Consider the following 138,595-nt stretch of genomic DNA (forward strand, 5'->3'; position numbering starts at 1 on the left):
GGGTTAGACTTAAGTTTAGTGTTTAATACATTTAATATAGTTGCGGCGACGTTGGGGGAGGCAGATTAGGGGTTAATAAATGTAGGTAGGTGTCGGCGATGCTAGGACGGCAGATTAGGGGTTAATAAAATGTAACTAATGTTTGCAAGGTGGGAGTGTGGTGGTTTAGGGGTTAATATATTTATTGAAGTGGCGGCGATGTCCAGTCGGCAGATTAGGATTTAAAAAATGTATTTAAGTGTTTGCCATGTGGGGGGGTGGCCTCGGTTTAGGGGTTAATAAGTAGTTTATGGGAGTTTTATGTTACGGCGTTAGCCCGTAAAACTCAACTACTGACTTTTAAATGCGGAAGGAGTCTTGACAGGAGAGGGTGTACCGCTCACTTTTTCCAAGACTCATAATACCGGCGTTAGGAAAATCCCATTGAAAAGATAGGATACATAAATTACATAAGGGGATTTGCGGTATGCTCGAGTTGCGGAAAAAAAGTGAGCGGTACACCTGTACCTGCCAGACTCATAATACCAGCGGGCGTTAAAAAGCAGCGTTGGGACCTCTCACCGCTGCTTTTTAAGTCTAACGCAAGACTCGTAATCTAGGCGAATGTTTTTTTCTCCAGCGGTAACCCAAATCGCACTTAAAGTTCACATTTCCCCATATAAGTCAATGGAGAACAAAAGTGGAAAAGAACACCCACTATTCATATATATATATATATATATATATATATATATATATATATATATATATATATATATATATATATATATATATATATATATATATATATATATATATATATATATATGTATATATATATCAGGGGCATATTATTGCATAGGTCAACAAGGCCGGTGCCTATGGCGGCAAATTTTTGGGGGCGGCATTTTGCCGGACAACTTTGATTTTTCTAGGGAGTGTGTGCAAAATAACTTTATTTTTTTCACGTGTTTTTCCTGATTTTCCTGTTCGCAGGCTGTAACTATTGCACGTGGGCTTCTCTAAAGATAGGAAAAGCCAGTGGCATGGGGAGTAGAGTGGCTGCCGTTACAGCTGCTTTACTTTGTAGCTAGCCTGATTGGACTGAAGAAACGGGAAGTCAGCGTGCCTTTAAACAAAGCTCCTGATTTGGTTTAGGCTGTAACTATTGCGCACGCGCTTCTCTAAAGACAGGAAGAGCCGGTGGTGTGGGGAGTAGAGTGGCCCTCGTTGCAGCTGCTTTGCTTTGTAGCCGCTAGCCTGATTGGACTGAAGAAGCAGGAAGTCAGAGTGCCTTTAAACAAAGCTCCTGATTCGGGTCAGACTTAAGGTATGTAAATTAACTGATTGCTCACTTGGGCATCCCAGGGACAGTTGCTTCAAACACTGTTGTCTTGGGCTGATGACTCTACTTATCACCGCAAGCATTTCAAGCACAGCTGCCACTGCCATATTTCATTTCCTTAGTCATAGCGTGGAGCGTAGACTTCGCAAAGCCACAGTGAGTCCGGAGCTAAATGCTGCTTTGCAAGGTCTATACTCCACGCTATGGGGCCTAGTTATCAAGCCGTCAACCTCAAATACGCTGGAATTCCGCAGCGTATTTGTGGCGAGGCTGATTCGCCTTAGTTATCAAAGGCTAGAGACCGGCAAAAGTAGAATTTTGTGACGTAAGCTTCGATCCGCCGGACTCAGTCCGACACAGATCGATTCTTATGTCACTCCAGATGTTCCGCACATAAGTGCGGCACAATCTGACTACTTTTGCTAGTTATCAAAAAACTAGCAGGTACGCTCGGCACTTTTACGGCCCAGTGTACCTGGTTTTCAATCCGCCGCCCTGGAGGCGGCGGATCCCATAGGAATCAATGGGAGTCTGACCATAGTGAAAGTACAAGTTCGCTGCTGACAGACATTCTATTGATTCCTATGGGAGATGTCTACACCTAACACCCTAACATGTACCCCGAGTATAAACACCCCTAATCTGTCCCCCCCCTACACCGCCGCAACTAAATAAAGTTATTACCCTCTAAACCGCCGCTCCCGGAGCCCACCGCCACTATAATAAATATGTTAACCCCTAAACCGCCGCTCCCGGAGCCCACCGCAAGCTACTCTATACATATTAACCCCTAAACCGCCGCTCCCTGACCCCGCCGCAACTATAATAAATGTATTAACCCCTAAACCACCGCTCCCGGACCCTGCCGCAACCTATATTAAATTTATTAACCCCTAATCTGCCCCCCTACACCGTCACCACCTATAATACATTTATTAACCCCTATCTTGCTGATCCCGTACCTCGCCGCAACTAAATAAATAGTTTAACCCCTAAACCGCCGCTCCCTGACCCCGCCGCAACCTATATTAAATTTATTAACCCCTATCCTGCCCCCCTACACTGTCGCCACATATAATACATTTATTAACCCCTATCCTGCCCCCCACTACACCGCCGCCACTGTAATAAAATTATTAACCCCTAAACCTAAGTCTAACACTAAACCTAACACCCCCCTAACTTAAATATTAATTAAATAAATCTAAATAATATTTCTATTATGAACTAAATGAATCCTATTTAAAACTAAATGCTTACCTATAAAATAAACCCTAATATAGCTACAATATAAATAATAATTATATTGTAGCTATGTTAGGATTTATTTTTATTTTACAGGTAACTTTCAATTTATTTTAACTAGGTACAATAGCTATTAAATAGTTATTAACTATTTAATAGCTTACCTAGCTAAAATAAAGAGAAATTTACCTGTAAAATAAAAACTAACCTAAGTTACATTTACACCTAACACTACACTATACTTTAATAAATTATTCCTATTTAAAACTAAATACTTACCTGTAAAATAAACCCTAAGATAGCTACAATGTAATTAATAATTACATTGTAGCTATTTTAGGGTTTATATTTATTTTACAGGTAACTTTGTATTTATTTTAGCTAGTTAGAATAGTTATTAAATAGTTATTAACTATTTAATAACTACCTAGCTAAAAGAAATACAAAATTACCTGTAAAATAAATACTAACCTAAGTTACAATTAAACCTAACACTACACTATCATTAAATAAATTAAATAAATTAAATACAAATAACTACAATTAAATACAATTACATAAACTAACTAAAGTACAAAAAATAAAAAAAGCTAAGTTACAAAAAATAAAAAAATAGGTTACAAACATTTAAAAAATATTACAACAATTTGAGGCTAATTACACCTAATCTAAGCCCCCTAATAAAATAACAAAGCCCCCCAAAATAAAAAAAATCCCTACCCTATTCTACATTAAAAAAGTTCAAAGCTCTTTTACCTTACCAGCCCTTATAACGGCCTTTTGCGGGGCATGCCCCAAAGAATTCAGCTCTTTTGCCTGTAAAAGAAAAATACAACCCCCCCAACATTAAAACCCACCACCCACATAACCCTAATCTAACCCAAACCCCCCTTAAAATAACCTAACACTAATCCCCTGAAGATCATCCTACCTTTAGTCATCTTCACTCAGCCGAGCCACCGATGGAACTGAAGAGGAGATCCGGAGCGGCAGAAGTGATCCTCCAAGGGGCGCTGAAGAAATCTTCCATCCGATGAAGTGATCCTCCAGGCGGCGCTGAAGAAGTCTTCTATCCGGGCGATGTCATCTTCCAAGCGGGGTCTTCAATCTTCATCCCGCCGACGCGGAACATCCTTCTTTCCCGACGGACTACCGATGAATGAAGGCTCCTTTAAGGGACATCATCCAAGATGGCGTCCCTTCAATTCCGATTGGCTGATAGGATTCTATCAGCCAATCGGAATTAAGGTAGGAAAAATCTGATTGGCTGATTGAATCAGCCAATCAGATTGAGCTCGCATTCTATTGGCTGATCGAATCAGCCAATAGAATGCGAGCTCAAGCTGATTGGCTGATTGGATTAGCCAATCGGATTGAACTTCAATCTGATTGGCTGATTCAATCTTCCATCCGATGTATACTTGGAATATAATCCAGTGTAACCTTCCTTAAGGTGTTGCCTTAGAGATAACAAAGACAAGGCTAGAAAAATTACCAGACCACATAAAATATTCAGTATGGGACCAACTGCCAAACCAAGAGGATACAAAAAGTCCTGAATGAGAATTCAACCTATTTTGTACATCTGTATTTAAAACATATGCAATAAAGATTATAAACTGCAAAAAAAATTAATAAAAAATACTAAGTATTATAAAATGGCACCCACATAGACTTCACAAACAGATCAGTTGCTAAACAAACAAATTGTACAATGTCACTAACTATTTAATTCACTGTGTGTTTGAAGTCCATATATATATATATATATATATATATATATATATATATATATATATATATATATATATATACAGAACACAGAAAAAAAACAACACAGACCTTCTCACTTAACTCCTGCAATTGCCAAATAACTTTCTACAGTCTATCTCAGAACACAGAAAAAAAAACCAACACAGACCTTCTCACTTAACTCCTGCAATTGCCAAATAACTTTCTACAGTCTATCTCAGAACACAGAAAAAACAACAACACAGACCTTCTCACTTAACTCCTGCAATTGCCAAATAACTTTCTACAGTCTATCTCAGAACACAGAAAAAAAACAACACAGACCTTCTCACTTAACTCCTGCAATTGCCAAATAACTTTCTACAGTCTATCTCAGAACACAGAAAAAAAACAACACAGACCTCACTAAACTCCTGCAATTGCCAAATAACTTTCTACAGTCTATCTCAGAACACAGAAAAAAAACAACAAAGACCTTCTCACTTAACTCCTGCAATTGCCAAATAACTTTCTACAGTCTATCTCAGAACACAGAAAAAAAACCAACACAGACCTTCTCACTTAACTCCTGCAATTGCCAAATAACTTTCTACAGTCTATCTCAGAACACAGAAAAAAAAACAACACAGACCTTCTCACTTAACTCCTGCAATTGCCAAATAACTTTCTACAGTCTATCTCAGAACACAGAAAAAAAACAACACAGACCTTCTCACTTAACTCCTGCAATTGCCAAATAACTTTCTACAGTCTATCTCAGAACACAGAAAAAAAAACCAACACAGACCTTCTCACTTAACTCCTGCAATTGCCAAATAACTTTCTACAGTCTATCTCAGAACACAGAAAAAACAACAACACAGACCTTCTCACTTAACTCCTGCAATTGCCAAATAACTTTCTACAGTCTATCTCAGAACACAGAAAAAAAACAACACAGACCTTCTCACTTAACTCCTGCAATTGCCAAATAACTTTCTACAGTCTATCTCAGAACACAGAAAAAAAACAACACAGACCTCACTTAACTCCTGCAATTGCCAAATAACTTTCTACAGTCTATCTCAGAACACAGAAAAAAAAACAACAAAGACCTTCTCACTTAACTCCTGCAATTGCCAAATAACTTTCTACAGTCTATCTCAGAACACAGAAAAAAAACAACACAGACCTTCTCACTTAACTCCTGCAATTGCCAAATAACTTTCTACAGTCTATCTCAGAACACAGAAAAAAAACAACACAGACCTTCTCACTTAACTCCTGCAATTGCCAAATAACTTTCTACAGTCTATCTCAGAACACAGAAAAAAAACAACACAGACCTCACTTAACTCCTGCAATTGCCAAATAACTTTCTACAGTCTATCTCAGAACACAGAAAAAAAACAACAAAGACCTTCTCACTTAACTCCTGCAATTGCCAAATAACTTTCTACAGTCTATCTCAGAACACAGAAAAAAAACAACACAGACCTCACTTAACTCCTGCAATTGCCAAATAACTTTCTACAGTCTATCTCAGAACACAGAAAAAAAACAACAAAGACCTTCTCACTTAACTCCTGCAATTGCCAAATAACTTTCTACAGTCTATCTCAGAACACAGAAAAAAAACCAACACAGACCTTCTCACTTAACTCCTGCAATTGCCAAATAACTTTCTACAGTCTATCTCAGAACACAGAAAAAACAACAACACAGACCTTCTCACTTAACTCCTGCAATTGCCAAATAACTTTCTACAGTCTATCTCAGAACACAGAAAAAAAACAACACAGACCTTCTCACTTAACTCCTGCAATTGCCAAATAACTTTCTACAGTCTATCTCAGAACACAGAAAAAAAAACCAACACAGACCTTCTCACTTAACTCCTGCAATTGCCAAATAACTTTCTACAGTCTATCTCAGAACACAGAAAAAACAACAACACAGACCTTCTCACTTAACTCCTGCAATTGCCAAATAACTTTCTACAGTCTATCTCAGAACACAGAAAAAAAACAACACAGACCTTCTCACTTAACTCCTGCAATTGCCAAATAACTTTCTACAGTCTATCTCAGAACACAGAAAAAAAACAACACAGACCTCACTTAACTCCTGCAATTGCCAAATAACTTTCTACAGTCTATCTCAGAACACAGAAAAAAAACAACAAAGACCTTCTCACTTAACTCCTGCAATTGCCAAATAACTTTCTACAGTCTATCTCAGAACACAGAAAAAAAACAACACAGACCTTCTCACTTAACTCCTGCAATTGCCAAATAACTTTCTACAGTCTATCTCAGAACACAGAAAAAAAAACAACACAGACCTTCTCACTTAACTCCTGCAATTGCCAAATAACTTTCTACAGTCTATCTCAGAACACAGAAAAAACAACAACACAGACCTTCTCACTTAACTCCTGCAATTGCCAAATAACTTTCTACAGTCGGATGAGTGATAACTCTCACAGTTCGTTGCTCATCGCCCCGTACTTAGTGCGCGGCTTTTTGACAGCTTTTTTGATAACTTTGGCAGGTACGCGGTGGCGATGTGAGGCGAGCTTAGGCGGGCGTATCGGGCCGGCGAAGACAGGTAAAATAGACACGTTGATAACTACCCCCCTATGACTAAGGAAGTTGATTGTAGCTGTGCTTGAAATGTTTAGTTAGGAATATTTTGCTGTTTTGGCTGCTAAAAAACTTGGGATCAACATAGAAGCAATATCTAAACCTCAAAGAACGATTCATTATTAAAATTAATCCACATTTTTAAGAAGCACAGAGTTCAGTATGAAATGAGAACACATTACAAGTTACAGGTGCTTTCAGTTAACACACTTGCCTGTATGTACAGCTAATGTATACTTGGAATATAATCCAGTGTAACCTTCCTTAAGGTGTTGCCTTAGAGATAACAAAGACAAGGCTAGAAAAATTACCAGACCACATAAAATATTCAGTATGGGACCAACTGCCAAACCAAGAGGATACAAAAAGTCCTGAATGAGAATTCAACCTATTTTGTACATCTGTATTTAAAACATATGCAATAAAGATTATAAACTGCAAAAAAAATTAATAAAAAATACTAAGTATTATAAAATGGCACCCACATAGACTTCACAAACAGATCAGTTGCTAAACAAACAAATTGTACAATGTCACTAACTATTTAATTCCCTGTGTGTTTGAAGTCCATATATATATATATATATATATATATATATATATATATATATATATATATATATATATATATATATATATATATATATATATATACAGAACACAGAAAAAAAACAACACAGACCTTCTCACTTAACTCCTGCAATTGCCAAATAACTTTCTACAGTCTATCTCAGAACACAGAAAAAAAAACCAACACAGACCTTCTCACTTAACTCCTGCAATTGCCAAATAACTTTCTACAGTCTATCTCAGAACACAGAAAAAACAACAACACAGACCTTCTCACTTAACTCCTGCAATTGCCAAATAACTTTCTACAGTCTATCTCAGAACACAGAAAAAAAACAACACAGACCTTCTCACTTAACTCCTGCAATTGCCAAATAACTTTCTACAGTCTATCTCAGAACACAGAAAAAAAACAACACAGACCTCATTTAACTCCTGCAATTGCCAAATAACTTTCTACAGTCTATCTCAGAACACAGAAAAAAAAACAACAAAGACCTTCTCACTTAACTCCTGCAATTGCCAAATAACTTTCTACAGTCTATCTCAGAACACAGAAAAAAAAACCAACACAGACCTTCTCACTTAACTCCTGCAATTGCCAAATAACTTTCTACAGTCTATCTCAGAACACAGAAAAAACAACAACACAGACCTTCTCACTTAACTCCTGCAATTGCCAAATAACTTTCTACAGTCTATCTCAGAACACAGAAAAAAAAACAACACAGACCTTCTCACTTAACTCCTGCAATTGCCAAATAACTTTCTACAGTCTATCTCAGAACACAGAAAAAAAAAACCAACACAGACCTTCTCACTTAACTCCTGCAATTGCCAAATAACTTTCTACAGTCTATCTCAGAACACAGAAAAAACAACAACACAGACCTTCTCACTTAACTCCTGCAATTGCCAAATAACTTTCTACAGTCTATCTCAGAACACAGAAAAAAAACAACACAGACCTTCTCACTTAACTCCTGCAATTGCCAAATAACTTTCTACAGTCTATCTCAGAACACAGAAAAAAAACAACACAGACCTCACTTAACTCCTGCAATTGCCAAATAACTTTCTACAGTCTATCTCAGAACACAGAAAAAAAACAACAAAGACCTTCTCACTTAACTCCTGCAATTGCCAAATAACTTTCTACAGTCTATCTCAGAACACAGAAAAAAAACAACACAGACCTTCTCACTTAACTCCTGCAATTGCCAAATAACTTTCTACAGTCTATCTCAGAACACAGAAAAAAAACCAACACAGACCTTCTCACTTAACTCCTGCAATTGCCAAATAACTTTCTACAGTCTATCTCAGAACACAGAAAAAAACAACACAGACCTTCTCACTTAACTCCTGCAATTGCCAAATAACTTTCTACAGTCTATCTCAGAACACAGAAAAAAAACAACACAGACCTTCTCACTTAACTCCTGCAATTGCCAAATAACTTTCTACAGTCTATCTCAGAACACAGAAAAAACAACAACACAGACCTTCTCACTTAATTCCTGCAATTGCCAAATAACTTTCTACAGTCTATCTCAGAACACAGAAAAAAAACCAACACAGACCTTCTCACTTAACTCCTGCAATTGCCAAATAACTTTCTACAGTCTATCTCAGAACACAGAAAAAAAACAACACAGACCTTCTCACTTAACTCCTGCAATTGCCAAATAACTTTCTACAGTCTATCTAAGAACACAGAAAAAAACAACAACACAGACCTTCTCACTTAACTCCTGCAATTGCCAAATAACTTTCTACAGTCTATCTCAGAACACAGAAAAAAACAACAACACAGACCTTCTCACTTAACTCCTGCAATTGCCAAATGACTTTCTACAGTCTATCTCAGAACACAGAAAAAAAACAACACAGACCTTCTCACTTAACTCCTGCAATTGCCAAATAACTTTCTACAGTCTATCTCATGACACAGAAAAAAAACAACACAGACCTTCTCACTTAACTCCTGCAATTGTCAAATAACTTTCTACAGTCTATCTCAGAACACAGAAAAAAAACCAACACAGACCTTCTCACTTAACTCCTGCAATTGCCAAATAACTTTCTACAGTCTATCTCAGAACACAGAAAAAAAACAACACAGACCTTCTCACTTAACTCCTGCAATTGCCAAATAACTTTCTACAGTCTATCTCAGAACACAGAAAAAAAACAACAACACAGACCTTCTCACTTAACTCCTGCAATTGCCAAATAACTTTCTACAGTCTATCTCAGAACACAGAAAAAAACAACACAGACCTTCTCACTTAACTCCTGCAATTGCCAAATAACTTTCTACAGTCTATCTCAGAACACAGAAAAAAAACAACACAGACCTTCTCACTTAACTCCTGCAATTGCCAAATAACTTTCTACAGTCTATCTCAGAACACAGAAAAAACAACAACACAGACCTTCTCACTTAACTCCTGCAATTGCCAAATAACTTTCTACAGTCTATCTCAGAACACAGAAAAAAAAAACAACACAGACCTTCTCACTTAACTCCTGCAATTGCCAAATAAATTTCTACAGTCTATCTCAGAACACAGAAAAAAAACAACACAGACCTTCTCACTTAACTCCTGCAATTGCCAAATAACTTTCTACAGTCTATCTCAGAACACAGAAAAAAAACAACAACACAGACCTTCTCACTTAACTCCTGCAATTGCCAAATAACTTTCTACAGTCTATCTCAGAACACAGAAAAAAACAACACAGACCTTCTCACTTAACTCCTGCAATTGCCAAATAACTTTCTACAGTCTATCTCAGAACACAGAAAAAAAACAACACAGACCTTCTCACTTAACTCCTGCAATTGCCAAATAACTTTCTACAGTCTATCTAAGAACACAGAAAAAAAACAACAACACAGACCTTCTCACTTAACTCCTGCAATTGCCAAATAACTTTCTACAGTCTATCTCAGAACACAGAAAAAAAAAACAACAACACAGACCTTCTCACTTAACTCCTGCAATTGCCAAATAACTTTCTACAGTCTATCTCAGAACACAGAAAAAAAACAACACAGACCTTCTCACTTAACTCCTGCAATTGCCAAATAACTTTCTACAGTCTATCTCATGACACAGAAAAAAACAAAACAGACCTTCTCACTTAACTCCTGCAATTGTCAAATAACTTTCTACAGTCTATCTCAGAACACAGAAAAAAAACCAACACAGACCTTCTCACTTAACTCCTGCAATTGCCAAATAACTTTCTACAGTCTATCTCAGAACACAGAAAAAAAACAACACAGACCTTCTCACTTAACTCCTGCAATTGCCAAATAACTTTCTACAGTCTATCTCAGAACACAGAAAAACAACAACAACACAGACCTTCTCACTTAACTCCTGCAATTGCCAAATAACTTTCTACAGTCTATCTCAGAACACAGAAAAAAAAACAACACAGACCTTCTCACTTAACTCCTGCAATTGCCAAATAACTTTCTACAGTCTATCTCAGAACACAGAAAAAAAACAACACAGACCTTCTCACTTAACTCCTGCAATTGCCAAATAACTTTCTACAGTCTATCTCAGAACACATAAAAAAAACAACACAGACCTTCTCACTTAACTCCTGCAATTGCCAAATAACTTTCTACAGTCTATCTCAGAACACAGAAAACAACACAGACCTTCTCACTTAACTCCTGCAATTGTCAAATAACTTTCTACAGTCTATCTCAGAACACAGAAAAAAAACAACAACACAGACCTTCTCACTTAACTCCTGCAATTGCCAAATAACTTTCTACAGTCTATCTCAGAACACAGAAAAAAAACCAACACAGACCTTCTCACTTAACTCCTGCAATTGCTAAATAACTTTCTACAGTCTATCTCAGAACACAAAAAAAACAACAACACAGACCTTCTCACTTAACTCCTGCAATTGCCAAATAACTTTCTAGTCTATCTCAGAACACAGAAAAAACAACAACACAGACCTTCTTACTTAACTCCTGCAATTGCCAAATAACTTTCTACAGTCTATCTCAGAACACAGAAAAAAAACAACACAGACCTTCTCACTTAACTCCTGCAATTGCCAAATAACTTTCTACAGTCTATCTCAGAACACATAAAAAAAACAACACAGACCTTCTCACTTAACTCCTGCAATTGCCAAATAACTTTCTACAGTCTATCTCAGAACACAGAAAAAACAACAACACAGACCTTCTCACTTAACTCCTGCAATTGCCAAATAACTTTCTACAGTCTATCTCAGAACACAGAAAAAAAAAAACACAGACCTTCTCACTTAACTCCTGCAATTGCCAAATAACTTTCTACAGTCTATCTCAGAACACAGAAAAAAACAACAACACAGACCTTCTCACTTAACTCCTGCAATTGCCAAATAACTTTCTACAGGTAGCCTTCTGGAAAACAGCTTCATTATATCTTATCTACTAAGTTGTTTTATTGTATGTGTTTGTATATTTAGTGATAATTCCTTTTGTCTTGTTTTTATTTTAAATGTATATATTACAGGCTGTGCTAGTCATAATTTGCATAGTTTAAGCAGCTCTTGTCCATTTATCTGTATTTGTTTTAATGGTTTTATTTCACCCCTTGTATGTCTGTCTTATCTCTGTAATATTTTGTTTTTTGATGTTTTTTTGTTTTTGTTTTGGTTTCTGCATGATTGACCCTTAGCTTAAAATGTCCATAAATGTACCCTCCCACTCATTTTAACACACTTTCTCTGGACCATCATTAACCAATTTATCTCTCTCCCTTTACACAGTCTATCTCAGAACACAGAAAAAAACCCAACACAGACCTTCTCACTTAACTCCTCTAATTGCCAAATAACTTTCTACAGGTAGCCTTCTGGAAAACAGTATATGCACGCCTATCCCATTTCCTTACGTTAAACTCCCTTCTTGACCCGCTGCAATCTGGATTTCGTCCCTATCACTCCACAGAGACAGCTATTGTTAAGGTCACCAACGACCTACTTACAGCTAAATCAAAAGGCCACTTCTCTCTGCTTATCCTCCTTGATCTGTCCGCAGCCTTTGACACTGTCGACCACCCTCTTCTGCTCCAAACCCTCCAATCCTTCGGCATCTGTGACACAGCCCTTTCGTGGCTCTCTTCCTATCTGTCAAACCGTGCCTTCAGTGTAGCCTTCTCTGGCGCCTCCTCCGCCCCGTCACCACTTTCTGTCGGAGTACCGCAAGGCTCTGTCCTCGGTCCCCTTCTCTTCTCAATCTATACATCATCACTAGGTTCCCTAATTAAGTCCCACGGTTTCCAATATCATTTGTATGCCGATGACACCCAAATCTACTTCTCTGCACCAGAACTATCTCCTTCCTTGCTAACCCGTGTCACTAACTGTCTTTCTTACATCTCTTCCTGGATGTCCTCTCACTACCTCAAGCTAAATCTCTCCAAAACTGAGCTCCTCATTTTCCCCCCTTCTTCCAAAATCTCCACCCCCAATATCTCTATAACTGTCGACAACTCCATCATTACCCCTACCCCGCACGCCCGATGTCTCGGGGTCACATTCGACTCAGATCTTTCCTTCACTCCTCACATTCAATCATTGGCTAAAGCCTGCCGCTTCCACCTTAAAAACATCTCTAAAATTAGACACTTCCTTACACAAGACACAACTAAGATTTTAATCCACTCTCTCATTCTTTCCCGCCTTGATTACTGCAACTCTGTCCTCTCTCGTCTCCCCACCTGCCGCCTAGCTCCTTTACAATCCATATTGAATGCCTCTGCCATACTCATCTTCCTTACACGTCGCTCTTCATCTGCTGCGCCTCTCTGCCAATCCCTTCACTGGCTTCCTCTTGCCTCTAGGATCAAACACAAAACTCTCACTCTTACATACAAAGCCCTCAACTGCACTGCTCCCCCCTACATCTCAGACCTTATCTCCAGATACTCTCCCTCCCGTCCCCTTCGCTCTGCTCATGACCTCCTACTCTCCTCCTCTCTTGTCACCTCATCACACTCCCGTTTACAGGACTTCTCCAGACTGGCTCCCATTTTGTGGAACTCTCTGCTTCGCTCCACTAAACTCTCTTCTAGTTTTAAAAGCTTCAAGTGCTCCCTAAAGACTCTACTGTTCAGGGACGCATACAACCTACACTAACCTTTCCTAATACCAGTTCCTCTCCTCCACTGCAATCCCCTGAACCCTCTTAGCATGTAAGCCTAATAGTCCAGCTGTTTGTAGATCACCTTCTTAAGAGCTGACTACAACAGTGCAACTATTGGCAGGGCCCTCTACCCTATAATTGTTTTGTTGTACTCCCCCTGTGTTTATAGCGCTGCAGAATCTGTTGGCGCTCTACAAATAACCGATAATAATAATAATAATATATATATATATATATATAAACTGGATATTGATAGTAACAGATCAGGTAGATGGTATAATACTCACAAAATGAGCAGCACCCATGTGATAAATGGTGCAGGCTGGGGAATTGCAGTGACCCAGCTACACTGATCCTGCAACAGGATGGTGGATCCAGGTAATCCATTGAATAACAAAAGCTCAGGCTTCCAAACCGTGGATAAAACATAATTTATTTAAAAGTAAGGATGTACTCAATACACCCCAACCAAACTAATAGCAAATGTTTTAAAAACAGTTGCAGCGTGTTTCTCAGCCAGACTGGCTGTTTCATCAGGCATCTGTCTTAACAATGGAAGCTCTGGCTTTTTATAAAACATAAAACATGGTAACCCCACCCTCACCCCTCCCTTTACCCCATGTTCACACAATTGTGCTAATTAGCAATTCACTATTGGCAACATGTAAACAAAACAGATAGCAAATGGATACAATATAACAAGCCCTAATCTTGTGCAAGGGTGAGCTTTATCCATATAAACATGAAATAACATCTTATTGAAAAGTGCTGGAAACCTCTCTCTGGAGAACAATCAACGCCACTTGACCCTTTGTTATAATATCATAAGAAAAAGTGCCTTATCTGTGTTGTTATTTGGAATAATTTTGTTTTTTTGTTTTTTGAAAAGAATATCATACTGTCAATTTTAGTGAAGGTATAGCCCATCAATATTTACCTATGCTCACTTTGTTCAAGGGAGTATCATTTTGTGGAAATGAACTGATATAAATCCACAGTTAAATATTCACTTAGTTTCGTCATGGCCTTTGAATAAAATGTCATACAATATCGCTAAAACACTAGTCGAGATCGCTATAATGAAAGATGATTGCGCAATGTAAAATACTGGAAAAGCGTGGTGTCTTACTTCTGTCTGAAATAATAACAACAACCCTGCTCCATTGAGCCATACGCTTAAAGAAGACATGATAGGGTAAGAACTGCTCATGAATGATATATGAAGCGTGATTGGATATGTCTTGTGATGTGTATGTTATGTGATGCGTGATAGGATGTTAATTAAGCTGACATATTTTACGTCATGGGGGGAAGGTGAATGAGATTATGTATGGGACCTGATTGGATGTAGCTAGCTGATGTAAATAATATCTATTGTGTGATAGGGTGATAATAACATGATTATTTAACATGGTGAATGGGAATTAAAAATAAATATGTGATATATTTATATAATCAAAGACGATAGAGAACAAACCCAATTATGGATCGCCCATTGGCATTTTTAGCCTATCTGGATACGTTGTATATTTATACCAGACCAAAATATAATTAAGTATAGCTTGACAACAAGGTGTCCAACACTGAAGAAATGGTAACAGCCTAACAAGCTGGATAATCTACTGGGCTTAGAAGATGTACTATTTTCATCAAAACAACAGTGAATACGTAAAATTGATTATTAATGAATTATGCTGGTGATACTATAGTTAAAATTATGTCATACAAAACGATCTTGTGTTACTAATAAAATCTCTTAATATTTATTAAAGTGGGAACATGAATGCAATGCTTAATGCACTTTGTGAATGTATTCTAAAGGGATACCTAACTTTATATAAAGCTGATCTAAATCTATCTGTGTACTAACACATTGAACTAGTGATGGTATAGTGAGAGCAGAGACATAACTTAAAACATATATATTAATGTTTATTATAGTGTAAAAATGTTTTCATTAATGGTGAAATCGATGTGTAATACACTTTTGTGCCTATACTCCAATAATGTTTAGTTCAAATTAATGCATACTATATTACTGGAAATATATACTACACTGTACCTACCTACAGTAGCTATAATACATTTAAATATAAATTGGCTGTTCTCTCCTATGGGTATAAAGTATATTTAATTCACAGTAGAGTTTTTAAATCCTACTAGGTTCAACTATTCATGAATGTAGTGGTGGCATTAAATATAATAATGGTATCCCAAAGGGTTATGATGGTATCTGCATGCTGGTTGTCAAAAGGCGTATTACCCATCTCGAGAAAGAGGCCTGCTTAGCAAATATTTAGTGGTCTAAATCAAAAAGCTTTTTTCACAGATTCTAGTTTCTTTATCCATCTTCACAAGAGGAGCTGCCAACCACATAGGAGGACATATTCAGACAGACCACAGATGTTCAATTTTGGAAATCCTTAAATATTGGACTTTTATATAGTAGACCCTTACATTTGGAATCAGCTAAGTTAATCAATATAGTGTAATATTTAACTACTGAATGGTTATTGGATATTATAATTTAATATATTATATTGTTTTACACATTAGCTGTTGATTGGTGATCTGCTCATTGGTCTATATACTAGCTGCACATTTGTGGGTCTTGATTTTTTAGGAATTTGATATATTAATAATCTCACTTTTCGTATCGTTGAGTTTTGTATCGTACTGATTTTCTTTGTTTGCAATTAGCATTTGATTTGCATCTATATCATTAGTCTTCAGCGACCCCTAGGGTTGTACACTTAGGTGTAATCAACAGTTTTTTGAGCATATATATATACACACACACATATATAAATATATATAAATATATATATATATATATATATATATATATATAAACAGATATATACAGTGGATATAAAACGTCTACACACCCATTTCAGAACTTTTTCCACCTTTAATGTAACCTATAAACTGTAAAACTCAATTGAAAAACAAACTGAAATCTTTTAGGTTGAGGGAAGAAAAAATAAAAAAACTAACGGCTGGATTACGAGTTTTGCGCTATAGTGAAAAAGCAGCCTTATCAGGTTATAACACTGCTTTTTCACTACCGCTGCTATTACGAGTCTTGAAGGTTTAGGGGCACCGCATACTTTTTTGGCCTTACCGCAAATCAACTTACGCAAATTGCGTAAAGTCTTTTTTCAATGGGACTTCCATTGTGCCGATATTCCAAGCTTTTCCTGGGAGGCCAAAAAGTGAACGGTACACCCTATCCCGTCAAGATTCTTAACGCATTCTAAAGTCAGTAGTTATGAGTTTTACACTACAAAGCTGTAGCATAAACCTCATAACTAAAGTGCTAAAAAGTACACTAAACACCCATAAACTACCTATTAACCCCTAAACCGAGGCCCTCCCGCATCGCAAACACTAAAATAAAATTATTAACCCCTAATCTGCCGCTCCGGACATCGCCGCCACTATAATAAACATATTAACCCCTAAACTGCCATACTCCCGCTTCACCAAAATTAGTTAAAAAGTATTAACCCCTAATCTGCCGTCCCTAACATCGCCGCCACCTTACACTACAAATAAATAAATGACTTAAATTAAATAAAATGACCTAAATTACAAAAAAAAAAACCACTAAATTACACAAAATTAAAAACAAATTACAAGTTATTTAAACTAATTACACCTAATCTAATAGCCCTATCAAAATAAAAAAAGCCTCCCCCCCAAAAACAAAACATAGCCTAAACTAAACTACCAATAGCCCTTAAAAGGACCTTTTGCGGGGCATTACCCCAAAGTAATCAGCTCTTTTACCTGTAAATAAAAATACAAACAACCTCCCAACAGTAAAACCCACCACCCACACAACCAAACCCCCCAAATAAAACCCTAACTAAAAAAACCTAAGCTCCCCATTGCCCTGAAAAGGGCATTTGGATGGGCATTGCCCTTAAAAAGGACATTTAGCTCTATTACAACCAAAAGCCCTAACCTAAAAATAAAACTCACCGAATAAACCCTTAAAAAAACCTAACACTAACCCCTGAAGATCCACTTACAGTTTTGAAGAGCCAACATCCATCCTCAACGAAGCCGGGAGAAGTCCTCAGCGAAGTGGCAAGAAGTCCTCAACAAAGCCGGGAGAAGTCTTCATCCTAGCCGGGAGAAGTGGTCCTCCAGACGGGCAGAAGTCTTCATCCAGACGGCATCTTCCATCATCATCCATCCGGCGCGGAGCTGGTCCATCTTCAAGACATCCGGCGCGGAGCATCCTCTTCTTCCGACGAATGAAGGTTCCTTTAAGTGACATCATCCAAGATGGCGTCCCTTAGATTCCGATTTGCTTATCGAATTCTATCAGCCAATCGGAATTAAGGTTGAAAAAATCCTATTGGCTGATGCAATACCCTAAATTTTATAAAGATTGCAAAATGTTTCCAAGCAGCAATATTGATGACCTCTTAATTACATTAAGTACCTAATTTGACTTTTCTTTTGTTTTATCTATACCAACAAATCCCAATATTTTTTGCACTTCCTCAGTTTTTATGTGTTAACAAAAGTCTATAAAATATTGCAATTATTTGCAGCATTGGGTCAAATTTTTATCAAATCATTTGTCCTGCCACCTTTTTAGTATACAGTATATGCTCTGCATTTTGTAAAACATTGCTTTATTACTGAAACTTGACAGACAAAAAAAGCCTGTAGACTATCAATAAAATGTTATAATGTTAAATATTTATGTAAAACTCACTTTTCTATGATAATATTAACAGCTGTTCTTGTCAAAAAGAATAAAATATCTTCATTCTTTCTGTTTCTCGTTGTGAAAAACATAATAAAAGTACTGATATAATTTGCATCTAACCTCCAAAGATAATACATTCAAGAAATAAATATATTACACTACACACAGCATATTGCAATAATGATTTATTTGAAATATACATCATTTTAAAATAAAATGTGTTCTGTTTGCAGCCTTTATTGTCAGTGTTGGTACTGGTGCCAGATTAAGGGCTACATACAGACACCCAAATGGAGAGGCGCACACACACACATACAGACAGACACCCAAAGGGATAGGCACACACACACATACGTTCAGACAGGCACAGAGACACACAGACAGAGAAACATAGACAGACAGGGAAATAGACAAGGCAGAGAGAGACAGACACTCAGATACAGACAGACAGGTACACACAGAGGAGAGACAGACAGAGACACAGACAGATTGAGACAGGGACATGGACACAGAGAGAGACAGGGACACAGAAAGAGACAGACACAAAGTCAGGGACATAGAGACAGAGAGACAGGTACATAAGCCTTGATGTTCACCCACATTGCCAACATCAATGCTCATCAGAATTTTGCTGCGGAGGAGGATGGTTAGTTGATTAAGGCCTAATAAATTGTAACCATCAATAATCACCTAATAAACCCCCATACAGGTATAGGGGTTGCTTAGGAGATTAAAGGGACAGTCAACACTTACTTTAACATGTTTTTATATTGAAAATAACAAAACGGAGGTCCGCCTACACTATACCCCTCCTGCCTTGCCGCCTTGCTTCTGTCCTAATCAGCGGCGCTAACTACTCTAATACCCGGTAAATATGGATGCCGGACTCCCCCCACCATTACGTAGCTGCCTTCTTCTTCAACTGATAAGCAAATCAGAATCCAGTCCTCGGACTGAAATTGCACGCGCTTGCAATTTCTGTCCGATGCCTGGATTCTGATTTGCTTATCAGTTGAAGAAGAAGGCAGCTACGTAATGGTGGGGGGAGTCCGGCATCCATATTTACTGGGTATTAGAGTAGTTAGCGCCGCTGATTAGGACAGAAGCAAGGCGGCAAGGCAGGAGGGGTATAGTGTAGGCGGACCTCCGTTTTGTTATTTTCAATATAAAAACATGTTAAAGTAAGTGTTGACTGTCCCTTTAAGGCCTATAGAATACTAACTAACAATAATCACCTAATCAACCCCTTTACAGGTTTTGGCATGGTAAGCTGATTAAGCCCTACAAAATACTAACTAACAATAATCACCTAAGCAACCCCCATACATGTATTGGGTTTGGAACGTTAATTAAGTCCTACAAAATACTAACTAACAATAATCCCCTAATCAACCCCTATACAGGTATGGGGGGGGGAGTTAGGAGATTAAGGCCTAAACTGCCAACACCCATCATAAACTAGAACTACACTAACACCTAACCCCTCCTCTAAACTAACCCCCACTAAAATAAAGCCACCCTCTAGACTAACCCCACTAAGTTACAAAAAATAAAAAAATCCTGGTTAAAAAAAATAAAAAATGCTAAGTTACATAAAAAATAAACTACAGTATCCAAATATAAAACTATTATATCTAACACTAAACTACGTGCCCCATAACATAAAAAAAACATAAAGCCCAACACTAAAATAAATTACAATAGCCCTTAAAAGGGCCTTTTGTAGGGCATTGCCCTAAAGAGATTTTAGCGCTTTTGCAAAAAAATAAAATAAAAAATACAAACCCCCCCATCTACATTAAACAAACCCCTCACCCCCAAAATAACAAAACCTAACTTTATAAAAACTTAAACTAAAAGAAAAGTAAAAATAACAAACCCTCTTCTTAAAAATAAAAAACCCACCACATAAAAAGCCCTAACTAACCCCAAAAGTGTTACTCACAGTTGATGAGGCTCCGGCTCCTCTTGATCCGACGTTGGGCCCTCTTCATATAGGCTCCAGGTTCAGAGCACCCCTCTTTGTGGCAGCGGAGGCGGAATTCAGCGGCATTTTCTGCCTCCTCCTCTCTGCAATTTTCTTCATTGCCGGGGTCCTCTTTATCCAGGCTCCAGGCACTGGGGGCCCAACTTTGTGGAGGGGGAGGCAGACTTCCACTCCCTCTGCTCTGCAATCTTCTGGTCTTCGGCTCTCTTTGGGGAGCCCTGCTTTTCATGCGGTCGCCGCTGCACACTGAAATCCCGGAGGTGCGGCACCCCAAGATATAGGGGTACCAATTCATTCTGATTAGCTGATTTTAAATTCAGTCAATCCCTATTGGCTGAATTGAATCAGCCAATAGCAAGAACATTTTTAAATTTAAATTCTAATGATCCTTTTCTTGTCCCCTGGCCCCCTGACCTATTCCAATCTCTTCATTATATTTTGGTACACCAATTTAAAATAGGTCCATGAGTGGCCTCATGAGTACTGATAGGAAATTTTATTTATAGAATAAAGGGTTCTGCGTTCTGAAGGTTTATTTATTAAATATTGCTTTTATGATATTGTGTTTTACTCTGTTTACACTTTTAAATGTGATATTGTGTTATAATGTTTGATGTCTTTATTCATATTGAAACCTTAATAAAAACATTAAATAAAAAAAAGATGGTTCTATAAAATATTTGAACTTCTTAATTTCCTGATACACAAATGCAGCAGTGATACTAGTCCTTGATTACCTGTTACATCTGTGCAGTGGTTATTTAACATTTGATTGCTTAGAACATGCAGACACACACATACACACTATATAGCTGATTCTGGGCCAGATTACAAGTGGAGCAGTATTTTGCGCTTCAACTAGAGCGCTAGCTCCTCTAGAATTAAGCTTTTTTTGTGCTAGTCACATTGCACTCGTATTACAAGTTGAAAGTAAACTGTTTTAACTATAGCGGTAACCCGACTAGAGCAAAAATCTGAACTTAGAATGTCGAGTGTGCGTTCACGTATTCCCCCATAGGAGTCAATAGAGAAAGAAAGTGGAAAAAAACAAACACCCCACTCTCACATAAATCCTGTCGCATATTCTCATTTGCACTAACCCGACATGAAAATATGAATATTTCATATTCCAATGTTCTTTACATAACTGAATATGTTCTATTTATTCATAAATACAGTAAATATTTCTACATGTATCTGTTTTTTGCACAAATATATATTTATACCTTTTTCTAAATATGATTATATATAGGGATATATATTTATATATATATATGTATATATATATATATATATATATATATATATAAATAAATACACAGATATATATATATATATATATATATATATATATATATATATATATATATATATATATATATATATATATATATATATATATATATATATATAGGAATAACTATTTAAAAATACATAGAACATATTCTGCTATGTGCAGAACATTGAAATGTCAACTATTTACACTAAATAAAGCCTTCATTAGTTAAAGCCTTCATTAAATATGAATATTGCAAAAGGGCTCTAATGCACTTATATATATGTTTGTATACTGTATTTATACATATATATTTATGTGTTTATATCTGTATATATGTCTGTAAATACATATATAAATACATACGTACATATATATCATATAAGCAAGAGAAAAACAAAAATAAGTGCACATAAGATAGGTAGTGAAGTAATGTCTTTTAAAGCAAGGAGTACGTCCAAGGTAAGGAAGTTACTCCGTTTTCTATTAAATAGTACTCCAAAAGTGACAAGGTAAAAACTGATGGCAAAAGGTAATTTAGTGATGGGATCCAGCTGGATGGAAGGATTGTTGTAATTTTATATTCTTACCCGACTTAACCTCAATCTTATGAGGTAAGTATGTCGTTCAGTGGAGGTGTGGTACCGACAGCGAATCCCTTCCTTCAATCAAATCAGATCCTATTAGCGTCTGGTGAGAGGGTTTTGGACAAATCTCTTGTTGCAGCTTGGCTCCATCACATATGTATATAGGAAATGAAACAAATAAACATAGCTTAATATTGTAAAACCATGTGCGTTTATTTCTGAACTTGTTATCAGGCTACTCACACAGTGTGACCTCAATCATATATGAGGTAAGACAATCAGCATAAGACAATAAAAGCACCGTTCAGTGGTATAACAATCTTGCTTCAAGGCAGTCACAGAAGTATCGCGGTAGTTAGCCCAAAATCTTAGGTAATATCCAATTTTAAAAAATGTTAACTCCATATCTACTGGAGTGTGGTAGAATTAAAGAGTGATAACCGGGATATTAAAAACCGCCCATAGATCAATAACCTTACGCGTTTCGAAGCTTCACCTATCACTAAATTACCTTTTGCCATCAGTTTTCACCCTGTCACTTTTGGAGTACTATTTCATAGAAAACGGAGTAACTTCCTTACCTTGGATGCACTCCTTGCTTTAAAAGACATTACTTTGCTGTCTATCTGATGTATGCTTATTTTTGTTTTTCTCTTGCTTATATGATCGTTGTAACAGCGTAACTGGTACATTGTAACATTTTAAGCAGCACTAAGTAGTCAATTTCATACTGTATATATATATATATATATATATATATATGCTTTAATGTAGTCTTCTCTTAAAGACAGAGGAGACCTCAATGATTAGAAATAACAGACTAGTAGCACTAGTATTATCTTTTTTTTAATGTACATATATATATATATATATATATTTATCTTTAGCAATGTATATGTGTGTATCTCTATGTTAAAGCCCTTTGCCGGCTTTTACTTTTTCTATCACACGAGATCTCATCTCTTTGAGCCTTTAGAAATTTTGTGTGCAATATTATTTTTGAATTATCTTTATTATATAGTATTATTATGAGTGTAACTATAGTTTGTAATGTATTTTTGGTGTGTTTTGTGCAACTTTATATTTTTTTATGGCTCGAGCACAAACGACTGTGCTCCACTTGTAATTTAACCCTCTATGTTTTTTGTTTTTGTTTGCTTGTTTTGAAAATTAGACATTTTCAGTATCTTTGACTACTGAATTTCCTGTACATGGGAGAACAAAACATAAACATGCATCAATGAAAGATTATATTAAATTGTAGTAAACTAAAGTTTATTTTTTTCAAAGAATTATAATAACTACATTTTTACTTTTTATGAAGAGATCTTAAAGTGAATGTAAACTTTCAAGAATGAGTGCCCGGTTTTTAAAAATACTATTAAAAACAGGGGCACTTTCATTCATGAAAGTTTACATTTCATCCGTTTTCTTAAAATACTTACCTTTTCTTCTTGAAGCCGCTCCAGTGCTTCACCAGCCCGTCGCAATCCTCTTCATACGTCAGCAATGACAATTCCGGCATCCTCCAATCATGGCTTCCCCCCCAGGGGAATCATTGCCTGAGGCAACGCCATGATTGGAGGAAGCCGGTTTCGTAATTGCTGGGTAAGTTGACCAGGAAGAAGCAGGCGGGGCATTGTTTCCGAAGAAAAAGGTAAGTATTTTTAAAATCCGGTGCAATGTCAGTTTTCATGAATGAAAGTGCCCCTGTTTTTAATAGTTTTTTTAAAAACCAGGCACTTTCACATGAAAATTGACATTCCCTTTAAGCACATTTTGAGCAGCAATTCTTAGGTATTATGGGGACTAGCATTGCAAACTGACTATTAAATACTTTTTAACACACAATTAATTAAACCACATTACTCTGATTTTTTTTTTTTAGGTTTCTGCTAAAAAATGCTTGAAAAGGCTTTTGTTTATGTGATTATAAAATATATGAGCTTCTTATCATTATGAGGGGATTTATATCTATGAATTGCAATCTCTTGTGTTTATTTTTTATTTACTATTGGTATATCCCTCAATCTGTATTGTGTTGTTGAGATTGTTTTAATTTTTGGGTTAATTTATCTTATAATAATTTTTTACTGTTGTATGTACTGAGTAAGGTTTAGCATTATTAAAAAAAAACTGATAGCTAGTATATTGCCTTCTCGGCATACGGCAGTGGATTCTGTTCTTTAGCTGCCCATATGTATCATTACACGCTCAAATGAGTGTGTAAAGCCCACCCTTTTCTTGCGTGACCAATCACTCAGGGTGATTTTTCTCCTCCTCCTCAGAGGTGACAAAGAGTGTAAGAAGCAGTGGTCTGATGACAGCTACTTCTAACATTGCAAGGACTCTGAATCACCTTACTCTGCTTCGTACCTGGATCTCCATGGTTTCACTGCAGGAATGCATCACAATACTTTTGTAATTAATGTTCCTATCTTTTTATGTGGGCTAAAAAAAATTAAACAATATTTCAAGTTCAGCGAGAGTTATTCATAAATAGGCAGTATATTAACCATTTCTTATGATTATGTTTGCTTTAATAAATATTAGCTGCTGATGATTTGGATTACTGCTCTTGATTCTTCTCAGTTTAATGTGTAGGCAGTGTTATCATACCACAAATACATTTAAAAAGCTTCTGATAATCAGGGTTTTACTGGCATTTCTAATTTGTTTATTTATGGAACACAGAAAAAAATTTCATGGACTGGAATGGAGGCCAATCTTTGACTTAAGACTTTTGTCTACCATGCCAGGGCAGGATTATTATATAATCCCCATTTTCTTCTATTACTTTATTTTACCTCCAACCTCTGTTTCCATTTTATCTTGTTCATTTTCTTCCCTTTCTGCTCTTTCTTTTGCCACTTTAATATCTCACATTGTACACTAGCATCACCTTGAATCCACACTTACAACCTATTCTATTCATTCCCCTTGCTGTTTTGCCCCTTCTATTAGCCCTTCTAGCCTCCTATTGTTGACCCTCACCTACCTTACTAGTCCCTGTTTTATACCCTAGCTTCTTTGCTTATTAATATGTCATTTCATCTCCCAACCCCAAATGTTTATAATGAATCCCTTGCATATCATAATTTATTTTATAGTGAAAAACAGAATATAAGAGCGCCAAAAAAGCTAAAGGTGATAATCACGGCTAACAATGGGACTAAGAGTCAAGCTTCAGGTTTAAAAACAGGATATTAGTTACAGTTAAGATAACGTATGAGAAAAAAAATGCTATATCTAAATTAAAACCTCAATAATTATTACCAAAAGTAAAATGAATAAAAGTGTGAACAAGCAGAGCTGTAGCAGATGGTAAGTACTACGGCTATAAGGGGAGATCAGTAAACTGATCAGTAAACTACTCAATAGACAGATTAAACAAACAGTAATTAAATAAACACTTATATGTGCTAAAACTATTAACCCCTTAACGACGCATGTCGTACAGGGTACGTCACACACAACCTGGTCTTAAAAGACCAGCGATGTACCCTGTACGACATTAGGGGTTTAAAGCGGCTGGAAGAGATCCTGCTCGTTTCCAGCCGCTTTCCGGTTATTGCAGGATGCCTCGATATCGAGGCATCCTGCAATAACACCCCTTGGCCATCTGATGCAGAGAGAGCCACTCTGTGGCCTTCTCTGCACCGGACATCGATGGCCGGTATCGTTGGAGGGTGGGAGCCGACTTGGGAGGTGGATGGGCAGGGTAATGTAGAGGGGGGCGGGATCGGGGGCGGGGCCAATGAGGGCGCACATGGTGGGCGGCAGGCGGGAGCGTGCACGGGGCAGGAGCCGCTACACTACAGAAAAGTTTTGGTTTTATAAGTGGGAGAAAGGGGTTTTTAATGTTTATAAAAAAACAATCAAAGGTATCTAGGAGCGGGTGGGAGGTTGGTCTTTGGTGGGGGGGGAGCTACACTACAGAAAATGGGAAAATTAAAAAAAAAAAAAAATTTTTTATTCTAAACTGGGTACTGGCAGACAGCTGCCAGTACCCAAGATGGCGCCCATTAAGGCAGAGGGGGAGGGTTAGAGAGCTGTTTGGTGGGGGATCAGTCAGGTTGGGGGCTAAGGGGGGGGGGGTCCTACACATCAGCATATGTAAATATGCTTTAAAAAAAGCCTAAATATACCTTTTATTTTAGTACTGGCAGAGTTGCTGCCAGTACTTATGATGGCGGAGACAATTGTGGGGTGGGGGAGGGTAGAGAGCTGTTTGGGAGGGATCAGGGGGTCTGATGTTTCAGGTGGGAGGCGGAGCTCTATACTAAAGCTAAAATTAACCCTGCAAGCTCCCTACAAGCTACCTAATTATCCCCTTCACTGCTAGCCATAATACATGTGTGATGCGCAGCTGCATTTAGCGGCCTTCTAAGTACCAAAAAGCAACGCCAAAGCCATATATGTCTGCTATTTCTGAACAAAAGGGATCCCAGAGAAGCATTTACAACCATTTGTGCCATAATTGCACAAGCTGTTTGTATATTATTTCAGTGAGAAACCTAAAATTGTGAAAAATTTTACGTTTTTTTTAATTTGATCGCATTTGGCGATGAAATGGTGGCATGAAATATACCAAAATGGGCCTAGATCAATACTTGGGGTTGTCTACTACACTACACTAAAGCTAAAATTACCCCAAAAAGCTCCCTACATGCTCCCTAATTAACCCCTTCACTGCTGGGCATAATACACGTGTGGTGCACAGTGGCATTTAGCGGCCTTCTAATTACCAAAAAGCAACGCCAAAGCCATATATGTCTGCTATTTCTGAACAAAGGGGATCCCATAGAAAAATTTACAACCATTTATGCCATAATTGTACAAGCTGTTTGTAAATAATTTCAGTGAGAAACCGAAAGTTTGTGAAAAAATTTGTGAAAAAGTGAACTATTTTTTATATTTAATCGCATTTGGCGCTGAAATGGTGGCATGAAATATACCAAAATTGGCCTAGATCAATACTTTGGGATGTCTACTAAAAAAAAATATATATACATGTCAATGGATATTCAGGAAAAAATGGAAAAAAAATGGTTTGGAAATAGCAAAGTGCTACTTGTATTTATGGCCCTATAACTTGCAAAAAAAGCAAAGAACATGTAAACATTGGGTATTTCTAAACTCAGGACAAAATTTAGAAACTATTTAGCATGGGTGTTTTTTGGTGGTTGTAGATGTGTAACAGATTTTGGGGGTCAAAGTTAGAAAAAGTGTGTTTTTTTCCATTTTTTTCTCATATTTTATAAATTTTTTATAGTAAATTATAAGATATGATGAAAATAATGGTATCTCTAGAAAGTCCATTTAATGGTGAGAAAATATGTGTGGGTACAGTAAATGAGTAAGAGGAAAATTACAGCTAAACACAAACACCGCAAAAATTTAAAAATAGCCTTGGTCCCAAACGGTCAGAAAATGGAAAAGTGCTGTGGTCATTAAGGGGTTAATAAACAAAAATAATTGCAATGATTGCAATAATACAGCACAATAGAATAATACAGTGCAAAAAATGCAACGAACGAGTGTAAAAAAGGGGGAGTCACATATATTGGGTGACGTGTGCTATATAATATAGCAACTGCAAATAAGTGCACTAATGTGTATACACAAAAAATAAAATAAAAAAAGGATAAAAAAAATAAAAAAAAATGTAAATATGTGTGTGTACAAAAAGTGAAAATAAATATATATATATAAATAGTCCAATGTTCAATTGGCCAAAAAAATCAGTTATATCCATAAATCGTTAAAAGTTGAAAGTGGAATCTTGGTCCGATATGCTATGTGGTGCTGACCATCCTATGAGCATCCTAGAGACCTGGATGTATCACCTGTGAAAGTGAATAAAGAACATGTGCAAAAAAGATTTACAAAGTGAGTCTAACCAGAAACTTACCCACCCGGGAAGAATAATAGAAGCCTCTTTATGATAAAATCTACGCATTTCAGCCTATTAGAGGGCCTTTCTCAAGACATAAGGAGGTGTAATTTAGTTGGACCATATAAATGGTTGATCTACCAATCAAATTGAGGCTCAAGGATCAAGTTTAAAGGGACATGAAACCCAAAATATTTCTTTCATGATTCAGATAGAGACTACAATTTTAATTAACTTTCCAATTTACTTCTATTATTTAATTTGCTTCCTTCTCTTGTTATCCTTTGCTAAAATGTTTATCTAGGCAAGCTAAGGAGCAGCAGAGAACCTAGGTTCTACTTGTTGATTGGTGGCTGCAGATATATATCGATTGTGATTGGCTCACCCATGTGTTCAGTTAGAAACCATAGGTGCATTGCTGCTTCTTCAACAAATGATACCAGGAGAATGAAACTGATTAGATAATAGAAGTAAACTAGAAAGTTGTTTAAAATTGTATTCTCTATCTGAATCATGAAAGAAGATTTTTGGGTTTCATGTCTCTTTAACCACCAAAACTACGACGTTCGCGCACGTACCATATGCGCAACGCCGTAGATACTTCCGGTTGTGAAACTTCTGGTTTGGCGCAAATACGTCACATCCGGTTATATCCGGTGATGTCGGGATCGCCATATTATGTGAGGGCAAAATATGCCCTTTAAAGCAATGTTTAATTTAAAAGTATCACTATATAAGTAAACTATATAAAGATCTGATCCGGTGGACCTAAACATAAGCTTATAGCTGAGGTAAATACAGCGATACACAAATAGAGGGGTATCAATATAATAGGAGGCCTGTATTCTTCCCATAAATTAACTTGCATATTTCAAAGATACTCCTTCATTATTGGATTCAAAATGATAAGTAAGTAAAAACAATATATAGATAAAAACACAATATATAAAGACACAATATAATCTCAATATAATCGTATGCCACTTACAATTGCAACAGTTGCATACTTATTGATTATGACAAATACAAAATATAGTATAATAAACATTATTATTTTTCAAATGTATCGAGGCCTATGGTCAATTACATAAACAATATGGAGTTGTACAGAATATGTGATATATATGTATTACTAAAACAGATGTGTTACTTCAAAATTGGCATTCAGACCAGGGGTGAATGCAATCAAGGTTAAAAATCCACTTGGATTCTGTCCTGAGCATTCTTTGTTCGAGGTCACCCCCTCTCCAGTCTTTCAATACCTTGCAGATACCCATGTATTTAAAAGTGGCATCGTTGCCTTGATGTTTTTCTTTAAAGTGTTTGTAAATGGGTAGATCTACTTTGCCCAATTTTATCTGAGGCAGAGGTTCCCTAATTCTGTCTTTCAAACATTGTGTTCTTTGACCTACATATTGAAGACCCCATCCACATTCTATCAGATAAATTACATACTTATCTGTACATCATATAGTGTTTTGAATTTGTAAGATGTAAAGATAAGTATGTCATTTACATGGGTATCTGCAATGTATTGAAAGACTGGAGAGGGGGCGACCTCAAACAAAAAATGCTCAGGACAGAATCCAAGTGGATTTTTAACCCTGATTGCATTCACCCCAAAGGTCTGAATGCCAATTTTAAAGTAACACATCTGTTTTAGCAATACATATATATCACATATTCTGTACAACTCCATATTGTTTATGTTATTGACCTTAGGCCTCGATAAATTTGAGAGACCCATCACCAAAATAGGACCTGAACAATCAACCTCTATACTCCTGAGATTCATAATAGTCCCATATGTAACATGTATGTATGTTCGTACTAGCTAGTATACATCATGGGAAAAAGTACACTTTTTAGATACTTGAGTATGTTTGGTCCATCCAACCCTTTTCTTATTGTTTTTTTAGGTTGGCTATATCACCTGAGCTACCGTAGACACATAGGCTCTCTCTCATTCCTATTACAAGCTATTTTTTCGTATATTAATTTACTTTTCTTTCTTTTTAATTCCATCTCTAGAACTATTTGGTAAGGTAATCTTGACAAAATATATATATATACATATTTTTTGGCTCCATTAGCCAAAACATCAATTTTTAATCTTTTAATTTTAAAAAATAATAATGTTTATTATACTATATTTTTTATTTGTCATAATCAATAAGTATGCAACGGTTGCGATTGTAAGTGGCATACGATTATATTGTGATTATATCGTGTCTTTATATATCGTGTTTTTATCTATATATTGTTTAATTAACTCATCATTTTTAATCCACTAATGAAGTAGTATCTCTGAAATATGCATGTTCATTTATGGGAAGAATATAGGTCTCCTATTATATTGATACCCCTCTATTTGTGTATCGCTGTATTTACCTCAGCTATAAGCTTATGTTTATCCTTATATAGTTTACTTACATAGTGATACTTTTAAATTAAACATTGCTTTAAAGGGCATATTTTGCCCTCAAATAATATGGCGATCCCGACATCACCAGATATAACCGGATGTGACATATTTGCGCCAAACCGGAAGTTTCACAACCGGAAGTATCTACAGTGTTGCGCATATGGTGCATGCCATTGTAGTTTTGGTAGTTAAACTTGATCCTTGAGCCTCAATTTGATTGGTAGATGAACCATTTATATGGTCCAACTAAATTACACCTCCTTATGTCTTGAAAAAGGCTGAAATGCGTAGATTTGATCATAAGGAGGCTTCTATTATTCTTCCCGGGTGAGTCAATTTCTGGTTAGACTCACTTTGTAAATCTTTTTTGCACATGTTCTTTATTCACTTTCACAGGTGATACATCCATATCTCTAGGACGCTCATAGGATGGTCAGCACCACATAGAATATTGGACCAAGATTCCACTTCCACTTTCAACTTTCAACTTTTAACGATTTATGGATATAACTGATTTTTTGGCCAATTGAACATTGGACTATTTATATAGATATTTATTTTCACTTTTTGTACACGTGTACACAAACATATTTCCATTTTTTTTATTATTATTTATTTTTATCCTATTTTTATTTTATTTTTTGTGTATACACATTAGTGCACTTATTTGCACTTGCTATATTATATAGCACACGTCACCCAATATATGTGACTCCCCCTTTTTTACACTTGTTCATTGCATTTTTTGCACTGTATTATTCTATTTACTGTATTATTGCAATCATTGCAATTATTGCAATTATTTTTGTTTATTAATAGTTTTAGCATGTATACGTGTTTATTTAATTACTGTTTGATTAACTTGTCTATTGAGTAGTTTACTGATCAGTTTACTGATCTCCCCTTATAGCCGTAGTACTTACCATCTGCTACAGCTCTGCTTGTTCACACTTTTATTCATTTTACTTTTGGTAATAAATATTGAGGTTTTAATTTAGATATAGCATTTTTTATCTCATACGTTATCCTTAACTGGTAACTAATATCCTGTTTTTAAACCTGAAGCTTGACTCTTAGTCCCATTGTTAGATGTGATTATCACCTTTAGCTTTTTTGGCGCTCTTATATTCTGTTTTCACTATAGTTATCACATTGGAACCTTTGTTAGGAGGTACCTATATAGTGAGCTTGGGGATTATTTCTGGGCGCAGCCGAGTACACTCTGTTTGATTCATAATTTATTTTAGTACTATTTTGAAGAATATTTGTGCATGTGGGTACGAGCTGCTGAACCCAATCAAAATACTAGAAAGTTAGTAATTTTGCAGCATTTTCCGCATTTAAAATTGCATTTATTTTACAAGGGACATAAATAAATATAAAGAACTGATTTAACAAATCTAATTACCTGATACAAAGAATGGAGGCCATCATATGTTACATTCCTAAGGGCCTGTGAAATATTAATCCATCTATGCTTTAATGAGTTTATATGGGTGTATATATTTGTGCATGTGCAAGTGTGTATGCGTGTAATAATAAAAAAAAATTAGAAAGTTTCAGTGGATAAGAGCATGAGTTCTATCCCTGCCTCAAATGATGGGCTATTGCCCAGTAGTTGAACAAAGGTGTCACATCAGTTATTTCGAGTAATAGAATATCTGTTTATTTTGGTATCTGTTGTATCAATAGTAAATAGAGGAGAGCTTTTGTAGTTGAATTAAAAAAAAACTATGAATTGTTTGATTTTGTTGTCCACAATTAATATTTGTTCATCCATTTGTTTGTTTAGAATAATATGTATAGAATAAGAGTATATAACTAAACCTTTATTTCAGTCTATACTAATTAGAAAATGCCAATCGATTATTTCACAAAACTTTGTATTATTCTAAGAACAAAAAATATTGGTTTAAAATGTTCCTCTTTGAAATGGAAAAATTGATTTAATTTATTGCTGTATCTTACCTTATCATGCATTAGCGTCTGCTTTTCTAAATATCGTGCTACAATTATTAATAATAAGAGAGCTGTTCTACTTCTTTTGTGAAAAAACTATTAATATTCTTATGCCATGAACATAAGTTTTTTTTCATGTTATGTCCAACTGGGTGTATATTTTATCAGCAATATATTTTCTATGTAAATCACTAAACATAGTTATTGAACAATACACATTTTAGCTTATTAATATTCAAATTGCATTATTACATGTTCTGGTTAATTCCACATCAGGAAAGTAAACTAATTATATGTTTGCATTGTTTGCCATATAATAGTTATCAAACATCTCTTAGCGTTTTGTTTGCCTTAAAAAACAATACCTGCTAGAATTTATTTTTTATTTTTTATTATTTGGAATATTGCTGTAGATATTTTCCTATGCAAGGTATAGGGGGCATTATCACACCACAAATACATTTAAAATTCTTGTGACAAATGGGTTTTTTGTTGGGTTTTCTAATTGGTTAAAATGTCTTTGAATTTGAAAACCCAGCAGAAATCTATTCAAGGTACTTTTGCATGTGAAGTGTCATGGTTTGGAATGGGAGCCAATCTGTGACAGGTAAACTTAATGCCTTTGCCGACATATCTACTATATCATGGCAGGTTTATATTATACTCCTTTTCTTGTATTAGACTGTTTTACCTCCAACCACTTTTTGTGCTTAATTTGTAATTTTTCTACATTGTGCTCACTTTTGCCCCTTTGATATCTCATATTGTGCCCTATATTAACTTTAATTCTATCCTTCCTCCCTATTCTTCTCATCATACCATTTGCAATTCCCCCTTCGTTGAGGACTTCATGCCGCTTGGATGAAGACTTCTGCCGGCTTCATTGAGGACTTCTTGCCGCGTGGATGAGGACTTCGCCGGCTGGAGGAGGATGGATGTCCGGTCTTCCAAAACTGTAAGTGGATCTTCGGGGATTAGTGTAAGGTTTTATTAAGGGTTTATTGGGTGGGTTTTATTTTTAGCTTAGGGTTTTGGCAATGTAAAAGAGCTGAATGCCCTTTTAAGGGCAATGCCCATCCAAATGCCCTTTTCAGGGCAATGGGTAGCTTAGGTTTTTTTAGATTGTATTTTTATTTGCCAGGTAAAAGGGCAAAAGCTCTTTTAAGGGCTATTGGCAGTTTAGTTTAGTTTAGACTAGGGGTTTTATTATTTTGGAGGGCTTTATTATTTTGATAGGGCTATTAGATTAGGAGTAATTAGTTTACATACTTGATAATTTCTTTTTTATTTTGTGTAATTTAGTGTTTATTTTTTTTGTAATTTAGTTAATTGTATTTGATTAATGTAATTTATTTAATTTTAGTGTAATGTTAGGTTTTACTGTAAGACAGGTTAGGTTTTATTTTACAGGTAAATTTGTATTTATTTTAACTAGGTAGTTAGTAAATAGTTAATAACTATTTACTAACTTGTCTACTAGTGATGTCGCAAATTGTTCGCCGGCAAATAGTTCCCGGCTAACATAGCATGTTCGCGTTCGCCTCGACGGGTGAACATATGCGATGTTCGATCCGCCCCCTATTCGTCATCATTGAGTAATACTTTGACCCTGTACCTCACAGTCAGCAGGCACATTCCAGCCAATCAGCAGCAGACCCTCCCTCCCAGACCCTCCTACCTCCTGGACAGCATCCATTTTAGATTCATTTGGAAGCTGCATTGTTAGTGAGAGGAGGGACAGTGTAGCTGCTGCTGATTTAGTAGGGAAATCTATAGCTAGGCTAGTGTATTCAGTGTCCACTACAGTCCTGAAGGACTCATCTGATCTCTGCTGTAAGGACAGCACCCCAAAAAGCCCTTTTTAGGGCTGCTTTTTTTTCCCTGTGTAATCTAATTGCAGTTGGCTGCCTGCCAGCGTGTGTGTCAGGCTCACAGCGTATACTGTGCCCACTTGCCCAGTGCCACCACTCATATCTGGTGTAACAGTAGTGTAGATTTAAAAAAAACAACACTTTTTTGACTGTGTTAAATAATAGCAGTCAGTTTCCTTCACACGTGTGCGTTTAAGTGCCTGCCTGCCAGGGCACAGTGTCACCCCAGTGCAACTCATATCTGGTGTAACAGTAGTGTAGATTTAAAAAAAAAAAAAAACAACAACACTTTTTTGACTGTGTTAAATAATAGCAGTCAGTTTCCTTCATACGTGTGTGTTTAAGTGCCTGCCTGCCAGGGCACAGTGTCACCCCAGTGAAACTCATATCTGGTGTAACAGTAGTGTAGATTTTAAAAAAACAACACTTTTTTGACTGTGTTAAATAATAGCAGTCAGTTTCCTTGACACTTGTGAGTTTAAGTGCCTGCCTGCCAGGGCACAGTGTCACCCCAGTGCAACTCATATCTGGTGTAACAGTAGTGTAGATTTAAAAAAAACAACACTTTTTTGACTGTGTTAAATAATAGCAGTCAGTTTCCTTCACACGTGTGCGTTTAAGTGCCTGCCTGCCGGGGCACAGTGTCACCCCAGTGCCACCACTCATATCTGGTGTAACAGTAGTGTATATTTAAGAAAAACAACACTTTTTTGACTGTGTTAAATAATAGCTGCTAGTTTCCTTCACACGTGTGCGTTTCAGTGCCTGCCTGCCAGGGCACAGTGTCACCCCAGTGCAACTCATATCTGGTGTAACAGTAGTGTATATTTAAGAAAAACAACACTTTTTTGACTGTGTTAAATAATAGCAGTCAGTTTCCTTCACACGTGTGCGTTTCAGTGCCAGCCTTCCAGGGCACAGTGTCACCCCAGTGCAACTCATATCTGGTGTAACAGTAGTGTACATACCTGATGTTTTAAAGCACGTTATTCCAAACAATTTAGGAATGTTAGGGGATTTATGCCCTTTATGGATTAAAACCAGACTCTGCATCAACTATGTAATTTTCCATGGGAGTTTTGCCATGGATCCCCCTCCGGCATGCCACAGTCCAGGTGTTAGTACCCTTGAAACAACTTTTCCATCACTATTGTGGCCAGAAAGAGTACCTGTGGGTTTTAAAATTCGCCTGCCTATTGAAGTCTATGGCGGTTCGCCCGGTTCGCCCGTTCGCGAACAGTTGTGGAAGTTCGAGTCCGCCGTTCGCGAACGCAAAATTTGAGGTTCGCGACATCACTATTGTCTACCTAGTTAAAATAAATACAAACTTACCTGTGAAATAAAAATAGATAATAACTATTAGTTATATTGTAGCTAGCTTAGGTTTTATTTTACAGTTAAGTATTTATTTAGTTTTGTGGTGACATTTTATCACTGGAATATTCACCTAGCTGTTATTAAAATCCCTTCCCCCAGGTACACCTGTCTCTCTGAACTAAAGACACTCCCAGTGGCCTTTTGACTGGCATTTGATAGGCCACTCCCTATTGAATTGTTGTATAGAAGGCTGGAGCTCTCTCTCTCTCTCTCTCTCTCTCTCTCTCTCTCTCTTCTTATCTTGGGCATGCGGTAAAGATGGCTGACACTCTGAAGAAATATGGCTAAGTACATTCCTATGATTATTTTAGCAGTGTTGGACAAATTGGGGTTAGTGTAGTAAAGTTGCCCGGTATTCAATATTGGACTGGTTGCTGTAAAATAGATTTATATATATACCTGTAAATATGTCTCTAATTATTAACATATATTGATTCCTAAATAAACTGTTTGGAAATAATGGAGACCCTCTCATAGAGTTTATTTCACAACTTATTTGTATTGGTTTTAGTGGTATTACCATAGAGATGACTAAATTAGAATTATATTGAGTATAAAGTAAAGATATTTTAAATTAATAAATAACCACAAGTTTTAAATAGGAATAATTTAGGTATTAATTGTAATTTTTATTTGGAATTATTTTAATTATGTTAAAGTTAGTGGGTGTTAGGGTTAGGGTTACATTAGGGTTAGATTTAGGATTAGGTTTAGGGGTTAATAACTTTAGTATAGTGGCGGCGACATTGGGGGCAGCAGATTAGGGGTTAATAAGTGTAGTTAGGTGGCAGCAATTTTCGGGGCAGCAGATTAGGGGTTAATAACAGTAATATAGGTAGCGGCGATGTTAGGGACAGCAGATTAGGGGTTAATAAGTGTATGTAGGTGGCGACTGCATTGGGGGCAGCAGATTAGGGGTTAATAATATTTAACTAGTGTTTGCAATGTGGGAGTGCGGCGGTTTAGGGGTTAATATGTTTATTATAGTGGCAGCGATGTCCGGAGTGGCAGATCAGGGGTTAATAATTTTATTTTAGTATTTGCAATGCGGGAGGGCCTCGGTTTTGGGGTTAATAGGTAGTTTATGGGTGTTAGTGTACTTTGTAACACTTTAGTTATGAGTTTTATGGTACAGCTTTGTAACGTAAAACTCATAACTACTGACTTTAGATAGCGGTACGGATCTTGTAGTTATAGTCTGTACCACTCACTTTTTGGCCTCCCAGGCAAAACTCGTAATTCCGGTGCTGTGGAAGTCCCATTGAAAAAGGACTTTTTAAAAAGTGCGGTACTTACGTTGCGTGACGGCCAAAAAGGTGTGCGATACAGCTATACCTACAACACCCGTAATATCAGCGGTAGTGAAAAAGAGCCATAACGATGATTTTTCACTCGTAATCTAGCTGTTTATTTCCTAGCGTGTTTGATTTTTTTGTTGTTATAAATCATCTCTCATACTCTAAATGTATATAATAAATCCCTTCCATATCAATATTAATTTCATTATTATTTTGTAATTGGTATTTTTAGTTGAAAGCTAAACCTAAGTAGGCTCATATGCTAATTTCTTAGACCTTGAAGGCCTGCCTCTAACCAGTTTTTCACCACTAGAAGGCATTAGTTCATGTGTGTCATATAGATAACATTGAACTTACGCACGTGAAGTTACCTAGGAGTCAGCACTGAGTGGCTAAAATGCAAGTCTGTCAAAGAACTGAAAAAAGGGTCCAGTTTGCAGAGGCTTAGATACAAGGTAATTACAGAGGTAAAATATGTATTATTATAACTGTGTTGGTCATGCAAAACTGGGGAGTGGGTAATAAAGGGATTATCTATCTTTTTAAACAACAAAAACTCTGGTGTTGACTGTTTCTTTAATGCTTGGTTATAATAGAAAAATATATACTAAGTAAACATATATAATTAAACTGTTAGTAAAACTAATTTTGAAAATGTAAATAAATGATTTTACAAAACGTTAAGTTGATATATGAACAACAAATAATGGTTTCAAATGTTCCTCTTTGAAATGGAAAAATCAGTTTAATTTATTGCATACCTTTATCAAGAATTAGCATCTGCTTTTCCAAATATTGGTCTACATTTATTACTTCTGTTGTGACTATACTCTAAACATAAACTTTTATTTCATGCATAAATAGGATAAATATGCTATATAATATACTTAAATAAAAAACAATTTGTTTTGTTCCATACACACATTAGGATCTCATTATCCAAATATTGTGCCACAATTATTATTAAAAACAGAAGGCATTATATATTAATATTTCTCAAGAAATCATATATTGTCAACAAAACATTTTATTGATTGCAAAAATATGTTTTATAAATTTGAAAATCTCTGTCTCACACAGGTAAATATCATATCAGTGTTTACATTTTATCAACCTTTTTTTCAATATAATTCACTTAACAGGGTTATTGAAAAATTCTCATCTTATCTTAAAAATATTCAAATTGGATTATTACATTTTCTGGTTAATTTCATAACATGAAAAAAAACTAATTATGTGTTTATTAACATTATTTGCAAATAAATATAAAAAATATGAAGAGCTTTATAATGTTCTGCCACTTGGTGTCACTGTTGGCTAACTTTATGTTTTAAGATCAAGGAATAGAATTTCTCCATTGGCTTTGGCTCTGCTTTGCCTCCCGTTATATTTTTAATGTTCCACCATATTTTGTTTTTAAACATTGACCTGGCATGAATGCCTTTTCTACAAACAACATTGTCAAAAAATAATCTATTCTAAGAGATGCTTGTAAAGGATTACCAAGGAAGATGCTGGCTGGTTTATTTATTTTTGCTGCAAATATCCTGGGATGTAGTTGTGTGTCAGCTCCATTATGTCATCCCTGAAGAAGCTAAACACGGCACATTTGTTGGAAGAATTGCTCAAGATTTGGGTCTGCAGATGAGTGAAATGAATTCCAGAATGCTAAGGATTGTCTCTAGAGATGAGAAGCAGTATTTTCAGGTAAATCTGCAAAATGGAATTTTATTTGTTAAGGATATTATAGACAGGGAACTGATATGTCCAGGCATGCCTGTGTGTGTTATATCCCTACAAGTAATTGTTGATAACCCTGTGCAGATGTACAGGGTAGATATAGAGATTGAAGACATTAATGATAACTATCCAATTTTCTTTGCAAATGAATACATTGTTTCAATATCAGAAACAAGGCATCAAGGATCTAGATTTTCGCTAGAGGGTGCTGTTGATGCTGATGTTGGGACTAATTCTGTTACAAACTATGAACTAAGTTCAAATGATTACTTCATATTAGAATTTACTAAATATATACAACAGATACGGACACTAGAACTTGTGTTAAAGAAACCATTAGACAGAGAAAAAATACCATTTTATAATCTGACTCTTATGGCTTTTGATGGGGGTAAACCAAAATTAAGTGGCACCACTCAACTAGTGATCACTGTAGAAGATGTCAATGATAATGCTCCTACATTTGACCAACCATTTTACCAATGCAGTGTGATAGAACATGCTCCTATAGGAACTTTTGTTTATAAACTAAATGCAACCGATCTGGATCAAGGTAAAAATGGAGAAATATCATATGATTTTAGCAAACTCGTCCCAGAACATGTTAAAACATGTTTTAGCTTGGACAAGCACACGGGTGAAATAAAAGTAAAAGGAGAAGTGGATTTTGAAGCAAGGAATATGTATGAAATTCAGATTGATGCAACTGATAATGGTGATCCCTCTTTAGTAGGATACTGCAAAGTTTTAGTTACCATAACAGATATCAATGACAACCCTCCAGAGCTGACGGTTACGTCATTATCTGTTCCTGTACCTGAGGATGCCCCACAAGGCACTACTGTTGCTATTGTTAGTGTACATGACAGAGATTCAGGAGCAAATGGAAGAATTACCTGTTATATCTCTGAACCCAGTACTTTCAAAATAATTCCAGCATTTGCTGGAGACTTTTCCTTCACAGTGGATGCACCATTAGATCGAGAAACAAAATCTGAATATGAAGTACTAATTACTGCAAAAGATGAAGGATCACCAGCCCTCTCAGTTTCAAAGATAATTAAGGTTGAGATAAGTGATGTGAATGACAATGCCCCTGAATTTCTGCAATCTGCTAACACAATATTTATTAAAGAGAACAACCCACCAGGGTCTCATATCTACACCGTATCAGCATCAGACCCGGACATCAACCAGAACTCCTTCATCACATACTCTATTAGTGAAAGTACAGTCAATGGGATATCATTATCTTCATTTATCTCCATTAATCCAGAAAATGGGAACCTGTTTGCTTTACTTTCATTTGATTATGAACAACTTACCTATTTTCAATTTGAAGTTAAAGCCTCTGATGCAGGTTTGCCTCCTCTTAGTGGTTATCTTACTATTCATATTTTCATTTTAGATGTTAATGATAATGCCCCTTTTTTTTCTCCACTTAGTGGATCTACAGAAATTATTAAGTCATTAAAATCAGCGCAAGCAGGTTCCTTGGTGGCAAAAATTACAGCAGTTGATTTAGATTCAGGATACAATGCTTTGATATCTTATGAATTTAAAAAACCTTTATTAAGTTTACCATTTCAAATTTCTCAGAAGACTGGTGAAATAAAGTTAATACGATCTTTTATGGAGTCAGATGGCGAAGAATTTAGACTTGTAGTGGTTGCTCAGGATCATGGAGAGCCTTCAATGTCTACAGTGATGCCCATCACAATTTCTTTGGTGGATTCAGAAGAAGACCTCAAAGTGGATAATCAGAATTTAAATGAAAAAGAAGACGAATTCACCAGCGCAAATGTTTATCTGGTTATATCCATTTGCTCAATCTCAAGTATATTCCTTATTTCTCTAATTGCATTTACTGTTTTACGATGGCAAAAATATAGAGATGAGGTAAATGAACTAAAGGAGAGCTACAAGGTCTGCTCAAACACAGTTGGCAGTTGGATTTATTCTCAACAAAGTCAATACAGGTTATACTTAAATTCTCTTCAAAGGAATGATTTGATTGTGTTTACTCCAAATTGCCCTCAGTCCTCAGAGAACGGAGGAAACTCAAACTTAAGTGAGCAAGGAACAGAAACCAACTCTTCATTCAAGGTAAGATAATGCTTTTTTATCTTTATAACTATTTTGTATCTATATTAACAAGGTGTAGGTTTTGGTCAAATTGAAAATATATTTTAAAAAATCAAAGTAAACATTAATTAAGTATTTTGAAGAATGAAATATTGGTGAGTTTTTCATTAAATATTCCCCATAATTACTATTGGAAATATTGTAGTAAAAATACAACAAATTCAATAACCGGGTTAAAAAAATCTGTATAAATAAAAAATGTAATTAGAAATAATCAATCATTCCTTTTGCTTATCCAGAGTCATGTCCTGATTGGATTAATTAAAAAGGCAAAGTCATCATAACACATCATTACATTGCATGTAAAAAGATATTCTTTAGTAAAATATTGAGTGAATTTATATTCTATTTTGCTCACACAGTTATGTGTAAGATTGTAACACACATAAAAAAGTTACATAGATGTATAACACAAAAAAGTGCTTATAAAGAAAATAAAAAAAACTGCAGTTAACATGCTAAATATCAGTTTCAGAATTTTTTTTGTATTTTTTTTTTAACAAAACAAATTTTTATATGCTCACGGGTGTTTGTTAATATTCTACAGCTTTGTTTAATTTATTAAAGAAATATGTGCAAATACTGGAACCTAGAGTAAAGGTGAACTAGAACTCATTTTTGGTAAATATTACTACAATATATTTTTTAGCTTTTGGGTATATTATTTTTTTCTGACTCTGTGTGTTATGCTTTTCCTTTATTGGTTTGTCAATTTTGGTAGAATGTTTGCTGAAGTCTCTGATACATTTTAACACTGGGTTTATAATTAATCTCTTTTGTGATTTTTTTACTCTTTGTGCTCCATTTACTAAGCAGTGAATGCTATTTTGGAGGCCTTGTGGGGCAGGCTCACTCATGTATGCCTGCTTACTGTAATGTAGAAGCAGCTGTCATATGACCATGTTCGTTCAGGGTGATTGACAGGCCCCACTTTTGTGCGATTGGTTGCATGAGAGCAAGTGGTGGTGTTGCACGAGCAAATGCTTGTGTAACAGTAAATATGGGCAGTAAACATCTTCGCCAAAAAGATGGTTGGACAGGTTTCCAAGTCAGGAACTTTTTTGCTGCAGATTAGCATGAGGGGTCCTTTGTGTTTGTTTAATTGTTAATAGGCTCTAACGTGTAGATCAATAAACTTTCTTAGATTCCAGTGAAGGACATTCATGTTTTTCTCATAAAAATATACAGTATATTTTTCTATGGAACCAAAGCATCACAATATATATATATATACTGTATATATATTATCTCTAATTATCTATATTTTCTTTACAATATTGTACATTATTTAAACAACCAATGTAATTGGTTGTTAGGGAACATACTACTTTTTTGGTTCTGCATTCATAACAGAGCTTGTTTTTTTTAAAAAAATTAGTAGGTAATACAATAAAGCTTGACATCTGTTGTCAATGCCAACATAGGTCCCATATGTTAATTTGGAGTAAGCTGTAAAAATCCTGCATTCAGCGCAGAATTACCAGGAGTGTCTTTATTATGGTACAAGACTGACATACAACAGGAAAGTTCTCTATCTTGAAAGGCATAAGTGGACTAAAACACGCAGCTTCCTATGAAGGTATGGAACTGAAGGCATATTGTATTTTTAATATCTAGGATTATATTTGGAACAAACTGCTAAACCCAACCTAAAACAGAAGCTTATTTTATTGCAAAAAACAATCTTTCATACATAAATTTATATAGCTAAATAGACCTGATTTAATATCAGTCCGCCATAAATTAGAACAATCTGGAGGAAGATGTAACGTTAACCATTTTCTTTAGAAGACTTTCTTTCTTTCTTTCTTTTTTTCTTCGAATATAGAAAATATAATATGATATGTGTAATAATGTCTGCTGGCGCATAATAAAAAATTTAGAGTTTGTTCCTCACTGTTACTGCAAGATAAATTAACAGAATTTGCTGAATATTAGAGTTACTCCAACATTTATACCCAATGTCTTATACCCAATGTTATACCCAATAATTAACCTTGTTTTCTTCACCCATAAAGTTACTTGCTCAGCTTCATTGCCATCACTATATGAGATATAGGTTAGAAGTTTAGACCGAAGAAACGCAGCTCTTGGTGTGAACAGAAGAACCGGAAGAAGATTGCTGGAAAGCGGAAATGCTAGCCCTGAAGCCCTGAGGGCTGTAGCCTAAGCGGAGGACCAGACCGCTGAAAAGGCAATAAACAGGAGAACAAATGGCAGGCACTACAACGGAACCTTGCAACGTTAAAAATAAAATCTTTTATTCCATAGCAGGTTAAAACATGTTTCAGACATGGCAGGTATGCAGGTGAAAAAGCAGGCTGACGCGTTTCGCACCCCCTAGTAGCGCTTATTCATAGACTCAGACTCAAGTCTATGAATAAGTTCCGCTAGGGGGCGCGAAACGCATCAGACTGCTTGTTCACCTGCATACCTACCATGGCTGATACATGTTTTAACCTGCTTTGGAAAAAAGGATTTTATTTTTTAATGTTCCAAGGTTCCGTTGTAGTGCCTGTCATTTGTTTTCATAGTTTAGAAGTTTAACATTAGATATTTAAATATGTTGTCCTGCGTATAGTCTTAAAAATTATTAGAAATATTGTGTGTCTATGATATAATGAGGTTTTAATTTATTTTAGACTTTAAATTTGATGTTTTATTTTAAAATATACAGCAATATTTCTAAACCTTGTTTGTTTACACAATAAATAGTGAAAACAAAAACATGGAAAAAAAAAAACAACTGAAAGAAAACGATCATCACTAATGAGGCTACAGAGCTTTCAATTGACTGTTTATATATGTATCAAAGCAAATTTGCAGACTTTATACATTTCACAACGCACCTTTTAGTAGAAGCTTGATTTCTAAAAAAGTAAGTAAAATATATCAAGATTAATCTTAATTTGATTTCTAAAAGGTATCAGATAAACAGTTTTCAAAATATTGTGCTGATATATTTGAACATATACTAATTTCAAAAGTTCCACCTTAAAAGAGAGTTTTCAAAGTGCCAAATATACTGTTTTTCCAAACACCATCTTCATCACCTAAGCTTAATAAATTGCTTTATTTTGTATATTTCACAAAACACTTCAAATAAATAAAGATAATTTTAAAATAGATATTTCATTTTAATTATCCCATTTTTATTTTTTCAATATGAAGAAAAAAAAGACATAATATGTGTATTTCTTTTTTTACATTTTTGCAACATTATAGTTCTGGAAAATTAAGAGAAATTGTGTGTTTTGCCACTTGGTGTCACTGTTAGCTTATTTATGCTTTAAGATCCAGGGATGCATTTTCTCTCTTGATTCTTGCTGAACAATATCTGTCGTTCATTTTAAAACTAGCTTATTTAAAAATCCTGCACCTGGCATCCTGTATACTCTGAATGCCCATTCTACACAAATATTATTAGCAAGATCATTTAGTCACCATCAAAAGAAATGTTTGCAAAGTATTACCAAGGAACATGTATTACCAAGCTGATTCATTTGTTCCTGCTGCAAGTATCCTTGGTTCTGGTTGTGTGTCAGCTCCATTATATCATCCCAGAAGAATCTAAACACGGCACATTTGTTGGAAGAATTGCTCAGGATTTGGGTCTGCAGAAAAGTGAAATCAACTCTAGAATGTTGCGGATTGTCTCTAATGACGAAAAGCAATTTTTCGAGGTAAATTTGCAGAATGGGATTTTATTTGTTAAGGATATTATAGACAGGGAAGAGATATGTACAAATATACCTATCTGTGTTTTATCTCTGCAAGTAATTGTTGATAATCCTGTGAAAATGTACCAGGTAGATGTGGAAATTGAGGACATTAATGATAATTATCCAGTTTTCTTTACAAATGAATACATTATTTCAATATCAGAATTAAGGCTTCCAGGATCTCGATTTCCACTAGAGGGTGCAGTTGATGCTGATATTGGCACTAATTCTGTTACAAACTACGATCTCAGTACAAATGATTATTTTATTTTAGAATTTACTAAATATGTACATCAAATACGAACGTTAGATCTTTTACTAAAGAAACCACTGGACAGAGAAAAAATATCATTTCACAATTTGACTCTTATTGCTTTTGATGGTGGGAAACCAAAGTTAAGTGGCACCACTCAACTTGTAATCACAGTGGGAGATGCTAATGATAACACCCCAACATTTGATCAACCATTTTACCAATGCAGTGTTGTGGAAAATGCTCCTAAAGGAACTTTTGTTTATAAACTGAATGCAACAGATAAGGATCAGGGTAAAAACGGGGAAATATCTTATGATTTCAGCAAACTGGTGCCAGAACATGTTAAACAAACCTTCAGTATAGACAAACACACTGGTGACATTACAGTAATAGGAGAGGTGGACTTTGAAAACAACAAAATGTATGAAATTCAGATTGATGCAGCTGATTATGGTGAACTCTCTTTGGTTGGGCACTGCAAAGTTTTAGTTACAATTACAGACATCAATGACAACCCTCCTGAGCTGACAGTTACATCCCTTTCTGTTCCTGTTGCTGAAGATGCACCACAAGGCACCACTGTTGCAATCATACATGTACGTGACAGAGATTCAGGAGAGAATGGAAGAATTAACTGTTATATCTCGGAGCATAGGACATTCAAAATAGTTCCAGCATTTGCTGGGGTCTTTTCTTTAACAGTAGATGCACCATTAGATAGAGAAACCATATCTGAATATGAAGTAGTAATTACTGCAAAAGATGAAGGATCACCAGCTCTCTCTGTTTCCAAAACAATTAATGTTGAGATAAGTGATGTGAATGACAATGCTCCTGAATTTATGCAATCTGTTACCACAATATTTCTGAAAGAGAACAATCCACCAGGATCTCATATCTATTCTGTGTCAGCATCAGACCCGGACATGAACCAGAACTCATTTATTACCTACTCTCTTAGTGAAAATTCAGTCAATGGTGTCCCCTTATCTTCATTTATCTCCATTAATCCAGAAAATGGCAACCTTTTTGCTTTACTTTCATTTGATTATGAACAAATTAACTATTTTCAATGTGAAGTCAAAGCTACTGATGCAGGTTTGCCTCCCCTTAGCAGTTATGCTACACTTTATATTTTCATTGTTGATGTTAATGATAATCCCCCTTTTTTTTCTCCACTTTCTGCTCTTAGTGGATCTACAGAAATGATTAAGTCATTAAAATCAGCACAGGCAGGTTCCTTGGTGACAAAGATTACTGCAGTTGATTTGGATTCTGGATACAATGCTTGGATATCTTATGAATTTAAGAAACCTTTATTAAGTTTACCATTTCAAATTTCACACAAGACTGGAGAAATAAGGTTAATACGATCCTATATGGAATCAGATGGTGATGAATTTAGACTTATGGTAGTTGCTCAGGATCATGGAGAACCTTCAATGTCTTCAGTGATGCCCATCATAATTTCTTTGGTGGATTCAGAAGAAGACCTCAAAGTAGATCTTCATGATTCAAATGAAAAAGAAGAGGAATTCACCAGTGCAAATGTTTATTTGGTCATAGCCATTTGCTCAATCTCAAGTATATTCCTCATTACTCTCATTGCATTTACTGTTTTACGATGGCAAAAATATAGGGATGAGGTAAACGAACTGAGGGAGAACTACAAAGTCTGCTCAAATACAGTTGGCAGTTGGATATATTCTCAACAAAGCCAATATAAGCTATACTTAAATTCTCTCCAAAGGAACGATTTGATAGTTTTTACTCCAAATCTCTCACAGCCCTCAGATAATGAAAGAAACTCAAAAGATCCAGAAACAGAAACCAACTCTTCATTTCAGGTAAGGTAATGCAATATTTGTTTTTTTTTTATATGTATAATAAAAAGCGGTACATTGCAGTCAAATTATATTTTACCATAATTTGTGTAGTTGAATATTTTTAAAAGAGATTTCCATTTAGAACTGATTGTTCCCCCATGGTTGGTAATAGGATATAAAAATGTAAGTATACATTTTATTGCAACTGTTCTATAGTTAGAATGTTCAGGAGATATAACATTTTAGGTTTCACTGTAGTACAAACAATTAAAAAAACAGGTTGAATTTTTTTTTTTTATAAATTAAAGATGTCATTAATAGTCTGTCATTCCTTTTTTGTCAGGTCTTTCCCACAGTCAGATTGCCTATATGTTAGCTAGTTATTAGGCCCCATTTAACAACCGCTGAACATACAAGGTTCACGTCATTGAATCTGTCCCACCAGCATTGCGGCCAGTGGGCAAGAGTATGCTGCTTGCATTTAACATCGCACAAGTGGCTGCTTGTGCTATTCCTGTCCCTGCTCATGGGAGGCCAATTGCGAGAGAGCTGTCAATCACCCCAGTTGAACTTGCCAGGGGTGATTTTAATCCACCAGCTAAGAGCTTGCGTACTTGTTAGGAAGTAGTAGTCTGATGACAGCTGCTTCTTTACTAAGGTGCTCCAAAGCTGCATGTGCAGCTTGATAAATGGAGCCCATGGCATCTAAACTGAATTTTTTTTAAAGGTAGGGTAATAAAACTCATAAATGGGTTGGGTTGTATTTACAAATATTCAGTTTATTTATAATCTATTTTACTCACATAAATTGGTGTACTGTCATCATGGTTTTACAGAAGTTAACACAAGAATAAGAATTTACTTATAAGTGAAAGCGTATTTGCAGTTACCTTGAGATATATATATATATAATTAAATTATCTACACAATATATAGTTTTCTTGTGCTTATAGGTGTTTTTCAGCATATCAATTATTATATTTTTATTAGATAAATATGTGTATACGTTTTGAAATGAAAACAGAATGACACATTTAACAAATATAAATATAGCTGATAAATTACTTTAAATCCATTTTGATAGCTTGTTTGTTATATTATTACATTTAAATTAAATTTATCAAAATAATGTAATTGTTCATAAGAAATCTCTTTAGAGTTTTTATTGTTTTCAAAATCATGTTTTTTGCCAATGCATTGTAAATATTACTGTGATACAATTTAACATCTAAGTATATCATTTATCTCTTTCCCTTCTTTGTGCTATATTTTTTCTCTCTTTTTGTTTTAAAAGTTTCTATTTTTTATTTTTTTTATTTATTATTTTTATGAAAGCGATGGATTTACATATACAATAAATTACATTTTAAATAATAACTTTTCACTGATACAGTCATTTTATAATCTAGTGTACTATTGTATCAAAAGTTCTTGTAACTTGTTGCAACCATCAAAGTTCTTAATGAAGTCATAACGGTAAACAAAAATTAAACTAAAGAACTAAATCTAAACTGAAAACTTGTGCTTGAGCTGGCTCGCTCTAAAAGCTGTTTTTTATTATGTCTGTACTTTAACTGGGAGACCAATAAACCTTATATCCCAGAGAAGGACATTCTTGTTTTGCCCCTTATACAATATACAGCAACTTTTCTATTGACTAAAGCACACTTTTTAATGTTCAAATTTTATTTTTATTTTTTTAAGACTAATTGTATCTATTTTCTTTTTTAATATTTTATATTATCTAAACACCCTTTTTACTAGTTAGGGCTTTGATTGAATTTACTTAGAAACAAGGTAATTGGTTATTAGAGATCACTATGCTTTTTAGGGGTTTGTTTACAATCCATAAGAAAAATGAATCACATGATTTATCTACAAAAATCCTATAGTCCTTGATGGTGATTTTCTGTGTTTATAGTTATCAAAAATGATCAAATATCTTCTGTTCTGCCACTTGGTGTCACTGTTAGCTAACTTTATGCTTTAAGATCAAGGAATACAGTTTCTCCATTGATTCTGGCTGAGCAATATCCGTCGTTCATTTTAAAATCTATTAGGATATTTTAAACCCCTTCACCTGACATTCTGTATATTCTGAATGCCCTTTTTTTACACATAACATTATCAACATAATTTAGATATCATCATAAGAAATGCTTGTAAAGGATTACAGAGGAAGATGCTGGCTGCTTCATTTATTCCTGCTGCAAATATATTGGGATCTGATTGTATGTCAACTCCATTATATCATCCCTGAAGAATCTAAACACGGCACATTTGTTGGAAGAATTGCTCAGGATTTGGGTCTGCAGAAGGGTGAAATCAATAGCAGACTGCTACGGATTGTCTCAAGAGATGAAAAACAATTTTTCCAGGTAAATTTGCAGAATGGGATATTGTTTGTTAAGGATATTATAGATAGGGAAGATATATGTCCAAAAATACCTGTCTGTGTTATATCCTTACAAGTAATTGTTGATAAACCTGTGCAAATGTACCAGGTAGATGTGGAAATTGAGGACATTAATGATAACTACCCAATTTTCTCTGCAAGTGAATACGTTGTTTCAATATCAGAATCAATGATTCCAGGAACTCGATTTCCACTGGAGGGTGCATTTGATGCTGATATTGGGACAAATTCTGTTATAAACTATGAGCTCAGTACAAATGAATATTTTATATTAGAATTTACAAAATACATACAACAAATACGAACATTAGAACTTGTTCTAAAAAAACCACTAGACAGAGAAAAAATATTATTTCACAATCTGACTCTTATTGCTTTTGATGGGGGAAAACCAAAATTAAGTGGTACTACTCAACTTGCAATAACAGTGGAAGACATCAATGATAACACCCCAACATTTGATCAACCATTTTACCAATGCAGTTTGGTGGAAAATGCTCCTATAGGAACTTTTGTTTATAAACTGAAAGCAACAGATCTGGATCAGGGTAAAAATGGGGAAATATCATATGATTTTAGCAAACTGGTTACAGAACACATGAGAAACATTTTCAGTATTGATAAAAACACTGGTGAAATTACAGTAATAGGAGAAGTGGACTTTGAAGTCAGCAATATGTATGAAATTCAAATTGATGCGGCTGATAATGGTGAACCCTCTTTGGTTGGACATTGCAAAGTTTTAGTTACTATTACAGATGTCAATGACAACATTCCTGAGTTGACACTAACATCACTCTCTGTCCCTGTTGCTGAAGATGCACCACAAGGTACCACTGTTGCAATAATTAGTGTATATGACAAAGATTCAGGAGAAAATGGAAGAATTAACTGTTATATCTCTGAACCCAGAACATTCAAAATAATCCCAGCATTTACTGGTGTCTTTTCTTTAGCAGTGGATGCACCATTAGACAGAGAAACCAAATCTGAATATGAAGTAGTAATTACAGCAAAAGATGAAGGATCACCAGCTCTCTCTGTTTTCAGAACAATTATAATTGATATAAGTGATGTAAATGACAATGTCCCTGAATTTTTGCAATCAGTTAACACAATATTTCTGAAAGAGAACAACCCTCCTGGGTCTCATATCTACACTGTGTCAGCAACAGACCCGGACATCAACCAGAACTCTTTCATCACATACTCTATTAGTGAAAGTGCAGTAAATGCTGTCCCCTTATCTTCATTTATCTCCATTAACCCAGAAAATGGGAACCTGTTTGCATTACCTTCATTTGATTATGAACAACTTACCTATTTTCAGTGTGAGGTTATAGCCACTGATGCAGGTTTGCCTCCTCTTAGCAGCTATCTTACTCTGCATATTTTCATTGTAGATGTTAATGATAATGCTCCTTATTTTTCTCCACTTTCTTCACTTAGTGGATCTACAGAAATTATTAAGTTATTAAAATCAGCACAAGTAGGTTATTTGGTGACAAAGATTACAGCAATTGATTTGGATTCTGGATACAATGCTTGGTTATCTTATGAATTTAGGAATTCTTTAGCAAGTTTACCATTTACAATTTCTCGGAAGACTGGGGAAATAAGGTTAATACGATCTCTTATGGAATCAGATGGTGATGAATTTAGACTTGTAGTAGTTGTTCAGGATCATGGAGAACCTTCAATGTCTACGGTTATGCCCATCATAATTTCTTTGGTGGATTCAGAAGAAGAACTCAAAGTAAATAGTCAGAATTCAAATGAAAAAGAAGATGAATTCACCAGTGCAAATGTTTATTTGGTTATAGCCATTTGCTCAATCTCAAGTATATTCCTTATTACTTTAATTGCATTTACTGTTATACGATGGCAGAAATATAGGGATGAGGTAAATGAACTGAGGGAGAGTTACAAGGTCTGCTCAAATACAGTTGGCAGTTGGATATACTCCCAACAAAGCCAATATAAATTATACTTAAATTCTCTTCAAAGGAACGATTTAATTGTGTTTACTCCTAATTGCCCTCAGTTCTCAGAGAATGAAAGAAACTCAAATGAGCCAGGAGCAGAAACCAACTCTTCTTCCCAGGTGAGATAATACTTTATAAGATCTATATAATTATTTTGTATCTTAATTAAGAAGATTTAGATTATGGTAAGTTTGAAAAACTTTCACCTAATATCTATACATATGGCATCCGGTAATAATGAATTCAAAGAAAGAAATGTTGATAAACTTTTTAACTGTAATAGAATATTTAGTTTGTATATAATTATATATCAGTATATAAATGCAAAGTTTTTTTTTATTATAATATGTTTATATTTAGAATATTCAAAACATTTAATAGTTTACAGGACTATTGAAGCTTGCTGTTCATACTGACTGCATGTCTAAAATATAAATAATACAAATTAATTTAACAGGTAAAAAAAAAAATCTAAATTGAATTTTTTTATTTTAAATCTTCTTTAATTCTTTTGATGTTAGTTTCCGGGTCAAATAATTTACGTAGAAGCTAATAGTTATTGCTTCCTGAGTGGTACAGTGGTATATGCCCTCATAACATATAACTTTTAAAATAATAGCCTGTATTAAACTGCATTTATTTAGACTCTTATTTGCCTAAATATTTATGTTTAATATAAAGATGTAGGGGTCAATCACATTCCTTTAGAAACCTTTATCTAATGATCTTTCTACAAAATTCACTATTGATTTCTATGGTTTGGTTGTAGCTAAATCATTTGATGAACTTTTCTTAAAGGATTGGGATTATATAAAGAGATTTAGATCATAAAACCACTGCTTCTTAACTTAACCCGTCCGCCACCTCTGAGGGGAAAGACTGCAATCATCCCGATCAGATACAATCAGGATCATTGACACCCCCTGCTAGCGGCCGATTGGCTATGAATGTGCAGGGGGCGGCAATGCACAAGTATTTCACAAGAGTTGCTTGTGCAATCATAAATGCAAACAGCATATTCTGTCTGCATTTATCAATGTCGGAAGGACATGATTTGCTACGGGAATCATGTCTGCCCACCATTTGTTAAATCTACCCCTTAATGAAAAACACAGGTGGAAAAAGATTTAATATTACTTTGGTAAATATAGATTTTAGAAAGTCTTATGATTTAAGAAATATATATTAATAATGTACACATGGCTGTTTGTCAGCTATTCATTGTGTTTTTTTATTGGATACATTTGTCCATGTCTTGTATTGTCTTAGCAAAAAAAAAAGTCTAATGAATGTGTTTTATTTATAAATGACTTTTAAAAGCTAACATTTCACAGGTCATTTTATAATATGGGATTTAAATAGTTATCCAAACAGTGTACGTGAGAATAAAGAATAAAGTGTGCAAGAAATCTCTTTTGAGTTTGTGTTCTTTTCAAGCTCATGTCCTTGCCACTGCATGGTAAGTAATTCTATGCTGAATTTTATCTTTTGGGGGTATCATTTATTTCTATCAAACTCTATGGGCCCCCTTTATTAATCTGTGGATGCTAGACATGTGCGATTCGGTTCAGCCCGAATCGAAATTCGGACGAATTTGTTCGAATTTGGAGATTCGGATCGATTCGAATTTCCGAATTGCGGTAGTTCCGAATCTACCGAATAAAGCCGAATCGATTAGAATTTATTCGGTAGATTCGGATGGATTTGGATGGCTGTATATTACACTAGTATACTAGTGTAATACACAGCACATCCCACTTTACAGTGACCGAATTTCCAAAAATCCGAATCGATTCGAACCGAACCGAAACGAATGCGAACCAAATTTTTTCAAATACAAAAGATTCCGAATGAATCCGAAACGAATTTGAATTGGTCCGAATCGATCCGAACCGAACCGAATTTTTCGCGGCTGCACATGTCTAGTGGATGCAGCTTTTAGCCTGGGTGTTAAATACTCATAAGAGCAGACCTGAAATACTAGTTAAGTAGCTGCAGTCTTAGGACCTTAAGGGTGGCAGAGTTAAATCATTCTGGCTGCGCGAGAGCAGGAGGTGTAGCTGTAGAAGCAATTGGTGATACTGTACTGTAGCTGTAGAAGCAATTGGTGATACTGTACTGTAGCTGTAGAAGCAATTGGTGATACTGTACTGTAGCTGTAGAAGCAATTGGTGATACTGTACTGTAGCTGTAGAAGCAATTGGTGATACTGTACTGTAGCTGTAGAAGCAATTGGTGATACTGTACTGTAGCTGTAGAAGCAATTGGTGATACTGTACTGTAGCTGTAGAAGCAATTGGTGATACTGTACTGTAGCTGTAGAAGCAATTGGTGATACTGTACTGTAGCTGTAGAAGCAATTGGTGATACTGTACTGTAGCTGTAGAAGCAATTGGTGATACTGTACTGTAGCTGTAGAAGCAATTGGTGATACTGTACTGTAGCTGTAGAAGCAATTGGTGATACTGTACTGTAGCTGTAGAAGCAATTGGTGATACTGTACTGTAGCTGTAGAAGCAATTGGTGATACTGTACTGTAGCTGTAGAAGCAATTGGTGATACTGTACTGTAGCTGTACTGTAGCTGTAGAAGCAATTGGTGATACTGTACTGTAGCTGTACTGTAGCTGTAGAAGCAATTGGTGATACTGTACTGTAGCTGTACTGTAGCTGTAGAAGCAATTGGTGATACTGTACTGTAGCTGTACTGTAGCTGTAGAAGCAATTGGTGATACTGTACTGTAGCTGTAGAAGCAATTGGTGATACTGTACTGTAGCTGTACTGTAGCTGTAGAAGCAATTGGTGATACTGTACTGTAGCTGTACTGTAGCTGTAGAAGCAATTGGTGATACTGTACTGTAGCTGTAGAAGCAATTGGTGATACTGTACTGTAGCTGTACTGTAGCTGTAGAAGCAATTGGTGATACTGTACTGTAGCTGTACTGTAGCTGTAGAAGCAATTGGTGATACTGTACTGTAGCTGTAGAAGCAATTGGTGATACTGTACTGTAGCTGTACTGTAGCTGTAGAAGCAATTGGTGATACTGTACTGTAGCTGTACTGTAGCTGTAGAAGCAATTGGTGATACTGTACAGACAAAGTTCCCAGATGTGTTCCTTGTCTGTCAAGACTTTGATAAATGGGGCTTTTCTATTATTTCTTAATTCATTGGTTTTTCGGTATTGGAGGACTTTTAGCTGTAGTTTATCTCTGAGCATTAAACTTTCTTATATCCCAAAAAAGAACATTTATTTTATTTCCCTATGAAGGACATTCATGTTCAAATATTTTTCCATTTAAAGCTCTAGTTACTTCCTTTTCAAGTTAGTGTTGTACATGACCTATTATAACATATTTTTTCCAGTTTGTGTTTCATATAATTTGAATAGGAAAAAAAAATAGAGAACAATTCTCTAACAATTTTATGTTCTATACTAATGATGGATTTTGCCCTTACTGGATATTACTGAAAATACTCAAGAAATATTATATAAAGCTTGACCTCTTTTGCAAGTGTTCATGCAGGCCGGAACTTTAGAATAAGTAACAAAAAAGCAGGAGAATTGTTTTATATTCCAGAGAAGGAATAAAGATAAAGTTTGTTATCGTTTTATTGTGGCTTTAAATAAATAATTTAACAACTAATCACTTCTAAAATATTCAGTATTTTTAGATTATATATATAATTATATATTTAAAAAATCTTCAACAGCTTTGTATTTAAATATCTATTTATGGGTGAGGCTGAAAGAAGCCCTAAAAAGCAAGAGCTTCTTTTTTTCCCCACTGTGACTTTCAAGATAACTTCAAAGATATGCAATGATATTCTTGCTTTGCTTCCATCATTGAAAGCCTTAAACAAGATAACAAAACGCAGTAGCTAAAATGATTTGTCATGCATACAGTATTATAATAAAAAAACAAGCTTTAACTGAAACTTCTTTTACATTAACTTTAACAAGTACTCCATAAAACAAAAGTTTAGTTCACTTTAAAGGGACAGTCAAGTCCAAAAAAGACTTTCATGATTCAGATAGGGCATGTCATTTTAAACTACTTTCCAAATTACTTTTATCACCAATTTTGCTTTGTTCTTTTGGTATTCTTAGTTGAAAGCTAAAGCTAGGGGGTTTATATGCTAATTTCTTAGACCTGAAAGGCCGCCTTTAATCTGAATGCATTTAAACCACTAGAGGGTGTTAGTTCATGTGTTTCATATAGATAACAATAAGCTCATGCACGTGAATTTACCGAGGAGTGAGCACTGATTAGCTAAAATGCGAGTCTGTCAAAAGAACTAAAATAAGGGGGCAGTCTGCAGAGGCTTAGATACAAGGTAATTACAGAGGTAAAACGTGAAATATTATAACTGTGTTGGTTAGGTTATGCAAAACTGGGGAATGGGTAATTAAGGGATTATCTATCTTTTAAAACAACAACAATTCTGGTGTTGACTGTCCCTTTAAACTTTGGATTTCACAATACTGTATGTAGGAAATATCTTTAATAGCTACTAAACTTTGTTAAGCTAATTTCTAATTCTTTATTAAATTATATATAAAATACAGGGTAAGGTGTTTTATTTCCTAAAGTGTAAATCACTTTTCTGGGCTGTTCATAAAAAAATGCTGTGATCAGGGGTAAGAGATAAAGAGCTTTCAATGAAATTTAGAAAAAATAATAATTTGGCAAAGTACCTTACAGGCCTGATGAGTCTTGTACTAAATGTGATTTGTGAAAGTATATATTAAAGTGAAAATGTACCAGATGAAGTATTTTCAAAATATTGTGCTTATATATTTGAATAAATACTGATTTCAAAAGTTCTGTTTAGAAAAAGAAAATATGTTTGTTGTTTTGTTTCTTTCTTAAAATTATCTGTAGTTAAAATGTGATATTACAATTGCTAGTAAACAGGAATGCAGTTCATTTTAATTGCAAGTATCATCTTCACATAGCACCAGATGCCAAAATCTGTCAACATAACTAGTTTTAATTATTGAAAAATATATGTATTACCAAAATCTAAGAAATTTATGTAAATACTTTTGAATTCAAATTATCCATTTTTTTCCCAAAAAGTTCATAAGAAAAAAAAAAGGAAAAAAGAAACAAACAAAACCAATGTGCTCCAAATATTTTTGCAATATTATAGCAATCAAAAACAAGACGTGTTATCTCACTTTCTACCACTTGGTGTCACTGTTGGCTAACTTTATGCTTTAAGATCAAGGAATAGATTTTCTCTATTGACTTTGGCTGTGTATCGTCCGTGGTTCTATAAAGAATCTATCAACATATTTTTAAACCTTAACCTGGCATCTTGTTTACTCTGAATGCCTTTTCTACAAATAACATTATTATCCATATCAACTAGTCTAAGAAATGCTGGTAAAGGATTGCAAAGGAAAATGCTGGCTTGTTCATTTCCTCCTGCTGCAAATATTCTGGGATGTGGTTTTGTGTCAGCTCCATTATATCATCCCTGAAGAATCTAAACACGGCACATTTGTTGGAAGAATTGGTCAGGATCTGGGTCTTCAGATGAGTGAAATTAATTCCAGAATGCTAAGGATTGTCTCTAGAGATGAGAAGCAATATTTCCAGGTAAATTTGCAAAATGGAATTTTATTTGTAAAGGAAATTATAGACAGGGAAGAGATCTGTCCAGATATGCCTGTTTGTGTTATATCCCTACAAGTAATTGTTGATAACCCAGTGCAGATGTACCGGGTAGATGTAGAAATTGAAGACATTAATGATAACTATCCAGTTTTCTTTGCAAATGAATACATTGTTACAATATCAGAATCAAGGCTTCCAGGATCTCGATTTTCATTAGAGGGTGCAGTTGATGCTGATGTTGGCACTAATTCTGTTACAAACTATGAGCTCAGTACAAATGATTATTTTATATTAGAATTTACTAAATATATACAACAGATAAGAACACTAGAACTTGTGCTAAAGAAACCACTGGACAGAGAAAAAATATCATTTCATAATTTGACTCTTATTGCTTTTGATGGGGGGAAACCAAAGTTAAGTGGCACCACTCAACTTTTGATAACAGTGGAAGATGCAAATGATAATACTCCAACTTTTGACCAACCATTTTACCAATGCAGAGTGATGGAAAATGCTCCTATAGGAACTTTTGTTTATAAATTAAATGCAACAGATCAGGATCAAGGTAAAAATGGGGAGATTTCATACGATTTCAGCAAACTGGTCCCCGAACAAGTAAGAAAAATCTTTAGCTTAAACAAAAACACTGGTGAAATTACAGTGAAGGGAGAAGTGGACTTTGAAACAAGGAATATGTATGAAATTCAAATTGATGCAACTGATAATGGTGAAAGCCCCTTGGTTGGATACTGTAAAGTTTTAATTACCATTGTAGATGTCAATGATAACCCTCCTGAGCTGATAGTTACTTCACTTTCTGTCCCTGTTCCTGAGGATGCCCCACAAGGTACTACTGTTGCAATCATAAGTGTACATGACAAAGATTCAGGAGAAAACGGAAAAATTAACTGTTATATTTCTGAACCTAGGACATTCAAAATAATTCCAGCATTTGCTGGGGACTTTTCTCTAACAGTGGATGCACCATTAGACAGAGAAACCAAATCTGAATATGAAGTAGTAATTACTGCAAAAGATGAAGGATCTCCAGTTCTCTCTGTTTCTAAAACAATTAAAGTTGAGATAAGTGATGTGAATGACAATGCCCCTGGATTTCTGGAATCCGTTAACACAATATTTCTTAAAGAGAACAACCCACCAGGGTCTCATATCTACACTGTATCAGCATCCGATCCAGACATCAACCAGAACTCCTTTATCACATACTCTCTTAGTGAAAGTACAGTCAGTGGTGTCCCATTATCTTCATTTATCTCAATTAATCCAGAAAATGGCAATCTGTTTGCTTTACTTTCATTTGACCATGAGCAACTTACCTATTTTCAATGTGAAGTTAAAGCTACAGATGCAGGTTTGCCTCCCCTTAGCAGTTATCTTACTCTACATATTTTCATTGTCGATATTAATGATAATGCCCCATATTTTTCTCCGCTTTCTTCTGTAAGTGAATTTACAGAAATTAAGTCATTAAAATCAGCACACGCTGGTTCCTTGGTAACAAAGATTACAGCAGTGGATTTGGATTCTGGATACAATGCTTGGATATCTTATGAATTTAAGAAACCTTTTGCAAGTTTACCATTTCAAATTTCTCAGAAGACTGGGGAAATCAGATTAACACGATCTTTTATGGAATCAGATGTTTATGAATTTAGACTTGTAGTTGTGGCTCAGGATCATGGAGAACCTTCAATGTCGACAATGATGCCCATTATCATTTCTTTGGTGGATTCAGAAGAAGACCTTAAAGTAGATCATCAAAATTCAAATGAGAAAGAAGGTGAATTCACTGATGCAAATGTTTATTTGGTTATAGCCATTTGCTCGATCTCAAGTGTATTCCTTATTACTTTAATTGCATTTACTGTTTTAAGATGGCAAAAATATAGGGATGAGGTAAATGAACTTAAAGAGAGCTACAAGGTATGCTCAAACACAGTTGGCAGTTGGATATATTCCCAACAGAGTCAATATAAGTTATACTTAAATTCTCTCCAAAGGAACGATTTGATTGTGTTTACTCCTAATTGCCCTCAGTCCTCAGAGAATGAAAGAAATTCAAATGAGCCAGGAAAAGAAGCCAAATCTTCTTTACAGGTGAGATTATAATATTTTGGATATATTTGCAGAAGGCCATAATAACCTAATAATTGTTATATGCGTTATATTGATAAAATCATAGGGCCCCATTTATTAATGGAAGGACAAACAGGTTTTGTATACCCTGCATGTATTCAACATTGCATAAGATGATACCACCCCCTGTTTGTGTGCAGCCAATCACATGCAAGCAGGGGCTATCAATCACCCAATTGGATCAGATCGGAATGATTTCTCTCCGCTACATTTTAGGCAGAGAGTTAAGTAGCAGTGTCCTTAAGACTGCTGCTACTTAACTAACGTTTCAGGCTCATTCATTTCAGCCTTAAACGCGTGGGCCCGAAGCTGCTTTGCAGCTTGATAAATGTGGCCCTTTGCTTCTAATACAAAATTTTAGTTATTTAGAATTTATTTTTTCACATCATTATGTATAATAATAATATGTAATTGCAAAAGTTATATAATTGTTCAACACTATAATATGATTTAATGATTGACACAAGTGAAATAATATTTATGGCTATTTTGCTAAAATAGTTCTTGGAATATGTTGATTGTGGGACTTAAGTAATATATATTAGTCATGAACTTACTGTTGTTTGTCAACTATTTGATTTTGTATTTAATTTATTGTATAATTAAATCTCCATTTCTTGGATTGTTTTAACAACAAGGGGATGGAGGTTCTTGCTGCAGTGTAAGCTCACACGTGTAAGGCTACAACGCTTGTTAAGACCACTGCTATTTAGCCTCTCTGTCACCTCAAATGTGACAGAGTTAAATTATTGTGATCAGATCTGATTAGGATGATTGACAAGCCCTGCTCTTATGCAGTTGATTGGATGATAGCAGGGGAAATGGCTGCGCAATCAATTGTTTGTTTAATGATTAATGTGAGTGAAAATGCTGCCTGCTGGCTGTGATACCGTGTGATGTTGCAGAATGATAAATAGAGCTCAATTAGTTTAATGAATATAAATATTACTTATAAATAAAAAAAATCAAATTTTATAGATAATTTTTATTATATAGTTATATCATTATTACATTGTTAAATAGTTAAAGCTAGAATAAAGGTGCGCTAGAACATTCTTTATAGTTTTAAATGCTCTTCTTGCTACTGCATAGTAAATATTACTCTGATACATTCTGAATTTTGGTTATAACATAGTAACTATGTTACTATGTTATGTTACTATGTTGTTATGTTCTTGCTACTTCATAGTAAATATTACTCTGATAAATTCTGAATTTTGGTTATATCAGTTATCTTTTTGTTAATTTTTTTTTTAATTTCTTATATCTCAATGTAGGAAAATGATTTTGAAAATATCTTTCTATGGAATAGTTGTATCCCAATATTAATATTCCTTTCTTCTTCTATTACTTCAAGTTACTTCCCTTTGCAGGTCAATGTTTTGGTTTGTCTAAACTCTTTTTTTTTTACCAGAGTTCTATTTAATTTCACCAAGAAAAAAAAGGTAATTAACTTTTAGTCATGATGAATCTTGCTCATATTGGAAAATACATAAAATACACAGGGCTCACAGTTAGCAAAACCTCTGGACGTAGAAGTAAAAATATATATATATATTTTAAAATTTAAATACCCGTTTTGAACGACCTCATCAGATTTTCATTGTGAGATATTTTTTTTCTTTAACCGAAATGCTAGACTTTATTTGCTTTCCTGTAAGACTTGCAAGATTACTTTACAATAGCCAAGAAAAGTCATGTTCAGATCCTATGCTATCCCTCACTTCAAGTCATAAAGTTAACTTTAGCTATTTACAAATGAAGTCTATTATTAATGCATGCATTAGCTTTGTTTTAAACACTCAATTAAAAGTTTAATTCACTTTAATCTTTGGAGATCATGTTTTTTAATGAAGTATGAATCAGTATTCTTATGTTTTAATGCAAAACTATTTGTATTGCTACTGAGCAAGATCAAGGGCTAACAGCTGAATCTTTTTAAAACTAATCTCACAAAGCATCTCGCCAACTGGATGAGTCTTAGACTAGCACCTTCATCTCTAAAGGTTGTTTAGTAAATTTAGCTGAATGTGAATGCAAAAGTAGATAACCAAACTTTCATCAAGTCTCATCTCAGCTTGATAACCAAATCTTTTAGATTATTGAATTTTTAAAAATAATGCTGATAAATTTGATTGTATACCGGTTTCAAAAGTTCTATTTTGGAAGAGAATAACAGATTCACTATGTTTTAAAATGTTGCTTATCTTAGAAAAGTTACTAGTAAAAGGAATACATATCCAACTTACTTCATCATGTTGACATTTCACTAGAAACTATTTCCTATAAACATAACTTATTTTAGTTCTTGTAAACATGCATAATTATAAAATATAATATAAAACTAATATCAGTCTGGTTGGCAAATATGCTTTTTAGATATGCCATCTAACTGTATTACTAAACAATGAAGATTGTATGATAATAAATAATCTTTAAATTAAATTAATTTTTTTTCAACAATTCCATATAAAGAAAATTGTAAAATAAAATGTGTTTATTTGTAATTTTACATCATTATAGCTATCAAAAAATCTAAAGTGCTATCTCATATTCAACCACTTGGTGTCACTGTTAGCTAACTTTATGCTTTAAGATCAAGGAATAGATTTTCTCCATTGACTTCGGCTGAGCATCGTTCGTTCTATTAACAATCTATCAGCATATTTTGTAAACCTGGCATCCTGTATATTCTGAATGCCTTTTTTACACATACCATTATTATAAATACCATCCAGTACAAGAAATGCTGGTAAAGGATTACCAAAGAAGATTCTGGCTGGTTCATTTATTCCTGCTGCAAATATCCTGGGATGTGGTTGTGTGTCAGCTCCATTATATCATCCCTGAAGAATCTAAACACGGCACATTTGTTGGGAGAATCGCTCAGGATTTGGGTCTTCAGATGAATGAAATGAATTCAAGAATGCTAAGAATTGTTTCTAGAGATGAGAAGCAATATTTCCAGGTAAATTTGCAAAATGGAATTTTATTTGTAAAGGAAATTATAGACAGGGAGGAGATCTGTCCAGCTATGCCTGTCTGTGTTATATCCCTACAAGTAATTGTTGATAAACCTGTGCAAATGCACCGAGTAGATGTAGAGATTGAAGACATTAATGATAACTATCCATTTTTCTTTGCAAATGAATACATTTTTACAATATTAGAATCAAGGCTTCCAGGATATCGATTTCCCCTAGAGGGTGCAGTTGATGCTGATATTGGCACTAATTCTGTTACAAACTATGATGTCAGTACAAATGATTATTTTATAATAGAATTTACTAAATATGTACACCAAATACGAACATTAGATCTTGTACTAAAGAAACCACTAGACAGAGAAAAACTATCATTTCACAATCTAACCCTTATTGCTTTTGATGGGGGGAAACCAAAGTTAAGTGGCACCACTAAACTTCTGATAATGGTTGAAGACACCAATGATAATGCTCCAACATTTGATCAGCCATTTTACCAATGCAGTGTGGTAGAAAATGCTCCTATAGGAACATTTGTTTATAAATTAAATGCAACAGATCAAGATCAGGGCAGAAATGGGGAGATATTATATGATTTTAGCAAACTGGTCCCAGAACAAGTGAAAAAAATATTTAGCTTAGACAAGCACACTGGTGAAATTACAGTTATAGGTGAAGTGGACTTTGAAACAAGGAATGTGTATGAAATTCAAATTGATGCAGCTGATAATGGTGAACCCTCCTTGGTTGGGCACTGCAAATTATTAGTTAGCATTATTGATGCCAATGATAACCCTCCTGAGTTGACCGTTACTTCAATCTCTGTTCCTGTTCCTGAGGATGCACCTCAAGGCACAACTGTTGCAATCATTAGTGCACATGATAGAGATTCCGGCACAAATGGAAGAATTAACTGTTATATCTCTGAACCAAGGACATTTAAAATAATTCCAGCTTTTGCTGGAGACTTTTCCATAACAGTGGATGCGCCATTAGACAGAGAAACAAAATCTGAATATGAAGTAGTAATTACTGCAAAAGATGAAGGATCACCAGTTCTCTCTGTTTCCAAAACAATTAAAGTTGAGATAAGTGATGTGAATGACAATCCCCCTGAATTTTTGCAATCTGTTAACACAATATTTCTGAAAGAGAACAACCCTCCTGGATCTCATATCTATTCTGCATCAGCAATAGACTTGGACGTCAACCAGAACTCCTTCATAACATATTCTCTTACTGAAAATGCAATTAATGGTGTCCCTTTATCTTCAATTATCTCTATAAATCCAGAAAATGGCAACCTGTTTGCTTTACTTTCATTTGATTTTGAACAACTTGCCCATTTTCAGTGTGAAGTCAAAGCCACCGATGCAGGTTTGCCTCCCCTTAGCAGTTATCTTACTCTGAATATTTTTATTGTAGACGTTAATGATAATTCACCTTATTTTTCACTCAGTGGATCTACAGAAATAATTAAGTCATTAAAATCAGCACAAGCAGGTTCCTTGGTGACAAAGATTACAGCAACTGATTTGGATTCTGGATACAATGCTTGGATATCATATGAATTTAAGAAAACTTTAGTAAGTTTACCATTTCAAATTTCTCAGAAGACTGGGGAAATAAGGTTAACAAGATCCTTTATGGAATCAGATGCAGAGGAATTCAGACTTACAGTGGTTGCTAAGGATCATGGAGAACCTTCAATGTCCACAGTTATGCCCATCATAATTTCTTTGGTAGATTCAGAAGAAGACCTTAAATTAGATTATCAGAATTTATATGAAAAAGAAGATGAATTCACAAGTGCAAATGTTTATTTGGTTATAGCTATTTGCACAATCTCAAGTATATTTCTTATTACTTTAATTGCATTTACTGTTATACGATGGCAAAAATATAGGGATGAGGTAAATGAACTGAGGGAGAGCTACAAGGCCTGCTCAAACACAGTTGGCAGTTGGATTTATTCTCAACAAAGTCAATATAAGCTATATTTAAATTCTCTTCAAAGGAATGATTTGATTGTGTTTACTCCAAATTGCCCCCAGTCATCAGACAAAGAAAGAAACTCAAATGTACCAGGAACAGAAGCCAACTCTTCTTTACAGGTGAGATTATAATATGCTGTATAAATAAAAATATATTTATATCTCAGTCAGGAAAAGGTTCATGGCTGTCAAAGTGAAAATAATTCCTCTACAAAAAAAATGCCTTATACATTTTAGTTTAGAATTGTGAAGAAAGAAAGTAGATTCGATTCTCAACTAAGATCCACCCCATCACTAAGAACAGAAATATTATTTTTATTGCTCCAACATATTTAGAGTATTATATAGGCGTTATAAAAATAAAGAGGTAGGTAGACTGGGATAGTATGTAAAACTTTTTAATTTATTTTTGTTTATTGGATAAATATATGTATTTTTCTTCCATTATATTAACAATGATCAGTGAAATAAAAATAAATATTGGTACCAGAGCCTGATCAGAGTTGTAAATAGACATATCTGTACCATGACCTTAATGCATGTAACTACATTATAGGAGAATGAACCTCATACAAATCTTCAAGCATATAACACCTAGATGATACTCTTTTGTATTGGGAGTCTGTGAAAGTGGTATTGAGGGGAGTGGCTGGTGACATTGTATGCTTCAAGTATGAAAAATAAACAAAACAGAAAGAAGAGCTATTGCTCAAACATATATTGAGTGCCAAAAATAGATACAGCCATAACCCTACAGACAGAACTAGAAATAAATAAAAAGAAACCAAAGGAATTATGGACATATTTTTTACACAATCCTCAAATCAAATCAAGCCTTTACAAGTCTTATAGCCTGATTCTTCCAAATCAGCAATAAAATGGGGGAAATCCCTTGCAAATATCACCAAATTAGTTAGACGGACAATACTATTATAGAGATAAAAGATGGAAATGTGACACTAATATTCAGCAAGTTTTGTTTGACTACTATCAAAAGCTATGTCACAGTCAAGAGATACATTGATCCCTTAAGGATACATTCTGGCAGACTATAGAACAACCACACATTACAGGAAAATCAGGTGCAGATATTTAATAACAGTATATATCTGTAGAAGACTCAGAGATTATTAATATAACTAGGGCTTTGCCTCTAGAAAAGGCACCAGGGCCTGATGGCCTCACAGGGGAATTTTACAACATGTATGAATAGAGAGACTCTCCAAGAAAGTCTTAGATGCTGAAGCAGACAGGGGCTCTTCTCAACCCCTTAAGATTACTTCAACATATCCATCTCTGCAGCACCTATTTAATAAAATACTTCTTTATTAAATATCTACCGTAAAAATGTCCCCTGTCTCCACTCTTATTTGATCTCTCCATTTAACCATTAGCTGTTACGAAAAGAGACAGAAGCCTGTGTACTGGTAATTTAGTTTCCCACTTTTTTGTATGTTCAAAAGCCAGAAGTAAATATTCAAAAATGTATGGCCTTAATGAAAGAATTTCGTTAGATTTCTGGTTACAAGGTCAACACAGATAAGTCTGAGCTGCTTTGGTTACACCCACACTCTTGCCCAGTGAGGCTAGATTACAATTGTAAAGTTAATACTGGTACTTTTAAATAGCTAGGGATTACTTTGACCAGTGGTCCTAGTAAATGGTATGATTGTAATTGCCGGACACTTTTTAAAGAATTGCAAGACCTTGCCTCTAATTAGATTGAACTTCCACTAACAATGCCCGGTAGTATAGCACTCATCAAAATGATTTTGTTCCCTAAGTTGCATTATTTTTTTCAAATGATACCAGAGTTACTATGAAAGATGGACCTTCATTTTTTTAAATTCTCTAATGCTTAGCTTTAGTTAGGCACACAAGAAACATATAATATATTTTTACAAGATGACAGGGTTTGTGACTAGTGAGCTCTTTGCTGTCCCTAACTTGGAATACTATAATTGGGTAGCGCAGCAAAAATACTTGTTAGATTGGCTATTTGGCAGAAATAATTTCTCCATTCTAGATCTGAAGGAACAGGTGATTGCAACCTAGTTGTTGGCTACACTGCTGCATGTGATGTCATCACGGGTCGAATGTAAAGTCAGGGATTATCCACTACTAAGTCAGCCATTGCAAGTTTGGTGCAATATTTGTAGAAAGGTAGGAGTATCACATGAAGTTACTAAATATCTCCCTTTCCAAGGAAAACCAGACTTTCCAGCAAGATTCACTACTGAGGCATTTCGAATATGGAAAGGTTTAGAATTTTGGTCTGTTTTACTAGGTCCAAACAGAGGATGGTGCCTCAGTCTATACGTTCAGGGACTTACAAGGACAATTTGGCATACCACATTTTCATCATTTTGGGTACCTCCAAATGAGACACTATATTAATAGCTTACTTAGAACACAATATTTATCTACAGCTAACAATGGTATCTATAGAGTGGCTGTCCTGGCTAAACATGGCCTAACCTCGGTATCTCCAAAATAAAATCTCTCTTAGAAGCAACTAATGAGCTCACCTTAAAACACAATTGTAAGTGGATGGAAATGCAAGACGATACTATCTCAGAATCCATGGTATAGCAAAGTATACTATGGGTCAGAAAGGCTACTCTATCTACAGACATTAGGGAAGCTCATACTAATTTGCTGCAAAATGCATACATTACTCCTAATCTTTTTCATAAGTGGAATTCACTTTCCTCAGGGAGATGTCTGAAATGTTTTTAAACAGATGCAAATATTTCCCTATGACTGGAGATGTCCTAGACTGTATACCTTTTGGGGAATGTTAACAGTTTGGTTACAGAATATTTGTTGCTCCCAAGTAGTGCTCTAACCTAAAGTGATTGTGTTCCTTTCATTCATAATGTTGTGCTGTTAGCTAGAAAACTAATTTTCGAAGTGTGGTTAGACAGCAGAGAACCCACTTTAGCATAGCTAAAACATGCACTCCTACAGGAAGTTATTTTTAAACAAGCTGATGCCCTAGGTGATGTACAGGTCAGAGCCACCGCTTATGAAGAAATGGGAACCCTATTTATTTATTTATTTATTTATTTATGCTGAGGCCCAGACTGCAAAAGCAAATTTTATACCCACTCAGGAATTCAGAGTATCTGTTAAATGCACAGTTGAGGGGAGAATGGCAGTTAGATTTCTGAGATTTTTTCATAAATTATGTCTCTAGCTATAGATTATAGATTACCTGATAGAAAATGGTTGGCACCCTGGCGATAATTAGCTAAGTTTTTATTTACTGTCAGTTCTGTTTGTAGTATAAGAAGTACTAGATCCTCTAGCTCTAGGAATAAGGTTTTCAATTTTTTTTTATAAATAGATGACATTGAAGATTCTTTTGGATGTATCAAGATCCAGATTCCTTACATTTGTACCTATAATCTAACTGAACCAGAAGTCTTATTTTATTTATGGACACGTAGATTATAATGCAACCTACTCATTGTCATGTTACTTCTTATTTCTTAACTTTCTGTAACATCCTCAATATAAATAAAGCTTTAAAATAATATAGGCTAGATTACAAGTGGAGTGCTAAATTATCGCGCGCCTGCAAACGGGCAAATTGGCTGGTTATTGCTATCATGAGCTCGAGGTAGCATTTGGTGCTAAGAAAATTAACCAGAGATCCGATCTCAGGTTAATTTTCTAAAAGTTCCCCTAATGCCCTCAAAATAGCTTTTTTTTAATTAAAGACAACTGCAGTAGACAGTTTTAGGGGTCAGAAGTTGGTGGGAGTGGGTTGTTAGAAAAAAAATTGCACTGAAAAATGGATTTTAATTGCGGTCTATGGGAACTGTGTGTTCCCGGTAAATATATACGTATATGCTTCTATACATATATATTTATGTTTTAATATGTATATAAACACATATTAACACATAAATATATATGTATATAGTCATATATATTTAAGAACATGCTGCCATTGCTGCCCAACGTACCGCTTTGCTGCAAGAGGTTCTGATGCCATCTCTGATGGCATCAGAACGAGGCTCCCATTGGAGCTTATAGAAGCTTGCTCTCGTAAGCGCAATATTTCCTAGCAATGCAAATAAGAGCGTGCATTTGCATTGCTGTTAAGTTGTAATACCAGCGCACATTAGCATGCGCTGGTATTACAAAGCGGAGTGCTAATAAATTCATAAATTATTCAAAGAACTTTTTTTATCTAAATGATGAAAACTAGAATCCAAGTGCTCTCAAACCTAGCTTTGAATTTCTGTGTTTTAAAACTCATGTTCTTCTTACTGCACATTATTTATTAGTGTTATACATTTTAATATCTGACTACATTATTTATCTCTTTGATACTCCTTGCGTTAGTTTCTTTTCTTTATGGGTTGCAATGAGCCTCTTTTAACCTAATGGACATTTATGTTGAAAATCTTAAAACAATTTCTATGGTTTCATTTGCCTAAGAAACATTTATAATTATAGCTTGGTAAAAGTTAGAGTCTATAGTCACGATTATTTTTGGACTTATGGGCTATTGATGAAAAATAAGTATGAAATGTTGCTTGAGTTCTTATTTTGTTGATTGTTTTTTTAATTAATGTAGCTCCTTTAAGTCAGAACATATATCTGGATTTAGATGTAAAATTTCCTTCATTCAGAGGAGTAATAATTTGTGTTTCAGGGACAATATTGACATATTGGAAGGAGTATCTTGTTAGTGGACTTTAAAAGGTTGATTCCTAGGAGGACATACCCCATGGGACTATATATTAACTATGATGAAGTTTATTACAAACTACTAGATCCCAACTTTAAACAGGAATTTAATGAGAGATAGAAGTAAAAATGATGCCGGGGCTGTACAGTTTGCAGTGTAAACCCAGTATTGTTAAGTACATGTAAACAAGCAGTTATGGTATGCTTTGAGCATAGTGTAAATAGCATAACTACCAATCTGTGGTCATATAAATGCAGAGATCAGCACTGGACAGATGCTCATGGTGTTAATTTTGATGATGAAAAGGCTGCCTAAAGCAGCCTTTAAGATGCATAAAACTGCTGTGATATATTATAAAGGGCAACACATTATAATATTCAATCATCAGCTGTGAACAAATCTATTTAAAACATGGTTATATATATAGGGGGCGATTTATCAATGCTTCAACTGATATTACACTGGAATTTCACGTCAAATTCAAAGCAAATTTGATCCACCATAGTTAACACAGCATCAACATTGTCAAATATTGAAATGTTCGAGGTAATATACGCTCCCGCGAGATCAATACGATGCAAATTGATGCTTGTGTTATTTGAGCGTAATACTGCTTATCCGCCGTCACAGTCGACTCTATTTGACCCTCTTGCGTATTGACTCCAGGGAATGTGCCGAGATTGACGCTTTGATAAATCGGCGCCATAGAATTGACTTTATTTTAATCTTCCATACATTAGAACAATGATTCTGTAATAAAATTGAAGGAAGATGTATTGTTGATAATTTTTCTGAATAGTCCATCAATCTATGTCTTCCGTTCTGACTTTTCTGTTTGCGTTTTATTTATCTAATATAAGATTAATATAGGGTCAGGGAAGGTTGAAAGCTCTGTTTGCTTGAGTTGATTGTCTGACATATTGTGGCTCCACTTTAAAAGTTAATTGAAAGCATAGCAGCTTTTTCAGCTACGTGGAGCAGGTTCACATATTTATTATTATCGGTTATTTGTAGAGTGCCAACAGATTCTGCAGCACTAATATATGTGAGCCTGCTGCCACAAATTTAAGAAGCAGAAACTTCTTTTTTCTCTCCGCCACCTGCTGAGATCAGACACCCTGACAATCGCGTTCGGGTTGATTGACATTCCCTGCTCTGGTGCAATTGGTTGTGTTGGAGCATGGGGTGGCTTTGCACAAGAAACAAGTGGCGATTGCAGACAGACAACTTCACTACTTGTGAACCTGTCCATCTGCAGGGATAGTAAATATAGCCCTTAGTGACTACTAAAAGGTTTAATGAATAATATCACCTATTTTTGTTAAATACATATATTTTGTTTAAAGTTAAAATCATTATAATTCTCTTTTTATAAAAGCTTTTTAATGCTGCGGTTAAAACATTCATTTTCTTTGATTGAAGATCAAGAACTTTAGTCCAGACATTCTACAAAAGTTTAAATATACATATGGAGACCATTGTCCATCCCCAATCATTGTAGCTATATCAATTATTATCTTATACGCAGTATTATTGAAGGGATATGCAAAACGTAAACAGTACAATAAATTATATTCTTGATGCTTTAATTGTATTAAAGAACTAAATGAGAGTGTATTTCCCTGTTGACTCTGGGCTTTGCCTTTTATTTTATATAGAAACATAATTTAAATATCCTAAAGTATATTTCTAATCACTGTTAAAATCCCAGCAAAATATAGGGAAAAATGACTAAAATTGATAGCTTATTTCCTAATAAAGTGCAACTAAGTACTTTTAACTTTAATCCAGTATTATAGTGAATATTGCTAACCAAGCTACAGAGCAGCCAATAGAATATTTTTTTTAATGAATTCTGTAATACGTATTTTGAGAAGTCTTAAAGTATCATTGGTTTTCAAACAGTGTTAGTAAATCTAGCTCAATGAGAAAGAATTTAACCAAGCCGTAATCAAGACTCAAAATGTATCCGATGAATGATTTTCAAATATTGTTTAAATGTTTTTGAACATTTGCTGATTTGAAATATTCTTCATTAAAGCCGATTAACCTGTTTCGCTCATTGGATACCTTAGCATACAATCCAAATTAATTGTGCAAACTTTGTGCTGTAGTTATTAGTAAAGAGGCATTTTTTTAACTTCAACATCAAATATATCATCTTGACATTTTTCATAATGCCGCATTCTCTCAAGATAAATGTTTGTTTCTAAATTTAATTATACTATATATATATATATATATATATATATATATATATATATATATATATATACTTTTATATAGACAAATATTTATTCTCTGTATTTTTCCCTTAACTAGATCAAAGATCAATTCTAATGATATCTTTAAATTATATACATTTCAATTTCATATCAGGAAAAAAAATATTCATGTTAACATTTTTATTGCATTATAGTTATAAAAAAGTTATATCATGATCTACCTCATGGTGTCACTGTTGGCTAACTTTATGCTTTAAGATCAAGGAAGAGATTTTCTCCATTGACTTTGGCTCTGCATCGTCCGTCGTTTTATTTAGAATCTATCAGCATATTTTTAGACATTTACCTACCAATCTGTTTATTCTGAATGCATTTTCTACAAATAACATTATTACTAATATCAACTAATCTAAGAAATGCTGGTAAAGGATTACCAAAGAAAATGCTGGCTGGTTCATTTCTTTCTGCTGAAAATATCCTGGGATGTGGTTTTGTGTCAGCTTCATTATATCATCCCTGAAGAATCCAAACACGGCACATTTGTTGGAAGAATAGCTCAGGATTTGGGTCTGCAGATGAGTGAAATTAATTCCAGAATGCTAAGGATTGTCTTTAGAGATGAGAAGCAGTATTTTCAGGTAAATTTGCAAAATGGAATTTTATTTGTTAAGGATATTATAGACAGGGAAGAGATATGTGCAGATATACCTGTTTGTGTTATATCCTTACAAGTAATTGTTGATAAACCTGTGCAAATGTACCAGGTAGATGTGGAGATTGAAGACATTAATGATAATTATCCTGTTTTCTTTGCAAATGAATACTTTGTTTCAATATTAGAGTCAAGGCTTCCAGGATCTCGATTTCCACTAGAGGGTGCAGCTGATGCAGATATTGGCACTAATTCTGTTACAAATTATGAGCTTAGTACAAATGATTATTTTATATTAGAATTTACAAAATATATACACCAAATACGAACGCTTGAACTTGTGCTTAAGAAACCACTAGACAGAGAAAAAATATCATTTCACAATCTCACTCTTATGGCTTTTGATGGTGGAAAACCAAAATTAAGTGGCACCACTCAACTTGTGATAACTGTGGAAGACACGAATGATAATGTCCCAACATTTGACCAACCATTCTACCAATGCAGTGTGATGGAAAATGCTCCTATGGGAACTTTTGTCTATAAACTTAATGCTACAGATCTAGATGAGGGCAAAAATGGGGAAATATCATATGATTTTAGCAAACTAGTCCCAGAACATGTAAGAAAAATCTTCAGATTAGACAAGCAAACTGGTGAAATAACAGTAATAGGAGAAGTGGACTTTGAAACAAGAAGTATGTATGAAATTCATATTGATGCAGTTGATAATGGTGAACGCTCATTGGTTGGACACTGCAAAGTTTTAGTTAGCATCACAGATGTGAATGACAACCCTCCTGAACTGACCGTTACATCACTTTCTGTTCCTGTTCCTGAAGATGCCCCACAAGGCACTACTGTTGCAATTATTACTGCACATGATAGAGATTCAGGAGCAAATGGAAGAATTAACTGTTATATCTCTGATCTTAGGACATTCAAAATAATACCAGCTTTTGCAGGGGTTTTTTCTTTAACAGTGGTTGCACCATTAGACAGAGAAACAAACTCTGAATATGAATTAGTAATTACTGCAAAAGATGAAGGCTCGCCATCTCTCTCTGCTTCCAAATCAATAAAAGTAGATGTGAGTGATGTGAATGACAATGCACCTGAATTTCTGCAATCTGTCGACACAATATTTCTGAAAGAGAATAATCCACCTGGGTCTCATATCTATACAGTGTTAGCAACAGACCCTGATATCAACCAGAACTCCTTCATCACATACTCCCTTAGCGAAAGTTCAGTAAATGGGGTTCCTTTATCTTCATTTCTCTCCATTAATCCAGAAAATGGCAACTTGTTTGCTTTACTTTCATTTGACCACGAGCAACTTAACTATTTTCAATGTGAAGTCAAAGCCACTGATGCAGGTTTGCCTCCCCTTAGCAGTTATCTTACTCTGCATATTTTTATTGTTGATGTTAATGATAATGCCCCTTATTTTTCTCCACTCCCTTCTATCAGTGAATCTAAAGAAATTATTAAATCTTTAAAATCAGCGCAAGCAGGTTCATTGGTGACAAAGATAACAGCAGTTGATTTGGATTCTGGATATAATGCTTGGATATCTTATGAATTTAAGAAATCTTTAACAAGTTTACCATTTAAAATTTCTCAGAAGACTGGGGAAATTAGGTTAACAAGATCCATTATGGAATCAGATGGTGAGGCATTTAGACTAGTAGTGGTGGCTCAGGATCATGGAGAACCTTCAATGTCTACAGCAATGCCCATCATAATTTCTTTGGTTGATTCAGAAGAAGAACTAAAAATAGAAAATCAGTATGCAAATGAAAAAGAAGACAATTTCACCAATGCAAATGTTTATCTGGTTATAGCCATTTGCTCAATCTCAAGTATCTTCCTTATTACTCTAATTGGATTTACGATTTTACGATGGCAAAAATATAGGGATGAGGTAAATGAACTTAGAGAGAGCTACAAAGTCTGTTCGAACACAGTCGGGAGTTGGATTTATTCTCAAGAAAGCCAGTATAAGTTATACTTAAATTCCCTCCAAAGGAATGACTTGATTGTGTTTACTCCAAATTGTTCACAGTCATCAGAGAATAAAAGGAACTCAAATGAACCAGAAATGGAAGTCAACTCTTCTTTGCAGGTGAGATTAAATTATAACAATGTAATTAATTTATGTACGTTGTAAAGTATTTCATATGTATTCTTAGAAAAGGTAAATTTTGGTACATGTGGCAAGATTTAGAATTTACATAAAAAAATCTCAATAAGTTTTAATTTAGATTTTTTAGGATATAAAATAATGTACAACTACAATAAAATCTACACATGACCATTAATATTATATAGAATTAAAAAGTGTATTTTCTTTTTGTTTTAATGTTTAGTAGATATTTCACGAGTCTCTGGAAACCAAGAATTATGCTACATTGTATCTTGATGTTTTAATTCACAATGAAAAGAAACAGTTAACGGGTGAAACAAATCTTTATGAATATAAAATGAGTAATTATAAATCATCTATCTTTCCCCTTGTCTCAACTTTATTTTTATACAAACACTATCAGTAAAGCTAAATCTATCATATAGCAGTTCAACAGCATCACAAAAATGTCTTCAAAATATTACACAACAAAATAAAATTACAAAAAATAAAATAAACTTTATAAAAAGTTGACTCTATGAAAACTTAAAAGCAGTTAAAGAAGAATAAGAAAATAAATATGAGACTATCTTGTCAGCTTTGAAATAGCAAGATATGACCACACAATGGGCTCCATGTATTAAGCAGTGAGAGCTGCTCCGGAGCCCTTGCTGGGCAGGTTTGCATATGTGAGCCTGCTTCCCGCAATGTAAGAAGCAGTGGTCATTAGACTGCTGCTTCTTACACCCTACGCCACCTCTGAGGTGGCGAGGGAAAATCACGAGAGCTCACTTACTCTTGGTGATTGACAGCCCCTTCATTCACATGATTGGTCGAAAGGGCGGGCATTACACACTGCGATGAGTGTGTAATGATACATATGAGCCAGCAGACAAACAGATCGGCTGCCCGTATGTAGCGAAGGCGGGCAAGCGGACAGCTTCGCAAGTTGAGAAGCTGTCCGTCCGCCTCTTAGTACATGGGGCCCTATGAGATACTTTATAGGGGAATTATGCATGTTGTTCCAATGTGTAGGCAAAAATCCTGACCATAGCTCTCAAATGGCCCAAAACATTCACAGACAGCCAATAGAGATACATATTTTTTATCCAACCAGATTACTTTACCATAACAAAACAGACATTCAGATATTTTACAATTATAACCATTAAAATTAACCATTTTGGAAGAGTATTTCTCGAGTTTTGTGATAGTTATTATTGTTTTTGATGTTGCTAGTGCTTCTTGTTTGATTGTATGTATTGAGAATCTTATAAAACTATATAAATATATGGCCAGAAAAACCACTAATGACATGCTGGAAAAGATAGATGAATTAATGCTCCATTCATTTTACACAGGATTTTGCTTTAAGATCCATCAGGAACCTCATAAGTGTCTTTGAATCTAGTCCATTGTCTCATGGCTAGTTTCATTAAAAGTGTCCTGGTATGAGCCATTGTAACCCGTAAATGAATAGTGAGTAAAATTATTAAAATTATAGCTTCTCATTAAATATTATGTTTATTTAGAGTCCCTTACTTTTATCAAATACCAACATGTAATTACAAAAGTTACTGAATTTTATCTATCTTTCACTTTCTATGTCTACCTATATGTGTACAAAAAGAAGGAAATTATACCATACAACACTGTGCACTATAAGGTCATGGGATTCTATTCAAAAGGTGATCTTTGTACCTCAAAGAAAATGAGAGAAACCTTATGAGAATATCCCTTTAAGCACAATAGGAAAACTTCTCACATGATTTTGAGCTACTATAGCTCTAAGTGATGTGCTCAGTACAAATGCATCCAAGACTGTATTGGTTGTAGGGGGTTCCAATATTTAATAACAAAAATACAAACATATTAAAAACAAAGATTCTTTAAAAAGCAAAGTCTTTTAAAATAAAAAGGAAATAAATGTCCGTCACTCTGGGGTACCAGTGGCTATCAACAGGCAACACTTTTAGACCTCCTTCCTAGATAGATACCAGAAGGGTCCGGTGCAACTTGGTTTCAATATACCTGCCCCTTCTTGTAACTGTGCCTTACTTATATCAAATATCAACATGTAATTACAAAAGTGACTGAATGTTGGAATAATCAACTAAAAATATCTAGTATCTATCTATCTTTTACTATCTCTGTCTACCTATATGTGCTTGAATATTTTTTAGAAAAGTGTGGTTAATATCTGCTAATTAATGCAATTGAATGAAATAGTTTTTTTATATATATTTTCTACCTAAAAAAGTGTATTGCTTTGTTTATAAATCATTTTATCATTCATATGACAATAATATAAATTTGGATTGATGCAATAAAGTTTTCTTGTCCATGAGAGTAAAGCTCTTTGGACATTGCCAAGTATGTAATATCTATTCATATTTCTTAATGAATCTTCAAAACGCTGCTAAACCTCATGTTCAAGGAGGTTTTCACGTTAATTTAATAAAATAGATATTTAAGTTCTTAGCAAAGAGAAGCCAGATCGTGGTGAAAATGAAAACCTTACAAAAATGTTTATCCTCTAGAATTTTTTAACCTTCATCTTTCATCCTTTAAGGGCAGTTTAAAGCTGATTTGGTTTTATTGTAATGGTGCCTGATTCCACTTTATAATTCAGAGAACCTAGGGCCTGATTTTTTTTAAAACACTTGCCAGCATGGGAAAAAAACATGCATTTTAATAGTGACACAGAAATAAGAGTTTTTCTCTGACTTCCCTTTGACTTTCTCTTGTCTTGTACTTTCCCTTGTCATTACTACAGGAACAATTTAGCATAGCAAAGCTTTGGGATTTACTTATAGCATTTACATTTGCCCTACACACACTATTAAAAACAAAGCATAAACCTGAATGCCAAAGCAAAATACACCCTCACTATGAGTTTTAATAATCTACTAATTAAAATAAGTTACATTTCCTAGGCTATAAATTCATATTTTCTTTTATAATACTGTATGCTGGAAAATGTATTTAAATTATCAAAATTAAATACAGGTTATAAAAATGCTTAAACTCACATTTCACTTACTGCTAAAGTGCAAATCAGTATTTTTGCTTTCTAATCCTGAAATGCAGTGAGTGTCGCTAAGCAAGCTTCAGAGCTTTAAGTAAATCCGCAAAGCACCTAGCAGACTTGACAAGTTTTACTGTACAGCTTGTTTTTGAGTATACGGGGTCTATTTATGAAGCAGCGGATGCTGCCTCAGACCCAATCAGCTTCAGTTCCGTCTGAAGCGGAAGTTAGGAAGCAGCGGTCCTGAGACCGCTGCTCCTTAACTCATCTGCCACCTCTTATTGACACCCCTGTTAGCGACCTATTGTCCATGAATCTGCAGGGGGTGGTATTTCACCAGCAGTTCATAAGAACTACTGGTGCAATGATAAATGCCAACAGCATATGCTGTCGGCATTTATCGATGTGCGGCAGACATGATCCGCTATATCGGATCATGCCCATCCGCACATTAATAAATGGACCCCTAAATCTGAACAATCATGAAGATTCATCTTTATTTATTTGAGAATTTATTTTTAAAACATTGTGCTTATATATTTAAATATATGCTGATTTAAAATGTTCTATTTTTAAACCCAGTTAACTCACTAATTAGATGGATAGCTTATTATGCTTTAGAGTTGAATCTAAATATTTTGCTACAAGGATGCATGTCAACACTATCACAAATGCCATCTTGATATTCCTTCAGAAGCAATATGCTTTCAGTATACTTTGCTATAATCCTTGTAAACATATGCATTCACAAAATTTGATAAATTCCATATTGTTCTTGGAATTCTTTATATTATTTATTTCACCCATCTTTATTCTTGAATAATGTTCATTTTAAGATAATAATATTACATTGTTTTTATATATTTTAATATATATAAATAACCTTATCACAAAAACAATTAAACAGAGATAATCTTCTTGCATCAATATAGTATTCGAAAATCGAAAGAGTTATCTCATGTTCAACCGCTTGGTGTCACTGTTGGCTAACTTTATGCTTTAAGATCAAGCAATTGATTTTCTCCATTGACTGGCTGCGTATCATCTGCCGTTCTATTAAGAATCTCTCTGCATATTTTTTTAAATCTTAACCTGGAATTTGTTTATTCTGAATGCATTTTTCTACACATAACATTATTATCAATATCATCTAATTTAAGAAATGCTGGTAAAATATTACCAAGGAAGATGCTGGCTGGTTCATTTCTTCTTGCTGCAAATATCCTGGGATCTTTTTGTGTGTCAGCTCCATTATATCATTCCTGAGGAATCTAAACACGGCACATTTGTTGGAAGAATAGCTCAGGATTTGGGTCTGCAGATGAGTGAAATTAATTCAAGAATGCTAAGGATTGTCTCTAGAGATGAGAAGCAATATTTCCAGGTAAATTTGCAAAATGGGATTTTATTTGTTAGGGATATTATAGACAGGGAAGAAATATGTCTAGATATGCCTGTTTGTATTATATCCCTACAAGTAATTGTTGACAAACCTGTTCAAATGTATCGGGTAGATGTGGAGATTGAAGACATTAATGATAATTATCCAGTTTTCTTTGCAAATGAATACTTTGTTTCAATATTAGAGTCAAGGCTTCCAGGATCTCGATTTCCACTAGAGGGTGCTGTTGATGCTGATATTGGAACTAATTCTGTTACAAATTATGAGCTTAGTACAAATGATTATTTTATATTAGAATTTACAAAATATATACACCAAATAAGAACACTTGAGCTTGTGCTAAAGAAACCATTAGACAGAGAGAAAAAAGCATTTCATAATCTTACTCTTATGGCTTTTGATGGAGGAAAACCAAAGTTAAGTGGCACCACTCAACTTCTGATCAGTGTGGAAGACACCAACGATAATGTCCCAACATTTGACCAACCATTTTACCAATGCAGTGTGGTGGAAAATGCTCCTATAGGAACATTTGTTTACAAACTGAAAGCAATAGATCTTGATGAGGGCAAAAATGGGGAAATATCATATGATTTTAGCAAACTAGTTCCAGAACAGGTGAGAAAAATATTTAGCTTAGACAAGCACACTGGTGAAATTACAGTAAAGGGTGAAGTGGACTTTGAATTAAAGACAATGTATGAAATTCATATTGATGCAGTTGATAATGGTGACCGCTCCCAGGTTGGACACTGCAAAGTTTTAGTTAGCATTACAGATGTAAATGACAACCCTCCTGAGCTGACCATTACATCACTTTCTGTCCCTATTCCTGAGGATGCCCCACAAGGCACCACTGTTGCAATTATTAGTGTATATGACAGAGATTCAGGTGCAAATGGAAGAATTAACTGTTATATCTCTGAACCCAAGACATTCAAAATAATTCCAGCGTTTGCTGGGGACTTTTCATTAACTGTGGATGCACCGTTAGACCGAGAGGCCAAATCTGAATATGAGTTAATAATTACAGCAAAAGATGAAGGATCTCCATCTCTTTATACTTTTAAAACAATTAAAGTTAATATAAGTGATGTAAATGACAATGCCCCTCAATTTCTGCAATCTGACCACACAATATTTCTAAAAGAGAACAACCCTCCTGGGTCTCATATCTACACTGTTTCAGCATTAGACCTGGACATTAACCAGAACTCCTTCATCACCTACTCTGTTAGTGAAAGTACAATCAATGGGATCCCCTTATCTTCATTTATTTCTATTAATCCAGAAAATGGCAAACTGTTTGCTTTACTTTCATTTGATCATGAGCAACTTAACTATTTTCAGTGTGAAGTTAAAGCCACCGATGCAGGGCTTCCTCCCCTTAGCAGTTATCTAACTGTACATATTTTTATTGAAGATGTTAATGATAATGCTCCTTATTTTTCTCCACTTTCATCTCTTAGTGGCTCTACAGAAATAATTAAATCTTTAAAATCAGGGAAAGCAGGTTCCTTGGTCTCAAAGATTACAGCAGTTGATTTGGATTCTGGATACAATGCTTGGATATCTTATGAATTTAAGAAAACTTTAGTAAATTTACCATTTCAAATTTCTCAGAAGACTGGGGAAATAAGGTTAATACGGTCCATTACGGAATCAGATGGTGATGAATTTAGACTTGTAATGGTGGCTCAGGATCATGGAGAACCTTCAATGTCTACGACAATGCCCATCATAATTTCTTTGGTGGATTCAGAAGAAAACCTCAAAGTAGAAAATCATTATTCAGATGAAAAAGAAGATGATTACACCAATGCAAATGTTTTTCTGGTTATAGCCATCTGCTCAATCTCAAGTATCTTCCTTATAACTTTAATTGTATTTACAATTTTACGATGGCAGAAATATAGGGATGAGGTAAATGAACTCAAAGAGAGCTACAAAGTATGCTCAAACACAGTTGGGAGTTGGATTTATTCTCAGCAAAGTCAATATAAATTATACTTAAATTCTCTTCAAAGGAATGACTTGATTGTGTTTACTCCAAATTGTTCACAGTCATCAGAGAATGAAAGGAACTCAAATGAACCAGGAATAGAAGCCAACTCTTCTTTCCAGGTGAGATAATATTATATCAGATCTATATAATTATTATGTGTATAAAGTATATTATATGTTTTTTTATAGCTAAACTCAGAAGAGGTAAATTGGGGTAATTTTAAAAAGATTGAGAATTTTCTTTCAAATTTTTTAGTTTAGAATTTTTATGAAATGTGTTTTAAAAAGATTTCCATCTGGAATATAATCTTTATGTTTAATGTAAGAAAAAAAAGTTAACAGGTGAACAATGTCTTAATGTACAAAATAAGTAATTATAAATAATTTATAGTGCAACACGGAAAGGCCATCTCCACACGCGTACTATTAAAAGATATATGCTTTATTTCTTTCATAGTTAAAAATACATACAGACATGGGGTTCTCCAATAAAGCAAGTCTATAAGTAAGCGCCACTAGAGGGCGCAAAATGCATCAGACGTTGCTTTTTTGGAGAACCCCATGTCTGTATGTATTTTATAACTGTGGAAGAAATAAAGAATATATCTTTTAATAGTACACGTATGGAGATGGCCTTTCTGTGTTGCACTGTATACTTGGTGGTTGGATTTGTCACTTGTAACTATTCACAGGCATCACAGATATGCATTCAAAAGCTTACAGAATAACCGTATAAAAAAAATAATAATCTGTAAAATAGTTTACTAACATATGCACAAAAGAAAACATGAAAACTGGATCTGATGATCAAAAAACACTGGCATTTAAAGGAATCATCCAAAATCTTTGGGGGGGGGGGGGTTGAGCATTTTATTGCAATGGATGTGTCTCTCCTACACATCTAAAACTGTGCATACCAAAATAAACAACCGAACAGAGAGCTTTAGATCAACGTGTCCTCAAGAAAAGGAATATAAAAGCAAGACAACCTCATCAGCATTGAAATAGAGAAACATGACTGTGAGATGTGATACTTCACAGGGGCAAGGGCGTTTTTCACAAACCAATATTGCATTTCTTGACTTGGATATATCTCTAGGAGCCAGCGGTTTTGAAATGAAAACATACAATAAATATAACTATATCGATATGGATAGTTGCCATCCTAAAATTTGAAAATCTAACATACCAGTAGCCCAATGTCTAAGAGTGAGAAGGAATTGTACACAAATAGAAGATTTTGAGACTCAGGTCTCTATACCAGAGATTTAGTGAGAGGAGATATAAGGATCAAGACATAGCCAAGGTAGTAGAGAGAGCCAGAAATACAGAAAAAACAGAATTACTAGAGTATAAAACCAGTTAATACAAATGCCTTAGACATACCTTTTATAACTAACTATAGTAGTGATCATGGAGTAATTAAAAATATTATTCAGAAACACTGGCATCTGTTAAAAAATTACTGCGTAATAGGTGACCGAGTACGAACTTACCCAAAAAATGTATATAGAAATGGGAAAAATCTAATGTCCCTTCTAGCCCCAAGTAAATTCAAAGGAGCTAAGAGAGAAGGAAAAGATATAGACCTGTATGGTCATGACATAAAGGGATATTTTCCGTGCTTTACTTGTAGGGACTGTAGATACAGAACTAAGAAAAAGGAAATAACATTGCCAAAACTAGATAAGCCTTTTATTATCAAAGACACTTTAAGATGTAGTCAAAAAGGTGTGATATATATGTTACAGTGTTCGTGCAATTTGATTTATATTGAAGAAACTACCAGGATGTTACACGACAGAATCAGAGAACACCTGTGTAATATTGATAATGGGAGTTTGGATAAACACCTGTATAAACACTTTAGGGAAGTGCATAAAAATAATCTGAAGGATCGGAAATATTGGGGCATCTGTAGAGTTCACCCCGATAGGAGAGGGGGCAATTTTGAGAATAAACTTCTATTAAAAGAAGCAGAACTAATATATCATTTTGACTCCCTGATTCCTAAGGGATTGAATTCAAAATTAGATATCTCGCCTTTCTTAGATAACTAGAAGGGGGTTATGGGTATGTAAATATTGCACTTAATATGCACTGAAGGCAAATAGGTTATATGGTATGTAGTTTAGATATATGTAAAAGCCTAGTATGATGGAATATACCTGCTTGGCAATACCACCTTTTTTCTGTAGTTAGGGAATCTATTTTTGAAATATTACCTGCCTAAGAATCCCAGCTTTACTGTAGATAGGGAATACATTATTGAAGATCACTATTATTTTATTTTCTCCAATGATATGTTGTTGGCATCAGCTGATCGTTACCTCAAAATCACCCTAATTATGGAAACATATACATATCAATAAGTGGAGCATCTTAAGCATTTTAAATAATCAGCACAGAGTGGACAGGCACAGAGTGGACAGGCTACACCGCTTTAAATTTCCTTGAAAAAATTCCAACCAAGGAGGAGGAAAGGAGGCCTTTATATACAGCTGTTTTAATTAGTACCCACTATCTTGATAAAGTCCGTGGTCAGGTGAAACTCGTAGTGGAGTAACATACAACATTTGGCACTAGAGGATTATAACTGCAGTTATCTCACACCAAGAGCCGCTAATTACTGTATCAGACATACGGCCTAATCTATTCTGGCAGGACACCAAGCCTATGTGATTGCGGACTTCCGTCAATGGCCACAAACTCTGAGGCTAAACGGAATATAGGCATTTGGAGCAGTGACTGGCTGAATAGAGATCCTCGGATACAGAGGTGGATCATAGAACTTGGCCTCAGATTTATAAGAGGTTAGTCCTGATATCCGCATCTCTGAACTGCTCTTTTATGACAGAGGATATAGAGTTTTGAGACTTGCTTCTCCTATATTCTGGATATCAGGTCACAGTAAGAAGTGTTATATTGACTATGAGTACATGTACCCGGATCATTATAAAGGAGTAACGGAGCGCCGATCTGATTCACTGTGTATCTCCGTATCTGAACTGTAATATATCCAGAGATCAGTGTATTATATATTTTGTTAACCAATGTTGGGGATTTTATGTTGTTTTAGCATTCCTACCTTTTTTAATTAGAAGTGGTATTCCTATATCTATTCAGTGGCTTTGGGAGACGTCCCAATTATTTCTTCACTTATTGTGTTGCATCATGAAATAATTTTTTCTGAACATTTATATTAAATTTGTATGTTTTTACTACCCGGTTTTATAAATACTTCCAACTTTAAGCACCTTCTTTATCTGCTATAATCCTAACGTAACCACTATTTCTACCTGGGTGGAGGTAGTTGTTTTAAGGAAGGCTGTGAAGTTATAAGCCTTGCACAGTTTTCCTTATTCTGTATCCAGGTTTTTTTTATAAATTCCACATGCAGGACCAAGGTGAAGATGAAAAATCCTGATCACAACTCTAGAATGCAGCCATGGCCAAATCCTAAAGATACCTTTCATTTTAACGAGATTACTTTACTATAACAAAACACACATACATATTTTACAATTGCTAGCAATTCTCATTTTATGTACAGGATATTTTGTATTGGGAACCTCATGCAACTTAAATATAGGTGAAGTGATGCTTAATGAATTTTCAACAAGATCTTGCCTTTACAAGCGTCTATGGAGGAAGGCCCTTTCTCATGACTGGTTTACTTAAAACTTTAAGGTTCTAAACTATTGTGACCGATAATTTAATTATGTGCAATCTTGTTAAATTATTTATCATCTATCTATCTATCTATCTATCTATCTATCTATCTATCTATATATCTATCATCTATCTATCATCTAAATCTCTCTTGTAGTCTATATTTGTGAGTGCTAAGCTTGTTACTCACTATCACTATTACTCTAAGAACCAAAAAAGAACAAAAAAGCTGCTAAACCTCATGGTCATAGAAAGTTGCAAGCACATTTAAAAACAAATAATAATTATTTTATTACTATGCTAAGAGGAGATACTGAGAATATCACACATTTCTTTTTGACATCCCGATACATTTTGTTTTATGATTTAAAAATAAAAACATTACTGTTTTAGCTTCACCCTCTAAGGACAGTGTACAGTTGGCTGGGGGCTTTATTGTAAAAGAGCCTGGTACCATTTTAAAAATTAATTTAGAAGATTCAGTGACTAAAATAAAATCACATATATTTTTAAAATATTATATTATTTTTTACTTTAAAATCTCTGTAAACGTTTCTTTGTAACAGCTTTTTAATAGTGACACAGAAATAAGAGATTTTAATAGGAAAAAACAGTCATTTTTTTCCTTCCTCTTTATCTTGCATATTACAGCTCCTTTCCACCCCTGCATATTACAGCTCCTTTCCATCCCAATTTAACATAGTGAAACTTAAGAATTACTCTGTAGCATTTTATATTGTGTCTTGCAAATAGTATTAAAACATAACAACAAAACCTGAACTCTAAAGTGAATTATAGTCTCAATACATGTTAAAGGGACAGTCTAGTCAAAATTAAACTTTCATTATTCAGATAGGGCATGCAATTTTAAACAACTTTCCAATTTACTTTTATCCTAACATTTGCTTTGTTCTCTTGGTATTCTTTGTTGAAAGTTAAACCTAGATAGGCTCATATGCTAATTTCTAAGCCCTTCAAGAAGACCTCTATTCTCTGTGCATTTTGACTGTTTTTCACAGCTAGATAGCTCTAGTTCATGTGTGCCATATAGATAACACTGTGCTCACTCCCATGGAGTTATTTATGAGACAGCACTGATTGGCTGAAATGCATGTCTGTCAAAAGAACTGAAATAAGAAGCAGTTTGCAGAGGCTTAAATACAAGGTAATCACTGATGTAAGAAGTATATTAAGATAACCTTGTTGGTTATGCAAAACTGGAAATTTGGCAATAAAGGATTATCTATATTTTTAAACAATAAAAATTTGAGTAGACAGTCCCTTTAAATATAAAGTGATATTTACAAAAATTCACTGTAAACAATACATTTTATATTTATCTTATAATACTGTATGCTAGAAAGATAATTGAAATATTCAAAAATAAATACAAGGAAAAAAACTATTAAAACTTGCATTTTATTTTCTATCAAATCAGTATTATTGGCTTCTAATCCTTGAAAAGCAGTGAGTGTTGCTAATCAAACTACAGAGATTTTAATAATTTTTTCTTTCTTTATAAAATCCACAAAGCACCTCACAAATCATGTTGTAGCTGCTTGTTTTTGAGTATAAATCAAAGCCATCATCAATACTCATCTTTGTTTGATAACCATAATATATGAAATCATTTTTTTTTTTCAAAATATTGTGCTGATATATTAAAGGGCCATGATACCCAAATGTTGAAACACTTGAAAGTGATGCAGCATAGCTGTAAAAAGCTGACTAGAAAATATCACCTAAACATCTCTATGTAAAAAAGAAAGATATTTTACCTCAAAAGTTCCTCAGTAGCCACATCCCATTGTAAAGGACTTCTAAGCAGCAAATCAGTATGTCTGTCCCGGGACAGCTAAGGGAGTGAGCTTTTGTGCACATTCATGTTATTTCCCTATTCAGTTTAAGGAAGTTTACTATGAAATCTCATGAGAGTTAAGTCAAATCTCATGAGATCACAGTAAAAGAGTTCATGACCTTAGCACTGTTGATGCTGATTGCCTGCTGTTCATTTCTTCTTTTTTTTTTTTCTTTACCTTCAGCTGGGCAGCAGCTGAGTATAACTTTTTACACAGAACTTACTCTGCTGAGCTGAGGAAGTTGTGAGGTAAAATATCTTCATTTTTTACATAGAGATGCTCAGGTGATATTTTCCTGTCAGCTTTTTACAGTTATACTGCATCAGTTAAAAGTGATTTAGCATTTGAGTATTATGTCCCTTTAAATAATTGCTGATTTTTAAATATTCAGTTTTTAAACCCAAAAATATAATTTATTTGTTGGCTTATTTATCATATTTATAATTTAGAATTATCTAAATATATTTCTACAATTATAAATATAAATGGATGCATCTCACCACTGTCAAAAACACCATGTTTATATTCCTCCAGAAGCAATATACTGTCAACATTAGTTGCTTTAATTATTGTAAAAATTTACATTCCTAAAACCTGATAAAGTTTATATTGTTCTGACAATTCTTTAATCTACATCTTTAACAAATCTCTGTTATTGGCTTATGTTCATTTTAAGCTAAAAATATAATCTTATTTTATAACGTTTTATCATTTTTGTTTAGTAAAAAATATATATACAGTAGATAAGTTTGTAGTTACATGTTTTACCTCTTGGTGTCACTGTTGGCTAATTTTATACTTTTATGACACGGAATAGATTTTTTCCCATTGACTTTGGCTCTGCATCGTCTGCTGCTGTATTAAGAATCTGTATGCATATTTTTCAAATCTTAACCTGGAATTCTTTACATTCTGAATGTCTTTTTCTACATCTAAATTATTACCAATATCATCTAGTCTAAGAAATGCTGGTAAAGGATTGCCAAGGAAGATGCTGGCTGGTTCATTTCTTCCTGCTGCATATTTCCTGGGATCTTGTTGTGAGTCAGCTCCATTATATCATCCCTGAAGAATCCAAGCACGGGACATTTGTTGGAAGATTAGCTCAGGATCTGGGTTTGCAGATGAGTGAAATTAATTCCAGAATGCTAAGGATTGTCTCTAGAGATGAGAAGCAATATTTTCAGGTAAATTTGCAAAATGGAATTTTATTTGTTACAGATATCATAGATAGGGAAGATATATGTCCAGATATACCAATCTGTGTTATATCTCTACAAGTCATTGTTGATAAACCTGTGCAAATGTACCAGGTAGATGTGGAGATTGAAGACATTAATGATAACTATCCACTTTTCTTTGCAAATAAGTACATTGTTTCAGTATCAGAATCAAGGCTTCCAGGATATCGTCTTCCACTAGAGGGTGCAGTTGATGCTGATATTGGTACTAATTCTGTTACAAACTATGAGCTCAGTACAAATGAATATTTTATATTAGAATTTACAAAATATATTCATCAAATACGAACACTTGAACTGGTGATCAAGAAATCACTAGACAGAGAAAAAAAATCATTTCACAATTTGACTCTTATGGCTTTTGATGGGGGAAAACCAAAGTTAAGTGGCACCACTCAACTTCTGATTAATGTGGAAGACACCAATGATAATGCTCCAACATTTGACCAACCATTTTACCAATGCAGTGTGCTGGAAAATGCTCCTATTGGAACTTTTGTGTATAAATTGAATGCAATAGATCTGGATGAAGGCAAACATGGGGAAATATCATATGATTTCAGCAAACTGGTTCCAGAACAGGTGAAAGCAATCTTTAGCTTAGACAAGCACACTGGTGAAATTACAGTAAAGGGAGAAGTGGACTTTGAAACAAGAAATATGTATGAAATTCAGATTGATGCAGTTGATAATGGGGAACACTCATTGGTTGGTCACTGCAAAGTTTTAGTTAGCATCACAGATGTCAATGACAACCCCCCTGAGCTGACCATTACATCACTTTCTGTCCCAGTTCCTGAGGATGCACCACAAGGCACTACGGTTGCAATCATTAGTGTACATGATAGAGATTCAGGAGCAAATGGAAGAATTAACTGCTATGTCTCTGATCCCAAGACATTCAAAATTATTCCTGCATTTACTGGGATATTTTCTTTAACAGTAGATGCACCATTAGATAGAGAAACCATATCTGAATATGAAGTAATAATTACTGCAAAGGATGAAGGATCACCAGCTCTCTCTGTTTCCAAAACAATTAAAGTTGATATAAGTGATGTGAATGACAATGCTCCTGCATTTCTGCAAACTGTTAACAAAATATTTATCAAAGAGAACAACCCACCAGGCTCCCATATATACAGTGTGTCAGCATCAGACCCGGACATCAACCAGAATTCTTTCATCACATACTCTATTAGTGAAAGTGCAGTTAATGGGGTCCCCTTATCTTCATTTATTTCCATTAATCCAGAAAATGGCAACTTGTTTGCTTTACTTTCATTTGACCATGAGCAACTTAACTATTTTCAATGTGAAGTTAAAGCCACTGATGCAGGTTTGCCTCCCCTTAGCAGTTATCTTACTCTGCATATTTTTATTTTAGATGTTAATGATAATGCCCCTTATTTTTCTCCATTTTCTTCTCTTCGTGAGTCTACAGAAATTATTAAATCTTTAAAATCAGCACAAATAGGTTCCTTGGTGACAAAGGTTACAGCAATTGATTTGGATTCTGGATATAATGCTTGGATTTCTTATGAATTTAAGAAATCTTTAACAAGTTTGCCATTTAAAATTTCTCAGAAGACTGGGGAAATTAGGTTAACAAGATCCATTATTGAATCAGACGGTGAGGAATTTAGATTAGTAGTGGTTGCTCAGGATCATGGAGAACCTGCAATGTCCACAGTGATGCCCATCATCATTTCTTTGGTAGACTCAGAAGATGATCTCAAAGTAGATAATCAGTATGCAAATGAAAAAGAAGATGATTTCACCAATGCAAATGTGTATCTGGTTATAGGCATTTGCTCGATCTCAAGTATCTTCCTTATTACGTTAATTGCATTTACAGTTTTACGGTGGCAAATATATAGGGATGAGGTCAATGAACTGAGGGAGAACTACAAAGTCTGCTCAAACACCGTTGGCAGTTGGATTTATTCCCAGCAAAGTCAGTATAAGTTATACTTAAATTCTTTGCAAAGGAACGATTTGATTGTGTTTACACCAAATTCTTCTCAGCCATTAGAGAATGAAGGAAACTCAACTGGGCCAGGAAATGTAGCTAACTCTTCTTGCCAGGTGAGAGAAATATATCTTGAATATATATACAGTATATATGAGGAATATACACTATTTCTGTCTGAATTGATTATTTTAGGGTTTTTTAATTGCATATTAATAATTTATGAAGTATTTGTGTCCATACTTCTAAGAAAAATTATAAAGGCTACATTCATTATTTTTTATATTATTTATATATATATATATATATATATATATATATATATATATATATATATTTGTATAGTTTTCTGTACTCTATGCTAGTCGTTTATAAAGATCCATGTAGACTATGTTCCCAGACAGGGAGCCTTTGTGAATGCATTCAGGGTCTCCGGAGCAGCATATACTTCTGGAATGATTGCAAGACCAAACATTGCATAATCAAACACTTGTGCAGCCCCACACCCTTCTCTTGTGCAAGCAATTATGCAAGGCCAATGTTTGTCAGTCATTACATACAAAGGAATCTGGGATGTTTGAAACTGGAGTTTCATAACTTTCAGTTGCAGGCTTGCGTGAGTGAGCTTGCACCTCATTGGCCCTGCAGCTACTTATGCAGCTTCATAAATGGGGGACATATGTATTAATAATAGACCAAACTATATCCCATGAGATGATCACATTTGACTACCCAACAATTCAGTCCTTCAACTTTATAATGATTAAATAAATAAATAAATAAAAAAGGAAAAACAGGGTACATAGGATACCTTTGTCCACTGGATGGTTTATTCTGGGTAATTAATGGTTTATTGCAGTTGATGGAAGATGAATGTATTTAATCTATTTTTTTATAATTAATCAGTGCATTGTGAAAATAAATGTGTTTAAATAATGTAAAACTGTAATTTTGTTAGCTAAATTTGCATTGTTCTGCAGTCCTTCGACAGTACCCTTTAAAAGCCTCTTGATAATTGTTTATTTTATCTCCTTTGTTGTGGCCAATTAAGGGCATCTATAAATGAGCTCCTGCATATATCAAGCAAACACTGTGCAGCATGTAGGAGAGCCAGGGTTCTGAAATATGCAAAATGCTCTCCAGGGTGTTTAAGGCAGTGGAAAAACTAAAATTTTCAGATTTAAATTACGGGAAAGGCAGTTTAAATAAATAATGAATGTGCATTGTAATTTTCTTTTACTGTTCTTTCATTATTGGCATGTACATTTGGATCCAGACACAGCAAAAGATCACTATTTTCTCTGTATTCTTTGCATTTGTTTAAAAATATAAAATAAGGGTTCCTTTAATGAATAGGCAAATAAATTAACGTATGCAACACAAATGTAGTTGATTTGTTCTCTGCCATTAAAACACAACTTTCCATTTTATTTCTGTTTTCAAATTTGTTTTATTTTCTTGGTATCCTTTGTTGAAGGAGCATCATTGCACTACAGGAAGCTCATTTATCTTATTGGGTGAGACAGTGACAAGAGTCATATATGTGGAGCCAACAATCACCAACTAGTTCCTAAAAGTGCATTGCTGCTCCTGAGCCTACCTATATATGCTTTTCAACAAAGGACACCAAGAGAATGCAGCTAAGTAGATAATAGAAGTAAAATGGAAAGTTGCTTAAAATTGCATGCTCTTTCAGAATCATGAAAAAAAAAATCAGGTTTCATGTTCCTTTGGTAGAGTGCCTAAATAATGTATGATTATTATGTGCATAGACAAAAACATATATTAGAAAAATTCTTTGTCACACACACACACACACAAATATTCTTTTTGTCCTATATTCGTCCATAGGGGCATTCAGAATTTGTTAACATACATCTGTTTACCACTATTTCCTAAGGGGGTGGCTTCAGGCTGCCCAGAGGCTGGGCAGCAGCTTAAACTTATATAAAGTTTAAGTAGTAGTTAGTGCTACTGCTACAAGCCAGAAGAAGCACAAAAAGATTGTATTTAAAATGTATTTTTTAAATTTAAATGGGATCAGTATTATGAGGAACAAAAGTGAAAATACTTAATGGCTGATATAGCAATCAATCAGCTGACAATAGCATTGTTGGATTGTTTTTAAACAGTGTAAAACTTTAAATTTAAAGCCTTTTCTTTCCCAATGAAAAGCCATTCCTGGGAGCAAGCTCTGATACTGAATGGTCGCACATCAGTGTAGCTCTGACTATGTCTTATAATTAAATCTAATTTCGACCGTTCAGCTTAGCCTAATTTGAACAGGTATCTTTTCTAATGATTCATGGGGCTGGAGTGAATAGTCCGGAACCTAAAAGATGCTAACAAGCAAAGGCAATTCACATTGTTTTGCAGAATTCAGCATTGAGTCTGCCGAAATGCGGCCATTTTCCAGCCCACGTGGAGACAGGAAAGACCGACTGGGTTATAAGAACATATTGGATCTATTATCCACCAAACTTCTGGAGGTTGAACATGAAGTGATCTTAGCACTTACTGGGAGTGCTATCAGTCCTGAACTCGCAACCCAGAGGGGGGAGATGCAGCAGCAAGAACTAGCCGAAAATTCGCCCGGGAAAAGCGAGGGAGTTAAGGCCAATGGACTCCCAGCTGCCCGGGTGGCTGAACTTGCCAGTATTAGGCCTGTTGACTACTCAGAGTGTTTCACCCCTCTAGATGACTCAGCTCCACAAATGGAAAACGGAGAGGAGCGGCCATGTAGCAGGCATCCTAACGGCAACCAGCTATCGCAAATACCTTTCCGGTATAAACTGCCTCACCTATTAGGGGCGACTTTAGACCCGCGGTGGGTCATAATGGTGCGGGAGACTGTTACCTATGATATGCCTGTGGGTAAAGTCGGGAGATGCGATCCTGCTGCTGAGTGCAGCGCGGTCGAGCATGGACCATTCGACACGTTTTGGCCTGTTGATGCGGCCACAGAATCATGCCGGGTGTCAGTCTTAGACGCAGATCTTTTCTCACACAGTATGGCACATGTCCGTTTTTTCTATCTACCCAGGCAAGCATGGATGACCGTGAGTTGCAAATTCCTATACGGAAGAACTTTACAGGTGATGGGACCCTCTCTTCACAATGTCATTAAATATGGCAAGTCTGGAATTGGGTAACAAAGTAACCACTGTCTGCGGGCAGTTTATAGCTGGACCCTACACTCCGGACTGGACTATACCTTTTGATGAGACTTTTTGGACTGGTTGACACCCTCTCCTCCTTTATTGACCCTGTAGGACTTAAACACAATTATATTCCATATGCTTACAATATAAAGTGGATTGTACCTGATTATTAATACTGAATATCCCTGTGTTCTTAACATTTCCTGAGGTGGGGATTAGATAAATAACCTGTGAAGGGTCAGGCCCCCTTAACAACTTATAAACAGGGCGCAATATAGTATATGGACAGAAACCAAGTGTATATTCTTTGATAAGAGTGACCTTAAGTAAAGTGTATGGTGTTTTAGAATTTATATTTAACTGGTCAAACTCCGGTAATTTTCTTTGTTAATGCTGGTTGCAATGTGTTCCATGGCCAGTTTTCACACATTTTTCCCTTTATCACTCTAATCTTAATTGATCCTGAACAGTGATCTATCAGCATGCTGTTGTTTTATACACTATCCTATAGTTCTCATTTAGATCTAATTGTGCCCTGTCCCACCTCCACATCAGCTAGCTCAAATTAGCAATCTGCATTTTAAAATAACTAAATATCTTATGCTATTATGGTTACTGTTTGTTGATCCCTATGGATATCAAAGGCCTAGCTTGGCCTACTTGAGACGCTACACTTTAATATGTAACACTATCATCTTTTTCTATAGCTATATGTGGTTTTTGTTAATGGTTTACAGCATACAGCCCCTTTAACATTATATAGCTCCTTTAACATTATACAGCCCATTTAACATTATGCAGCTCCTTCAGGATAACAGGTGTATATATTACTCCATATTTGCAGATAACCCTAATATCAGTCCTTCACAGGCCTTATGTCTTCTCACTTAGGGTTTGGAAAAGGATGTTTAGCCTGTATGGTATTAAGCAACATCTATGGCCTAGTTTCACAACTGTTTGCCTGAGCTACTCCCTGGACAGTCATTATTAAAGAACAGGAATGTAGCTGTGAGTGTAAAGACAGGGTCAATATACTTATAAACCTCTTCCTACCAGATAGAAGGCAATATGATGACTGTAGTTTAGGATCTAATAGCGACCTTTTATAAGGACATACACAAGTTTTCGCCATAACTTATACACCAACCTTTGGGTATAGGGCCCGTACCCGAGGGATATGGTCCTGAAAGGCACAAGAGCAGTCTATAAACTCACATTTAACCTGGTCCTGATATAACTACATTTATGCTCCCAGTCCATATAAGTGAGAATGTTGATGAAACAGCAGACCCTTTATAACTAGTCATCTTTCCCAAGAGCAAAACTGATAGCCCTTAATTGTTTATGCCTAAGCTCTCATCAACTTACTTAATTAGGTTAGTTGTTAATTTTCTCTCTTCTAGTATGTTTTTATACGACTAGGCTCCGCCCCCCCCCTTTTTTGGAGCTTATTTATTAAGTTAATCCCCTTTTACGGGGACTGGAGAAGTCAGTTTCGTATTTAGATACACTTCTCCTCTTGGTGATCCTGCGGTTCACCATACCTGGTAAAGTATTTAAAACCTCACCTGATTAATACTGATACACTCGGTTCAAACCTATAAGACACCTACTATATTGTCTGAACTGAATAGTTGGTCTTTAGTGTTTTATTCTGATTTTTCTTTGTTCATCTGTTCAATATCTGCTTTTCTCATCATCCTCTAGGTGAAAATTGAAATCCTTATAGGAGATGATTCCTAAACTGATTCTATGAAGTCCCTAGAAAGTTGAGTTAATTGATAGTACTGAAGTATTAGTTTGCCCCTGTGTTTTCAGTCTGTTCACACTATTTAAAAATGAGGTTTATATTCTTATTCAAAATAGTTAAAAATGAGGTTTATGCGGTAGATATTTTATTTCATGCTTGATATGCTTGATTTATATGATCTGTATTCCCAACAACAGCTATATTTACTATGTCATTACAACAATATAATGTTTGCATATATGTACATTTTTTAGTCACCTGCATTGTGACACCTGTTGTATTGCTTAAATCCTCAAAAAAAAAAAAAAAAAAAAGAAAAGCCATTCCTATTGGAAGAAAACCCTTTCCTACATGAACAGATCAACTACATTTTCTAGTTGTGTGCATTCAATCATTTGTTGATTCATTAAAGGGACAGTTTGTTTTTGTGCTTATGGTTGTATGCATTCATTAATTTGTTTATTTTTTAATGGAACAGTTTGTTTTGTGTTTTTCTATGAATGCAAAGAATACAGGAAAATTAGTGAACCCTAATGGACATGACAAATGGTTAGTACTCTGAGTATACACAGGTTTAGTTTTCCACTGCCGGTGTCAGCTTTGAGATCAATGATACCTGCCTCATAATATCATCACTTCTCTGCTTGTACAGCTGATTTTTTACACGACAGTAGTGCATAATTTAAACAGAAAAGTAAAGCTATTTACTGGGTGATCTCGGTAATAGGAAAGTAATAAAACCTATGATTTCCCATATACAGAAAACATAGTATATCTCAACATATGTTTCACTGAGCTTTGCTTTAAAGTGTCCATATATAATAAAATATACATACAATGTCAGGCTATATTTATCTATATATCAGTCTGTTCTCTATCCATCTATCACTCTATATGAGTATTGCAGTGAATTTATATTTCTGTGATAAAGGATTATTTTAGTCTTCAACTGAGACTTGTATTTTCACATAGTTTATAAGGTTTAGAAGTTTTCTAGGGAATTATCTTATATAATAAATATTATTATTAATATTTTTTATAATATGCTTGGTTTATCAAAATACATCCTCCATTCCTAATTGTGAGTAGAAATGTTAATATTTTAACAGAAACATACAGTATCTTAAATCATAAATAAAACAATATTGAAAAAAATTATGATTCATAATGTTTATATCATCTTTTTCAGCTTAAAATTTGTCTGTTGTTGCTCCAGATTGTCACAAGATGGCACTGCATATTAGCTTGTAAAATATGAAGCAAAATAAATTAGACGCACATTGACTTTTCTGTCCTTTCATTGCTCCACATCTTATATAATATATCTTACCTGTGACTTTGGTTGTTATCCATTTCTTCGTGTGTGTGTGTTAAGATGGATTTGATTTTCAGGAACAGCATTCTTCGGTTTTGGGATACCCGCATTATTTTGATTCTTTGCTACTATAATACTGTTGTTGGACAAATTGGATATTCTGTTGTGGAAGAGCTTGAAGAGGGAACAGTAATTGGCAATTTAGCCCATGATCTGCGAGTGGATGTAAGTCATCTTTTCAATCGTAAGTTTCAGATGACTTATGATACCAAGATTCAGTATTTTGATATAGATGCTAAACAGGGAAGTTTGTATATTGCTAACATAATTGATAGAGAAGAATTGTGTGGTAGTAATGTAATATGTGAGATAAAACTTGGACTTATAATAGACAAGCCTCTGGAACTTTACCAAATAGAAATACAAATAGTAGATATAAATGATAACTCACCATTTTTTCCTGAAATGGAAAGTGTCTTAAAAATTGCAGAGTCAACTGCACTTGGTACTAAATTTCCACTAGAGGGTGCTTTTGACCCAGATGTGACCTCTAATACTGTGTGCTTGTATATTATTAGTACAAATGACTTTTTTGGAATTGAAATGAACTCAAGGGATTATGGGAGTAAATCACTAGAGTTGGTTTTAAACAATGCATTGGACCGTGAACAACACACATCTCATGAATTGATTCTTAATGCCTTAGATTGTGGGAGCCCAAAACGATCTGGCACAGCCCATATTTTAATTCTAGTTCAAGATGCCAATGATAACCACCCGACTTTTGAACAACCTGTATATAGTGTGTCTATACCTGAGAATTTACCTTTAGGCAGCTTGATTGTGGTCCTTAATGCAACTGATTTGGATGAAGGTGCAAATGGAGAGATACAATTTACATTTAGCAACATAGTTCCTATAACAACACGAAAGCTATTTGAAATTGATAATGATAACGGAGAGATTAGACTTGTGGGGTTTCTTAATTATGAAGAAAGAACCTCCTATGAGATTCATGTGCAAGCTAAAGACAATGGTCAGCTGTCAATGACTGGATATTGTAAAGTGATTGTGACTGTAACTGATGTAAATGACAATGTCCCAGAGATTAAAATGACATCCCTCTTCAATTCACTCCAAGAGGATTCAGAGCCTGGTTTAGTGATTGCTTTTTTCACAGTTACAGATAGGGATTCTGGACTCAATGGTGAAGTTACTTGTCAAATATTAGACAAGTTACCATTTATATTAGAGTCAAAATTCTCAAATTTCTATTCATTAGTTCTCAAGGAAGCTCTTGACAGGGAAGTAGTTTCACAGTATAAAGTTATAATTTTAGCAAGTGATGCTGGGATTCCTTCCTTATCAGTAACCATAAATGTTAATATTATTGTATCTGATGTAAATGATAACCCACCAATATTCACCAATTCATCATACACTCTTTCTCTGCCAGAGAACATGGTACCAGGAACTCTGATATTTCAAATTTCTGCCTTGGACAAAGACTCTGGGAAGAATTCTCACATTCTGTATTCCATAGTAGAAACATTCTGGAGAGAAATGTCAATTACACATTTTTTTTCTATCCATCCTGATTCAGGCAAAATATTTTCATTTAACCCATTAGATTATGAAAAGATTCAGGTGCTTAATATTCTTGTAAAGGCTAGTGATTATGGATCCCCATCTTTAAGCAATACTGCTAACATAACAATTTTCATAAAAGACCAAAATGATAACTCACCACAGATTTCTTCTTCCTTGCCCAGTCGGGACTTTATAGATAGATCAGCTGAAATAGGGTACATGGTTACAAAGGTTACAGCTATAGATTCAGATTCTGGGTACAACGCCTGGCTCTCCTATGAACTGGTTGAAAGCACAAACGCAACACTTTTTAAAATTGGACTCTACACAGGTGAGATATACGTAGCAAGAAACATTGAAGAGACTGATGAAGAAATCCACAAATTGGTCATTTTGGTAAAAGACCATGGAAACCCTCCAAAATCAACAACTGCAACAGTATCCATCACTATACTGGAGACAAATAGAAAAATACGCGATGATGACCGTAAACTGTTTATCCAGAAGGAAAGTAAAATGATAGACTTTAATTTTTATCTAATACTTTTACTTTCTTTCATATCCAGCATTATATTGTTCATTGCTCTGTTTTACATTGGAGTTAAATATTATAAAGCCTTTGGAAGCAATGACAGTTGGAAAACAACAGAAGATCTTGAGTATGTGAAGAATGACTGGACAATGTCAGCCAGCCAAAAGTGCAATTTACATTTCACTCCCCCCTATGCTAACACATATCCAAAAGATGAAACTGCATCAACAGCCTGTTTCAAAGACTGTGATACAATTGGGATCACTGATGAATGGATGATTTTTAACAATGGGCTTGGAGACCAGAGGCTGGGTAGTCAGGTAAGATTAATGGGCCGATCAATACAGTAAATTTATTGTGTGCTATTTAACAGTTAGTGTATTATTTGTTATTATGATTATTTTTCCTTTTTAACTTTATTGCGACACTATTAAGCATCCCTTAGCTATTTAGATTGGCAAATGATACCTATTGGTTATAATAACGGACATAAAATATATAACTCCCCTTCCTTACATTTTTTTTTTAACATTCTGATAGAAACAAAAAGTCAAATATTTGTGTACTCTCATCTGTAGCTGGGCTTCTGTTCGTTTAAATATTGAATTTGACACTGTAGTTATATAACAGTTTTATGTTTTTAAACACTATTTACCTTTGGTTCAAATATTTGTAAAAAATAAAACTTTGTTAAATAATTACATAGTTCCTATATTTCAGCTTGAGGCAGAAAGTATATTTATTCTTTTTTTTTTTCTAGTATGAATTTCACAAAATAATTTAACTAGCTAAGAAAAAAAAAGATTCAAAGCTTAAATCATAAAGTATTCCAAATAATACAATACAATATATTAAAAACTAAATAAAATGCAATCATGATGATATTTTAATATGTATCAATCATGTAAAATATAGTGTTAATATGTATTATTTGTACACTGTTAGTTCTCATTATTACATTAGCCTGAATAGGCTATTATCTGGTGTATAGATTAGATGGCATCTGATGCTAATTAGAAACATACACAATATTTAGTTATTTTCCCAAATTCATTCAACTATATTGTTAGCATTGAAATAAAATATAAACAATTTTAAAGAAACTTTCAATTTTTTGCATTAAATAAAACATTAAAAATCTAAAAAAAAAGACTGATATTTTATGGTAATTCTGGAAACATTTTCATATCATTTGTGTTTTTAAGAAATTGTATTCTATAAAATAGCAACAGATGTGTTTGCAACAAAAGGGATGCAAAATGGAATACCCTAATATATTAACATTGTCAATATCAGCTACTGAATCTGCTTTAGAAGCAAACATAATTATTCATATAAAATATTAATGCACAGGCTTCTTCATTGCGTTTTAAATATGTCACTCTAGTTTTACATATTAAAGTCGATATACAATTTTAAGTATTTGTTGCACATTCCCTTTAAAGGGACAGTATACACCAATTAATCCAGTATAAAAAACTTACTTAGAAGCTCCCAATTTAGCACTGTTGATTAGATTAGGCTGGGAAACCCAGTGAAAGGGGCTGAGAGCAGACCCTCCCCCTCCCCTGCATATGAAAAGAGCCATTATACAAACAGAAGCAATCTGAAGTCTGTATACATCAGTATACATCTAAAACTTTGGGGATTGGTAAGGAGTCTGAAAATCAGCACAATGTTATTTAAAAATAAGCAAAACCATATATTTTTAACAAAAACACCCCAGATGGGCTATAGAAATGGATCATCTACAAAACAATTATGCAAAGAAAAATCTAGTGTACAATGTCACTTTAAGTATATTATATGATATAAGATATTATATTGCTGTATCATAATGACAATACATAATGTGGAAGGGGAGAGTGGCATATGTTTTTCTTTTAATTAACTATCTGTCTAGAGACAATCTTCATGGTTTCATTAATAAAATTTGTAGTATCTTATTTTACATTCCTACAATTTTGTTTAGAGAATACATCATGAACTATTACAAAAATATCTTCCTACAACATATACGACTGATTACAATAGCCTTGGAATAGTTATAGCAGTGTTACTATCAATAGGATGGGGTCACCAGTACACTTAAAAAAATCTGCAGCTCAGTAATTATGGCAGATCTCAAATTGTATGACCATTTCCTTATTCCTGATTGACATTGCTTCAAGTTAGCTACCTAATACACTGTATGTACTCTGTACCTTTAACAGATTGATTTCCTCTTCTGCCAGGGCTATTTAAGCCACTCCTTTACTTACATAGTTGCTTGGTATTGATTCACTTATACCTAAGTGGAGAAGGTGAATTTCTAAGCAGTTTCTATTCTTGTTAAACCAGTAGTTCTTCAAACCGTTTACTATATTTCGTGAGACTCCTATTACCTGATCTGCAGACAACGTATTCTGTTCTTAAGCTTAAGTAACTTGGGACTTTTTAACCCCTCTGCCGGATCGTCTGAGGCCAGTTCTGTGATATCGTAAGCCGAGTGTGACGTCACTTCCGATCCGCTTGGATTCAGCTTTCCAATGCTGTGACTTACCGGTAAGAAGTTTTACTAGTCTTTGTATGCACATATTAACAACATTGGTATCAATAACCCTAGGCATTAAATGATCACCTTGCTTTAATTACTCATTGCTATAAGGTTATTCGTTAAAATGCTCAGCCATTGTTTCAGTGTTTTTACAGTTCCACTTAACATTGAAACTTTGTTACACAAGACACGATTCATTACTGAGCAACAAAACTTTATTATGAATGATACATAATTATACTTATATGGTTGTATAAGCAGAGTAGCAAAAAGAGAGCTTCCTATCAGCAGTAGTGATTCTTATTATATCTTTACACAGATACCTAAAGGGGCCTATTTATCAAAGGTCTTGCGGACCTGATCCGACAGTGCGGATCAGGTCCGCAAGACCTCGCTGAATGTGGAGAGCAATATGCTCTCCATATTCAGCATTGCACCAGCAGCTCACAAGAGCTCCTGGTGCAACGCCACCCCCTCCAATGGGCCGCCAGCAGGGGGTGTCAATAAACCCGATCATACTCGATCGGGTTGATTTCCGGCGATTCCTGTCCGCCTCAACAGAGCAGGCGGACAGGGTCATGGAGCAGCTGTGTTTAGACCGCTGCTTCATAACTGCTGTTTCTGGTGAGTCTGAAGACTCGCCAGAAACAGGGGCCCACAAGCTCCATTCGGAGCTTGATAAATGGGCCCCAAAGTGTATACAAGGTATAACTTATCTCCTTCTCTAATTCTCACTAGGTTGTATGCACCCTGGAGATCTAATTTTGTATAGATCTTAACTCCCTGTAACCTTTCAATCAGTTCTGGTATCAGAGGTAAGGGATACCTATTTTTTTTTAAGTTATACCTTGTACACTTTAGGTATCTGTGTAAAGATATAATAAGACTCACAACTGCTGATAGGAAGCTCTCTTTTTGCTCTGCTTATACAACCATATAAGTATAATTTTGTATCATTCATAATAAAGTTTTGTTGCTCAGTAATGAATCGTGTCTTGTGTAACAAAGTTTCAATGTTAAGTGGAATTGTAAAAACCCTGAAACAATGGCTGAGCGTTTTAATTTCCCTATGTGTTAAGATGAATAACCTTATAGCAATGAGTAGTTAAAGAAAGGTGATCATTTAATGCCTAGGGTTTTTGATACCAATGTTGTTAATATGTGCATACAAAGACTAGTAAAACTTCTTACCAGTAAGTCACAGCGTTGGAAAGCTGAATCCAAGCGGACCGGAAGTGACGTCACACTCGGCTTGCAATATCACAGAAGCGGCATCATACAATCCAGCAGAGGGGTTAAAAAAGTCCCAAGTTACTTAAGCTTAAGAACAGAATCCGTTGTCTGCAGATCAGGTAATAGGAATCTCAGGAAATATAGTAAATGGTTTGAAGAACTACTGGTTTAACAAGAATAGAAACTACTTAGAAATTCACCTTCTCCACTTAGGTATAAGTGAATCAATACCAAGCAACGATGTAAGTAAAGGAGTGGCTTAAATAGCCCTGGCAGAAGAGGAAACCAATCTGTTAAAGGTACAGAGTACATACAGTGTATTAGGTAGCTAACTTGAAGCAATGTCAATCAGGAATAAGGAAATGGTGTTACACAAATAATAGCAAAAGCTATTACTTTCCATGTGATCATATTTGTTTATTGTGCTTCACAGCAAAGTGCTGAACCAATGGGGGGGAGGTAGTACCAATTCCAATAGTGGAAAAATGTTCACGCATACTAGAATGTATATCTTGTGCCGTTAACCCTACATATTGCAATTTACATTGAACACGTGATCAAATAGATAACATACGAACAAGTGCAATTTACACAACCATTGATTTTAAATTCCTCTTGCATGACCATAGAGGTGAACCTATACGTTGTCATCACGTGGTCACAGGGTTTTTATTTTTTGTCCTGTATCAATCGATTGTAACTTTGTGGGAGAAATCATATTACCATCGATTAATGCAGGACAAATGTAAAAATGGCTGCTTAAATTGCACTTGTTTCTATGTAATCTATTTGATCACATGTGTTCAATGTAAATTGAAATATGTAGGGTTAATCAGATGAGATGTAATTTCTCGTAATTGTAAGAACATTTTTCCAGTATTGGCATTGGTACTGCCTCCAACCCATTGGTTCTGGAGACAGGAATCTTTTGCTTAACAAACGTGAGATGTTTTGGGTTTTTAAACTTGGAACCCGGGTTTAAACTCAGAATTTCTAATGAATTATTGGGAATAATCTAAGAATGTATGCTAGAAAATTTACAAGTACACACATATAATTTTGTTTAATAGTTGTAGAATGTCTGTATGTGTCTATTTGTGAATATTATTTTTTTCTTGAAAAGTGTGATGGATAAACCTGAATATAATGTTTCAATTAGCTAAAACTATCAGGGAGTCCCCTCCTAATGTACAAACTACTTGTTAAGTAAAAAAGGCTTTCAATATAGATATAGGTAGAAAATATAATTAATTATCGCAAATGTGGCTGATATATTACAACCATCATAAGGGATTTTCTGGCTAAATTCGAAAGTAAAATTCTGTTAGTTATTATATATATGCTCTCCAAACAATATGTTCATGATTGTTTCCAAACACTTACTTAGTGACTATTATTTTTCATATTCTTTTTTAAAAAAAATTCCCTTATGTTTACATATATTTTCATATCTTTTGTGAACTGCTAAGACATTAGAGAAATTACTGTTTTAAAAGGATGTATATTGGCAGATAGAGGCGCTGGTTCTAAGGGATCTCCAAAGGATTTTTCTCTATGTTTCACAATTTTCCCAGAAGAATTCTGTCTGTATCTGTGTTCAAAGAATATCACATTGGCATAGTATGTCTGAGCACCTTAATACAAAAGTGCTATATACTTACAGAGTAATATCAGACAAGTGGCTCCACAGGAGATTTCACAATCTTCCCAAAAAGGGGTTCTGTCTGTATCTATGTTCAAAGAATATCACGTTGACATAGTATGTCTGTGCACCTTAATATAGAAGTGCAGTATACTCACAGAATGATATCAGGCAAACAGCTCCACAGGTGATATCACAAAAAGACAGCAGGTAATTTCACACACAAAAAAAATGATCAGGAGCAAAATAAACATTTTATTTAAAAAGCGTTGAGCAAAATAAACATTTTATTTAAAAAGCCAGCTTTTTTTCCTTTCCTGATCGTTGTTTTTTTGTGAAATCACCTGCTGTTTTTTTGTGATATCACCTGTGGAGCTGTTTGCCTGATATCATTCTGTGAGCATACTGCACTTATATATTAAGGTGCACAGACATACTATGTCAATGTGATATTCTTTGAGCACAGATACAGACAGAACCCCTTTTTGGGAAGATTGTGAAATCACCTGTGGAGCCGCTTGTCTGATATTACTCTGTGAGTATACTGCACTTATGTATTAAGGTGCTCAGACATACTATGCCAATGTAATATTCTTTGAACACAGATACAGACAGAATTCTGGGAAAATTGTGAAACATAGAGAAAAATCCTTTGGAGATCCCTTAGAACCAGCGCCTCTATCTGCCAATATACATCGTTTGTACAGCTTTGAGAGAGACTGTTTGGAAGGCAGCGGTTCTAACTAAAGGGAAGTAACTATCCTATTGTATACTCTTTTTTTGTACTGTTTTAAAAGGAGGCTGCTGCCCCTTGAGCATTAGGCTATGATTGCGGCTTGTAAGTCGAAACGCGTAAGCCACTCAATTCCAACCGGCTCTTTTATATATGAATCATCTGTTTAAAGATATTAATGGATTGAAATAAATATAAAATTTTATCCCAGTGAATAGTGGACTTTTTTGCTCCTTGATGTAATCTGTAAAATTCATTCTTAAAGGGACACTAAAGTCAAAATTAAACTTTATGATTCAGATAGCGCATGCAATTTTAAACAACTTTCCAATTTACTTCCATTAACAAAATGTGCACATTGTTTATATATTTACACTTTTTGAGTAACCAGCTCCTACTGAGCATGTGCAAGAATTCACAGAATATACGTTTATGCATTTGTGATTGACTGATGGCTGTCACATGATACAGGGGGAGTGGAAATAGGCATAACTTTGAAATTTGTCAGAAAAAAATCTACAACTAAATTGAAGTTCAAACTAGGTGTTATTTCATTGTCTTTTTATCATGCAATTGTTGATTATGCAAATATATTGTATTAACTGTCTATCTGGTCAGCTTAGCCTCCCATCTCCTCTGGATAGGGTGTGGTCATCATGCATGCTCAGTGTGGCCCCTTGTGCCGTCTGCTTGTGTTCCCCTCTCCCCCTTTTGTGGGTGAGTGTGTATTTTATGGAAAGTGCTTAACTCCACCCCAACTAATAAGGTTAGGCTCACATAATTGATTGGCTAACACTAATTACAGATTAATTAACATTTTTGTTAATAAGCTAAGATTTAGTAGTTAGAATATTTTTCCCTCGGAAGATGGCACTCATCACTAAGATATAACAGACACATATGTATTTTGTAAATATATTCTGAAAAACAAGTCAGTATCTCGATTTGACCGTTAACCAAGGTTGAGCCCCACTAATGTTTATAGAAAAAGAGACTTACTGGAACCATGTATGACAAACATGGGGATATTTGTGAATATTTATACCAGTAATACAATGATAGGAATCATGCAGCTATGTTGGGGACCTTGAATATCATAGTTTGATAAAGTACAAAAACTTCACAGTAAGCAATTATATACTGACAAGCAGCACTAGCTAATAGCTATATATTAATACTGAAAAATAATATATATGTGTATGTGTACCTGAATATATAAGTAAATACACATGATCAATTGTACCCCTATATTATATAGCATAGACATATGTGATTATTTTAATATGTAATATCAAAATGGTGAATTATACTGGACAATTGTCCTGACATAATCCCCCTCTCGAGATGACCTGACACGAGTGAGTGAGACAAGGTAATCTCGATAAATGTCCTTTTATCAGGTGCACAGTGATTTAGTACCTGAATGGGGTAAAATTCAACTTAAATATTTTAACATTTATTGGTGTAGGAAAATATCAAAAGTCAGTCAAGCAATGCCCACTTGTGTATACAGTCTATGTCCCTTTAAGTGATTGCAATGCTGCATCTCCAAGAAACAAAATAAAGTGTAAAGTTTGCAGTTTCTTTCTTCAGGCATCAACATAAACCAAGTTATTGTATAGTGTGTGGTTACTGTCAGGATCAAACCACCAGATTGTTTCAGAACAACGTTATTTCTGTGTATGTGGCCCAGGAGAATGTGTGCAGCAACTGTATAACAAGTTATTGTGCTGATTTTTGGTTGATTAAACATCATGGTTTTGTCTGTATCAGGCCTCCATCGCATGGATAAGGTATTTGATAGACATCATGGATCCATGAGGAACACTTGGCACAGTATGACGATGGCCCAGAACATGGTGGTCCCTTTAATGGTCATCTGTCAGTTTAAGCTTGACACCTATAACAAAAGAAATAGCACATTAAGTATATTTCTATAAAGTAATATCACATCACATCTCTACTTGCTATAAGATGTGAGACCTGAAAAAAAATATATTAAACATATAACATTTTGTCATTACATCATATTAATGCTTCACTTGGATGCAGTTTTCACATATTAAGTATGATATTGTCATATCTGTCACTCTTTTTCCAGCAATAATAAGTTGATACCTGGAATAAAAATTTAACAAATATTCCTTGGTGAATAAGCAGATTTGTATCAAGCCATAGTCCTTTAAAATATATTTGTAAAATAATAATTGATTAGGATATCTTATCCATTTGCAGTTACATAGATACAGGAGTATGTTAAATATACCACTTGTTTATCGTCATATTCGTTTGTAATACAGTTCCAAACAGGTGATTAGTATCAATAATCACCCCTCTAGATATTCCTGAGCAGTGTAACTATTAAAGTATAGTACTCAGAATATATGGTAAAAAACATTTCATCCATTGGTTTAATTGAGCAAGTAACATAAGCTAGTTTTAGTTTCAGACTTACCAACAGCTTCATATTTACCTTCAGTTTGATTGTCTATTTACTTTGGCCTAGTAAACAAGACATCCTAGAGTCATGTTTGACCCTGGACTAATTAAAGTTCCTAAGGATCAAAAGGATTTATGTTATCGGCTATGCCTTAACTTTATTAGCTTCTTCTAACAGGTTTACCCTATTCTAGGGACCCTTTTCAGTTTTGCACTTTTAGACTTTTAAACCATATACACCCTATTAACCTTAGGCAGGGTATTCCGTCTAAAGGGGACTCTACAACCCTGAGGAAACTTTAGATATGGCATTTGAAGCCTACAATGTACCTTTCTCACCCTATTTATACCTAGGTGGGTTTTTACTGGTAAAGTACCTTTGTGCTTTTGGAGAAGCTTACCTCCTCATATACTCTTCATAGAACACCTCGGACCAAAGCCTAGTTTATCTGTCTTAAACTTACTTTCTTGCTCTGAGTATATTGCAACTCTTATAAGGTTCCCTTCCCCTAAGGATACATTATCGAGAATCTAGTTTTTTTCCATTAGGAGTATGATTAGCAAGAGGCCTAGTTATTGAGCTATTATGCTAGGCCTATAGATGTATTTTAGTCTTAGGTTAATAACCTTTTATGTAGAGGAAAAGAAAATACTACTTCGCCATCTAGGTTTGTCTCCCAACTAAAGTACAGAAAAACCACAGTATGTTTAATACAGTTATGATTTGAAAATCAGGTACTTCCTGACGTCATCAGTTCCAGGCAGGACATTTGGTCTCTCGTCTGAGGAATGTAGATCCCTTCTTGCAGCCTGCAATTTCACGTTACCCTTAATTCAGGATAAGAAGGCTTATAAGTCTCATGAGAACATCTTTGTTCTGTTAAACAAATAGGAAAAATTTTATTTTCTGTAGTAGAAACACAGTTCCCTGCAAAAAAATGGTATTATTAAGAAATAAAGACTCATCCAGTCTTGTCACTGTAAAATAAATCAGTTTTGTTAGATCAAAATTATAATCAGATAAATTAGCAAGTTATGTAAATTCAGTAGAATCATATAAATCTTGTATCCTTTGTTTGCAGTAACCTATTGCCTTAATAGGGGTGTTTATTGTAGACACTTACTTATTATAGACCACAGCTTAGCTGTTAAGCAGCAATAAAACTTATTGCAGTTATAGTTGTAGACTGGTTAGTAACCATATAGCTATATATTTGTTAAAGTGTCACTTAAATCAATTCATTAAATAATATCTCATTTATTTATTGAACTCTGGGGGGTTATTTTAAGAACAAAGAGTTCTGTAATATCTGTGAGATTCAGTTTGACAGCAGACTGCCACTGAAATAAAAAGATCAGTTTTAAGTTAGATTCTGTGACAGAATATAATATAAATACTTGTTTTTTGTAGTTAGCAATTTATATTTATCATTCTTTATAACATAGAACACCAGTATTGCCGCTTTAAATGTAAAGTACAAATCTTTCTCTCTGCGACAAAGCCAAACACAAGAAATAACTTTTTTTTTATAAACAAGAAAACCAAAACATTAACAATGTTATCATTCTTCTCAAGGATAGTAAAGCAAGCTCAAAGTTTCATTTTTACTTAAAGGAGAAACACTGTTTACTGCTTAAAAATATAAAATTTACACTTAAACCTGATAAATGCTAATTATTTCAACAACAACAAAAAATAATAATTAATAGAGCCTTTGAACTCTCTGCTGTGCCTCCAAATATAATTTTATGAATATTATCCTTATTATTATTATTATTATTATTTTTATTATTATTTCAGTAGTGTACCCGCAAAGTGTATTATGTGTTTAGACACAATAAATATTATGGGACCTCTATATATATATATATATGTGTATGTGTACCTGAATATATAAGTAAATACACATGATCAATTGTACCCCTATATTATATAGCACAGATATATGTGATTAATATGCAATATAAAAATGGTGAATTATACTGGACAATTGTCCTGACAGGTCATTTAATATGGAATGCAAGGAACAAATGATGGGGTTGACTCCAGTTTTTCTGATTTGCTTTTTTGATATCAGAAAAAATGGGAATGGACATATTTTCGCAATGTTTCCATGCCAAAAACAGCTGAACTATATAACTGCTACTAGATCTGATCTACATTTCTCACAACGGCACCTTAAACTACTAATAATGATGCCAATCACAGAAAACCAAGATGGGTTGATGAAGTCCTTGGGGCCGAATTATTAAGCACTGTTTTGTGCCTAATACACCTGTTTCCGTGCGAGCCTTCAGGCTCGCCAGAAAAAGCAGTTAAGAAACAGCGGTCTTAAGATCACTGTTCCTTAACTGGTCCGCCGCCTTTGAGTGGATAGCAATAAATGCCTGGTAGCGGAATCTGCAGGGGGCGGCATTGCACAAGCAGTTCACCAGACTGATTTTTTTTTAAATTTCTGATACTTTACAGCGACGCAAGATTCTACATACTGTACATCTTAATTTTTAAAAACATGTCATTTGGGACTTATTTTTTCTGTAAATTCTGTAAAAATGTGGCCATTTCAAAGTATATTGCGCAAGCACAAGAATTTAAAATTATCCCAATAATCTTAGAATACTGATAAACATGCAAAAATGGACAGTTTTGTGCTTAATAAAACCCTTTATCTGTTCAAAATTCCATTTTGTTGTCAAAACTCATAGTCAAGTTGATTGTGATTGCCAAAGTCAATGCCATCCATGGTTCATAAAAGTAACATTTCTGCTCTTATCTGATGCAATCCTTTTTTAGTATGGAAATTGAGTTATTGTTTGCATTTTGATCACTCTAAACTTGAAAAACATGTATCAGGAGCTGATAAAAATGATTGGAACAATATTGGGGTTTATTCCAGTTTTGTTAGTTATGTTTATTATCTGTTTTTCAGCTCCTGATACCCGTTTTCTGATTTGGAAGTAATTATAATCCAAATGATAAGACCATTTTGTACTGGAAAAAAGATCATATATCAGAAAATCATATAATATAAACTATACTGACTGCTGCTTCTTAACTATCGGTGAGCCTGCAGCCGAAGGCGCTTCAAAGCTGCCTCAGCACCTTGTTAAATGGAGCCTATAGACTCCACAGCTATGTTTGACTTGATTGTAAAAAGATTGTAATTGATTTTACAAAGAAAAACAATTAAGCCAATCCCTTTTTTCAAAATTTGAACATGAATACTGGGAAGAATGTAATTTATGCCATTATCTCTAAAGGATAACCTTGTATGTATTTAATTTAGGTAACTAATTGTATACATTTTCACTGACTTATCTTTTTCTTGCCATCACAAATAATATACACTCTTCAAGGTTAATTTCTAAAGTTTTTTTTTAAATAAATTTGATTAGTCAGCTTTAGTTGTCTATTGATGACTAATCTGCCTTAGGGCCTGATGATCAACGATTCTCCTGCTTGGAGAGAAATTATAGTGCAGACAGGGGCTGAACTCACTGAATGCTATAAGAAAAAAAGAAGAACTTGGAAGTCCCAGAGAGATGAGAGATGCCCCCATAAATATATATACAGTAATAAAACAAATACAAAGTGCAATGTAATTTGTAAAAAAATATTATCTTAATTTGTTAAAGTTACATAGAAGCTGTCAAAGTATGATCATTTGTAAAATTACAATCCTAAATACACATATTTACAATCTATATACATTACAATACAAAATAGAAAGTTCAAAGTTTAAATGTAAAACTTAAAGAAAAAAATCTGAAGTCTAAAGTAATATAAAATACAGAGCACAAAGTGTAAATGCAGCAAAACTCTTATGTCATGTAGTGCTATATTGCACTGGACTTGTTTCTCCACATCCAGAAATGCCAGGATTGCTCCTTGGAGAGAATAGTAAAATCTGCTTTTTTAGAAACTTGTGAGAAATCTCAAAGTGATGGAGGATAATTTTATCATCTCATCTGAGAAGAGAGCTTTATATCATCAGGCCCTTAACCTCTACACATGGGCTTGTAGTCTATTGTATATTATGTATGTGACTTGCATACAATGGGTCACTCAGGTATTCTCTTGTGTTACTCTGTACATATTGTATAATATGGAACTTTTTAAATATTAACATTCTTATTTTTGAGGTTGGATGTGGGGCTAACTAGTCTCGTATCTTTTTATTTTTCTTCTTCTCATTGCACCAAATTGTTTCACATTAGTAATCTACTACAATAAAGACTTATTAGATAGCCTTGTCTGGTTGTATTGCGGTAGCTCTGAAATAAGTGTTTTGGTAGCCCCAAGTTGACACACAAATGTTCTTCGAAATGTAACAACAAGACTTAGATCCAATATGATGTATAATCAATTTAGAGATATCAGTTTTACACTTAGAGGGATATCTGACATTTCTATCTTTAAAACTGGAAGTTTTTATTGGAAATTGGAGATTTCCAGTATACACATTTTCTTAGACATGTGGATGCACATTGGATAAAATTACATTTTATTTATTATGTATTGCACCTCTCAATTGGTCTGTGTTACGGTTACCCTTAGTCTCGCTGAGAGATGGACCGCTTAGTAGCCTGGATCCCTATTGCTAAAGAGGGGAGAAGCTGCTTTCCATAGTATTCTATATGAGTCTCGCAAATATAGAATAATCTCCCTTAGCTGCAGTACAGCTAGGATACCCTTCTGCCCACAAAAACGAGTCAACGCTGCGATTGAGGGTCAAAACAAGAACTCAGGACTGGGATGCCCAGCCTGCTTTTTATTAAGGTTACATGCACACAGGGCACTCCCAGGGGGAGAGGGGGGGAAGCACAAAATCCCCCATCACACATTTAGATAGAGAGCACTGTCCTTTGACAGGCCACAATAGGATTACAGTACTTAAGATAACAAGTTTACAAGTTCATCTTATCAATTAGCAGTCTGGCTCCAGAGGTGATTAGACAATAGTTTCTAAAAGCTGAAAAAAAAAGAGTTAACTCTTTATGAAATGAAACTTGTTACGGTTTTCTTGGAGCCCTTCTTAGGCGCTGGCTTGCTGGTTCAGGCATTGCTGCTGGGAAATAAGCTCTTCACAACAAAATAACTAATGCTTCTGTAACATTGCTCCCTTTCTGTGGAACACTCTGGCAGACACGGTCTGACCCCTTTTCGGGGCAGACTAAGGCTGTCCAGACCGCTGGTTATGCGGGGCTGAGGTCGGTTTGTCTGGACAACCCGTCGGCGTTGCCATTCTGTTTCCCAGGTCTGTAAGTAATGGTGAAATTGAAGGTTTGCAACGATAAGCTCCAACGTAATAGCCTGCCGTTATCTCCAGAGACCCGGTTCAGCCACACCAACGGGTTATGGTCGGTGACCAGAGTGAACTCCTGACCATATAAATAGGGAGTCAATTTCTTTAATGCCCACACCAAAGCCAAACACTCCTTTTCGACCGCTGCATAGCTGACTTCGCGGGGCAGGAGCTTCCGGCTGATGTAGGCAACTGGATGCTCCCCTCCATCTTCGCCTACTTGGCTGAGGACGGCTCCCAGCCCGAACATGGAAGCATCTGTATGGACGATAAAACGTTTGTTAAGGGCTGGGGCCGCCAAGACAGGAGCGTTAATTAGAGCATTTTTGAGAGCCTGGAAAGCCGTTTCACAGTGGGGAGACCACAGGACCTGTCGAGGTAAGTTCTTCTTGGTCAAGTCAGTCAGGGGTTTGGCAAGTGTGCTGTAGTCTGGTACGAACCGTCTATAGTACCCTGCCGTGCCCAGGAAGGCTAGGACCTGAGTCTTAGTGATGGGGGTGGGCCAATTGGCGACAGCTTCTATTTTGGCCGGCTCTGGTCGCTGCTTTCCACACCCCACCCGGTGACCCAGGTACTGTACCTCGGCCATCCCAAAGTGGCATTTTTCTGGCTTCAGAGTCAGGCCAGCAGCCCGGATCTGATCCAGAACCATTCCCACATGAGCTAAGTGGTCCTCCCAGGACTCACTGTGGATCGCTATGTCGTCCAGGTAGGCGCAAGCAAAACTCTGGAAGCCATCCAGGAGCCTATCCACCAAGCGCTGGAATGTAGCTGGGGCATTCTTCATCCCAAACGGCATTACCCTAAACTGATATAAGCCGAATGGGGTGATGAATGCCGACTTGGGGATAGCCTCCGGGGCCAGGGGAATCTGCCAGTAACCTTTGCAGAGGTCAATATTGGTCAGGTAATTTCCCCTGGCTATACGATCGAGTAGCTCGTCTACCCTGGGCATAGGGTAAGCGTCCGTCACGGTATTTTCATTGAGCCTCCGATAGTCTACGCAGAACCGGGTGGTCCCATCTTTCTTGGGCACCAAGACAACTGGGGAGGCCCAGGGACTATCGGAGGGCTCAATTACCCTGAGCTGGAGCATCTCATCGATCTCCTTCTTCATTCCTGTCCTAACTGCTTCGGGGATTCGGTACGGAGCCTGGCGCAAGGGAGCTTGTCCCGGAGTATCTACCTGGTGGGTGGTTAAAGTAGTGTACCCTGGCTTCGGGGAGAAGGTGAGGTGTTTGGACTGGAGGAGTTGGTTGAGCTGCTCCCTTTCAGTGGGGCTAAGTCGGTCCCCTATCTGAACCTGCGCCACTATACCTGTGGGGAGGCTCTTTTCCAATAGGTCTGGAATAGGTAAACTGTCGGGGTCTTCCTGAGGGGAACAACATACGGCCGTCACGTTCTCTGGTCGCTCAAAATATTCCTTGAGCATGTTTACATGGAATGTCTTTCTAAGATTGTTGTCGTGGCAGCTAGCTATCACATAAGTGGTGTTTCCCCTTTTCTCTACGATCTGGTAGGGACCCTGCCAGGACGCCTGCAATTTGTCTGTCTTCACCGGCTTAAGTACTAACACCTTTTGTCCTATGGTGAAGATTCTCTTTCGGGCCCCCCGATCGTACCATACTTTCTGTCTTCTCTGGGCCAACTGGAGATTAGCCCGCACGGATTTGGCTAATTGCTCCATTCGGTCCCTGAGTTCCAGCACGTATGGCACAATTGGGACACCGTCAGCCTCCATCTCTCCCTCCCAGTGCTCCCGGATCAGGTTTAGGGGTCCCCGTACCTTTCTTCCGTAGAGCAACTCGAAGGGAGAGAACCCTGTCGTTTCCTGGGGCACCTCCCGATAAGCAAATAGGAGGTGCGGCAGGAAGCGTTCCCAGTCTCGGTATTCCTGAGTGAACGTCTTGAGCATTTGCTTGAGGGTCCCATTGAACCTCTCACACAGCCCGTTCGTCTGGGGGTGGTATGGGGAGCTTAGGAGGGACTTAATTTTGCAAACCTGCCAGAGTTGTTGGGTCAATTCAGCCGTAAATTGGGTGCCTCGGTCGGATAGGATTTCTTTTGGAAATCCTACCCGGGAGAACACCTGTACTAGTGCATTCGCTACCGTATCCGCTTGTATGTTGGATAGGGCGACAGCCTCTGGGTACCTGGTAGCGTAGTCCACTACGGTAAGAATGTATCGCTTACCGGAGGGACTAGGGGTAGCCAGTGGTCCCACTAGGTCAATAGCAACCCGGCTGAAGGGTTCCTCTACAATGGGCATATTTACTAGCTGGGCTTTAGGGTGATCGCCTCGCCTTCCTACTCGTTGACACACATCGCAGGTGTTACAGTAAGTTCTAACGTCAGCGTGCACCCCTGGCCAAAAGAACGTGTGAGTAATGCGGTGTAGGGTACGGGTAACGGCTAGGTGGCCTGCTAAGGGGATGTCGTGGCCTATTTTGAGGATTTCTTGACGGTATTTGTGGGGCACTACCAGCTGTCGCCTACGCTGTCCCCTTTTCTCTGTCCAGCGGTATAGTTTCCCTTTTTCCCATAAGAATGTTTCGTTATCTGCCCCGCCCCCTCCGGTCTCTGCTCGTTCCCGGTACTTTTGTAAGGTCGGGTCAGTCTTAGACTCTGCCTCGAAAGCATCTGGGGTGTCCCAGGGTATGGGGCCTAACCTGTCAGGCAAGGTCGGGGTAGGTCTTACCTGTGTCTCCCGCACTGGTGAAAGCTCTCGCTCCGTCCGGGCTTGGGCCCGTGTAGTCACTGGGTCTGCCTCGTTGTTGCATACTGGAGCATAGGCAGAAGTCATGGGGCCCAAATCGTTGCCCAGTAGTACTTCGGCAGGTAAATTATCCATTAGGCCCACGTTCACAGCCCCCTTTCCCGCTCCCCAATCAAGATGCACTTTAGCTGTTGGAATTTTGTACACATCCCCCCCCGCCACTCTAACGGCCACAGTCTGTCCAGATCGCTTGTGCTCTGGCACCAAATGACTCTGTACCAGCGTGATAGTAGCCCCTGTGTCTCGCAATCCCTCGGTAGATCGCCCCTCGAGCCATACCCTCTGCCGATGGTGCTGGCGGTTATCTGAGGCAGCATATACAGGGTCTGCCTCGTGAAGCGGCCCCACATATCCCTCCATAGGGGCCTCTTGGTTAACACAGAGGGCCCGGGCCGGACGATAGGACCCAGAGGGGTAATTGTAATTCCTGGGTGTCTGGTGCGTATTAAGGGGGCAGCTAGCCATGAAATGCCCTGGTTGCTTGCATCGGTGGCAAGTCGGTCTGGGACGCTCAGAGCTGTTATTGGGTGGTCCTGAGTGTCGGACGGGCCCTGTGGGCACCGGGGCTCGGAATTCAGCACGAGGGGGTGCACGGTAAACCTCTCTGGGTTCGACCCGTGCTGGAGCTCGGTAGTTCATGGGTTCGTGAAGACGGGAGTCATAATGTTCATCGGCCAATTTGGCTGCTTCTTCTAAGGTAGAAGGCCGCCTGTCTCGCAGCCATTCCTTCCCTTGCTGTTCCATGCCATTATAAAAATGTTCTAAGAGAAACAATTGTAAAATTTCCTCCCCAGTCACCGCTTTACTTCCGCTCAGCCAGTGATTTGCCGCTCTCCGCATTCGGTGCGCCCATTCCATATGGGTATCGTTAGGCTTCTTTTCCGTGCCCCGAAACTGTCGGCGATACGTGTCCGGAGTTACAGCGTACCGTCGCAACAGTGTCTCCTTAACTAGCTCATACTGTGTCACTTCCTCAGCACCCAGAGTACGAAAGGCTTCCAGGGCTCGCCCGGATAGTTTCCCAGACAATATCGTGGGCCACTCTCTGTTGGGAATCTGGTGCAGGGCACATTGCCTTTCGAAGTCCGCCAAATATTCATCAATCCCTGTCTCGCTCTCTAGGAAGGGTCGAAATGCCGCATAGGGTATCTTGGGCCTCCCAGCATTTTCGACAGGGATGATTACCTGCGGGGCTTCAGCATTGCGGTGTGCGTTCGCTAGGTTGAGTTCGTGGGCTCGAGTCTCTCGTATATCCTCGTCCGCCTCCGCCATCAACTGCTGTACCAATTCCATGGAGGGGTTCGGCCCGTATAATGAGAGCCTTTCCCGAACAATCCTGGTTTTTTCGTCACTAATCGTGGTCGGTGTTTCCGCCATTGTGAAGCTCTGATCCAGTTCGGTCAATTCTGCGATCAGCTCTCTCCTCGGCCGGTTGCTGGCGTACCCCCCTCTGCTTTCAAGTAAATCCTTTAGGGTTGTACGCTTCAATTTTTCGTAAGCGCTCTCCATCCGTTCTGTACCTCTCCTAGGAAATCCAGGAAAATCCCGCCGCTGCCGCCAAATGTTACGGTTACCCTTAGTCTCGCTGAGAGATGGACCGCTTAGTAGCCTGGATCCCTATTGCTAAAGAGGGGAGAAGCTGCTTTCCATAGTATTCTATATGAGTCTCGCAAATATAGAATAATCTCCCTTAGCTGCAGTACAGCTAGGATACCCTTCTGCCCACAAAAACGAGTCAACGCTGCGATTGAGGGTCAAAACAAGAACTCAGGACTGGGATGCCCAGCCTGCTTTTTATTAAGGTTACATGCACACAGGGCACTCCCAGGGGGAGAGGGGGGGAAGCACAAAATCCCCCATCACACATTTAGATAGAGAGCACTGTCCTTTGACAGGCCACAATAGGATTACAGTACTTAAGATAACAAGTTTACAAGTTCATCTTATCAATTAGCAGTCTGGCTCCAGAGGTGATTAGACAATAGTTTCTAAAAGCTGAAAAAAAAAGAGTTAACTCTTTATGAAATGAAACTTGTTACGGTTTTCTTGGAGCCCTTCTTAGGCGCTGGCTTGCTGGTTCAGGCATTGCTGCTGGGAAATAAGCTCTTCACAACAAAATAACTAATGCTTCTGTAACAGTCTGATAATGATTAATTATGTTACTATAGCTACAGTAGTACTATGTGCTCTTTCTCCTCTGTAGTGTTGACATTCAAAAACAGCTTCTTTGCTACTTTTTGCTGGTAGAAGGATGAAGTGTTTGTAATCTAAAAGTTTATTTGACTTGGCACTGAGAAGGTTGCAATGGTTTATTCCTTAGACCAAATTATACTACAACTCTGTGCCAATTTTTCCCCCCACTTTTGTAATTTTCTAAAACTACCAAAAAAAAACCTGAAATCAATCACTTCCTGTAACCATCAATGAGTTTTTTACACCTCTCGCTACTGGAATTTTGGACCACTCTTCTTTTGCCAACTGCTCCAGGTCTCTCAGAGTGGAAGGGTTCCTTTTCACAACTGTTTTTTTGAGATCTCACCACAGGTGCTCTATGGGATTGAGATCTGGACTCATTGCTGGCCAGTTCAGTACTGTCTAGTGCTTTATCTTAAACCAGGGGTCAGCAACCTTGGCTCTCCTGATGTTTTGGAACTACATTTACTATGATGCTCAGACAGCCTAAAGAATGACTTAGCATTTCTGGGTGCTTTTTGATGTGTGCTTTGGGTAATTGTCCTGCTGTAAGACCCATGACCTCTGATGGAGACCCAACTTCCTGACACTGGACCCTATATTGCACCACAGAATTCTTTGGTAGTCTTCAGATTGCATAATGTCATGCACACAGTCATGACTCCAGTGCCTGAAGCAGCAAAGCAACCTCAAAACATCAGTGCATCTCCACCATGTTTGACTGTAGGGACTGTATTCTTTTCTTTAAAAGCCTCATTTCTTTTTTTCTGAAAACAGTAGAATGATGGGCTTTACCAAAAAGCTCTAAATTTGTTTCATCTGTCCACAGAACATTCTCCCAAAAGGATTTTGGCTTCCTCATGAGATTTTTTGGCAAACTCCAATCTGGCTTTCTTATGTTTCTGTGTCAACAGTGGGGTCCTCCTGGGTCTCCTACATTAGCGTCCCCTTTTCATTCAGATGGTGACATATTGTGCGAGCTGACACAGGTTTTTTATCCACCATTCAAACAATCCTTTGTTGCAATCTTCGATTAATTTTTCTCTTTCGTCCATGTCCAGGGAGATTAGCTGCAGTGCCATGGGCTGTAAACTTGTTGACAATGTTGCGCACAGTGTACACAGAAATATTAAGATCTCTGGAGATTGACGTGTAACCTTGAGATTGTCCATGCTTTTCCACAATTTTTGTTCTCAAATCTGCAGACAATTATTTGCTGCTCTTTCTCTTCTCCATGCTCAGTGTGGCACACAGAAAGGTTGAGTACATTTTTCACCATTTTAACTGGTTGCCCATGTGATTTCTATATTGTCAACACCTGTTAATTGATACAGGTGTTTAATTGCAAATTACAGGGGCATCACAAACTTGGAATTCAATTATTTGTTACAATTTTGAGAAGGTGCCAATAATTTTGTCCAGTCCATTTTTGGAGTTTTGCATGGAATGTGCCAGATTTTTTTTTTTTTCCTCCACTTTTTGCATAAATCCAATACAAACAAAAGAAATTAACATGAGAATGCAAAACATCTGTAATTGCAACAATTTTCTGGGCGAAGTGGTAAATTATCTGACAGAAATGCAGGGGTGCCAATAGTTTTGGCCATGACTGTATATATATATATCTATGTAACCATGTATTGTATATTTTCTGCAAACATCAACCCAATCAAAGACCACAATTGTTTTTGGTCTCCTGGTCTATAACTTGTCAATACATTGGAATTACAACTGTTTATTTAAAGGGACACTGAACCCAATTTTTTTCTTTCGTGATTCAGATAGAGCATGACATTTTAAGCAACTTTTTAATTTACTCTTATTATCAGATTTTCTTCATTATCTTTTTCTTCATTCTTACATTCTCTCAAGAAAGTAAGTTTAGATGCCAGCCCATTTTTGGTGAACAACCTGGGTTGTTCTTGATGATTGGTGGATAAATTCATCCACCAATAAAAGTGCTGTCCAGAGTCTGAACCAAAAAAAAAAAAAGCTTAGATGCCTTCTTTTTCAAATAAAGATAGCAAGAAAACAAAGAAAAATTGATAATAGGAGTAAATTAGAAAGTTGCTTAAAATTGCATGCTCTATCTGAATCACGAAAGAAAAAAAAAATTGGGTTCAGTGTCCCTTTAACTTAAATACATACAATTTAATAAAACTGCTTTCCTCTGGTTTTTCCCATGTTTTTTCTGGAATTTCCAATATAGTATTTCTAATATTGTACCAGTACACAAAAGGCCACAGTACTAAATCCTCTCCATTTATAAACAATGGACCGAATATTTTAGCTATTTGAGATAACTTTGTAACCCTTTCCAGCTTTATGCAATGCAACAATTCTTAATCATAGGTCTTCTGAGAGCTCTTTTTTTTGCGAGGCCAGGTTCATAAAAACACATGCATTTGTTGAATAGAAAACTCAAAATGTTTGAGTGCTTTTATAAGTCAAAGTAGCTCTAACCCACACCTTCAACCTCATTTCATTAATTAGACACCAGGTTTGCAAATTTCCAAATCTAATTAGCTTTTGTTGAAGTCATTAGCCTAGGGTTTTACATACTTTTTCCAACCCCACACTGTAAATATGTGAATGATACAGTTTATTCAATATGTACAAGAACAATACAATCATTTACTGTATGTGTTACTTGTTAAAACAGATTGTGTTTGCTGATTAATGTAACTTAGATGATCATCAAAACAGATTTTAAGACAAATGTATACATAAATACAATCATTTCTAAAGGGTTAACATATTTTTATTGCCACTGTATATTCAGAATCTGTCATATAAATATCTAAATGTAATAGTTACATTTCTATAATAAGAACTAGTTGTGTAATATGCTATTATGCTATTCAGTTACATAAGCTTCTAAGATTTATTTAGAAGTGAGGAGGGTGTATTATGAATTGAAAAGTGTGTCATTATGTGTGGGATAGTGTATAAGAACCAGACTGCTTCATAGTTCACTTTGTACATAACTTAACTTGATACATTTCTCATAAGTGTCTGCATATTACTGGTAATTACTTACAATTATTGTTTATATTATTGTGTTGTCTGTAACAACAAACATATCAAATAAATTACATTTTTGGTGTGTTATCGTGACATTCCAGCCATAGTTTTTTTTCGCCGACACTAACTAAACCTATTAACCCCTAAACCGCAGTTCCCCGACATTGCAAACACTAACTAAACCTGATAACTCCTAAACTGCAGTTCCCAAACATCGCCAACACTAACTAAAAATACTAACCCCTAAACCACAGTTCCCCGACATTGCCGACACTAACTAAAACACTTAATAAACCTATTAACCCCTAAACCGCCATTCCCAAACATCGCCAACACTAACTAAACCTATTAACCACTAAACCACAGTTCCCTGACATCGCCGACACTAACTAAATCTATTAACCCCTAAAATGCAGTTCCCCGACATCACAGACATTAAAGGGACACTGAACCCAAATTTTTTCTATTGTGATTCAGATAGAGCATGCAATCTTAAGCAACTTTCTAATTTACTCCTTTTATCAAATTCTTTTCATTCTCTTGGTATCTTTATTTGAAATGCAAGAATGTAAGTTTAGATGCTGGCCCATTTTTGGTGAACACACTGTGTTGTTCTTGCTGATTGGTGGGTAAATTCACTTACCAATAAAAAAGTGCTTTCCATGGTCCTGAACCAAAAAAATAGCTTACATGCCTTCTTTTTTAAATAGAGAAAGCAAGAGAACGAAGAAAAATTGATATTAGGAGTAAATTAGAAAGTTGTTTAAAATTGAATGCTCTATCTGAATCACAAAAGAAAAAAATTGGGTTTAGTGTCCCTTTAACTAAACCTATTAACCCCTAAACCGCCGTACACCCACATTGCCAACACTAACTAAACCTATTTAACCCCAAACCGCCACCCTCCACATTGCGACAACCTTAATTAAACTGTATTAACCCCCTAACTTTAACATAATTAAAATAGACCTGAATTAAAGTTACAATTATTAACTACCTATTTAAAAATAAATACAAACTTACCTGTGAAATAAAATAAAAAAAACTACCATTACAAAAAATAACAAACAAAATGATCCAAAACAATAAAAAATATTCATATTCTAATACCCTGTTTTTTTTTAAAAAAAAAAAACACCCCAAAATAAAAACCCTAATTTATAATAAACTACCAAGGGCCCTTAAAAGGGCCTTTTGTAGGGCATTGCCCTAAACTTAACAGCTCTTTTGCTAAAAATTACAACAAACACCCCGTAAGATTACAAACCCCCAACACTCTGAACCCACAAAATAAAAAAAACCTAACTAAAAAAAAACTAATCTACCCATTGCCCTGAAAAGGACATTTGTATGGACTCTCTTTCATCCATACATGCTCTTTTTTGGTCGCAATATTATAAGTATAACACATTCAACACAAAGTTATCTTATATCAGCTATAAAAACATAATAATGATAAACCTGTCAATTCCAGAGTGCAAAGTTAAAAAGCACACTTTGGTAAAATATAAAGCGTCAGCTACTGTATTCCATGGGTAATTAATATCCAGTACACAAAATCTTCCCGAAAAAAGCAAAACAAAAAAAAACATTTATTTAAATCTCAAAGAGACTTTACATACATATTATAGCATTTTACAATATAATACATATACATAATACAGTGTATATACATGTACCATATACCCACACCCTATAAGTTTCTTATTAAGGTGCATTTTTTTTAAATAATATTGATTGGGGACATAGCAAATATATAGCTGTTCCATTGCAGTTTCATGGGCATTCAATGGGAGTAAAAAATAAAGAGGGTGCCAGTAAATAAAGTAAATTATAAAAAAGGTTAACTTTATTCGACCATTAAAACTTGGAGGGACAACCCCTTAGAACAGACAAGAGACTAACATGTTTCGGCCGCAGCTGTATTCATAATCCTTAAAATCATTAACACACTGTGAGTTTAAAAAGCCCACACTGGGCCCTAATTGGTGGGACAGTTTCCATGAGATTTGTATTTAAAGGTAAGTAAATGAGAGGGACAAAGATAACATGGAGATTGATCAAATTCTCTCACTAGATCGAAATAATTATGATTTACCAATGTTATTTGAGGATATGGAACGTTTCATAATGAAAGAAAAAAAGTTGAAATGGGACATTTGGACTCTTGAAAAATATACTGCACTGAAAATGATACCAAGGGGTTTGCGTATCAGTAAATTTCCTACCTGAGACAGATGACAAATAATTCATTGATATGTGGAATACTGTATTGAGTGAATGTTCTTTAAGATTGATGAAATTACTGATTGGTCACAAATCACATATGCTAGTTAAAATTAGACTAGAGATTGATGAAGTGCAGTTATTATTGAATGGCTTTTGTAATACCGTTGACTACCCTAAATTTGATTGTCTGCTACAGAAGGTAATAGTAGAAGCTAAAAATGAATTGATTAACATCAAACATACAAAAGTTTTGAGAGACAAGTCTGATTACGACATTGGTAAGAAATACATCTGGAACAAAGGCCAAAGATTCCAATATAGGAGAAGCCAGAATAAAAATAGAGGATATAGGAGAGGTAGAGGAGCACGCCAGAGAGGCAGAGGTAACTGATCAGTAACTTTTTCAGATAGTGAAGCAGATTCAGGAGAGGAAGGTGCACAATCAGGTAGTGAGGATAGTTTCCCACAAGAATTAATCAACAGGAATACTGAATATAATAGATATATGGGGGGAAACAACAGTGCACACATGAGAGTTGATACATGGAAGGGTCCAAATAGAGCACATGCTATACAGCAGTCAAAACCTTCGGGAACACATGCACAACAACACAGGAGTTACCAACCCACACATAACTACATGTACTCCCATGACCCTCCACATGCTGGAGCCACAGGAACGGTTTATGAAGAACGCGCTCAGTTAGAGCAGGTTTTTCGGGTGCACCAGCTTAGCAAGGAAGGAGGGGGAGGTGGGATGAACCCACAGGTAACCCAGCAGGGAAGGTATCAAATGAGAAAGACCCAGGTACTCTCAAAATACAAACCATCATAAACCTTTCAGATCATAGGCTCACTAAGGATGAGGAAAAAGTCCTTCATTTGGGCCTGGGTTTTGTACCTTCTACAAACTTTAACCTGTTTAGAACTATGTTAGATCTCAGCAAATTTGTACATAATGTAAGCTTACGCAAACACTTTTCTATGGTACAGACAGACCCAGAAATTATATTAAATCATGGAGTAGGGAGTATGGATGATAATGAGGGTTTTACCTTTTTCAGAAGTTTGTGATCTTATAGCCCTGAAAGATCTGGAGAGGGAGAGTATGCCAGAGAACGACAGAAGGGTATCAGCCGTGAGCAAGAAATACAAGAACCCTACTACCTTTACCCCGTACAGAGTAGGGGTAACATAGTTGAAACCTTTTATAAGAGAGTAGAGAGGGATTTGAGAACACTTTCTCATAAACAAAAGCAGTCTAAAAGAAATCTGACTAAGGATGAACAGCTAGCCCTAAAAAACTTGGGCGAGAATGAGAATATAGTCATAAAGCAGGCCGATAAGGGGGGTTCGGTTGTACTCATGAACAGATCCCATTATGTTGATGAAGCACTCATACAACTAGGGAAATTATGAGAAACTTAGCCAGGACCCCACTAGAAATTTTCGGCGTCAACTTATGCACCTTTTGGATGGGGCATTGGAACAGGTATTTATTAACAACGATACGTTTCAATATCTATACGTAAAACACCCTGTGACACCAATATTCCATCAGCTACCAAAGGTGCATAAGTCAACTAATAATGTACAGGGTAGGCCTCTCATAAGTGGTATAGGCTCAATGTTAGAACACTTATTGGAATGGCTGGACAATGTTCTACAGCCTCTGGTTAAGATAATTCCCAGCTACATTAGGGACTCAAAGCATGTCCTGAATGTGGTAGAGCAGGTTGAATGGACCCCAGACTCGGGATGGCTCACTGTGGATGTTGTTGCCTTTTATTCATCTATACCCCATGAAATGGGACTAAAAGCGATTGAATATTTTTTGGTTAAGGGAACAACACACAGTGAGCCTCTCAGATTTTTTATAATGAAGGTAACCAGGTTTTTGCTCATGCACAACTTTTTCCAATTTGATAATGAGTTCTATCTGCAAAGATGTGGGACAGTGATGGACGCTAAATTTGCGCCAACCTACGCCAACTTGTATATGGGTTGGTGGGAGCGGTCCTACATCTATGCAGATAGTAACTCATATAGGCCTTCTATTGGATTATATTGTCATTTCATTGATGACCTGTTACTTATTTGGAAAGGAAGCAACGATGCTGCTAGAAGTTTTGTTGAGTCACTGAATCAGAATGATCTAAATTTGATTCACCTATGAATTTGATAGCTCTAGGGTGTACTATTTGGATCTTGAATTGAAAGGCTGGTCTTCAGGTCTCATTACTTCAGAGGTCTATAGGAAGCCGATCTCTGGTAACAGTCTCTTGCATGCCAGGAGCTGCCATCCTTGACATGTCCCCTATTCAGTGGCCAAAGGACAATTTGTCCATTTAAAAAGGAACTTTACTTTAACTGGCAGTTTTGAGAAACATGCAGATGCCTTGCAAAGGAGGCTGCTGGATAGGGGATATAATATGAATGTGATCAAGAGAGCAAGAAGAGAGGTAACTAACATGGATAGGGAAGTTCTACTGAGAGATAGTAAAAAAAACAGGGAAGTGTCAGCAAATAAACTAACCTTTGTATCTGATTATTCCACTCAGTATCAGGAGATATGTGACATTGTGCGAAAACATTTTCAACTACTCGTAGCAGATGACTCCCTTGCAGACACGGTCAGAAGAGGCTGCAGGTTTTCATATAGACAAAATAGATCTGTAGGGAGTATGATATCACCATCACAGCTAAAGAGACCGGTGTCTGCAGTGGAGTCCTCTTCATGGCTAAGACATAAAGGGACATTTAAATGTGGATACTCCCAATGTAAGGCTTACGAACATGTGCAAGTGGACACTACTTTTAGATCATCTGTTACTGGTGAAATTTTCAACATCACATCATGCCTGAATTGTCGTGCAACCTATTGTATATACCTGTTGTGGTGCTCACTTTGTAATTTGCAGTATGTGGGGTTAACCACCAGGGAGGTACGGTCACGTATTTGTGAACATTTGTCAACAATAAGTGTAGGTAAAATCAGTACCCCTTTAGTTGATCATTTTATCAAAAAACATAGTAAGAATTGTGACTCCTTGAAATGGTTAATTATTGAGAAAGTGCAACCACAGAAGAGGGGAGGGCACAAATTCCAAATACTATCTAGACAACAGATGTATTGGATATTCAGACTTCAGACCAAGATACCGCTTGGTCTGAATTCTGAATATGATTTTATTAACTATTGGTGTTGAACCAACCACTCCTGTGTGTATATATATGTATGTATATATATATATATATATATATATATATATATATGTATATCTGCAATATCCTTCAACTTATATGACAGCTTATTCAGAATAGGGCACTCCTTTAGTGGCATTCACGCATACATATGCATAAAATATGTACATTACTGATGAGGCAAGCAGGTGTGTGTGTGTGTTTACCCACATGTGGATAGTTGAGAGCCTTAGCTGTATCCATAGTTAACTCACAATTGACTTTATCAGCTGGGGTCACAGTTATGTTGGTTTGTTGGTTCATTCCGCCTCCTCCCATATATATATACTTACATATACCTATATTTATGTGACTGATTACTCTGACCAAGGTAACCCTCCTTTAATATACACATGTACATATGCATAAAATAATAAAAATATGCATACTATTGATGAAGCATGCAGGTAGACGTGTATATATGTATCCTCTAGCAGGTAGAATATCCTTTACAGCTAATGCCATAGTTATTCTGACATACAGGTTCATTAGTATAATTTTACAACCTTTTATATACATGTATCTATATGCAATCCCACATACTCTATATTGATGTGTTTGGCGATACATATGTATGCATACACTTATGTGTATCTTATCATTTATTCTCTTTTTAGGAATGAGCCTAGTTACTCAAATGGACCCATGTCTCCAATATAACATAGCACAATATATATTATACATTGATCTAATAATGTAAGCAATTTAATAGTTAATATGAGCGATTTACAGAATCATAAACAGATCAACCATAATGATGAAATATTTTCTGTGCTATACATATTTGATGTTTTGATATATAGCTGTGAGTCTGTATACAATTTTGTCTGGATATATGGGATGTTCCAATCTTTGTAATATATAATATCCATATATTTGCGTGTTAAATATAAATTCCGAAATGTCAGATGAATGACAGATGAATATAAGTAAAGCAATTTGAACAAGTGCCCATGTTTATAACATATTGGTAGAAAGATTCTAGTATAACATATGTTAGACTCCAATGTAACTATATTATATTATATCTTGCCCCTGTACCTTTAAATACAAATCTCAGGGAAATTGTCCCACTCATTAGGGCCCAGTGTGGGCTTTTTAAACTCACAGTGTGTTAATGATTTTAAGGACTATGAATGCGGCTGTGGCCGAAACATGTTAGTCTCTTGTCTGTTCTAAGGGGTTGTCCCTCCAAGTTTTAATGGTCGAATAAAGTTAACCTTTTAATACTTTACTTTATTTACTGGCATCCTCTTTATTTTTTGCTCGTTAAGTTTTGCCAGCAAGCCAGTAAATTAAGCTGCACTGCCGTCTGGACTACACAACCATTGATGTGTACAGTTGTCTGCTGAAGGAGAGCCTGCGGAAGATGGGACCAGCTAATGTATGTTGCCCCTAAAGCAAGACAGTGGAATCGTAGGATTGGAGCTCCGTGAGAACCCCCCTTCCTTTTTTCCTGAAGGACCGATCACAAGCAGGAAGTGTGATTTGTTGGTTCAGTGACGTCACTGGCACCACGAGGAGCAGAGAGAACGCTCAGCCATGATTGGTGGGTGAACGGATGTCCGGGAGCAAACAAACTGCAGAGTGGTGAGAATACCGAGTCCATAACACAAGGAGCACGGTAACAGTTTTCTTGGTTGTGGGGTTCCGGAGTAGTTGGGGAGAGTGCATACTGGATGGGCTGATTATGTTTAAACACATCATGCTTACCATTGTTTTCTAAAATGCAATATACTTCTCCACATGTATACAAGCCTATAAGGAACTGTCACCTAGGAGTTTTACATACTGTGTATGCTTGCAGAACCAAATCACACAAACGTGCTATTTCTACGTTGATATATATTTGATAAAGTGGTTGTTATATTTGGGTACCCACTTACGGATGAGCAGTTACTATTTTTGTGTCTAAGTGGACATTTTGTTGTTTTGAATTCAATGGGAGTAACCTATATTTTAATGGGGACACTTTGCTGGGAGTTTCTAATTTTAAAATGATTGTCCTCGATTTTACTTGCACCTTTTCACTCATAACAGTCTCACCAGCTTTTCAGTGGCAAGATTATAAATTGTAAGAAATCTGTTGAAAGTACAGTGAAACTCAGTTTACATGTGTGTTATTGAAATGTTACTGTAGCAAGAAAGGATTCAAGGATGCACTGGTAGTCGGTAGAATATGCAGAAAGTTTATTTGAAGAAAACATTAAAAGTTCATCATTGAACAAAATTAATTCCGCGAAATTCATTCCGTAGCTACGATTACGGCCTTTGGAGCCGAAACGCGTCAGCAAGCAGTCCTTGGGGTGGAACAAGCACCTCTCACTTGTCTAGGGAATTAATTTTGTTCAATGATGAACTTTTAATGTTTTCTTCAAATAAACTTTCTGCATATTCTACCGACTACCAGTGCATCCTTGAATCCTTTCTTGCTACATGTTCATTGAAACGAAGGATCAGCACGGAGTTACAGCTGATTATTCCTGCAAGCATAGTCCACTCACCTCTCACGAAAATTAGAGTACCGGGGATAGACAGTGACGTCAGACACCAAGAATCCTCGAGGCTGGAAGACGGAGCCAAAAGCTTAGCGGAGCAGTTTGGTCTGCGGTCCGCATTAAGGAACACATCAGCGGAAGAAGGTACCGTGGTGTTGGTGAGCTCTGAAGCCTGTGAGAGGTAAGGCCATATTTCACTGAAGTTTATACCCTGAAGCGGAGGTGAGTGGTGAAGGAGCGGACCAAGTCAGCTTACTTACACTGGAACTACTAGTGTTTATACATCAAGTGAAGAAATTATTAACTGACACTTTTGCGTATAGTTCCTTTTGGGAGTCAATTTGTGCCAATATCTTTTGTACTTTTACTTATTGAAATGTTAATACAATTTTTTATATATTTAGTGAGCACACATTTTATGTTTTGTAAACAAGCTTTGAATACACACCGCTCTCCCCACTGCTGAGACTGGAGATGGCAAAGTGGGTGGATTTTTGCTCAAATAGGAATCCATTTTATTTCCTATGGAATGCACGTCACCACTTGTCAGGACAGGGGGTCAGCACACTTTTTTTTTTTATAAAATATCACCCGACTCATGGATTGCGAGTCAAAAAGGCCATTCCGCGTGTATTATTATGTACTACTCCTAAAGCTTGTGTACACGAGCCATTTTTTGCACTGCAGTGGTCCCGCACGGCCTCGCCACGTCCACATCACACCCACTCCCGTCCCGGATGTGTTGATTATGAATTTCTCCTGTAAGTAATGTCACTTTAATCCTGGCCCATGAGGGATATCCTTATTTGTTTTGTAGGATTCACAACTATATTGAACCACATCAACATAGCTTAACCCTTTAAGGACACAACTTTCAGTTTGCTCAATTGTTTTATGACGGAAAAATTCCGTCATATGTCCTTAAGAGGTTAAGTAGATATGCATATTTCTCAAGGGTAAATTCTTGTATAAATTAAGTTAAAACTTTATGTCACTTTATCAGAATACAAAATAATCAATCTGCTTTCTTCTGTTCCCTTTCTGTTTATACATTACTTGACATTGGTTGTATGAATTAATGCAGAGAATAATTTAAAGTGAATGATTTGACCTTTTAAGCGTTTTCCCGTCATATAAAGTATAACTTTGAGCTGCCTTTTTAAATTAATTAATGTTATAAATCACTGCTTCAATTATAGTAGTTCCGACAACAGACACATACTGAATTGCCTATATCTTGTAACCTCTACAATAATTTGTTTAATATTAGACAGTGCAAAAACTGAACTGTATTTCTGGTTTATTGCAGTTTTTTCTTGCATTATGAGTTATATGTATGTTCAAATTTGAGTAGTGGAATCATCTTTCTGACTTCCCATTATGAAAGTAGACATCTGCCTAGCGGCATCTATACTCACTAGGAATCTTGCCTTGCTTATCATAATGCAGTTTGCATTGCATCTTAATGTATTCTTTGTGCTGTAAACATGACTGTAACTATAGCAACTGGGGAATCAAGTGGTCGTATATATTCATACATATCCATCCTTCCATTTGAAAGAGTAATATTTAAAAATCTTGTTCTTGCTTAAAAAGGACAATATATTACGAGTGGAGCGCTATTTCTACTACAATTTAAAAGTAAAAAGTTTGCACGCAAACATAAACCCAACGCACGCAGAAATCATATCGAGACCTATAGACTTCAATGGAGCGCAAAAACTTTTTAAAACAGTAACACGCTAACCTGACTGTGTATATTCCAGAGTGCTAAACCCGACATGAAATATAAATATTTCACATTCCTATGTTCTTCATATAGAAGAATATGTTCTATTTATTCTTAAATAAATGTTTATATACATTATACATATATATATATATATATATATATATATATATATATATACTGCATATACTGTATATGATGGGGCCTATTTATCAAAGGTCTTGCGGACCTGATCCGACAGTGCGGATCAGGTCCGCAAGACCTTGCTGAATGTAGAGAGCAATACGCTCTCCGTATTCAGCATTGCACCGCTGCTTTATAACTGCTATTTATAGACCCCTGCTTTATAACTGCTGTTTCTGGCGAGTCTTCCGTTCGGAGCTTGATAAATGGGCCCCTATATGTATATACCTATACCTGTATATATTTCCCTAGATATATTGGTCTAGATATGTATTTTATATGAACAGTATTTTATATGAACAGTATCAGATATATATATATATATATATACATATTTATGTTTAATAATTTCTATTAATTGTAAAAAAAAATATATGTAATATTTTAATAACGCGCAGTAAGATTTGTTTTTATGTGCGCTAAAATTAACCCGACTGCATTAAAATCTAAAAACCCGATGTGCAAAATGCATATTATATTGCTATGTTCTTCACACAGAATTTTTACTTTTTACTTTTTTTTTACTTTTTATTATTAAATATATATTTATATATGGTATATAAATATATATATATATATATATATATATATATATAATACTGCTAATGTAAAATACATACAGAAATATGTATTTACAATAAAGAGGACATCATCCTATAAATGAAGAACATTGAAATGTTAAAAATTTACAGTAAATATACAGTAAAACACAAATTTAAATATTTAAGTACACACACACACACATATATATATATAAACACATATTTTGGGGCCGGTTTATCAAGTCCCATATTGGCCCCAATGCAGCTGTTTTCGCACTCACAAGAAACAGGTCTTAAGACCGCTGGTCCTTAACTCATCCGCCACCTTGATCGGGTTGATTGTGGCTGACGTATGCTGTCGGCATTTATTAATGTGCGGCAGACATTAATAAATCGACTGCTGCTCCTTAACTTCTCTGCCACCTTTCAGGTGGCAGACGGAAATCATCCTGATCCGATTGGGATGATTGATGGCCCCTGCTAGTGGCTGATTGGCCGCCAGTAAGCAGGGGCAGCCTTGCACAAGCATTTCACCAGAAATGCTTGTGCAATGATAAGCTGTTGGCATTTAGTGTGGTCGAGCAGCGAATCATGTTCACTCCCTATTTAACCCCTTAACGACCTACAACGTACAGGGTACATCCTCTAAAAAAATACAGTGAACGACCGAGGACGTACCCTGTACGTCGTCAGTCTGGGAAAGTGGTGGAAGCGATCCTGATCGCTTCCAGCCACTTTCTGGTTATTGCAGTGATGCCTCGATATCAAGGCATCCTGCAATAACACCCCTTGGCCATCCGATATCGATGGCCGGTATCGTTGGTGGGTGGGTGTCAAAGTGGGAGGCGGTGTCAGGGTTTTTTCCCTGTTGTGTTTGCCATGTGCTGCTGGCAGCCATTTTACTCACCTCTCTTCCTGACTATGGTGCATTGTGGGGGATGCTACTCAATTCCTGCACTTCCTTTTATGGGCAAACTGGTGTGCATCATCCATGTGAGACAGGATGCAGTCTCAGAATTGTGATGTCATCACTTATTATTTAAAGGGCCTCTGCTCAGTATGCTTTGCCTTTGCGTTGTCTCAGACCTGTTTGTGAGAGTTCCTGTGTATTACCTGGCTGCCTGACGTCCTTCCTGGTTCCTGATCCCTGGCTTGTTCCTGACTCTGCTGTTTTCCTTGTTCCTGATTCCGGCTCGTCTGACTATTCGCTTTGGCTCCTGACTCGGCTCGTCTGACTACCAGCTCAGACATCAGACTCAGAGAGAGGCCCTCTTTCAAGGAGCACTTGCGGAAGCCTCCTGTTCCGTTGTCTCCTATGTGTTTGTTCCCACCCATGCCTCCCTCTCCTCCCATGCCTCCTGGTCCCGTGTCACCAGGTACTGCTGAGCTGATGCAGCTGGGATTCACGTGTCTCTCCACGGCAGAGAGGGCCTTTAGGAGGAGGGAGGGGCTCTGCCTCTATTGTGGGTTACAGGGCCACCTTATGAAGTCTTGTCCTACACGGCCGGGAAACGCTCACACCTAAGGTCCTGTCGGGGGCAGACCTTGGGTGGTTTATCCTCGTCCCTGGAACCGCTTAAGAAGAAACCTTTGGTCACGGTTGTCCTTTCCTGGGTGGACTCCTCCATAGTCACCAAGGCTCTTGTTGACTCCGGTGCTGCGGGCTATTTCATTGAGAGTGCTTTTGTATCAAAGCACTCCATTCCTGTTTTGCCTCGGTCCGTTCTGCTTGCTATTGAGGCCATTGATGGCAGACCCCTTCAGCCCACACTCGTTACTCACGAAACTGCTCTGTTGTCCATGGCTGTTTTGGCTATCCATTTTGAAACCCTCCCGTTAAAGATGATAAACTCTCTGCATTCTCCGGTTGTTCTGGGTTATCTCTGGCTCCAAAAGAACAATCCCAGTCTCGAATGGCGCAGGTCCGAAATTTTGTCGTGGTCCCCGCAATGTATTTCCACTTGTCTTCGGAAACCAGTTAAAGGGGCACTCAATCAAAATTAAACTTTCATTATTCAGATAGAGCATGCCATTTTAAACAACTTTCCAATTTACTTTCATTAACTAAATGTGCACAGTCTTTATATATTTAAACTTTTTCAGTCCCCAGCTCCTACTGAGCATGTGCAAGAATAAGTGTGTATGCATTTGTGAATGGCTGATGGCTGTCACATGGTACATGTAGGCATTTGTGATTGGCTGATGGCTGTCACATGGTACAGGGGGAGTGGAAAAAGACATAACTTTTAAAATTGTCAGAAAAAAATCTACTGTTCATTTGAAGTTCAGACTAAGTGCTATTGCATTGTCTTGTTATCTTGCATTTGTTGATTATGCAAATCTACTGTGTTGACTGGTCCTTTAAAGCCTTTTGCACTTCATCGGTTTCTCAATTGCCAGATGAGTACCAAGAGTTCCTAGACATGTTTGACAAGGTGCGTGCTGGTACGTTGCCTCCTCACCGGTCTTACGATTGTGCTATAGACTTGCAACCCGGAGCCATTCCTCCTCGGGCCGGGTGTACTGTTTGTTGCAAAGAATTGTGCTATGGAGGACTATGTTGCCGATGCTCTGTCGCGGGGGATCATCCGCAAATCCTGCTCTCCTGCAGGGGCTGGCTTCTTCTTTGTGAAGAAAAAGGGTGGCGAGTTAAGACCATGTATCGATTATAGGGTTCTTAATCATCTTACCATTACGAATGCTTACCCTATTCCGCTTATTACCTAACTCTTTGATCGCCTCAAGGGAGCTACAGTCTTTACTAAATTTGATTAGAGAAAAGCGTACAATCTCGTTAGGATTAAGGGGGGCCATGAATGGAAAACAGCATTTAACACCAGGAGCGGGCATTATGAGTATCTTGTAATGCCCTTTGGCCTATGTAATGCTCCTGCTGTTTTTCAGGAATTTATTAATGATGTCCTACGATATATGTTGCAACAGTGTGTTGTGGTGTACTTAGACGACATCCTCATACACTCACCCACACTTGAGGCTCATCGTTCTGATGTTACACAGGTTCTTCAGAGACTACGTGAGAATGGCCTGTTTTGCAAACTCGAAATGTGAGTTCCATCAGACTCAAGTAACCTTCCTAGGTTATGTTATCTCTGTTGCAGGGTTCTCCATGGATCCTGACAAGTTATCTGCAGTTCTGCAGTGGCCTCACCCAGTTGGTCTTTGATCTATTCAACGTTTTTTGGGGTTCGCCAATTACTATAGAAAGTTTATTAAAAACTTTTCTTCCTTGGTCAAACCTATCACAGACATGACCCGTAAAGAGAATGATCCACTCCATTGGTCACCTACTGCAATTAAGGCCTTTGATAGTCTTAAGACTGCCTTTGCTGCTGCTCCAGTTCTGGCTCATCCTAACCCTGTCCTGCCTTTCGTTCTTGAGGTTGATGCATCTGAGACTGGAGTAGGTGCCCACTTATCTCAACGTCCTATGCCTGACGGTTCCTTGCATCCGTGTGGTTTCTTCTCTAAGAAATTGTCTCCAGCGGAGTGCAATTATGAAATTGGCGACAGGGAATTACTGGCCATAATTTTGGCACTTAAGGAATGGAGGCATCTTCTCGAGGGTACTAGCGTGCCAGTGCTCATTCATACTGACCACAAGAATTTAACATATATATCTGAAGCAAAACGTTTGTCACCCCGACAGGCCAGATGTGCGCTATTTTTGTCTCGGTTTAATTATGTGGTCTCCTACCTGCCTGGTAGTAAGAATGTTAGGGCTGATGCCCTCTCTCGACAATTTTCACCTCTGTCCAAGGAGGAGTCTGTACCTACTCCTGTTATCCTCCTGACCATATTTTGGCTACCATACGTACTAATTTGACTTCTCCCTTGGGGGAGGAGATCCTGGCTGCACAAACCAATGCAACTCCTGAGAAACCTAGTGGTAAGTGTTTTGTTCCTGAGAATCATCGACCTAAACTTTTGCACACTTACCACTATCCTAAAGCCGCAGGTCACCCAGGCAAGAACCAAATGATTTGGTTTGTCACTCAACAATTCTGGTGGCCAGGTCTTCGTTCTGATGTTGCTGTGTATGTTGCCTCCTGCTCAGTTTGTGCACAGAATAAGAGTCCTCAATGTCTTCCTGTGGGTCTTCTTCAACCTATTGTTAATGGTGAGCTTCCTTGGACACATCTTTCCATGGACTTCATTGTCGAGCTCCCTGTTTCCAATGGCAATACTGTTATCCTTATGGCGGTTGACCGTTTGTCTAAAATGTCACATTGCATTCCCTTGATGAAGCTGCCTACCGCTCAGGAACTTGCTTCAATTTTTGCCTGGGAGGTCTTCCGTTTACATTGGTTACCCAAGGAGATAGTGTCGGACCAGGGTAGCCAGTTTGTCTCCAGATTTTGGCGTTCCTTTTGTGCTTAAATGGGGATCCAGCTTTCCTTCTCCTCGGCATATCACCCTCAATCCAATGGGGCTGCGGAACGGTCTAATCAAGCTCTGGAACAGTTCCTCCATTGCTATGTCTCAGATCACCACAATAATTGGTCTGAACTGTTACCTTGGGCAGAGTTTGCTCGTAATAGTGCTATTAATGCTTCCTGGAAGATATCCCCATTCATGGCGAATTATAGGTTTCAACCATCCTTGTTGCCTGATTCATTCATGTCTCAGGGTATTCCAGCTCCCCGTTATGTTGGTCCTTTTCGAATACTCCGACAGGTTAATCCTGTGGCCTACGCTCTTGACCTTCCTCCTGCTATGTGCATCTCCAATGTTTTTCATGGCTCCCTCTTGAAACCATTGGTTTGTAATCGGTTTACCACTGTGTTGTCTCGTCCCCGTCCTATCTTTGTTGACAACCATGAGGAGTATGAGGTCAGCAGCATTATTGACTCTCGTATGTCCAGGGGCCGTGTACAGTATTTGGTTCACTGGAGAGGCTACGGTCCGGAGGAGCATTCTTGGGTTCCCTCCTCTGATGTTCATGCTCCCGCCCTCCTCCATGCCTTCCATACCCATTTCCCCAATAAGCCTTTTGTCCTCCCGCGGGGGAGGGGTCGTTGAGGGGAGGGTACTGTCAGGGTTTTTTCCCTGTTGTGTTTGCCATGTGCTGCTGGCAGCCATTTTACTCACCTGTCTTCCTGACTATGGTGGATTGTGGGGGATGCTGCTCAATTCCTGCACTTCTTTTTATGGCCAGACTGGTGTGCATCATCCATTGTGATGTCATCACTTATTATTTAAAGGGCCTCTGTTCAGTATGCTTTGTATTTGCGTTGTCTCAGACATGTTTGTGAGAGTTCCTGTGTATTACCTGGCTGCCTGACGTCCTTCCTGGTTCCTGATCCCTGGCTTGTTCCTGACTCTGCTGTTTTCCTTGTTCCTGATTCCGGCTCGTCTGACTATTCGCTTTGGCTCCTGACTCGGCTCGTCTGACTACCAGCTCTGGTTTTGATTCCTGGCTTGTTATTTGACTTGTGGACTTTTTATAATTTTTTGCTACTAATAAAGGTGTGATTATTTTTTTCTCAGTCTGGTTCCTGGCACCCTGACAGGTGGCCATCGATGGGCCATTTGATGTGGAGGGGGGCGGGATCAATGAGGGCACGCACTGACTCACTAACTAAGTGATCTGGGAGAGGGTGGGGGGTTGATCTTTGGAGGGGAAGCTACACTAAGGAAAAAATAATAATAATAAAAAAAATGATTTTATTGTAAACTGGGTACTGGCAGACAGCTGCCAGTACCCAAGATGGCCCCCAATAAGGTAGAGGGAGAGGGTTAGAGAGCTGTTTGGGAGGGGATCAGGGAGGTTGGGGGCTAAGGGGGGAACCTACACAGCAGCATATGCAAATATGCTTGGGGAAAAAAGATAGCTTTTATTTTATTACTGGCAGACTTTCTGCCAGTACTTAAGATGGCGGGGACAATTGTGGGGTGGGGGAGGGAAGAGAGCTGTTTGGGAGGGATCAGGGGGTCTGATGTGTCAGGTGGAAGGCTGATCTCTACACTAAAGCTAAAATTAACCCTGCAAGCTCCCTACAAGCTACCTAATTAACCCCTTCACTGCTAGACATAATACACGTTTGATGCGCAGCGGAATTTAGCGGCCTTCTAATTACCAAAAAGCAACGCCAAAGCCATATATGTCTGCTATTTCTGAAGAAAGGGGATCCCAGAGAAACAATTACAACCATTTGTGCCATAATTGCACAAGCTGTTTGTAAATAATTTCAGTATGAAACCTAAAGTTTGTGAAAAAGGGAACAATTTTTTTATTTGATCGCATTTGGCGGTGAAATGGTGGCATGAAATATACCAAAATGGGCCTAGATCAATAATTTGGGTTGTCTACTATACTACACTAAAGCTAAAATTAACCCTACAAGCTCCCTACATGCTCCCTAATTAACCCCTTCACTGTTGGGCATAATAAACATATGGTGCACAGTGGCAGTTAGAGGCCTTCTAATTACCCTACAAGCTCCCTAATTAACCCCTTCACTGCTGGGCATAATACATGTGTGCCATAATTGCACAAGCTGTCTTTAAAAAATTTCAATGAAAAACCTAAAATTGTGAAAAATGTAACGTTTTTTTTTTTTATTTGATCACATTTGGCAGTGAAATGGTGGCATGAAATATACCAAGATGGGCCTAGATCAATACTACTACACTACATAATACACATATGGTGCGCAGTGGCATTTAGAGACCTTCTAATTACCAAAAAACAATGCCAAAGTCATATATGTCTGCTATTTCTGAACACAGGGGATCCCAGAGAAGCATTTACAACCATTTATGCCATAATTGCACAAGTTGTTTGTAAATAATTTCAGTGAGAAACCTAAAGTTTGTGAAAAAATTTGTGTAAAAGTGAACGATTTTTTTTATTTGATCGCATTTGGCGGTGAAATGGTGGCATGAAATATATCAAAATGGGCCTAGATCAATACTTTGGGATGTCTTCTAAAAAAAAAATATATACATGTCAAGGGATATTCAGGGATTCCTAAAAGATATCAGTGTCCCAATGTAACTAGCGCTAATTTTGAAAAAAAGTGGTTTGGAAATAGCAAAGTGCTACTTGTATTTATTGCCCTATAACTTGCAAAAAAAGCAAAGAACATGTAAACAGTGGGTATTTCTAAACTCAGGACAAAATTTAGAAACTATTTAGCATGCATGTTTTTTGGTGGTTGTAGATGTGTAACAGATTTTGGGGGTAATTTTTTCCTCATATTTTATAAAAATTTTTTTTATAGTAAATTATAAAATATGATGAAAATATTAGTATCTTTAAAACGTCCATTTAATGGCGAGAAAAACGGTATATAATATTTGTGGGTACAGTAAATGAGTAAGAGGAAAATTACAGTTAAACACAAACACCGCAAAAATGTAAAAATAGCCTTGGTCCCAAACGGACAGAAAATGGAAAAGTGCTGTGGTCATTAAGGGGTTAATAAATCTACCCTATTCTTTTATTTTAACACCTAACAAGTATTAGTTACTGATCTGTGCATCTACAAACTGGATGCCGCCATCTTGCAGGTTATATTGGTTATTTAACTTTTAAACTGTGCACAAAAAAACTACAGAAATGTAACTCTCTATTATGTGAGCTAAACTGAGGTGAATTTTACAGGTGTCAAAAAGCAGATCTGTGACAATGCACTGCTCCTATCACAGAATGAAACAATACATGAGCTTTAAGGGCGCAATCCGATATATACGGCGCAGGTTTCGGTGCAAGCGTGGAAACCTGCGCCGCCCGTAGTTTCAGCTCGCAACTCGAGCTATCCCATATACGGCGCCATCAGATGCTAAAGTGCCATAAGTCGGACAAACTAGCGATGTCCAGAAATCTGCTTAAGTACAAACTAGGTTGCTATTAAATAGTCATTAACTATTTAATAGCTATTGTACCTAGTTAAAATAAATACCAAGTTACCTGTAAAATAAATATAAACCCTAAAATAGCTACACTGTAATTATTAATTATATTGTAGCTATCTTACGGTTTATTTTATAGGTAAGTATTTAGTTTTAAATAGGAATCATTTAGTTAATATTATTAAGATTATTTAGATTTATTTTAATAATAATTAAGTTAGAGGTGTTAGAGTTAGATAGGGTTAACATAGTTAATATATATAATATAATAAATATATTAACTATATTAACCCTAATATAATTAGGGTTAATATAGTTAATATAGGTGGCAGCGGTGTAGGGGGGTCAGATTAGGGGTTAGTATATTTAATATAGGTTGCGGCGGTGTAGGGGGATTAGATTAGGGGTTAATACATTTAAGATAGGTGGCGGCGGTGTAGGGGGATTAGATTAGGGGTTAATATATTTAATATAAGTGGTGGCGGTGTAGGGGGATTAGATTACAGGTAAAAGAGCTGATTACTTTGGGACAATGCCCCCCAAAAGGCCCTTTTAAGGGCTGGTAATAGAGCTGGTTACTTTGGGGCAATGCCCCGCAAAAGGCCCTTTTAAGGTCTGGTAATAGAGCTGGTTACTTTGGGACAATGCCCTGCAAAAGGCCCTTTTCAGGGCTATTTGTAATTTAGTTTAGGGTAGGGACATTTTAGGAGTAATACATTTATTATAGGTGGCGGTGGTGTAGGGGGATTAGATTAGAGGTTAATCATTTTAATATAGGTGGCGGCGGTGTAGGGAGATTAGATTAGAGGGTAATGTAGTTAAAAAATGTGACGGCAGTGTAGAGGGATCATATTAGGGAGTAATATAGTTAATATAGGTGGCGGCGGGGTAGGGGGCTCATATTAGGGGGTAATAATTTTAATATAGATGGCGGCGGTGTAGGGGGATTACTTTAGGGGTTAATAATTTTAATGTAGGTGGCGGCAGTGTAGTGGGGATCACATTAGGGGGTTAGACATTTCATGTAGGTGGTATTTTAATTGTAACTTAGTTTATGTAATTGGGGTTAATTTAGGGGGTGTTAGGATAGGGGGCTTAGTAACTAAATTAGTTATTTGCATTGTGGGGGGTTGGCAGTTTAGGAGTTAATAGGTTAATTAGGTTTATTACAATGTGGGGGATTTGCGGTTTAGAGGTTAATAGGTTAATTAGGTCTTTTGCGATGTG

At 36.1% G+C, this 138,595-nt stretch overlaps 5 protein-coding genes across 5 annotated transcripts; all 5 read left to right on the forward strand.

Moving 5' to 3' along the window:
- The first annotated feature begins 38,583 nt into the window (after positions 1 to 38,583).
- Positions 38,584 to 40,953, forward strand: LOC128664791 (protocadherin alpha-8-like). Its single transcript, XM_053719594.1, has one exon. The coding sequence runs from the start codon at positions 38,584 to 38,586 to the stop codon at positions 40,951 to 40,953; it is 2,370 nt and encodes a 789-aa protein (XP_053575569.1).
- Positions 40,954 to 44,438: 3,485 nt separating this feature from the next.
- LOC128664792 (protocadherin alpha-6-like) lies at positions 44,439 to 46,817 on the forward strand. Its single transcript, XM_053719595.1, has one exon. It carries the CDS (start codon positions 44,439 to 44,441, stop codon positions 46,815 to 46,817), a length of 2,379 nt encoding a protein of 792 aa, XP_053575570.1.
- Positions 46,818 to 48,943: 2,126 nt separating this feature from the next.
- On the forward strand, positions 48,944 to 51,316 carry LOC128664793 (protocadherin alpha-8-like). Its single transcript, XM_053719596.1, has one exon. The coding sequence runs from the start codon at positions 48,944 to 48,946 to the stop codon at positions 51,314 to 51,316; it is 2,373 nt and encodes a 790-aa protein (XP_053575571.1).
- Positions 51,317 to 56,573: 5,257 nt separating this feature from the next.
- On the forward strand, positions 56,574 to 58,946 carry LOC128664794 (protocadherin alpha-6-like). Its single transcript, XM_053719597.1, has one exon. It carries the CDS (start codon positions 56,574 to 56,576, stop codon positions 58,944 to 58,946), a length of 2,373 nt encoding a protein of 790 aa, XP_053575572.1.
- A 2,773-nt stretch (positions 58,947 to 61,719) lies between these two features.
- LOC128664795 (uncharacterized) lies at positions 61,720 to 121,689 on the forward strand. The gene is made up of 11 exons (XM_053719598.1): positions 61,720 to 64,038; positions 65,201 to 65,252; positions 71,296 to 73,661; positions 73,909 to 74,023; positions 77,850 to 80,215; positions 80,285 to 80,309; positions 86,590 to 88,955; positions 90,317 to 90,356; positions 91,216 to 91,987; positions 95,143 to 97,507; positions 121,495 to 121,689. The coding sequence occupies exons 1-11, from the start codon at positions 61,720 to 61,722 to the stop codon at positions 121,687 to 121,689; spliced, it is 12,981 nt and encodes a 4,326-aa protein (XP_053575573.1).
- The last annotated feature ends 16,906 nt before the right edge of the window (positions 121,690 to 138,595 follow it).

Source organism: Bombina bombina, chromosome 6, assembly GCF_027579735.1.
Source record: "Bombina bombina isolate aBomBom1 chromosome 6, aBomBom1.pri, whole genome shotgun sequence".
NCBI classification, from domain to species: domain Eukaryota; kingdom Metazoa; phylum Chordata; class Amphibia; order Anura; family Bombinatoridae; genus Bombina; species Bombina bombina.

Excerpts from the sequence above, each read along its gene's own strand:
- LOC128664791 (XM_053719594.1), top strand. The coding sequence starts at position 38,584 with ATGCTTGTAAAGGATTACCAAGGAAGATGCTGGCTGGTTTATTTATTT.
- LOC128664794 (XM_053719597.1), top strand. The coding sequence starts at position 56,574 with ATGCTGGTAAAGGATTGCAAAGGAAAATGCTGGCTTGTTCATTTCCTC.
- LOC128664792 (XM_053719595.1), top strand. The coding sequence starts at position 44,439 with ATGTTTGCAAAGTATTACCAAGGAACATGTATTACCAAGCTGATTCAT.
- LOC128664795 (XM_053719598.1), top strand. The coding sequence starts at position 61,720 with ATGCTGGTAAAGGATTACCAAAGAAGATTCTGGCTGGTTCATTTATTC. Across the intron at positions 73,662-73,908 it reads AAGTCAACTCTTCTTTGCAG|ATATTTCACGAGTCTCTGGA; the intron begins GTGAGATTAAAT and ends AATGTTTAGTAG. Across the intron at positions 74,024-77,849 it reads TCTTTATGAATATAAAATGA|AAATGCTGGTAAAATATTAC; the intron begins GTAATTATAAAT and ends ATCTAATTTAAG.
- LOC128664793 (XM_053719596.1), top strand. The coding sequence starts at position 48,944 with ATGCTTGTAAAGGATTACAGAGGAAGATGCTGGCTGCTTCATTTATTC.